The 144,179-nt window shown below is 39.7% G+C and overlaps 2 protein-coding genes across 2 annotated transcripts; one reads left to right on the forward strand and one right to left on the reverse strand.

Moving 5' to 3' along the window:
- Positions 1–12,320: 12,320 nt before the first annotated feature.
- ENPP1 (ectonucleotide pyrophosphatase/phosphodiesterase 1) lies at positions 12,321–83,895 on the forward strand. The gene is made up of 25 exons (XM_043457073.1): positions 12,321–12,572; positions 45,651–45,723; positions 48,344–48,460; positions 49,546–49,671; positions 50,546–50,606; positions 51,650–51,747; positions 53,657–53,736; positions 54,652–54,771; positions 55,828–55,937; positions 58,221–58,286; positions 58,591–58,663; positions 60,817–60,925; positions 62,116–62,247; positions 63,741–63,772; positions 64,538–64,665; positions 65,717–65,786; positions 66,715–66,802; positions 68,968–69,137; positions 69,971–70,022; positions 71,301–71,452; positions 73,281–73,410; positions 74,460–74,540; positions 75,366–75,498; positions 77,580–77,742; positions 79,920–83,895. Exons 1-25 carry the CDS (start codon positions 12,333–12,335, stop codon positions 80,088–80,090), a joined length of 2,775 nt encoding a protein of 924 aa, XP_043313008.1. The 5' UTR covers positions 12,321–12,332; the 3' UTR covers positions 80,091–83,895.
- Positions 83,896–136,796: 52,901 nt separating this feature from the next.
- On the reverse strand, positions 136,797–140,142 carry CCN2 (cellular communication network factor 2). Its single transcript, XM_043457164.1, has 5 exons — positions 139,758–140,142; positions 139,421–139,643; positions 138,867–139,118; positions 138,526–138,737; positions 136,797–138,150 (listed from the first exon to the last, which is right to left on the reverse strand). The coding sequence occupies exons 1-5, from the start codon at positions 139,821–139,823 to the stop codon at positions 137,854–137,856; spliced, it is 1,050 nt and encodes a 349-aa protein (XP_043313099.1). The 5' UTR covers positions 139,824–140,142; the 3' UTR covers positions 136,797–137,853.
- Positions 140,143–144,179: the final 4,037 nt, after the last annotated feature.

The raw sequence follows: 144,179 nt of genomic DNA on the forward strand, positions 1-144,179 counted from the left end.
CCAGGTAATAACTGATATGAGAAAGTACTTTCAGATGATTCCAGGCCCCATCTGTCTAGTCACCCCAGCCCTCACGTCTTTCCAGCTGAGGCCCCAAACATTATGGAGCAAAGATTAGCCTTTCTTGCTCTGACATTTCTGAATTCCTAACTTAAAGAACCTGTGAGCACCATATAGCAGCTTTTTAGTTACACTACTAATTTGGGGGTGGTTTATTAAGCAGCAATGGTACCTAGAATAGGCAGGGGGAAAATAGAGTATTCAATAAATGGTTCTGGAAAAAAAGTAGGTAGGCATTTGAAAAATAGAATCCATATCTCATACCAAAATAAATTTCAGGTGGGTCAAAAAGTGAAATGCAAAAACTTAAACGAAAGCATTTCTAGAATACCATTGGAGAATTTAAAAAAGAAAGCTTAGAAGATTTGTCGAAGTATGATATAAAATTCTGAAATTATGAAAGATCAATAAATATAACTACATAAAATAACACATTGCTTGGGAAAAAAAATCATAATCAAGAGTCATAAAGTCAAAAGATCTTGACTATATGATGGGTCAGTAAGGAAAAGACCAACAACCCAGTAAAGAAAGGGACTAACGAAAAGGACAGTCAATTCTCAGAAAAAAAGAACTGCAAACTCTTATATAAAGAATGTCAATCTTATTCATTATCTGAGAAATGCAAACAAACAGTACAATGAGGTACCCTTTTTCACTCAACAGACAGGCATAAGTAAACCTGAATCATGAAATGTGGGAATTAAAAGTGTGGGTCCTGGAAATCAAAGCTGACTGACTGACCTTGGGCATATGTGTTAATTTTTGCCTGCCTTAGTTTCCTTATCTGTAAAATGGTGATGATAACAATCATATTTATCACTTATGGTTTGTGAGGATTAAGTGACTTAATGTATGTAAGTCATTTATAACAGTGTCCAGAATTATAGTAGGCTATTATTACTGTTAAATTGAGAGGTTAGGGTTGGGAACTGGAACACTTATGCACTGCTTAAGTCAGAGCAAATTCATTTATTCCAGGTAAAGGGCCATTTGCCAGGATCTTTAGAAACTAAAGAGCTTCCCTGGTGTCTCAGGTGGTAAAGAATCTGCTGCAATGCAGGAGACCTGGGTTTGATCCCTGGGTTGGAAAGATCCCTGGAGAAGGGAATGGCTACCCACTCTGGTATTCTTGCCTGGAGAATTCCATGGACAGAGGAACCTAGTGGGCTAGAGTCCATGAGATCGCAAAGAGTCAGACACAACTGAGCGAATAACACTGAACTTGTATCAATGTCTATTAGAGATATCAGTGGCTTGAAGCTTTTGCTCAAAAAAAGCATCTCTCGACTCTTTGCCAGACAGGTCTGTCACCAGCAGCTGTTTCCCATCCAGTCCCAGTCATGGCTCACTGCCAGGGAGTGGGAGAGCATGCTTGAGTGAATCCTTAAAGTTCTTTTCATCTCTGCTTGCGAGTACTATCCCGTGTTTCCAGGACAGCACCTGCTAGAGGGCAGGGCCACCCATTCTGCTCACATGGCAGCCTCTGCTCCAAGCTCCCCTGCAGACAGACAGACCACGGCCAACCTTGTGACCCACAGAGTCCCCGTACCCCGTCTTGAAAGACATAACGTTTATGGGCATAAAATTATGATACATTTTATAATTTGTGACTTAAAAGGTTCAAATATCTCTACTCTGAAGAGAGTGTAAAAATAACCAGGATGAATTTTTTATGCAGTATTTTTTCATTTTGTCAACTTGCATTCTGATGAAATGTCTTTGCAAGTGTAACTGTATATGACTGAGGAGAAAAGACATGACATTCATAACCTATTATAGATCACTTGCTATTTACAGTGTCTCAGAAGTTAAAACAAAAAATATCTTTACTGATTTCCTTCCTCAGCATCATTCTGCGATTTGCTTTCTTCTTGGCTCTCCTTTCAGATGTATTCCTTCATATATACTGGGATGTCCCTTATTTTAAAAAAAATACATTTGAATCCATTTCCTAATTTACCATTTCCTATGTTCAAAATGTACATACCTGAATTACATTTCAAATGTATATTGTTGTTATTATCCCTTTTAAGCTTTTTTTTTTTTTTTTATTAAATCTTGTCAATTCCAGTGCTTCCCAAAAGGTTTCTGGCAATATTGGGGGATCTTGGCTTATTCTCATGTATAGAAGGGAATCCATAAAACTGGATGTCCAAATAGTTTCCAGTTTCTGACTCATAGTCAATCTATCTCATTTTTTCCTATGCACAGATCTTACACAACCAACAAAAGCCATGTTTCAAAGTCATCTGGATCTGTGGTCTCCTTTCTATTAATACCTCTTCCTTATCTTTCAAACCTTGGTGCAAGCATTTTTTCCTCAGGGAATCCTTTGCTGTCCACATGCTACTACAGATTGATCCACTCCTACTACAGACTGAGTCAGACATTCCAGTTATATATTCTGCCCTCTTATACTATTTTTCTTTACCATAGTGTTTATTATCACTTTTTTCTTCCAGTTCTCAGCACTAACTTGATTAACATCTATCTCCCTTCTCTAGACTCAAATTCTTTGAGAAGACTGATAGTCTCTTCCCCATATACCCTGAGCCTAGAATAACTCTTGGCTCATAGAGATTCAACAAATATTCTGTGAGCAAATAAATAAATAAAGAGGTAAAAAAGTGAATGAATGACTAAAGTCCCCAGAACCGTGACCAGTATATGACAGTATTTAATAAAATGATAGTTAACATTATTATTGCTGGTTTCCATTCCAGAGCAGATCTATTTGCTGATTATTTCCAGTTTGTTGCAAACTTGATTGTGACTTCAGAAACTAAAAGTTATGTGCTCCTTCAAATATGTTCCTTCTTATAGTTGAGTTCTTGCCTATCGTGGTGCAATATACAAATATGTAGAGATATAAAGATACATGTATGTATGTATACATGTGAATGTGTATAAAGAAAGAATAAATCAACAAATTTTCAGATGCAAAAATATGTGAATAATCTTTCTAGTTAGTAATCATGCATATTAAACATATATTCACTTTGATTTCATTTCATTTCATTAATAAAATTTTAGTATAAATTTTACAAATTCTTATCAGGATTTCCAAAATCAAGAATATATGACTAGAAGTAAGCAAAGTTAATTATTCATACATTTTTTGGGAAAAGTTTGATTTTGTTCTTTTTATTTTTATTTATTTATTTTTTATTTTGTTCTTTTTAATTTGAACACTTTAATAGAAATTACAAGTTCAAGGTTTTCATTTTTCTTTAGAATAAAGTATGATAATCTCAACAATATGGGGATCTCTGGATAATTAATTATTTTTCTGCTAGAGTAAAGTTGACTTCCATTTTGATTCTCAATTTGGTAACAGCAAGGACTCAGAATTACTTGATATTAGATTCACATGGAAAGTTTGAGATTTGTGATTGAATACCATTCCATTGTTACATTTAATTTCTTAAAATGAATTTAGACAATGAAGATTTTGAAAGCACCCTTTCCCCGTTGAAATAATTTTCTAAACAGAATACTTACACACAGCAACACTTTTATGAATTTTTCTTTTGGAACCATAATGTCACAGCTCATTCTGTCTTTTAATTGGTTTGTTAAACTTTTCAGTAAACTTATCTAGCTTTCTTTGAGTTGCAGAGATACGACTTGAAGATATGGCTGGACTCTTATTCACCCCATCACTTTGTCTATTCAGCTCCTGGAAGCCAGTTGTACATCCCTGGTTCTCTGTCGCTGCCTTGGGCTTCAGTGCAGACTCCAGAGCGTGCGTTGCAAGCACACTGCTTGTGCCTGTGGGTTTCATGTGGACGGCCCCTTAACCCTGAAATATCGTCCTTCTCATTCTTTGTCTGACTAACTCTTTCCTTGGATGTTACAGACTATTAAAAGAAGTTTCCATGATCCCTGTTCTAGTCTTTACGTATGAAAGTAGAGGAACCCACTAAAATCAGATTATGGCCCAAATGAGGGGCATTCTTGAGAACAGAGCCACAGGGAAGATCCAAAGACAGCTTGTAAAGTAAAGCTGGGTCACAGAGGTTGTGGGAGGGGGTGCTGAAAGTAAGGAAGTCACGTCACAGTTTTCCCTGACTCTGCTTCTTTCCAAGTGCGCACTCCATGCCTTTCTGTCCCTACCACAGGCCTCTGCTGACTCACCTTACACAGTGTTCAGTGTGGTCGCTGTCAGCATCATGACTTTTCAGCTCTGATTGCAAAATTCTGAAGTGATAACAAACCTCAGCGCCCAAGACAGAGAAAACCCCAGTCGCAGCCGAGTGAATGGACAGGCTGGATTTCTGTGAGGCATCTGATCAAATCAGTTGTGACCACAAGAGCAGGCCCATGTTCCAGGATGTGTGGGGCTGTACTTTCTAGTGGCCTTCAAGTGAACAGGTTTTCTAAAGTGGACTCCAGGAGGTGTAAGTGATAAGAATCATTAGGACTATAACCCTCCAGTTTGGGATTGGCACCTTTCTATGGGCTCCCAACACATTGTGCCAGCCTTTGGTAGCTCTCAACATACTATATTACAGTTACAGTTAGTGAATATTTCTGGCTTCCACACTTGGCTAGGAGCTTCTCATGAGGATGGACCATTCTTGTTTTTCTTCTTTATCCAATGCTTCTAGTACAGCCCTTAGTATACAGTAAGTAATCAATAAATGTGTGTTCCAAGGGGTTGATGGATTAGCATTCAGTATGCATACCTACTCCAGTACTTTGGCCACCTGATGGGAACAGCTGACTTATTGGAAAAGACCCTGATGCTGGGAAAGATTGAGAACAGGAGAAGGACACAACAGAGGATGAGATGGTTGGATGGCACCAACTGACTCAACGAAAATGAGTTTGAGCAAACTCTGGGAGATGGTGAAGGATAGGGAGGCCTGGGATGCTGCATTCCATGGGGTCGCAAAGAGCTGGACACGACTAAGCAAGTGAACAACAATAGCGATGCATGGTGGCGGTCTATCTTTCATACTAAATATATTTTTTGTGATTAGTAATTAACCAAATATGCTAATATGGTAGTTTCATGCCTTTTTGCTCTGGAGTCCTAGAGTCCAAAGGCCGTGTTTTATTTTCTCCACAGAATAAACCTCTGGGTTTCTGCTGACAAAGTAAAGAGATAGTCACCATTGCCTGAACTGGGGACAGGATCTGGCCCTCTAACTACTCCTCAAACAGACTTTGAACCAATTCGTCCGTTTTTTAGTCCTACCTTCACATTCTCTTAACAGAAGTACCTGGTGTAGCCCATTTTACGTATAAATCTGGTTACGTCTTGCTTTTCTTTACTTCTGGTTTAAATTTTCTTTGGTCTGTTAAAGCATTTATCAAGTGTCCATCTGTTTTTCCATCCAATTATTGTGTAATTGTAGTCATGTCTTGCCAATTTTCTTTGCCCCTGAGGATTTATGCCTTAAAAACAAACAAACAAACAAAAATGCTCTTTTGGCTTAGTGTGGTTTTAGGAGAAAAGTGGAAGTAAATGTATATGTTTGACCCGTCATCTTTTTCCAGATGTCCCTGTTTGCATTATTTCTTTTTAAAAAAAAATTTTAAATATCAGCGTTATTGAGGTACACTTCATACAGTAGAACTCTTTGATTTTAGGTCTGTTACTCCAAGAGTTCTGATAGATATTTGCAGTCATGTCGCCACAAAAATCACGATGCAGAGCACTTTCATCACTCCAGAGGGTCCCTGTGTGCCTGCTTACAGTCAGTTTCCTCCTCCCATCCTGGCAGACACAGGCCTGCTTTCTGTCACTACAGTTTAGCCCTTCTAGAATTTCCATAAAACTGTTTATAATATTCTGTCATCATTTTGATGCTTGTAGAATCTGCAGTATTCGTGTCATCTGCTTCACAATATTGGGAATTTGTGACTTTTCTCTTTTTCTTTCTGATAAGTCTAACTAGAGGCTTGTCAATTTTATCAAGCTTTTCAAAGAGACATCTTCTGGTATCATTGAGATTCTTCATTTATTTCTGTTTTTGATTTCATTAATTTCTATTCTTCACTTTGTTTCTCTTACATATAACAGTTCTTAGCTGCCTGTTATTAATATGATGAAGAAACACTTTTAATATGTTTTGTCTAATATTATTATCCTGGTAATATAAGATTCCTTTGATTGCCAATTCTCCTATTATTAGTTAGGGCATTGCTTTGAATGTTTTCTTGGTCATACGCTTTTCCATTTCTGGTAAGTAGTTGGTAATTTTTTTTTTTTAATAGAATTGAGTTGTCATTTTTTTAACTGCTGTTTCAAAATATCATTAACTTTAAATGATTATAAAGTTTCTTACAAATTAAGAAAGATCATACTTATCTCTCATTTATTTAATCTTCTAAAAAATGTTTGTTTGAAAGACCAGGAGCTATGAGGTAATTTTTTACAATCACCTATATTTTTTCATATGCATTTATGAGGGTTTTTATACATGTGTGTATATTTACATTTTTATCTTTTAGAAGTTTATATTGGAATAAAATTAATGCCCCCTTTTTATACAGTGTTTCCAATATTTTGGTTTCAGGTATCTTAAGGTGTAAAGAGGAAAAGCTTTTCCCTCTCACTATTTTCCACACTATGAGAGTTAAAAGATCTTTCCTACATCGGGCCAGACCTAAGCATCTGACAAACTGGTTGATGTCACCGGCACAGTGAGAAAGAGGACATTCTTATTCTTTGGGGCCCACAGTACAACATTCCTCCTGTCTCCCAGATTTTAGCCTATCCTGCAATTGTTGTATCTTTGTAGCAAATGTTCTCTCAGATGAAAGAGAAGGAAGGCCGTGTATTTGTCTCAGACTTAGTCCTCTGTTTTCCACGATCACACTTAAATAAGTAGCTTTGCTGACCACATCAACAGAAAAAATGAGACGCCCTATATTAATGAATGAAAAAAAAAAGTCAGGATCTTTCCTATATACATATTATATGTGATTACATGACTTCTAGGGGTTAAAATGGATAATAACTTTGAAAAGAATGATGAATTAAATGATTATTTTTTTTCCTCTGTGAAGGATCGAATACCAGGCCACTAAAATTCTCCACCTGCCTCAGAGATGGGAGAGGAAGATACAGCAGGCAGCCTTGGCTTTATTATGCCTAATATACAAATATATACATATTTTATACAAGTAATATACAAATATAAAGGATTTTTTTAATCAGTTTTCGACTGCAAAAATATAGTTATAATACCTACTTCAAAGATATATATTGTAAAACCTATTTTAAAGACAGATACTCTTAAAAAAGAAAACAATTTCTAAATTTCTTAAGCTCCCACAAACAAATTAAGAATGAGGCCTGAAAGAATTGAAAGTTCAGTGTACTGTAAACAAGGGGAATATAGAACTCAGGAGATGATGCATAAGAAGTCCCTGCTACACTGTAATGAGAGAAAGTTGACTCAGATTCTGTGAAGTGTGGAAACAGAAGGGGGAGACTGAAGTGCGCAGGTAGACACCTTCATGACATTTTGACCTTTTGTGAGCTGAAATCCTGGATGGGAAGGTAAGGATTAGGTAGGCTGAGTAGAATGCCTGAAGCAGAAATGCTTCCACCCAACTTTCTGATTGGGCCTCTGCTGGCAGAATGTTCCCCTCATCCACACGGAAAGGGCTTCTTCCAAATGAAAACCAGTTACATATCGTGGCCAGTCAGAATCTGAGGTAGCCCTGAGCTGTCACTGGCTCTCCTGTGGGAAAGGAGCAATACTGAACTTCCCACATGCCTTTTGGGGACGCCGAAGTTACCTCAGCCAGTAGAGTTACCCAGCGGGCGTTATAGTCAGAGATACTTGCTAGTCAGTTGTGCTCAGTCGTTCAGTTGTATCTGACTCTTTGCAACCCCATGGACTTTAGTCCACCAGGCTCCTCTGTTCATGAGATTTTTCAGGCAAGAATACTCCAGTGGGTTGCCATTTTCTTTTCTAGGGGATCTTCCTGACCCAGGGATTGAACCCGTGTCCTCTGTGTTGGCAGATGGATTCATTACCACTGAGCCACCTGGGAAGCCCTAGTCAGAGATAAGAGGACCTTAACTCAGAGGGCCAACTGTTTAGACCATGTTTGGATGGAAGACGTGGCTGTACTCAGAAGTGGTTGCAGCCCTACCATGAGCTGGGGTAGAATTTAATCAACTCTGAAGGATTCCTGAGCCTTGTTGGAGCAAGAAGACGGGTCAGGCATTTACCAACCGCACTCTGAAGCAGCGCTCTAGTATAACCTTTAGAGCCACTGCGCATGCCTGCCTGCTCAGCCGCTTCAGTCAGTCATGTCCGACTCTGTGCGACCCCACGGACTGTAGCCCCCCAGCCCCTCTGTCCGCGGGATTCCCCAGGCAAGAAGACTGGAGTGGGTTGCCATGCCCTCCTCCAGGGGAGCTTCCTGACCCAGAGATCGAACCTGCGTCTCCTGCATTGCAGGCAGATTCTTTACCCACTGAGCCACCTGGGAAGCCCCCCTAGAGCAACTACCAAGAAAATAACTTTAGAAAAGCTAAAATTCAACAGATGAATTACCATGATATAAGAAAGCACATTTAAAACAGAAGTTTAAAGAAGTGAAGAAGAAACAGAAAGACAAGAAAAAGATACGGGGCATAGAGAAAACAAGTAGCAGAGTGGCAGGCGTGAATTCAGATGATTTGGCAACCCCAGGTTTTGTTCAAAATGAGGTACAAAAGAGACAGTGGGGTGGGGGACAGGGGTAGCAGAGACAGCAGACAACCAGAAAGTGAAGACTGTACTGCCGTTCCCTTTAGGTGGGGTCTGCACTGGCCATTTTCCCACAGCTTCTATGACTTAATTGCATTCACTTTCAGATTTTGTTACCTGACTGATGAGGTGTTTTTCCTCCATCCCAGAGGAGTCAGTATCTCTTCCTGATACCCTGGGTTCTCCCTTCGTAGATGCAAATCCAAATATCCAGTGGGGGCTCTCAAATCTTCCCAGAAATTATGCTTAGATTATATTTAAATCATTTGTACTTAAGTTGTATTTAAATATTTTAACCATGCATAATTTATGTAAAAATTAAAGTATTTAATTGTCTTACAGGGGTAGGGACTGGGTGATTTAAATATGGAAAGGATCCATTTAAACTTTTGTGTAAAGTTAGAGAAATGTAAAAAATTTTATTGACATTTAGAGATAGTGTAATTTTAATGTATTACTTGTAGCTCCAGTTTATAAATGAGGAAACCAAGGCACAGAGAGTTCTTATACTCTACAAGGTCATGTTGTTATCCAAGCTTCTTCCAGGGGGAATATTTTCACGTTTACAAAAAAGGAAGAGAAACCAGGATGTCACACAAAGCTTTAAAAATGAATTAATGTCATGGAAAAAATTTTTTTCTACATCTCATAAAGATGAAAGAGACTTGTGGTTTTTTTTTCATTTTCGACTGGCCTAGATGTCTTCTGTGTTTCACTGGGGAACTGGAGGGATTTCAGCTGGAGAAGCTTTGGAGCAGCTGCTAAAATAATTACTCTATTGTATATTTCATTTTTAAAAAACTGAGAAAAGTTGTTTCTCAACTTCGAGAAGCCTTAGTTCCAAACACAGCAAGTTGGTTGCACTTGGTGTTCTGGTCTTACTAACATCCCAGAGTTCCAGGCACCCAGGGGAGTGTTCACATATTTTTGTACAATACAACCTAAGGAATCATCAGATCTTACCCTCTCATCTTTACTGCCATCCTAGACTAGAATCCTCAGTCATTCAAGGCAGAATGGTTTAGGACTACGGACAACACATTGCCGACCTTTGCCCACCATTGATTTCTCCACTAACTGGAGAAGTTGTTACATCTTTATGTCTTTTGACCTTATTGTACTTTGGGCGTGTGGAGTGTTCACATATTTTTGTACAGTACAACCTGAGGAATCACCATATCTTACCCTCTCATCCTTACTGCCATCCTAGATTACAGTCTTCATTCAAGGCAGAACGGCTTAGGACTAAGGATGACATATTGCTTGTTCACTTTTACACTAACTGGAGATGTTTTGTTGCAGTTTTACGTGTCTTGACCTTATTGCACTTTGGTGTGTGAGGCTATCCCTCAGATCATGTTGAATATAAAAAAGATGGAGGCTAAACTTGTCTATCACTCAGTTTGTAGCTAAACAACATGAGTGGCCTTCTCAATCCAGTTTTATTCTGATTTTAGAGCTTCAATTGGATTTTTTATAGTTACCCATAAAAGTCCCAGTTAGCATGAGGCGAGGCCTGAGCATAAGGCAAAGGCCACATCCTGGTGGCCTGTGTGCCAGGCCCACCCTGCAGATGTGTTACGTTTTGTTTGGCCTTGAAAGTGGTTTAAAGAAATTGTTTTCCTGAATTTCATAGACAAAATTTTGCAATCTGGAGAATTCACATAAACATCTAAATTTCCTGTTTCTCCTGAAAAAATCTGACTATCTGGCCACAGTGGGCACACCAGCCTGCTGAGTAAATGCCACTACCTTTGACAGGGCACAAACTCACATTCACTCTCTGCCTCACTCTTTTATGTTCCTGCTGATCCTGGATGTTTGAGTCCATGACCATGCAGCCCCCTCCACCAATGGGCCAACTCTTTAAAATGACTTGTTGCCTCGGGATGCAGACAATACACCTACTTGATTTGCTTTCCCAAGTTCAAAGCCATTGGGAATGTTTCTGTTGCGGTGCTTTTAGAAGATCTGACACTCATTTGACCAGTCTTCATGGTGTAAATCTTTGTCCTTGAATCTGACTTTTGGGAACACTCAAAGGAAAATTTAGAGCCAAGTTTGGGGTGAAAAATATGTGTGACCATGTAATAGTGAAACCTGTTTCTCTTGGGTGGTTTGGTTTGTAAGCTGACTCAAAGGTAATTAAGGGGAAAAAAGGCTCAATCATGTTCTGAGGCCTTTACTTCTTCCAGATGTCCATTACCCTTTCCACTGAGCTGTCATAATATCCTATGTGTGTTTCTATTATGCATCTATGATTTGGGCTTTAGTTTTTTGTTTACTGCCCTCTCTCCTCTTTGATCAGACTGGGAGCCGCTTGGGAAAGATCTACTTTTGTTCATCTTTGATCTTGTTGGAGGCCATTAGCACTGTTGAAAGCCAAGAGACTGAACTGAAGGATTCATTATTGAATGAGTGAATGAATCAACGGACCTAAATGGAAAGCGTCCCAAGGTAATTATTTTAAAGGGGACAACAAACACTTTATATCGTAGGCATACATTCTTATTAAAAAATATATTTGTATATATTCCTGAAATCAAAATGAATTGAAAAATTAATCGATATTGGATTGTATAACTTTCCCTGTTCACTAACGTCAGCTCCGGTATTGAAAGTCACTCGTGACTGCACATGTGTGGTCTTCCTAACTGATGAGCAAGGAAGTATAAAAGCTGTACAATCAAAGGTGAATAAAAATCCACCAAGAATTACAGCCTACAGCTCCTGTCCTAGTTTGAAACAAAGTATCAAAGTATTTCAGATGTTAAATGTTTCGGTAGCAGCAGCAACCTCATGATAGCGCAGCTCCGACACTTCGAAGCTTTCGATGTAGAAAGTCACTAATAAATATTTCACAACAGCAGCAGCCCCACCCCCAACACCGAAAATCCCAGAAAATTAAACCTCATATATGTTGTTGCATTTGTAAAATCAGGTGTTTTAAGGTTGGATAGTCCTGAGCAGCGTGAAGTATTCAGGGACTTCTTGTCTGTTTCTACGTAGGAGAAAAAGAAGGGTCGCTTCCCACCCCCGCGCTGTACCCTATAGCCTCTCTGCTTGTCCATCCAGAAACAGAGAGGTCCATCCCGACTCCACTCTCCCGCCTTTGAGAAGCCGCACAGGCGGCCGCATCCTCCCGGTCCACCCGCTCTATTTTGGGGCCCCATGATCTCATGCCCTCTGCAGACCACACGCTGCAGTTCCAGACCAGCCCGCGCCGCGAGGCCACGCAGGGCGATTCCTGCAAGTGTTCGGACGGTGCCCGAGGCGCGAGGTAGGCAAGGCTTGGAGGGGGAGGTTAAAGACACGCCCACGTGAAGGACCCAAAATAACCGACACGCTGAGTGCCCGAAATCAGACAGGAAGCCAAATAATCCGGGGCGTTGAGTTGCTTTCCCCTCACTCGCAGCGCCGGGCGGCGGGCGCCCAGCCAAGGGTCTGGCGGCGAGGGGCGGGCGCCGCGGCGGGCGGGCCGGGGCGGGGCCGGCGCGGAGCCTATTAAAGGCGCGGCGGGGCGGCGGGGCCCGAGCGCCCGGGGCCACGATGGAGCGGGACGGCTGCGCGGGGGGCGGGAGCCGCGGCGGCGAGGGCGGGCGCGGCCCCCGGGAGGGCCTGGCGGGGAACGGCCGCGACCCGGGCTCGGGCCGCGCCGCCGAAGCGTCCGGGGAGCCGCAGGCGGCCGCGTCGCTGCTGGCCCCCATGGACCTGGGGGAGGAGCCGCTGGAGAAGGCGGCGCGCGCCCGGCCGGCCAAGGACCCCAACACCTATAAAGTGCTCTCGCTGGTAGGTCCCCGTGGCCCAGCGCGCGGGAGGGCGGGGAGGGCGGCGCCCGCTCCTGCGCTGCGAGCGTGCGGTCAGCACCCGCGGCCCGGAGAGAGACAGCTGTGTGCCGCTCTTCGTCGCCTTTTGGCTCTCCTCTGCGGGTTTTTATGCGTGCTCATCACCCCCGAGCCTTCTCTTCCTCTCGGGGAAATAGCCCACTCTCGCTGGTATTACTGATGCTCCGAAGGAACCTGTTTATGAAACCAGGCTGTTAAAAATTGTGATCTTTAGAAATCCCACCGCTTTCCCCCAGAGAGTACAAGGTCGTTCCTGGGGAAAAATGACCAACCTGAAAGTTGTCGGTTTTAGGATGATCGACAAGGTTTTTCTTATTTTTTTTTTAATTTAAAATTTTAATGTTATTTTTTACCTCTTTGGGGATATCCTTTCTTTGTATTAACCGATTCCACTTGAAAGATGTAATAGAGTTCTTTAAGTTGTATCAGGAACTTTAGAAAGTACTTTTTCTCTTGGCTCTGCTTAGGCATTTCCTTGCAGCTGTTCAGAAACTCCATCAATATTCATGTTACGTGAATGTGAAGAAGTGTTTATGATTCGTCGTCCATTCTTCCAAAAGTACCCATTCGTCCTCTGCCATTTCGTTGGTACAGTTGCAGGATCCACAATCGATTTCAGGAAATGTGGGGGTGGTTTTCCCTTCCACATCTATGGCAGGAAGTACTGGACCCAGAATCCTGGGTTCTTGCTTTCGTGGCCTTTATTAATTGCTGGGGCCTCCTATAACTTTCCCCAAACCTCAGTTTCTTCAATGTTAAAATGAGGACATCATCTCCGTGTGCATCACATAGAGTTATTGTGAGGGTCTGGTGGAATAATGTATGTGGGGAAGTAAATTTGAAAACCACAAGGAGATGTAATCATTTTATTGTATTATGTGGAAGTGCCATTTCCATGTAAAGTGCACCTTAAACTATATTGTCACTTAAGGTTTTATGATTGGACAATGCAGTGTGGAGGACATCTTTTCTGATATTTGAAATCTTTCCTTTCATAAACTTTCCTTTTTCACTGTGTTTTGGGTGTCATGGAAATGATACAGTGCTTTGAGGAACGAACTTTCCTAAAGAGATGGTGTCATATAATTAGTACTTAAAAATAAGCCTAAGATTCAAAGAGTAAGTGTCTCAAACCACATAAATGTTTGTATCTCAAGATATATTTTGCATCATATCTCACTGTTTAAGAACACCTGATACTTAGGAGAACTTAGTCTTTTGAGTCACCATTTTTGTTTCTGTCAGAGGGAAACCTTAGCTTTTGCAACACTGTTACTTAATATTTTGCAGTTTGGCTCAGGCATTCAATAATTGTACCTTGAATCTGTATGTAACTCCCATGTGAAATCACTTCTACCTGCAGTCTTAAAAGTTTGCTAAATTTGCCAGTTGCTAAATTCAGTTTTAAAATCTTTCCTATTCATTTACCTATAAATCCACAGTAGGTATCAGCAGAGATCTACCTTTGGAGCATGAATTTCAGTCTTTGACACCTGCCGTCAGCTGGTTAAATAGCATTTCGTTTTACTCTGTTGATACAACTCTGGGCTTTGACATGGAAATTTCTTTAATATTGCTACAAGTAGGACAATCATGAGAATGTTTAACACCATTAGGTGGGGTCTTTTGCTGTAACACATGTTGAAATGAAAAGAATTCTTACTTCATGTCTTTTGAGGAAATACAATGGGCCATTAATATATACCCAAACTCTCTGCTGTGTTTTTGAAACTCTTAATTAATGGTTTCAGGTGAAAATGAAACCCCGGTGACTGAGTGGTAAAGAATCCCCCTGCCAGTGCAGGAGATGGGTGTCTGATTGCTGGGTCGGGAAGATCCCCTGGAGGAGGGCATATGGCAACCCACTCTAGTATTCTTGCCTGGGAAATCCCACAGACAGAAGAGCCTGGAGGGCTACAGTTCTTAGAGTCGCAGAGAGACAGACACGACTGAAGTGACTTGGCAGACGTGGATGCACGCATCCATTCTTTCCCTTCTGTGCTTCCGTATTCTTCTTCCTCTAGACTTTCCCAAGTGATGCACTTCTAACGGGAAAAGTCTCCAAAAGGAGCTTGACAGTTGTCACCCAAGAGCTCTGGGGCATGTCTTCTAGAGAGAAGCTGCAATTACAGCAAGTGGAACATCTGCACTGTTTTCATAAAGCTGAAGAAATAGGTTGACTAATTGCATCTGAAGTTGGGATTACGAGAGCCCAACCACTGAGGGTGTCTTCGGTTTTCATCTAGCAGGATTAACACAAGAGTTACCTTCCGGAGAGATAAGCAGGGGCCACGGGACTGTCTCATTTTTTCTGAAAGTGCTTCAGATACACTTGAATGGTGGAGGGAAGGGGGAGTGGACGCAGAAGGCACAGTCCTGCCCTGGCTTCTCCACATATGACCCCTAAGCAGACCACAGGCTCTGCTCTGGAGACGTTGGCCCTGGTCTGTGGATGTACTCATGCCTAGGCACTGAGCCAGGCTGGTGGAAACTCCAGGAGGTCAAACAAATATATGCTTCAGTAGATACGTTAGATCGGAATGCTTTTTCAGGTCCCACATTAAGTTCTGAACTGAAATGTCTGCTTCCACTAAGGTTGTTCCTGGACATTAATTTGAAATAGCTTTCCTGTTCCCTGGCAGGGTTTTCAACCACATTGCAATACACTTTTCCATTCTTCAGTTCACTCTTCCACAACATCATGTTGTGTTTGTGACCTCTTGCTGTCCTTATGAATACATATACCTGTGTGTGCGCGTAGGTGGCCTTGTGTGTGGGTGGTGGTGCGTGAAGGCAACTTTCACCTTTTGATGAAAGAGTTCTTTGTAAGTGGCAGAAGTTGCCCTTGTTGATCAGAAATTTTAGTGTGAAAGTTATTAATTCCGTTAGCTTCTCTCTCCCTTCTTGTAACACAGCATCTTCTTTCCAGACTACCACCTGGAGAATACTCAAGATAGAGCTCTGCTGTTAATCCAACTTGAAATTGACATTGCTTTTTGGTTTGTAAAATTTTATATCTGCCCAGCCATCGTTGAGCATTTTATTTCAAAAATGACAAGCACATCTTAGGGTCTAGAAATGTGTCCTGTTTTCCCTTTATGGTGTTTTGTTTCACATGTTCTAATAAAATGTACTCAGGGTTTCTAGGAACTCAGCAAGACTGTTGTGTTTACTGCTGGGCCTACGGTACCTCACTGTCAGTGTCTGCTTTTGGTTGAATGAATGCAGTACGTTTTTACTTAGACTGAGTAACACGTTGACTTGGAAGAGGGTAAGCTAGGAAGACTGAATACACAACTATATACTCATATAGTCGATTGAAAGTCAGGAATCCAAATACAAATGCACTGATTGGGCTTCCTTGGTGGCTCAGATGGTGAACAGTCTGCCTGCAATACAGGAGACCTGGGTTTGATCTCTGGGTTGGAAACATCCCCTGGAGAAGGAAATAACTACCCACTCCAGTATTCTTGCCCAGAGAATCTCATGGACAGAGGAGCCTGGCGGGCTGCAGTCTGTGGGGTTACAAAGAGTCAGACACGACTGAGTGACTGCTGCTGCTAAGTCACTTCAGTTGTGTCCGACTCTGTGCGACCCCATAGACGGCAGCCCACCAGGCTCCCCCGTCCCTGGGATTCTCCAGGCAAGAACACTGGAATGGGTTGCCATTTCCTTCTCCAATGCATGAAAGTGAAAAGTGAAAGTGAAGTCGCTCAGTCCTGTCCGACTCTTAGCGACCCCATGGACTGCAGCCCAGCAGGCTCCTCCATCCATGGGATTTTCCAGGCAAGAGTACTGGAGTGGGGTGCCATTGCCTTCTCCAGACTGAGTGACTAAGCGTGCAATAGAGATGACACTTGTATCAATTCAGGGATAGGATCAAAATGGGAATGTCATTTACTTAGCGCTTAGTGAGATAAAAGAGGCAGTGAATGAACGACAAACAAAAGTTCCCAACTAGGGTTAGCATACCTAAGAGGCCAGAGGGCCTTCATGATAACTTGGATTCAGAATCAAGATCTAGCCACTGGCCATGCCATTAGAAAGAAACAGCCCAGGTATGGTGCTCCCGTGGGCACGGGTAAGGTCATCCCTCAGGTACAAATGAATCTCCTTTGCTTATGCCAAGGCCTCTTCTGTGACTTTGCTGTCACATCCCAAATTCCATTTTTTATGTGATTCTTTTAGGGATCTGTTATCTTCAGCATTGCTTTCTATGACTTCCTTTCCTTCTGGTTTGAGTCAGATTCTAGTCTTCCCTCCCTCTCACCATTGATATTTCAGCTGTTGCTACTTCATGTGGCCTCTTAGGGACACACGGGTGCCCTTTCAGCCTTTCTGTGTTTTTCCAGTCTATTCCCTCCACTTTTTCGCTACCTCTAGGCTCTCAGTTTTGCCATCTCCTGCCACATCATATCCTAATCATGACTCTGAAAGACTCTCTGGAACCATATTGAGAGACCTCATGCATTTTCTATAGTAAAGAACTGGGGACCAATAACCTTTTTATAATATTTATGGATTTTTTAAAATCAGCTTCTTATCTTCCTCTAGGTAATTCTTTTTTTTTTTCTTCTTCTTCTCAGATTTAAGTATTAAAGGCAAATGAAAGTAGTTTTAAATTCAGTTTTGTTTTTGAGTCTGATAAATTTCATTGGCAACTATCTGTGTCACTGTTAAGACATAGAAAATGTATTTCATCTATATAATGGACATTTTAGAGAAGCCAAAGAACTTAATCATGATTCATGGCTTTTTGGAGTGGAGGGAAGGGGGAAAGCCACTTCAACGTTCAAACAACTTAGGGACAAAAACCTTTTGAAATACAACTTGTAATTAGAGATCTGCTGTGGTTAACATAAACATGCCTCCATCAACCATGAAATATACCCCAAACAACAAAAAATAAACAGAAACCTTTTAGCAAATGACACCAAGCAGAACATAGATTACCCTTGTTAGTCTAAGCTCTGTGCAACAAGAACTGATATTCAGAAGGCTGACCCAGTATGAAAACCCTTTGACATCAAACAAGAGGTAAGTTATGTATTTACCAAGGAAAGAAAGTATCAGTTCAGTTCATTTGCTCAGACGGGTCTGACTCTGCAACCCGATGGACTGCAGCACCCCATGCCTCCCTGTCCATCACCAACTCCCGGGGTTTACTCGAACTCATATCCATTGAGTCGGTGATGCCATCCAACTATCTCATCCTCTGTCGTCCCCTTCTCCTCCTGCCCTCAATCTTTCCCAGCATCAGGGTCTTTTCCAGTGAGTCAGTTCTTTGCATCAGGTAGCCAAAGTATTGGAGTTTCAGCTTCAACATCAGTCCTTCCAGTAAATATTCAGGACTGATCTCCTTTAGGATGGACTGGTTGGATCTCCTTGGAGTGCAAGGCACTCTCAAGAGTCTTCTCCAACACCACAGTTCAAAAGCATCAATTCTTCGGCGCTCAGCTTTCTTTATGGTCCAACTCTCACTTCCATACATGACTACTGGAAAAACCATAGCTTTGACTAGATGGATCTTTGTTGGCAAAGTAATATCTTTCCTTTTTAATATGCTGTCTAGGTTGGTCATAACTTTTCTTCCAAAGAGTAAGCATCTTTTAATTTCATAACTGCAGTCACCATCTGCAGTGATTTTGGAGTCCAAAAAAATAAAGTCAGCCACTGTTTCCACTGTTTCCCCTTCTATTTGCCATGAACTGATGGGACCAGATGCCATGATCTTAGTTTTCTGAATGTTGAGCTTTAAGCCAACTTTTTCACTCTCCTCTTTCACTTTCATCAAGAATCTATTTAGTTCTTCTTCTCTTTCTGCCATAAGGGTGGTGTCATCTGCTTATCTGAGGTTATTGATATTTTTCCCAGCAATCTTGATTCCAGCTTGTGCTTCATCCAGCCCAGCGTTTCTCATGATGTACTCTGCATTTAAGTTAAATAAGCAGGGTGACAATATATAGCCTTGACATACTCCTTTTTCTATTTGGAACCAGTCTGTTGTTCCATGTCCATTTACAACCTGCTTCCTGACCCGCATCCAGATTTCTCAAGAGGCAGGTCAGGATGGTCTGGTATTCCCATCTCTTGAAGAATTTTCCACACTTTATTGTGATCCCCACAGTCAAAGACTTTGGCATAGTCAATAAAGCAGAAATAGATGTTTTTCTGGAACTCTCTTGGTTTTTAGATGATCCAACGGATGTTGGCAATTTGATCTCTGGTTCCTCTGCCTTTTCTAAATCCAGCTTTAACATCAGGACGTTCACGGTTCATGTACTGTTGAAGCGTGGCTTGGAGAATTTTGAGCATTACTTTACTAGCGTGTGAGATGAGTCCAATTGTGTGGTATTTAGAGCATTCTTTGGCATTGCCTTCCTTTGGGACTGGAATGAAAACTGACCTTTTCCAGTCCTGTGGCCACTGCTGAGTTTTCCAATTTGCTGGCATATTGAGTGCAGCACTTTCACAGCATCATCTTTCAGGATTTGAAATAGCTCAACTGGAATTCCATCACCTCTACTAGCTTTGTTTGTAATGATGCTTCCTAAGGCTCACTTGACTTTGCATTCCAGAATATCTGGCTCTAGGTGAGTGATCATACCATCGTGATTATCTGGGTCATGAAGATCTTTTTTGTACAGTTCTTCTATGTATTCTTGCCACCTCTTCTTAATATCTTCTGCTTCTGTTAGGTCCATACCATTTCTGTCCTTTATTGAGCCCATCTTTGCAGGAAATGTTCCCTTGGTATCTCTAATTTTCTTGAAGAGATCTCTAGTCTTTCCCATTCTATTGTTTTCCACTATTTCTTTGCACTGATCACTGTGGAAGGCTTTCTTATCTCTCCTGGCTATTCTTTGGAACTCTGCATTCAAATGGGTGTATCTTTCCTTTTCTCCTTTGTCTTTCGCTTCTCTTCTTCTCACAGCTATTTGTAAGGCCTCCTCAGACAACCATTTTGCTTTTTTTCCTTTCTTTTCCTTGGGGATGGTCTTGATCCCTGCCTCCTGTACAGTGTCATGAACCTCCATCCATGGTTCTTCTATCAGATCTACCCCTTGATTCTATTTGTCACTTCCACTGTATAATCATAAGGAATTTGACTTAGGTCATACCTGAATGGTCTAATGGTTTTCCCTAGTTTCTTCAATTTAAGTCTGAATTTGGCAATAAGGAGTTCATGATCTGAGTCACCGTCAGCTCCCGGTCTTGTTTTTGCTGACTGTATAAATCTTCTCCATATTTTATAATAATATATTTAAAAGAGCTTTTCAAAAGAATGACCAGAATGTTCTGATAAATTTTAACTAGAACATTCTGTTTCCTGGGTATTTTAGTTATTTCAGATTTGATGACAAGAATTAAGATAGCATCAATAGTACTTTTCATTTTATCTTCCCGCTTTGGGAATAATGTTTGGTGGAAGAGTAGGTGGTAAAAGTTCAGATGATTATGTTCATATAGCACCTTGCACTTTCAGAAGCATTTTCTCATTTCTTTTTAATTGACCCTTGTCATATCAGCCCCTCTGAAATAGGAAAGTATGGTTACAGATAAGGGAAACTGAGGCTTGCAGAAGTGAATGAGTTCTTCATTAGGGTGCATAGGTTCCAGCCGGGAGGTGTTAGGACCATAGACTCCTGGGCTCCAATCCCAGACATTGTGATTTAGAAGATACGAAATTGTTGTGGAGTGAAGGCTTTTGTCTCATCCAAATTCATATGTTGAAGTGCCCACCCAGCCACGTGTGTTTATGGAACTGGGGCCTTTCAGAGGGAATTAGATTTACATGAGGTCGTGAGGATGAATCTCTGATGATGGGATTCGTGTCCTTGTTAAAAGAGGGAGAGAGAGGAGATCTGAGCAAACATGCCCATCTGTAGAGGAAAGACGGTGTGAAGACAGTGAGAAGGCAGCCATCTACAAGCCAGGAAAGTAGCCCCACCAGGAAACACATCTGTCAGTTCCTTAATCGTGGACTTCTGAGCCTCTACAGCTGCGAGAAGTACATTTCTGTTACTTAAGGCACCCAATCGGTGGTACTTTGTTTTAGCAATTTGAGCAGATTAAGATAGGAAGGGACCCAAGAAATCTTTTATACAAGTACCTCAATTTATTCAGATATAGTTGGTTCATTTACTCCACTTATAGAAACAGTGGGTTAAATTTACAGGCAAAAGTCACATCATTTGTGAGTAGAGGACTATAACTCAAAGGATGTTTAACTACAGATTTTTATTCTGGACTAATGACACACCCTCTCTCCCCCATTCATTTTCCTCTTATCAGTGGGAAGTCAATAATCATGTGAGCTTCCAATGTATACCAATTTTGGGGAAAGTGACTTTCCTCTTCTTAATTTGAATTTCCTTCTTGGTACATCTTTAGATGCACTAGAACAGGAAAATAGAGTCATGGTGGTCATTTTGGGGTGAGTGAATTTTCGCTAGCATATCTCATTTGTGGGTCAGTCATTTCTCACCATTTCTTAGAACTTGACATAGATTTAGGTGCAAATATCCTACCGCTGTGGTTTGAGTCCTTTAAAGATCTTTCTATCTTGGTTTTCAGGAAGTAGTCCTCAGAAAGTAACTTGTTCTCAGAGCCGGTATCTTCCTTTGATACACTTTTTGGCATTAACAAGCATCTGGAGCCTTTTGTCTCTCTGAAGAGAGAGGGAGAACTGAAAAAACTCAACAGTTTTTTAAATGATGCTGTGGTACAATAAAATAAATTTAACCATCATTATGAGACTTTTTTTCCCCAAATAGTTTCATATTATTCCAGGTTACCTGTAAGTGATTTTGGATAAATATATTTCAAGGCAAAAGGCAACACAGGTAGCAGAGTTTCAGCCAAAATTTTTCAAGCAGCAGTTCTCAAAGTGTGGTCTGTAGATCTCTGAGGGGCCCCTGAGAGCCTTTCAGAGGGACTATGTGTCTAAACCATTGGAACAATGATAGACATTATTTGGGCTTCCCTGGTGGCTCAAATGGTAAAAAATCTGCTTGCGATGTGGGAGACCTGGGTTTGATCCCTGGGTCGGGAAGATCCTCTGGAGGAGGGCTTGGCAACCCAAGTACTATTGTCCGGAGAATTCCCATGGACAGAGGAGCCTGGCAGGCTACAGTCCATGGGGTTGCAGAGAGTCGGAGGCGACTGAGCGACCAAGCATGAAAACTGCTTGCACCTCAGTGGAATTGGGGGCGGTGGTACCAACTATAAATGTCCTCCTGCATTTGCAATTGAAACCAGAAAAGCCAGTTTCATGTACTGAAGCAGTAAAAATGTCCTCGATAGAGCAGATTTCATTATATCAACCTAAATTACCTGCCTTGTTAGTATTCCATGTGACACAATTGGAAGTCTGCCATTAGCACATCTGCTGCAGACTGAAGTATTGTTGTTTCTGGAGGAAAAGCAGTCGTGTTGTTATTTGAGTTGTGAGCTGAACCAGCTGCCTTTTTTTGGCGGGAGGGAGATATCATTTTTATTTGAAAGAGCAGCTGACAAACTGGTTATTCAGACTTGGGTATTTGGCCCACATTTTCTCAAAAACGAATAGTGTCAGCTTGTCACTTCCAGGGAAACAAAGTAAGGTACCTGCTACCTGTAATAAAATCCAACCTTTTAGGTAAAAATTGAAATTTTGGAGAATTTGATTCTGCCATTGTAAGTTTGACAGCATCCCAGTCCTTAAAGATTTTTCTGATGAACTCGATGGAGATAATAAGGGATATGACTTTTTTCATAGGCTGTAATGATATGTGTCAATGTTTGGAAGAATACATAGCTCAGTGGACCAATATTTTCCAAAGGACCAATGAATAGATTTACAAAAATATGTATGGGTATAAGTTCTAATCAACGTACAAGAAAGAATAATGGGTTTTAATGTAACAGTTAATTAATATTGTTTCAAGTTTGAGGTTGCATTTTTCCTTTAAGAAATTACAGCCCATCAATAGATGAACGGATACAGAAATTGTGGTACGTATATAAAATGGAATATTACTCAGCTATAAAAAAGAACACATTTGAGTCAGTCCTAATGAGGTGGATGAACCGAGAGCCTATTATACCGAGCGTAGTAAGTCAGAAAGAGAAAGACAAATATTGTATATCAATACATGCATATGGAATCTAGAAGCTAGAAAGATGGTACTGATGAACCTGTTTGTAGGGCAGTAGTGGAGATGCAAACATGGAGGATAGACTGTGGACATGGTGGGGGTAGGGGGGTGAGGCGAGCTGAGAGAATAGCATGGGAATGTGCATTACCACGTGTAAAGTAGACAGGAGGTGGGGGTTTGATGTGTGACCCGGGGAGCTCAGCTCAGCGCTCTGTGACAGCCTCGATGGGAAAGGGGCTCAGGAGGGACGGGGCGTATGTGTGCCTGTGGCTGATTCATGCTGATGTGTGACAGCAACAAACACAATATTGTAAAGCAGTTATCCTCCAATAAAAACAAATACATTCAAAAATGAGAAATTACAGCCTATAAAATTTTGGTGTCATTTTAAAGAAGGATGTGCACCTTCTGAGAAGGCTGTTTAGGGTCCTCAGTAATTTGTAAGAGTATAAAGTGATTCTGAGATCAAAAGTTTTGAGAATATGTACTTTAAGGAAAGGTGTATGTTCAGTACTATTTTAAGAACTAGGGAAAGAGGGAAAGGAAATTAAGACATATAAAAAGGATCAGCTATTTACAACAATTTTATCTTTATTTAGGTAAGGTCCTTTATTGATTTCAAAATATTGATACTTTTCATCTACTACCTGGTTTGGTCCAAACCACAGCTCTGTCATTATCTTCATGTTAGAGATGAAAAAGAGTGTACTTAGAGAAAGTTGGGGAGCTTTCCAAGATCACAAAACTAATAATTCTGTTAATCTCATTGCTGTAGCTTATTGACAAATGAAGTTAGACAAAATTGGATTTAAAGTATTGTTATCAGCTGTTTGAAGGTAGGGAAATAACTTAAATTTCCTGAATATCAGCTTCAATAATCATTAGGTAGACTTCATCAAACTCTGTTAGGTGTTAGGAGAATTAAGTTAGATACAGTTTACAAAGTGGCACATAGTGTGACTTGAATAAATAGTCATTTTTCTTGTTATTATGGAAAGCTGCAGTATTACTGATTTTTATTTTTTCTTACTCAGAAGATAATTACATCTTTGCAACCCAAAGTGTGGTCTGCAGACCAGCATATCAGAGTCATCTCCTTGGAACTTGTACAAAATGCAGAATCTTGGGCCCCACCCTAGACCTACCATACCAGCATCCGCATTTTCACAACCCCCAGGGGTCTCTCTGCACCCTGAAGTCTGAGGGGCTGCACTCCATAGGTATACCAACCTGAATTTCTTTGGCTGGGGGTTCCAATCAACCCTTGTCCTGCCACTGACTTCACACATAATGTTCTGATTAAAAAAACAATGAAATGTTCCTTAGTGACCTCAACTGTGTTGGCATTGGAAGGGGTGCTGCTGCTGGTCACATTTGTCGCTCTCCTTTTTGAAGTTAAGAGGCACGCTGGTTAGCGCTGCCCCGGCGCCTGTCGTGCGTACAAATGTTGCATGAACAGCCTGTCACTCCTTCCTGTGCATTTTCCCTCTCCTAGGAGTCTGCCTTTGCTCCGACGGCTTTCTTCAATTGCCTTGCCTTACTGTACCCCGGGCTTGTCCTTTAATTGTTCCTTTTTTTTTTTCCATTTATTTTTATTAGTTGGAGGCTAATGACTTTACAGTATTGTAGTGCTTTTTGCCATATAGCTACCAGTCTTCTGTCTTTGCTATGATCTGATAACATGCCCATGTTCTTTCCAGTTCAGCCATTCCATCTATCAGAATATCAAGTGGATTTCACTTTACATTGCTCCATCAATAGAACTTTTCAACTCAAAGTTTCCACTGCAGCGCCTTCTCAACAATCCACCATGTACTTGACACAATACCCAAACAAAGGAATCTTAGATCAGGGCTTTCTCAGGTGGTGTTGAGTCAGGTTCAACATCCTTGGCACAGAGTTTATTCCATAATACTTCATCTTTCAAACACATATGCTTTTGATAAACTGCCACCCAACACCATTTAGATTAGAATCTTTTGGAGACCAGGAGAAACAGGTGAATGAAGTGTATTCAGGTGGGAAGGTGGAGAGGGTGTGGTTTAGGAGCATTGTAAATAGACTATGTTCGTCTTATCTGTTTTTGGATTAACTAGAGAAATAAATACAGAACAACTCTGCTTGTACGGTATGTATCTAAATACCTTCCTGATTGGCTCACAGGAAATAAATGTGAAGAATGTTGAGAGAGGGAAGTGTAATTATGCCTGTGTTTCTTTGAAAGTTTCTTGAAACTTTCAAAGAAAAAGAGAACATTGATTTTTGTGGGAAGACAGTCAAAGATCTTGAGAGACAGGGGTCATGTAAAGAGTTCTAGACTTGGAGTCACAAGAATAATTTGCTGGGTGATCTTTGAGCAGTTTTTTTTTTTTTTTTTTTTTGCTTTCTCTGACCATAGCCTGAGTGTTTTGGATTAGGTGGGTTTCTTCTAGGTCTAAAAATCTTTGTATGGACAGCTTATAATATTTTCCCTTTGTTATAAGGATACTACATATTGCAGAAAGTTCAGAAAGTACAAAAAAGTATAAAGGAGAAAATAAGAATTGTGTATGTGCTATTATCTGGTGTTAATATTTTGTTTTTTCCCTTGGAACTTTTCCATGTATGTATTATTATTTTTTTTTAAAGAAAAATGGAATCATGCTGCTGCATATACTGTTCTGTATGCTTTTTAAGCTTGTATTTCCCTTATGAGATTTTCCCATTGCTAGACAGCTTTTTACTGCACCTTTCATGAATGGAATTTTGAGAATTTTATCAACTTTAGTTCATGGGGTAATCTTTGAAAGCATCTCTGCTCATACCTCAGACATAATCATTCCACAAGAATTTAAATATTTTTTAGGACACAGTTTTTTCTTTTTAGTTGGAGGCTATTTACTTTACAATATTGTGGTGGATTTTGCCATACATTGACATGAATCAGCCTTGAGTGTACTTATGTCCCCCATCCCGAACCCCCTCCCACCTCCTTCTCCATCCCATCCCTCTGGGTTGTCCCAATGCACTGGCTTTGAGTGCCCTGTTTCAGGCATGGAACTTGGACTGGTCATCTGTTTCACATATGGTAATATACATGTTTCAATGCTATTCTCTCAAATCATCCCACCCTTGCTTTCTCCCGCAGAGTCCAAAAGTCTGTTCTTTATATCTGTGTCTCTTTTGCTGTCTCGCATATAGGGTTATTATTACCATCCTTCTAAATTTCATATATATGCATTAATATACTGTATTGGTGGGTTTTTTTTCTGACTTACTTCACTCTGTATAATAGGCTCCAGTTTCATCCACCTTATTAGACTGATTCAAATGCATTCTTTTTAATAGCTGAGTAATATTCCATTGTGTATATGTACCACAGCTTTCTTACCCATTTGTCTGCTGATGGACATCTAGGTTGCTTCCATGTCCTGGCTATTATAAACAGTGCTACGGTGAACATTGGGGCACACGAGGACACAGTTTTTGTTTAATTCATCTCTCAACTCCATCTCCACTGTCTTTGTTTCTTCTTACGGTTTGATTATTACTTTTCTGAAAATAATGACTTCCTTGAACTGTATTTCCACTCTGAATTTCCCAGGTACTGCCACAGCACATGTGGGAAAATGTGTGCTCCTAGATGCAGTGGTCTTTTTAGCCTTATTTTTCATTATTCCAGTAACAGTGTTACCACTCGAGGGTTTAGCACTTATACCTTCATGCATTCAGAGCAGACCTGGGACAAATGTATGTAGCCATTTATCAGTCAGTATTTGTCAAGCATGCAGATCAGACTCATCACATGGTAAGTGGTATGTGCTTGTTGAATTCCTGCATGACTTTCTTGAGTTTACTCTTTGTCCGACCCTAGGTTCAGCCCTTTATTTCCTTACTTGGCATAGTTATCTAAGGCAGGAGGGAGCAAATGTGTTGGCTGGTGAGTGAGCCTAGTCTGGGACCCACATCTCAAGGGACTCTGTGTCCCATATGTTTTAGGGGACTTGCACATCTTATATGCATAACTTGGATTTAGAGGTTCAAAGGGTTCAGGTTATTTTTCAGTTTCTGCTCTGGTGGTATTTTACCAATTTTAAAGAATCATAAAGGGCCTCAAGATGCCTATCTCATAAATGTCCAGCTCTGTTGAAAAAAAAAAAAAACCAACAAAACCCAGAAACCTACATTACAGCTCAGACTTGTACTGTTCTCCAGATACACTTTGTAGAGATCATTTCTGTTTTTCACCCCAGGAGTGGCCTTTCACCTGCTTTTTTCTCATCCAACACCAGGCACCCCCTGGAATCCAACTCAATTCACCTTACCAAAGGAAACACTCCTTTATTGCTCTTCAGCCTGTGTCCCTTGTCCCTGAATGACTCAGTTTCCACTTAATCGTTCAGAGGGCAGAGAGCTTGGTGGTTAAGGCCCCGAATGCTGGAGTTGCATTGTTTCTCTGTCCGTAACTGCTGTTTCCTTGGGCCGAGGGCTTCCCAGGTGGCGCTAGTGGTAAAGAACCTGCCTGACAGTTCAGTCTCTGGGTTGAGAAGATCCCCTGGAGGAGGAAATGGCAACCCACTCCACTGTTCTTGCCTGGAGAATCCCATGGTTAGAGGAGCCTGGCGGGCTACAGTCCATAGGGTCACAAAGAGTCAGACGTGATTGAAATGACTTAGCACAGACACACGCATCCTTGGGCACAGTCCCTTAACTTCTCTGTGCTTAAGTCACCTCACCTGTAAATTGGAGATACTAGAAGGAAATGGCAACCCACTCCAGTGTTCTTGCCTGGAGAATCCCAGGGACAGAGGAGCCTGGTGGGCTGCCGTCTATGGGGTCGCACAGGGTCGGACACCACTGAAGCGACTTAGCAGCAGCAGCAATGGTAGTTACCTTGCAGATTTGTCTTGAGGATTAAATGAATTAACCTATGTAAACTAGTTAGAAAATTGCCTGAAAGATAGTAGATGCTAGATTAGGGATTATGATTATTATGGTGATAGCTAGTAACTTATTCAACAAATATTTAGAGTTCCTGTTGTGTGAGCAGTAATGGTTAAGAGGCGAGGAGCTAATTGGTAGTGAGGGGAGAGGAGAGACTTGTTCTCATGGTCCATCCCCATAGGGCTGGATGTTTACCGAAGAATCCTCCAGGACTGTTTCTCACCACCTATGACTTTTGCTGCCTAGAATATGCAGGCCTGTGAGAAGAGATAGTGAGAGGAAGTCAGTTTAGTCGGAGAGATGTAAGAAGGTGTCCAGGAGGAAGTGATGGGCAAACAGCAAAGGATTCTGAGGGGCAGCGGCAGCATGTACAGAGGGCCTGGGGTAGCAAGGATGTGGTGTGACCCAGAATCGGGAGCTGACCAGGTTGCTGGTGGGCAGAAAGATATGTGGTGGGTAGAGACAGGAAGGGTAGTCCGGGGCCAGGTCCAGGCAGGGCCTTGCAAACCGTCTCAGGGTTTTGGAGTTTTGCTTTTAAGAGCAATTGGGAATCACCAAAATGTTTTTTTCTGTTTAGTTTTGTTTCTATTTTTGCTCATAGTAACAAAGTTTCACTTACCTTTTGGAAAGGTCATTTTAGCTTTAGTGGCAGTAACAAATGAGAGTGTGTTGTATGTAGAAAGAGCACTATCTTCTTTTTTTTACTTGGCTATTTCGTAACTATTTACTTTCTCTTTCCTACTGGATTTTTAAGTTTTACATGTCGCTATGCAAGTTAAAATTTGCACTAATTAAAGTTAAGTAGCATAAAAAAATAATTCAATTCCTCATCACACTGGCCACTTTTCACGTGCTGGCAGTGATGTGCGGGCACCACCCTGAAGGTCAGCACAGACAAAGGGAACACTTTATCATCTTAAAAAACTGTGCATAATGCTGACGATTGTAATATCATAAGGGTTTTTTTTTTTTTTCACTTTTATGGTCTTTTCCCAGGAAGTAATAATGAAAATGTACATAGAACAATTGTTCTTTGCTGAAGAAATGGTTGTTAGAACAAAATTAATTGTTTAAGAGGGGTAAGTTGTGAATGTTCTTACAAGTATAATTTTAAGATTCCTTATCCAATGTAATTGAGTTGACTTAAGCCAGGATATACATATTAAAAGGTGACCTTTCTGAAATTATGGTTACCTCCTAAATTTTAAATCTGTGTATCCATTATCATATTTTAAGTTCTGTCTTTAATTTGTCACTGTCATTGTGATTGAGAATAATTGTGATAGAGTGTTATTGTGATTTTATTGGGTCTTTACAGAAAGTAAGGGGTCATTTTTAAGCTCCCTGTTAATCCCATTCTCAGTCTTCAGGAGGAATGACCAAAAATCTTCTGGAAGTTATCTTTTTGTTGTCTGTTTCCACTGCTCATTTTTCAAGAATAAATGCAGGGAATGCTAGTCGTTATGTTCCAAAAAATAGTTATGAAAAAAAAAAAAACTAGAAATAAATCACATAAACTGAACATGATGTTCTGTCTGCTTTTTTTTGGTTTCTTTGTCTCTGACCCACCACCTGAATAGGCAGGTACCTGCCGAGGCAAGAAAAGCAGTGTTATTTGTGTAAAGCCCACAGCACTTCACCTTAGCCCATCTGTTCCATCCTCTGCCTGAGGGCGGGAAGGGTTGTCCTGTACCATTAATAAGCGAGTTTGCTCTGGTTCCTGTCTCATGAGCTTAACAACACTAAAATCACTTAATACTACTTTTATTTATTGACTCATGTCTTTCTTGATTGTAGGTTCTAAAGAAACAAATCATTTTCAGGATTATTTTGACAATTTTCCCCCCACCCCCACTCCCACCTCCTTGAATCCAGCTGAAGCAAGATCTAATTAAAATATGTTCTGCATCTAGGACACTGAGAATTAAAAACAAATGAACTCTCAAAATGGAAAGTTCTTTGCCTGTATTATAAACTTCATTTATGCCTTGGGGTGTATGTATGTGTGTAACTGATGTCTAATTATTTGCTATGCAGCCAGGGTCCAATTAGAAAAATAAAATCCATACCTGGTAATTGAATCTAGAGAATTTAGTATAAGAAACCAGTTAAAGAGGTGTTGGAAGAGCTGAAAGTCAAATGTTGGAAGAACTGAAAACCGAGTGGGATGGTGTGGCAATGAAGAGTAACAAAAGGAAGCTTATACTACCTTGAAGGCAGGAAAGACGAAGGGAAAATCTGAAGAATGTGGAGCTGGCAGCCGGGAGAGAAGCTGGAACCCTGGAGAGGTGAAGCCTCTGCTGAGGGGTCCTGTCCGAGGCAAGGAGGACAGGGAAGATGTATGCTGACTGTATTTCCAGCCATCCCCTCTCCCCCCACCCCACATCTTCTGCGGTGTTTCCCTGGGGTGATGCTGGTGTCAGGGAGCCCCGGTAATGTAGTTAGTTAAGAGGTCCTTTCTCTGGGCTAGAAGCACAGGAAAAAGACAGCATCGGAGTTTGGGTTTCTCAGGAAACAGACTCAGAGATGGAGCTGGCACGCCAGGGGTTTCATTGGGTTCGCTCTTGAGATCGGCTCCTGGGGAAGGGAAGGGACTGTGGGGAAGGTGAGGTGAGCTGTGATGCGGTCTGTCCATGGAGACAGTTCTTTCTGGCCTGAACCCTTAGAGCCTTTGAAGAGGGTGCAGTCTTTCCTGGGCGAGGGGTGTGGCCTTGGGCAAATGCTCTCTTTAGCGGGGACAGTTCTTGTCCGGTGGCACCCGGAGGAGTAATTCCTTCTTTTTTCAAGGGGAATCCAGGCAGCTTATTGCAGTGTCCGCTACTGATGGGGCAGATACGAAACCATGTCTGCACGTGGTTTATTTTTGTTAATCACATGGTACTGAAATCATATGAAGTGTAAGTCCAGCTTTCTCACTTAACAATATCATTTATTGTTAAAATATTTCCATGTCCCAACCTATCACTCTGTTAAAAATATATATACTTTAAAGATTTATTGATAAAATAAGAAGTGCTTATCAAATAGTATTACATGTGAAAAGAAACAAAATTGTATATAATTTTTTAATTGAAAAGATTATATATAGAATAATTTCTCAAGTATGTAAATATATACATTTGTGTGTGTGTGTATATATAATATATGCATATATATACATGCATGTGTAAAAATGAATGTATATATATGTGCATTTTTTAAGAAGTAAAGGAAAATAGACCAACGTTTTTAAGTAGTGGAATTGTAGTGGAATAATATGGATTCTTGCCTATTTCTTTTTTCAATAAACTTTTTATTTTTAGAATACTTTTGGATTTACCGAAAAGTTGCAAAGCTAGTACAGAGTTTTCATATGTCACACACCACTTTCCCTGTCTTTTTAACATCTTATATTAGTATAGTACACTTGTCACAATTACTGAACTAATGTGGATACGGCCCTGTTAACTAAAGTACAAACTTTGTTCATATGTCCTTAGTTTTTTTGTGATGTCCTTGTTTGTCGTTCTGGTGTCCTATCCAGGAATACCAGGTTATGTTTCGATGTTATGTCTAGTTGGGTTCCTTTTGGCTAGGTTTCTCAGACATCCTCAGACTTTCTTTGTTTTTGATGACCTGGACAGTTTCAAGAACTGGTCGTGTATTTTGTGGAATGTCTGATGTTTTTCTCATGATGAGACTGGGATTATGTGCTTTTGGGAGGCAGACCACAGGGGTGAAGTGTCATTATCAACACATCATATCAAGATTCTGTGCTATTAATATGACCTCATCGTTGATGATGTTAACTTTGATTACCTGGCTGAGGTAGTGTCTATGAGGGTTCCCACCTCAAAAATACTCTCTTCTGGCTTTCCGTTTTGTACTCTTTGGAAGGAAGTCACTGTGTCCAGCCCACACTTAAAGAGTAGAGTTAGATTTCACTCTCAGCGTGGAGTATCTGCACAAATTGTTTGGAATTCTTCTGTACTGGAGATTTGTTTTTTCTTCACCACATATTTATCTATTCAATCATTTATTTGTATCAGTATGAACTCATTAGTATTTAGTTTATACTTTGTGTCGTAACCTAATAATACAGTGTTTATAGTTTTGCTCAAATTGTTCCAGCTTTGGCCTTTGAGAGCTGGCTTCCGTGTCCCTTTGACACACCCACATGGTTGTATGTGTGTGTCTTTAGTACGCCCTTACTTTCTGGTGCTAAAAGATGAGTCTAAAAGTCTGTAATCTCATCACACATAGTTACAGTTCTTTTTCTTGTGATGAGAATTTTCAGGACTGACTCTCTTAGCAACTTTCAAATATACATTTTAGTATTATCAGTTATGGTCATGATACTGTACTTTTCCAGCACTTCTTACTTATTTTAGAAATGGAAGTTTATACCTGTTGTCATAGCCAGTGACTGTGTGTTTGTGTGTATGTATGTAGCCTTCCCTTACTTTCTGGTACAAGATTCTCAGAGTTTTAGGCTCCTCTCATCCTATTTTTTCCCCCTAAATGTTTACTAGTCTCTTGATACTCTTAAACTAGTGAATATAACCAATGAGTCCACTTCTTCACCTGAAACTTAGAAGTGGACTTGTGTAAATGTGCATACCTGAGCTCTCTGTGCATTTACCAAAGGAAGAAAAGTATACGTCACACCACTCACATCTCCTTATCACTCTGTGGAGTAGTTTTTAGACATTTCTCTTCCTCTGTGAACCCAGGTCATTACTTCTGAATGAAGCTGGCCAGTTGTGTACTTTTGGCAGAGTCAGCTCTTAGATTCCTTCACTGACCATTTTATTGTGGGAATTTAGGCATAAAATCTGGGAGGAAGAAAAGCAAGCATGCTCCTTCATATGGTCAGGAAACCATATTGGTTAGTACTACCAACTTTGATAAATTTGTCTCTGTTCAGCGTCTGGTCATCAGCTCTAATAGACTCAAAAGCACCTCATGGTTTTTGATGGGTCAAGGATTCAGGAAAGGCTTGGCTCGGCTGGTGTGGCTCATGGGCATGCATTTGCTGTCAGTTGCAACAGTAAGGAATGGAGCTCCTTGATATTGGCCAGGTATCTGTCTCCCACTTCAGGTAGTTTCAGAACCTCCCAACTGGTCTTTGCTGAGATAGTCTGGGCTTACCGCATGATAATCTCAGAGTAGAATGCTTGCATTGGGGCTGATGGCTTTAAGAGTAAGTATTTCAGAAATAAATTTACATAATTTTAAAGTAATTGGATAGTGTTTTATATTGTTTGGATTTCAGTTCAGTTCAGTTGTTCAGTCATGTCCGACTCTTGTGGCCCCATGGACTGCAGCACGTCAGGCTTCCCTGTCCATCACCAACTCCTGGAGCTTGCTCAAACTCCTGTCCATCAAGTCGGTGATGCCATCCAACCATCTCATCCTCTGTTGTCCCCTTCTCCTCCTGCCTTCGATCTTACCCAGCATCAGGGTCTTTTCAAATGAGTCAGTTCTTCGCATCAGGTGGCCAAAGTATTGAAGTTTCAGCTAATGTACTTATATTAACTCAATTGTTTATTAACAGAAATTTATGTTATTTGCATATCTTTGCTATTACAAATAATGCTACAGTAAGTAAATATCTATGCATATCCTTATCTGCTAATGTGAACCTTTCTATCAGATAAATTAAGAGATTTGGAATTGCAGGAGTCAGTCAGTCAGTCAGTTCAGTCGTTTAGTGGTGTCTGACTCTTTGCGACCCCATGGAAAGTGTAGTCCATGGAATTCTGGCCTGGAGAGTGGGTAGCCTTTCCCTTCTCCAGGGATCTTCCCAACCCAGGGATCAAGCCCAGGACTCCTGCATAGCAGGTGGATTCTTTACTAGTTGAACCACAAGGGAAGCCCAAGAGGACTGGAGTGGGTAGCCTGTCCCTTTCCAGCAGATCTTCCCGACCCAAGAATCAAACTGGGGTCTCCTGCATTGCAAGCGGATTCTTTACCAGCTGAGCTATCAGGGAAGCCACTTTTCTTAAGAAGCTACAGTAATTCTGAAGATTAAAGAGAGGCCACAAAAGTGTATTTTTCAATATTGAAAGCAGAAGACAGGTAAATAAGCCATAGACCAAAATCAGTGTTGATATTTAATAATTTTGTAATTCCGTGTGGGGATTACCCACTCTTGGATGTAAATAGAAACTCTGGTTACCTGCCAGGTTTTTCAGAGGATCCTGCTTTGTGTTGAGGTGTTTCCTGTTATTAATCTTCTTGATTAGGTGTGTCTCAGGATTCAGTGAAGGTATAGCAGTCATGGAGCGAAGGTGGCCACCAAAGCTGAATCTCTGCTGAGACTGTTACTTTATACACCAAATGGACATTTTACGCTTTGACCTTTAACTTCAGAGGGAAATAGTCTGTGAAAACTATCCCTGAAATCTGGGAGAAGTGATTTGCTCACTCAGGCAGAAGTTTAAAAAGTAGGGGATGTTATTTTCCTTTGAAAATGCTTGGTACTTTTGGAAACAAAAATAAATGATCATGTTTTTCTTTTTATTGTATCTATATGAAAGAATGGATGTTAGCTGAGCCTATTGTGGTAATCATTTCACTGTGTATGTCAATCAAACCATCATACTGTATGCCTGAAACATATATAGTGATATATGTCAATTATTTGTTAATAAAACTGGGGAAAGAAATCAGTGAACATGATAGGAAAGGAGAATTACCAGCCTAGATAAATCAGTTCTCTGGAGACCTTTCAGGGTCCCAGGAAAAATTTCCAATATGAAGAATATGGCTCAGGTGAGTGTCTGACTCGTCTTCTGCTTCACCTGGGGAAGTAAGGCTTCAGGGCTACTGTTTCAGGTACTTCTCATGACAGGCCTAGGAGTTTATCCCAATGGTCTGCATTCAGGAAGAAATCTTAATATATGTATGGATTTGGAGTAGCAGTCCATAAGAGAGTAGGGTACAGGATGGGGTTGGGATGATCCAAATAAAGATAAGATCAAATGTCAAGGGAAAGTAGACTCATAGATACTATATATTTATTAGGGAGCATAGAAAATATCCAATCTAAACCAATAAAGGGACTGTAGATGACGTGATTTCCTCAATGTCACAAAACTCCCAAAGTAATACACAACTTAATTTGGATATAAAGGCATGAGAGTTATTGATCTCTTTGAGATTAGGGCTGCAGCTTTCTTATAGTTATATGTTTAATTGAAAAAGGATAGAGTTTTAAAAATAATTTCCCTACAGTTTATGGTATGGTAACATTCTAACCTTGTTTCTCTTTTCTTAAGCTAGGATTCTCATTTGATAGTTCATCTTAACATGTTCTCCTAAAAAAATTTTTTTTCAATTATCATGACTAGCTCTTGTGGGCTACTGATTTGAACTTTCCTTGAAACATTTCTTCAAATGCTTATTTTACAGGCATAATTTGTTGAAAATTAGGAAAATGATTAAATTTGCTTAAATACCAAAGGTGTAAAACCCTTTTTTGGACTATTATAGTTTAGACAAGACTCTCACATTTTTATCTGCCCAAGAGACTAGTGAAATCAAGTGTGTGCTGTGCTTATTTTGATACTCTCTGACAGAAATCACAGCAGGATCCTCTATGACCCACCTCCCAGAATACTGGAAATAAAAGCAAAAATAAACAAATGGGACCTAATTAAACTTAAAAGCTTTTGCACAACAAAGGAAACTATAAGCAAGGTGAAAAGACAGCCCTCAGATTGGGAGAAAATAATAGCAAACGAAGCAACAGACAAAGGATTAATCTCAAAAATATACAAACAACTCCTGCAGCTCAATTCCAGAAAAATAAATGACCCAATCAAAAAATGGGCCAAAGAACTAAACAGACATTTCTCCAAAGAAGACATACAGATGGCTAACAAACACATGCAAAGATGCTCAACATCACTCATTATCAGAGAAATGCAAATCAAAACCACAATGAGGTACCATTACACGCCAGTCAGGATGGCTGCTATCCAAAAGTCTACAAGCAATAAATGCTGGAGAGGGTGTGGAGAAAAGGGAACCCTCTTACACTGTTGGTGGGAATGCAAACTAGTACAGCCGCTATGGAAAACAGTGTGGAGATTCCTTAAAAAACTGGAAATAGAACTGCCATATGACCCAGCAATCCCACTTCTGGGCATACACACCGAGGAAACCAGATCTGAAAGAGACACATGCACCCCAATGTTCATCGCAGCACTGTTTATAATAGCCAGGACATGGAAGCAACCTAGATGCCCATCAGCAGATGAATGGATAAGGAAGCTGTGGTACATATACACCATGGAATATTACTCAGCCATTAAAAAGAATTCATTTGAATCAGTTCTAATGAGATGGATGAAACTGGAGCCCATTATACAGAGTGAAGTAAGCCAGAAAGATAAAGAACATTACAGCATACTAACACATATATATGGAATTTAGAAAGATGGTAACGATAACCCTATATGCAAAACAGAAAGAGACACAGATGTACAGAACAGACTTTTGGACTCTGTGGGAGAAGGCGAGGGTGGGATGTTTCGAGAGAACAGCATCGAAACATGTATATTATCAAGTGTGAAACAGATCACCAGCCCAGGCTGGATGCATGAGACAAGTGCTCGGGCCTGGTTCACTGGGAAGACCCAGAGGGATCGGGTGGAGAGGGAGGTGGGAGGGGGGATCGGGATGGGGAACACATGTAAATCCATGGCTGATTCATGTCAATGTATGACAAAACTCACTACAATATTGTAAAGTAATTAGCTTCCAACTAATAAAAATAAATGAAAAAAAAATTTTTTAAATTGTTTTGAAGTGTGCGTTCTGTTATCAGTAACTCCTAACAGATTGTGGGTATCATCTTCTCTTTCATGTATATAGTGTCATATCTGAATGTTAAAACATATCTGTCTGCTATTATCTTTCTTTGTCACTTAGGAAAACAGTTAAAAGCTCAGAGTAAACATGGAGGGGGGAGCCATTAAGAGTTGGTATTTCATAATAATATAAATATTGCATAAATATTTAAATATTAATTTAATATTTAATTAAATAATTATCTAATATTTAATTAATTATATATCACCTTCTGACTTTATTTTTCCTTTATTCTTTTTTAAAGGGGTATGAGAAAAAAGAATCCCAAAGAAAGTGTGTAGTTTTTTAATGTGAATATTATTTCTTTTTACTCGTGACTGGAATTCACTTTGGTAAAATCTGTTATACTCAGCATGCTACTGATTTCCCTTATTCACTAAATATGAAAAGTAGTTGGTATTTTAAGAAATGTACCAGATTTCATGGTAATATTTCTGAATAAATTAGAAGTGAGTGCTGTTGGAAATCATGGTATACATCCAGCTATTCTATTAATCATTATTATAAAAAAAATTCATTGATGGTAGATTCTTGGAAAGTCAACCAAAAAATCTCTGTGATATGTCATTGAAGCTTGTTTTTGTGAACTCCTATCTTAGCATCTCTCATTTTAAAGGCAATATTTTCCCTTCTATGTTTGTGGAAACTGCTGGTATCCACAGAGCAGAGATTCTTTCTGTCCATAAAAGTAAGAGTCTCTCTGAGGGAGGTGCTATGGCTGGTGATCTTAGATTGCCTGTAACTCATACAGAGGTCTTATTGTGCTTTAGCAGCTGGGTTTGGGAAGGTAATGACATATCCTATCCACGTTCTGGGCTTGAGCAGGTGGTTACCCCACGTGCAAGGATCTGTGCAGAGTCAAAGGAGCCTACCGTGGTGTTCCTTTCTGTTATAGTGATTAGCCCTCTGATTTGTCCTTCTGGTTATTCTTATAAGCAGTGGTTTGGTCGCCTTGATCACCAAGATATGTTTGGGGTTTTGCGGTCATTTTTGTGTGTGTGTGTATTATAGTTTACGAAATTACAAGTTATTGCTTGAAACTTCATAAAATGAGTCTCCATTATACTTTATTTTACCACCTCTTCTCTGTCATTGTAATCTCCAGCCTATGCTAGTCATAAGCTGATAGATTTGTAATAATGACTTCCGTGACTTCTGATTGAGACTTGTCAATGAGAGAATAAATACTGTCATTGTTTCCATAATTGCCAATGCTGGCATAATGGTGAGGGTAAAGGACATTCAGTTTAATACAGTTATCATATGAGATGTTCCCTTGTATAGTACTGGCAGACACTAATATTTCTTAAATTGATTTTGATTAGGTTGAACATGGGTCAGAGAGACAGAGATAAAAAAGATATGTTTTTGGAAGCTATCAGAAATTGAAATACAATTTTGAAGTCATGAACTTAGTTTTATAAAGAAATTCTGCCTGCTTATATATCTTATATGCTGTTTTTTATATTATAAATATATTATGATGTATTAAAGTTAGAACATCCTCTGAAGGACCATAGCTATTGTGTAATTTGTGGTGTATTTCCCATATGTAAAGATACATACAAGTTAATCTCACTTGGGCTTCCCTTGTGGCTCAGCTGGTGAAGAATCCGCCTGCAATGAGGGTGACCTGGGTTCAATCCCTGGGTTGGGAAGATCCCCTTGAGAAGGGAATAGCTACTCACTCCAGTATTCTGGCCTGGAGAATTCCATGGACTGTATAGTCCTTGGGGTCACAAAGAGTCGGACATGACTGAGTAACTTTCACTTCACTTAATCTCACTTTATCCACCTTAAGTTGTGAAGATGATCTCAAGCTTGGTGATTCTCCGATGTTTTTGGCAGAAGCAAACATAAATGCTTTCTTGAGGGAAACACCTTCATCCTAGGCTTCAAAGAATCCTGGAAATTTTTAGCACAAGTGAACAGAATACATTTAGAAACGATCAAGCACACACTGGGAGCAAAAACCAGCAGAAACATCCCACAGCAGAAGAAGACGAGCAACAACTTCAGATGATGGTATTATCAGACTCGGATTATAAAATTCTTGACCATTTTTTAAAGAAAATATGGGAGAAATAATAGGGAATTGAATTAGGAGAAGAATTTCTTGTGATCTTTCTTTGTGATACATACTAGTTAATGTCTTCTGAACTGCCTTTCAGCTCACAAATTCTGTCTTCCACCACTCTTCCTCTCTTCTAATGTGAAGCCTAATCCCTTAATTTTGTTCATTTTATTTTTCATTTTGTTCCTAGAAATTTTATTTGGTTCTTTAAAAAACTTTGTAGGTTTATTGATTTCTGATAATATTATCTATTTTCCTTTCATTTTGGACACTATTTGAAGAAATGATAACTTTCTCAAACTAATGAAAGACCCAATCCATAAAAGAGCTATATACCAAAAAAAAAAAAAAAGAATAACATGGCAGAATATAATGGTAAAAATTAAGATCACTGAAGGTATAGAAGAAAAATATCACATTTTTTTCAGTGTGACAGGCAACTGAACTCTCAATAGCAATGATTAAAAGCATGAAATAGTACAAAGAGATGAGATCTTCACTGTGCCAAAAGAAAACAGTTGGCAGGCTAGAAATGTATACCTGTCCAGAAATATCTTTTAAGAATCAGAACAAAATAAAGACATGTTTATGCAAAAATTACTGAGAGGCTCTGCCATCAGGAAAATTTTAAAAGGTTTTTTTAAGCAGAAGGTAACTGATTTCCCTGATGGAAGGTATAAAGGAAAAAAAATGTATTAAAATGCATAAAGTTGTAAATATTTAGGTATGCCTGAATGAACTTATAAAATAACAAGGTCTTAGGGGTTTAAAAGTTAGAATAAAAGTTATATTAAAAGAGAAGGAATTCTAAAAAGCTATAACCTAAACATCCATATCAACAACTTAGTAAAAGAAAATCCACTAATATATAAAAAAAAGAAAAATCCAGAAAATTAGACCTGGGATATGGAAGAAAAAAAATAAGGATAAGACCAGAAGTCAGTAAAATAAAAAAATAAACATAGTAAAGAGACCGACAAAGTAAAAGACAATTTCTTTGAAAAAGTAATATTACCCCTAGTGAACCTGCTTAAGCAAAAAGAAGGCAGCACAAATTATATCAGGAATGAAAAAAACACAAATCCAATGCTACAGATACTGAAAAGATAACAGTTACTGTAAATCATTTATATCAATATATTTGAAAATGTAGATGAAATGAAAAATTCCAAGAAAAAAAGGCACCTTATCAAAACTGAGTCAAGAAAAATTAGAAAATCTACATAATTCTGTAACCCATGAAGAGATTGAACTAGAAATCAATAAACTTACACAGATCTTTCTAGGTCCAGACCTCTCCATTAGTTCTATCCTCCAAGGAAGAACTAACTCTGATCTTACACATCTTTACTGCTTATTTTATGAAGCTGGCATGGCCTTTTACTTTAGGATCTTCTTATTGTTAGTGTCCTGGTATTTTACAGTGATGTGATTAAGTACGAGCCTTTGATTTGTTATTCTGGATGCTTGGTATTAGGACCTTTTGATTTCAGGATTTGTTCATATCTTCTTAAATGCCATTAACAATACTATTTAGCTGGGTTTGTTTTAAATATTTTTTTCCTCTTCCTTTTTTTCCTTTGTTGTTTATCTTAGATCTTTTCTTTTTGTTCATTTTGTATTCTAAGTTTACCTCAAATGATGGGTGAATCATGGTGGTTCATTGATGTTTAGCACTGAGGGATTAGGTAGGTTGAATGGAGGCAGAATTTGTTGATTCGAGTTTACTTAGAGTAAGTCGGCAGGGAGGAGCTTCCTATTATGCTGAAGATCCCTAAAATGCCAGAATGAGGTAAACTTTACTCTGGATCACTAATATCCATGCTAGCTTCTGGGTTCTCCAGTATACTGATCCTAAACGTATATGGGTTTGTTGTGGAAGCTTTGAGCCCTTGCCATTTTGAAACCGAACCCCTTTCTGCCAGGCAGATGTCAGCTTCTTCAGAGTTTTAGGTTTCATGAGAGGGGTGTGAGGCTTGCCCCTAAGTGATGTGCTTGCCCAGGGTTACTGTCTTCTTTCCCCATTTTCATCTGACCCGTTATATAAGATCTCACACCATTTGGGGGAACCTTCATTGAGGTCAAATGTAACTAAAATGATGCTGTGTGTAAGAGGCTGTACAAGGGTTAGAACTTTGTCTTTAGAAAGCTCCTCCATCCACTCAAGCAGTTGTTCTAACTTTTGTACTGAACTTTGTAACAGTTCTTCAAGAACAAGACATTATCTTTGGGCCTCTCATATCTTTGAGTCTCCAGTGGATATTTCTTGGCACCAGACTTTTTGCATTAAGATCTAATCCTCGTCCTCTAGGAAAGGAAATCCCCTGAAGACTTCAGCAGTGTCTTGGTCTGAGTTCTTTCAGAGTGGTTTCCAGAAGTATGCAGCTTTGGTCAAAGGTCAGAAGACTGATAGGCAATGTGGTCAGATAATTAATTCATCTTCAAGTTGGCGGGGGGGTCTGTCACATTTGAATACCAAATCCAGCCATCTTCCATCTCCTTAAAAAAATTGCTTTTTGCCTTTATTCATTATAGGTGCCCTTTATATAAAGCAGACACAAAGGCACTTAACAAACTGATTGATTTTGTCAACTCACATGAAGAAAAGGGGGGAGGTTTATAGTTTTCCTCCAAGTTGTGTTTAATTAGTGTACTGATTTTTCAGGTCAGCAGTTACTGAACGCCTGTGTGTTAGGCCCTGGGCTAGGCCTGGAAAATACCAAGATGAGTAAATAAATCCATGCCTCCCTGGAGCTCACAGTCCAGTCAGAGGCAGACAGATAAACAGATCTCTCAGAGCACGGTCAGGCTGCAGTAACTGGGAATGAGGAAGGGACCGGAGGAGGACAGAGCGTCTCCTGAGAGAAAGCAGGCAGAAGAGTGACTTCGCAGACTTCCACAGTGTTGCCAGAAGACCTTTCTAGAATTTATAAATCCAGTCATGTTCCTTCCATGTTCAGACACCTCAACAGCTTCTCAGTGACTGCCCCGAAGGCCACCTTTCAGCCACCTTTCAGCCACTGCACTGGTCCTCCCCCACCACCGACTGCCCACTCCCTTCACCACCTGACCGCTTAAGTTCGAATCTCACCCCCGTCACTTACGAACTGTGATCCTTGGCAAGTTGCTAACCTCTCTGCAACTATTTCTTTAAACTTGGTAAGCACAACCATCTGTGTCTCAGTGTTACTGTCAGGATTAAATGATTTGATATAAAACTCATAGAATAGTGCCTAGCACGTAGTAAGTACCACCGAAGGGATGGTTACTACTGTCCTGTACAAGTGATGGCTCTTACTGCCATCATTGTTGTTTCCTCTTTCCCAGACCGGTATGATTTCCTTCCCTGGCATCACACAAAGCACCGTTGCATAGATCTGTTCCCAAGTCAGACACCAGGCCCCTCTGTTGGGGCCCTAGCTGAACCAAAGCTCCCCCCAACCCCTGATTGCTCAAGGAGTTCTTTCCCACTCAGGTGTGTGCTGCTAATAACGAATCTGAGTTTGGTGCAGGCAAGTCAGGCTTTTACTCAATGACCAGAGAATGGAGAAGGGGTGTTCATGCTCCCAAGGTACGTTCTCCCCAAAGGGAGGGGAGTAAGTGAATTTTAAGGGTCAGGAGGCAGACAGGACATCAGGGCTCTAGGAAAGGGGTGGAGACTTCTGGGGCAGCAGGGGCATATACAGTCCTCCCTGCCCCTTTGCACATGGCACCAGTTGTGCCTAGCAGAGTACAAATCCCCCTCTTCCCCCAGGTAGAGATGAAGCATGGTGATGAAGCAAAGGTAACTCTTGGACATCTCCAGGTTTCATCTGCACAGGCGAGATCCTGTGGTCAAGTCAGGGCCAGTTCAGAGCGGTTGACCACTGTGTGTCTCTCAAAGCACATATCTCTCTCAGTAAAACTTCAAAGCATCTGCCCAACACCAGGTGCTTTTGAAACATGGAGATGAGTCAGGGCCAGTGTCCAGCTCTTAAGGGTTGGCATGGAAACACAGAGATATGTCAAGGCATGGAAAGTGGTGACATTTATCCTACTTTATCTGCCCTCTTGGAGCTGGCTGGTTCAGTCTAGTTTTGCTGCAGACTTTGTGGCATCTTGTCATCATGTTGATGAGCCACAACTAGCCTGTAAAGTTAAAAAACAGTTTCTGCACCTTTGCATGGGTGAGACATTGGCACTATCTACGTTAATTCTTAGGTTGCTTCTCACCATCTCATATCTTTATCATCAACAAATTCTAGAGTTGTTGTCCTGAGTAGATTATCAACTCAGATTAGAGATTTCACCACAAATTCTTTTTTGCTTTAATTTTGTACTTCTGCACAGAATTGAAATCCCATGCATATTGCAGGCACTCAGACCTTGTTTACTGATTGAAGGGGAAATCCTTTTTTGTCCAGCTCTCTCTTCGTGGTGTCTTTTTGTAACCGTTCTCTCCTTTTCTTTTCTCCACTGTACTGTTAGCATGTTAACACTTTTTTTACATATTTCTACTGTAGCTCTCGTCCAGTTCTGTTGTAATCATTCATTTTAATGTCCACATGCTTTGTTTCTCTGGCAGGATAGGAATTGCTTTCATTTGCATCTCTGGCCTTTAGCAAAAGGGTTTCACACAATAGCCACATATTTAGATGAGTAGTTGATAAAGAGAATAATATGCATTATGTTAGTGAAGTGAAGTCGCTCAGTCATGTCCTACTCTTTGTGACCCCACGGACTGTAGCCTACCAGGCTCCTCCGTCCATGGGATTTTTCAGGCAAGAGCACTGGGGTGGGGGTTGCTATTTCCTTTTGAGGGAATCGGTGAGAACAAAAAAAGATTGAGTGATTTCTTTGTACCTATTTTGTTTCAATAAATATCCAAGAAATAATTCAGATCCTCTAAACAAGCAGGAAACTCCAAGTAAATGTTCTTCTAACATAGAGGCAAAACATGCCAACAACTTTTCTTATATGCCTCCAAGCTTCATGATTTTTAAGGTAAAATGTAGATACAGCATTGTTCAAACTATTCTTGACAGGTTTATTACAAAGAAATAAACTTTAATCTTCATGGTTTAAGTTGTTGTTATTGTTTAGTCGCCAAGCTATGTCTGACTCTTTTGCAACCCCATGAACTATAGCCCTCCAGGCTCTTCTGTCCATGGGATTTTATTACAGAATGCTAAATACAGATTAGTTTGACTGTTTTTTCATTTCCCTGTATATTTACAGTTGACAATAAGAGAGTTTTTGTTATTTTTGATAGATCCTTTAGAATCACCCTTCTATAAGTTTGTGTCGCTTTATACCATCAAGGCTTAAGAAAACTTATTAGTATTCTCTTTTGATACCTTGTTCTGTTTGCTATTCTTTACTTGTTTGTTCAGGCTCTTCTTCTGATGGCTATTTATTTTAATGGACATATATACGTTTAGGTTTTTGATTTCCCAAAAAGGAAACTGACCTAGACCCTGTTGCATTTTAGGCCTGCTATTCTTTTACTCTTCTTTCCTTTCCCCTCATTTTCCTTTGAGATGAGTCAGACCTGCTTCCTTAGTTTTCCTGCCCCTCCGTTTCTCTTTAGTTCTGCAGGCCCTTGACAGTAGGCATCCCGAGGACAGAGGTCATGTCTCCTTTTTACCAAGTACCCAGTACTTAGTCCGCAGACCAGCATATGGTCAATACGCAGTATATTTTATTTGAGGGAATGAGTTCAGAAAAGTTAAAAGTCTTTACCTACCATCCACCCTGCACCATTCACCCAATCCTCCTGGCTCTGTTATCGCTTCATTTTGGTTTTCGGGAAATGCCACACGACCTTCCCAGCCTGCAAAAGGAGGCTACTCATTACTCATCTGCTGCCTCCCATATCCCTTCCATCCTGAAGGCCTTGCTTTATGCTGGGTTTCCTCTACTTGTCCTCTCTTCCCTTCCATCAGCTGTGCCTGGCAGTAACACACCATCATGTCTCCCTTTCAGAGCCCAGCTGAGAGGCTTCTTTGGTGAAACCTTTTCTGATCTCCTTCTCACTAAACACCTTAGCCTTTCTTCTTTAAACACTAGAATTCTGCAACCAAATATGTGCCATTTGTGACTTTGCTTTTTCCCAAAAAGCAAAACTCCCTGGGGTATCTCTTACTGTCTGTTTCAGTGCATGATGTAATCTTTACATGTAGTTGGTGCTCAGTGCAGATTTTGCTGGATTGTCCAGAAATGTGACATTCCAGAGAACTGCCGCGGGAGCTCCATTCCACTGAGAAATATTGAAGACAATTTTGTAGATTTTTCTGCTCCTTTTTTTTCTAACTCACAAACTTCTGTCATTGTTCTTGGGAGTTATATGGTGTAACCACTTATATTAAAATGTCAAAGTCCAGAGTATTGGAGAATGAGAAGGTGGCAAAATATTAGAACTGGAAAGATTTTTAGGGATCCAGGGAGTCCAGCCCTTTAATTTTGTAAGTGAATAAATTGGTGTCTGGAATGTTAAAGTGACCTGCACCAAATCTATACATAGTTAGTTTATGGTAACATTTGGGTCTTGGATGTAATCTTTCAACCCTGTCTGTTGCTCATTCCCACAAGCTGTCACAGTATATATGAGGACACTGTTTAGGTTTGTGTAACAAAACTGTTAGAAGAGGCTTCTGATATTATCATATTACCTTTTATGGACTAAAAAGTAGAAAGTTGAGTCACTTATTAGGTTTTCCTTTCCTCTTCTTCAATTATAAGTTTTTGGACTGGATTCACTTGCATCAACTGGGAAATTTCTGACTACATTAACCTAGGAGGGCATTGATTTGTTTGCTAATCTTTAAGTAAGATCTTCGGTCTTTTGGTTGAAGTCGAACACACATACAGAAAAGTACATGAAGCGTAAATGTGCGGTTTCAGTTTTTACAGTGTACATGTCGTGTGACCAGCACCCAGATCAGGAAACAGAGCAGCACTGACATGTTTGAAAGCACTTAAAGAAATAAAACATTTGAAGAAATAAAAGGGCTTTGAAACGACATCATTTTCTTTTTTCTCCTAACAGGTATTGTCAGTCTGTGTGTTAACAACAATCCTTGGTTGTATATTTGGGTTGAAACCAAGCTGCGCCAAAGAGAGTAAGTAGTATACTAATTCATGTGTGCCTGGGCGTGTGTATGTGCCCCGCGTGGGTGCGGGTGGTAGCCTTCTTGAGAATGTGATTGAGACAGTAGTTATGTCCTCATCCCTTGAGTGCTCCATGCATATGTGTGCATACTCAGTTGTGTCCAACTCTTTGGTGATCCCATGGACTGTAGCCCACCAGGCTCCTCTGTCCGTGGGATTTTCCTGGCAAGAATACTAGAGTGGGTTGCCATTTCCACCTCTAGAGGTGAGTACTCTATAGATACTGCAAATTTGATGCTAGTTTGAGCATTCTTCTTGAAGATCTTTTATTATTTTAGCTGTATACTGTCTACTTGCAAAACTTCATCCCAAAACAACAAAGAGGGGTTATGACCCCCCCCAACAAAACAGTGAAAGACCTCAAAACAACAAAAAAGAACAAAGATACAAACAAGGAGACATGGATGACAGGTTCTTATGCAGGGCTCTGTGAGTCTCTCTCCCTGACTTCCTCCAGGGGCTCCCACTTTTACTCTATAAGGCGTTAGGTGCTGGAGCAGCCCTGAGGTTACTAGGTAAACAGCATGCCTGGGCAGCTGGAAGCATCCTTACATGCTTGTAAGTCTTTTAGAAATGCAGTCATTTCAAAACAATAGTGATATTTCTAAGCTGTTACTTACATTTTTCTCTTTATGAAGTTTGGTAATCATGCCAACATGGAAAGATCACTATAAATAATAAAACTTTGAATCACAGTACATTGTAGCAGTCATTATTTTGGATTTGAAGTAGTTTTTTATTTTTACTCCTTTTAAATCATTGATGAATTCCTAGGGAATTCAGTTTTGAAAACTGAACAAATCCTTCTATTCAACTATTCCATAATTGTACTATTAGTCATTTTTTTAAAAAAAATAGTGATTGTTAAGTTGTCATTTATTTTTAAAATGAATTAAATGTAGTAATTTTACATATTTAGTCAGCAACAATTCAGAGCAAACATATCAACATTTAGTAAAATTAAGAAGCTACACATTTTAGTGTTCACCTATGTAGTCGTTAAGCACTTAGTAATTCACCTTGAGTTTAATTTAGCACGTAAAAATAGAACTGAGTGATTGAAAACACAAATTTTAATCTAAACTCAAGGTGAAATACATATTATTTTTTAAGTTAATGGAAGCATACTGATGATCTGCAAGTAATAGCTATTATTATGATAGTTTTCCCCCTTGGATCAGGAAAGTTAGTATTTTTGACCCTAGAAATTATTATTGTCATTTCATGTCCTTAAAATTGCCTCATTTCCTGGTGTCAAATGAGAGTTAAATTCCGTGACAGTGTCTTCTTGGGTCAGAGGACCATGACAACCACGAGCAAGGATTATTCCTTTTTTTTTCTTTTGGACTTCCATTATTCTACAAGTGGGTTGTTTTTCTTACCACCCTGGTTTATTTCTCATTAAATCTAGATCGTTGCTGATACCTAGTAAAGAGTCACAGTGTGAATGTTTTAGATTAGTTGTTATTGGAGTGCAGTTGTTTTGCAGCGCTGCGTTAGTTTCACCCGTAGAGCAAAGTGAGTCAGCTCGACACACACCCCCTCTTGTTTGGATTTCCTTTCCACTGAGTCGCCCCAGAGCACTCAGTAGCGTTCCCTGGGCTGTGCACTGGGTTCTCATTAGTTATGTCTTTTATTCAGAGTGTCAATCGTGTATATATGTCCATCCCAATCTTCCAATTCACCTCCCCCCTCCTCCCGTCTCGGTGTCCATCCATTTGCTCTCCTTGTCTTGTGAAGTTGTTTTTAATGCAAAGTGTTTTCCTTCCACGTCTGGCATTTGCCCATTTAACGAAAACTCACTAGTACCAACTGTAGTCACGGCTCTTGCTGGATTCCCGGGGTACAGTGTGCTGGCCAGCGTCCAGATGTGGTCCTTGTCCCTAAGAAGTTTGTGGTCCAGGTTGAGACTGGGGTAGTAACCAAATGATCTAGTTACAAATGAAATTCAGTGACTGAAAGGGAAGATGAGGTTTCATATAAACTTTAAAAAATGGAAAAAGCATCTAGACAGGGGAGTTTGGGAAAACTTCTCAGAGGGAGCCAGGCTAGATCTGAAGGTGCAATGGACACATCAGGTGTGGTGGGAGATGAGTCCAGCAGAACATTTTCTGCACAAACACATTACTTCTTTACACCAGACTTAGGGTGTCGTAAGTCAGGTACTCTTTGTCTTCATGAAGTTTTCAGAGATTATCAGTTTTTAGAGAACCCTACATAAAATATTCAGAACAAGCTCTTCTTATTTTTCCTTTATTTAATATTCTATATGTATTTAAGTTTCATTAGCCCCTTAGGGTTTATTATACTATATAAAAGAAAAAAATTATCTTTTGTTTCTATGGCAAGAGATAAAATTGCAAACTTGATACATAAGGTTACTGCCTTCTGTCTGTGTCACTTTCTATAAGTATTTGTGAAAAGATTCTTGGTTAGCTTTTTGCCCATCCCATCTGTGTTTTCTAAAAGAGTATTTAAACCAACTCAATACTGAACTTAGGGTACATTAGTTGATATTTGCTTTGTATTTATGTAATGATTAGAAATATCTAACTCATTCGATATTTTCAGTTAAGAGTTGCAAGGGTCGCTGTTTTGAGAGAACATTTGGAAACTGCCGCTGTGACGTTGCTTGTGTTGACCTTGGAAACTGCTGTCTAGATTACCAGGAGACGTGTATAGAACCAGGTAAGAATGTGCAGGGGAAAAGATGGGGTAAAAGAGCAAAGGAAAGTTCTGCATCTTTTAGGTATGTGATTTACCTAACCCATTTGAGATTTTAAAAAATTTGTCCTTTGTATTTCCTGACACAAACAAAATTTGCATATCTTGCCTTTGTTAAAAATTTTATGGATGGCAGCACTGTGCTGGTTTTCAGTATTTGCTGACAGCCTATATAGTCTAATTTGCATTTTACCTAAGTTCAAAAAGGCTGATTAAAAATATATGACTCTTTCTGTTATGGGCTTATTAAAGCAAGAGTTCTTAAGACATCCACCTAAACCTTAAAATAAAGCTATCAGACTGTGAAAAGTTTGATTTGATCTTTTTTACCTATGAAAGTGAAAGTATTCATCACTCAGTCTTGTCCAATTCTTTGTGACCCCATGGACTTTAACCTGCCAGGCTTCTCGGTCCATGGAATTTTCCAGGCAAGAATACTGGAGTGGGTTGCCATTCCCTTCTCCAGGGGATCTTCCTGACCCAGGGATTGAACCCAGGTTTCCTGCATTGCAGGCAGATTCTTTACCATCTGAACCACCAGGGAAGCCCATAGAATAATAACATTTAAATGATAGCTAGATTTAGAGAAATTTGGAGAACTCTGGCAATGACTGGTGGAATAAGCCAAGATTGACATGGGAGTTGTATAATAAAAGTTACGTCTGTTTACATTTTATTTTTTATTTTCTTAATTAATTTTTATTGGAGTATAGTTGCTTTACAATGTTTTGTTAGTTCCTACCTTACAGCAGAATGATCAGCCATACGTACATTAATGCGTATATTCCCTCTCTTTTGGACTTGCTTCTCATTCAGCGTTTACATTTTAAAATGATGAGATTCTGGATTTTTAGTGAAATGATAATTGTTGCCTGCGTATTTTCTGTTGGTTCAGATTGACCACTGTGGTGAAAAGTTCTGTGAGTCACTGAGGGTGAAGAAATGGTCCATCATCTCTCATAGATCACGTTCTGGAAGACAGTTCTGTGTTCATTTTGGACATGTTGAATTTGGACCATAAAATGCGTTATGTTGACATTTGTTTCTAGAGCGGATATGGACTTGCAGCAAATTCAGGTGTGGTGAGAAAAGGTTGTCCCGAAGCCTCTGCTCCTGTTCAGATGACTGCAAGGACAAGGGAGACTGTTGTGTCAACCACGGATCCGTGTGCCGAGGTCAGGAGGTTGTACCTCACCAGGCTCAGACACAGGCGGACATCTTCCTAGGTCTCAGAGGGGGTTGGCATGGGTGTGTTTTTTACAGTCGAAGTCATAGTTATTGACGAACCATATTGGCTGAAAAAATATCTTAAAGGCATTTTTTTAAAGAAAGTTTCAAACATATATACGTGAATAGAGAGAATATGTAATAAAGCTTGCATCACCCAGCCTAATAACCGTGATTGTCTACACACAGCTAGTCTTTTTTATCTATAGTCATACACTCTGCTGCTGCTCCACCCTCAGGTTATTTTGATATTAGCTGCATATTTAATGCTGTATTTGTGGAACAATCACTTCACAATCTTGGCTGACTATGTAACAGGTTCTTTCATCGTAAACGAGGACAGTGTCTGCCTGATGTTGAGAGAAGTTAGTGTCTAAGACTCTGTGTAAGCTGGTGTTACTCTGATGTCTTGCCTAGGTGTTGCAGGGTTCCTTGAAATTCTTTGACAAAATTTGACTCTGTATGAGAGGAACTAAGGCAGAAGATTCTGTTGGGTGGAACGAAGTTGGGTTATAAATTTTGGCTGAAAATATTATTAGCGACAATTTGAAAATGGAAAAGGTGCCTTCAAGTTCTCACAAATACAGCAATATGTTTTAGTCTTGCAATTATAAATTCATTCTTTAATTCCTGATATCAACTAACTCTTACTTTGAAATAGAATAACTCTCTATTTGTTCTATTCCCTGAGAATCACACCCCACATGATCTATGTGTCTCTTAATTTTTTTTTGGAATGTGTCCTAATGTGTCTCACAAACATCACGACCATTGTTTCTGTTGAATGTGTTCAACTCACTGTACTTCTTGAAAATATTTTAGGGGAGAAAAGCTGGGCAGAAGAAGAATGTGACAGCATTGATGAGCCACAGTGTCCAGCAGGGTAAGATTATACTCTGAGATACTAATGTTTTCTTTTATAGAAGTACCATTCTTTCTCTTTCCAAATTGAAAAGATAAAAATAATAATAATAATTCACTGGTTCAATAAATATTATTTTTAGTTAGACCTTCTTTTGGCATTGGTGGTATAGAAGTGATTATGGCATGACCCTCTCCCCCAGCCCCCCAACCCTCATCCCCCACTTCCCACTCCTGGTCTGGAAACTGGATAAAAAAAGAGAGGTTATGAATATTTAATGTTCATGAGTGCTAGGTGGAAGAATTTGTGTCTTCCTTCTTAGGAAAAAAGGATCTTTACTTTCATTTGAAGTTTTTCAAGTTGAACTTATAACAAATTACTTTATAACTTTTTTAAAAAAATTTTTGATTCACTTATATGTTTTCAGGATAGCATGTCTATGAGAGATGTTACATAATTTTTATAATTAGTATTTTCCATTTTTTGTCTAAAGTATTTTATACAATACCTTATGTTTATAAGGTCATCAGGAAAGGTTTGTGTAGAATTTGAAACGCAGAAATTTGATGAAAGTGTTAGACATGTTTATCTTTGTTTCACTTGAGATCTATATAATTTTAATTATTAATCTTCAGAAATATATTATGTTTAAAATAATGATTTTTCCAAACTGTTAAACATTATAAAGCTGCCCTAGTAGAAACAAGAACACAATTTAGAATATGCTGTTTGTTAATATTTATTCTCCTGCAAATTGGAGAAATATTATTGCATTTTGGTTGCATTTCGTCTGTCTTTTAGAATAGCAGGGACCATAAATGATGGTCTTTGTATGGTGCCTCAAAATGGGATGAGTGCTCAGTCAGTACTATTTGATAATGTACATGATGAAATACAAAATCATATGTATGAATATAGACACTTCTAAAATATTCTTTATAAAGATGCTTGTTGAGCTTGTTAGTTTACCTTAGATTACATCCCGACCTCAGTGGAAAATGTTTACTGGATCTGTGTCTTCTTTCTTCTTTACACATTTTTTTTCTTTCTTTCTCATTACCCAGGTTTGAAACACCTCCTACCCTCTTATTTTCTTTGGATGGTTTCAGGGCAGAATATTTACACACTTGGGGCGGACTTCTTCCTGTTATTAGCAAGCTGAGTGAGTAACAGAGTATACTATTGGAGTGCCACAATGTCAGTAGACTGAGGAGGCAGTCTCTTTTTGGAAAAATACGGCAGAATCTGTGTTACTAAACTTCTGCATTGTAAAAGAGTTAAACCCTAGTGATAAGGACCTAGTCTTTAATATTATAATTGTTCTAAAACTGCCTTTTAAACAACTCTAAGATAATAATGATTATCTCGGGGTTTTTTATTCCTTGGTTACAGATGTTAAGGATAAGACATACTTTTTTTTGCCCTTAGACTTTGGATTCATTGTGTGGACAAACTATTTATATGTTTATTTATCTAATATGACTACATCTTAAAGTAGAATTTCAAAAACTGAAGGTATTTCTTATATGAATCTAGTAGTGCAGACATAGAATATTTACTTGTTATTTATCCTTTAGTATCATGAGGCATCCTTCCAATTTCTTAATTAAATGATTATTATATAAGTTAGTAATGCAGTAGTAGAATAGTCTTTTCTTAGTATGAATGCAAAAGTTTTAAATCACATTAACCACCAGTAATATGGGTATCGCTCGTATCACCGTTATTGAAAAAATAAAAAATTAAATATGGGTATAAAAGCTGAAGAACATTACTTGTTATCAGTGATCAGTATTTAAATAGCCACAGTGTAATACTGGACTGAAATGGAAATAAGTAAATTCACTATTTTGGTATTCTTCTGAAGTTCTGAGACATTATTTGTTGGACTTGAATATTTAAATGTCAAAATCACTCTCCATAATCACATAGGTACATTTATTGTACTTCTTTTGTAAGAAACTATTTGGAGAACTAAAAATTTCAGTTTTTAATTTCTATTGGGAAGAAAGTAGTTTTTATAAATAATCATTTGACACAAAAGTCTTTAGGAAAGAGCTTACATGGACAAGAAAGACTCTGTTTTATCAGCCAGGCTCACGGGCTTTGAGGCTTGCATCTGGCCCTTTGTTATCATCGGGGGGAAAGTTTGTTTCCATAGCATCGAATACAATATCCTGAGTGCAGAAGTAAGGAGCCATAGGTACCTACATGTGAAGTTGGAAGGAACTCAATACATAGTTAACTAAAGTCCTTGCTTTGGGTAATTAGGAAGTGTAGCCTATAATTCTGAGCTGTTTGGAATGCAAGGAGATAGAGAGACATGTACCAGCCTGAGGAACATTTTGAGCAATGAGGTATTGAAATGCTAGAGTCATTAGTGATGTGTTCCCTGCTCAGTGGTAGAGGCAGAAGAGGAAAGTGACTTTAGGGCTAAATCAGGAACAGTTTGACTTCTGTCCTTCTCGTATTAACACTTGAAGCCAGAAGATGCCTTTTATCATTAAAGCAGTGTTGAATTTGTCTAGAGTTAACTGGTTTGGACTTTAGGGTGGGACAATGTCCTCCTAGCTACTGCTTCATTCTTGTTTTCATTTTGCTGAGTTAGCAGCTAGGGAAGTTTGTAGTTTTGTTTTGGCTGTTTGTTTTTTTTTAAAACTACAGCTTGTATTTAGATATGTTACCACCAAGTAATAGCAAAGATCTAGCAAGCATCATTATGGTCCATCTGGAACTTAATGTTATTAGTAAGTATGGGATAAATATTTCATTGGCTTATTTATTTTAATTTTTTTTTAACTAAAAGGAAAAACTAGCTCTCAACATTGAGTTTGAATCCACAATGTTGCTTTGTAATTCACTCTGAATTTTTATTTATTTATTTATTTATTTTATTAGTTGGAGGCTAATTACTTCACAACATTTCAGTGGGTCTCCCTGAATTTTTAAATGGTTGTAAATCCCTTCTGGATTCATGTTTTAGTACTATTCAGAAGTCTGTGGTATCAACGCTAAATGAAGGAAACAGATTGTCAGTTGTATTTAATAACAATCTTTTTTTCCCCTTGTAGAAACCTGTGGGACATATACTAAAAACATGAGACCAGTATATCCAACAAAAACTTTCCCCAATCACTACAGCATTGTCACAGTAAGCTCTGGATTTCAATTTTTGTATGTTCACAAAAGTGAGATGTAAATATAACATTTTTCAAGAGAATAATTCAAGAGAGATTTCAGATCAGAAAAAAATAACTTCTTTTTCATTGTGTAGTTAAACAGAGAAACTGAGGTTCTGGTCCTTGCTCTTCTACTAACCTGTTGTGCCCTTGGGAAAGTCACTTTACCTTCTGGGTCTCCATTTCCCATCTGTGAAAAGAGGTGATTGAAGACCCCAAGAAATGATTTCTTTTTTTTTTTTTTTTAAGAAATGATTTCTTAATTCCCTTTCAGTTTAAGATTCTTAGGTTCTGTTCTTTCTGATGAGTTTTTAGCTTACTTTATTTGAGCCCCAGATTGTCTGCACTCACAGGTCCTTGGCCGTCTTTCCAATCATTTCAATGTGTGAGTCTAAGCAAACCACTTTGCCTGACTCTAGATGTGATTACAGCTCTCTTTTTGTTTCACTTTCAGATTTAATTTGGATCCAGAAAAAAAAAAAATGTAGAATTCATTAGGCCTCAGGGTTGAAGCCAGAGAATTAATACTTTGACTTATATTGGTACAAGCTATTCTTGGACCCCAATCAAAAAGGATTTTGTTATGCAGAAATTTTTCACTGAGCAATCCAAAAGGACATCTCAGTAATTTTTTCAAAATTAAGAGGCTGCCACCATTCCTAATTTATTTTCTCCTATTACATAAATTAAAGCCACAAGTACTACATAAAACCTTAAGCGGTTGGTTGTATTTTGATAATACGCAGTGTTTTGTCCTTCTCTCCTTAATTAAGCTAGGTTAAATTCCTTGTAGCTTCAGTTGTGTATTTCTCTCTGATGATTTTGTTCTGTAACCTTAACATTAAAAACTCATAACATGCATAAAACTTGTATTTTATGTTTTTTAGGGACTTTATCCAGAATCCCATGGCATCATTGACAATAAAATGTATGATCCCCAAATGAATGCTCACTTTGCACTTAAAAGCAAAGAGAAATTTAACCCTGAGTGGTACAAAGGAGAACCAGTGAGTTGTTTATTTAATTTAGCTGTTAAAATTATTTTTTATTATTCTCATCTGTTTCTAGCAGAGTAAAATAACAGATCCCCTGGAGTTTTTAAGAACCTACTTAATCTGCTGTGTTTGTGTAATCCTTATGCAAATAAAGATAAATGCAGATAACTCTAAATATAGCTTATATCTTTGTATATTTTATTCCCGAGTAGGGTTCAGGTTATTCTGAGCCAGTTTTCTTTTCTGCTTAATGCTACCTTTTTGTCCTAGTAGCAAGAGCAGTAATCTGGGGGTAATATTTTGATTTACACAAAGCTAATTGTTTCTGCAGGAGTAAACTATGACTTTGCATTTGCTGACTTAGAAGATTCTCTCTGATTGTGATCTAGATGTGTTCTCCTTTTTAATTTTTAAAAACTGCCACAACAATTCTATAAGGTCTATTTGAATAGTCTTGATATCCCTCTTAGAAGGAAAAGAGCATGATGTTAATTTGCAAGTTATAATTTCAAATTTTTAGCCCTGACATTTAAAACTGTGATTTTGGGGCAAATTATTCTTTCTGTGTCCATTTTCTGTACTGTAAATAATTCTGTTAACTACCTCATAGAGTTATTGTGATGATAATTTAAATTAATAATCTAAGTTGCTTATAGGAGTACCATTTAGAACTGTAACTGGAAATAATAAGTGCTCAATAAATGTTAAGTTACATAAGCAAAATATGTCAATAAGTTAAAGATATATATATTTGTGAATTTTTCTTTTTTTCATGATTTTTTTTTTTCTTTTAACAGAAGCCTATTAAGTAGAAGCAAGTCTATAAAAGTTGCAGGAGTTACCAATTGTTTATGTTCTTTAAGTTAATTTAATTTCTGATTATTTAATTTCTTTTTGCTGCTGTGAAAAATCTCATTACATGGTTGTTTTGTAGTCTAACTGCTGGAGCTTACTGACATCAAAACTTTCTAGCATTTGAGAGGAAAGCATTGGCAGTTGCATGAACACAGTTTCCCAAGAAATCAGTGCTTCCATAATTTCCTAATTTTCCTTCCCTGTCTTCTCCAGATTTGGCTCACAGCTAAACATCAAGGCCTGAAGACAGGCACATTTTTTTGGCCAGGATCAGATGTGAAAATTAATGGAATTTTCCCAGACATCTATAAAATCTATAATGGGTATGTATAACTGTACTTTTTCTAGGACCTATAACATAGAACAGTTTATTTTCTTATCACAGCCTGAGTTCTAGCGTTTGAATGATATGTTATCTGAAAAATGAGACCTATCAAAATAAGAACTCTATTTCAAAGAGTTTTAAATGGATGGATGGTAGATAGATAGTAAAACTAGATGAGGTGGTTTGTTTTTTTTTTGGAGGTTTTCTAGAAAGCACTGGTGGTAACATGTTGGAGTTTGTGTTCAGATCTTTGGATAGGAATAAGAATTGAAGTCCTGGTGAAAGTAGCGGTCCCGAACATTTTCACTCCAGGAAGAAAGAACTAGAAGAAGGAGCTGAAAGTATTAAAGGGACATGGGTAGGAGTGACCCTCTGGTGTCCAAAAATACTATTTGAAAGAAGATAGTAATGGCACCTCTAGATTTGCATTTTCAAATTACTTTTTTAAACATTCCATCTATAGTGGAACTGATTAGAGTAACCTCCCTTTGATATTCAAAATCCATGAGGTATTGTGGAAAAAAAACAAAAACAAAAACATGCAACTCATGCAACTTTTTTTCTGGAAGACTCCCTTTGGATCATTTTAGTGAGACTAGCAAAATAATTTGGCTTATACTTGGGGAATTTATGTCATAAAACCAATACAATAGTGTATTTGAGGGACGAAAGGGAAAGTTCATAAATTCCAAATAAGAAATGCATATTTTCTTTGGTAACCTTATGCTATTGTTTATTCTTTGTGGTTCATGTCAGCACCTTGTTATTTGCCATTAATTTCATTCCGTGGATGGTAATTGAGATTCTATGCACCAAGCACTGTCTTAGACTTGGAGAATTTTGCAGAGTAGTGATACACGTTGTCTGGCCTCTCGAGTTCTGATAGAGACCTTCTCAAGGAACAACCTAGTGTACTTGGGGTTGGGCAAGCACTCTGATGGAGACCTGGAAACAAAATTCTGTGCCCAGAGGAAGATGTCATTAATTCTGCCCAGAAACTGTTGCCTGGAGAACTGTCTGCCCATCAAGTGCCCGTTTCCCAATTTTACTGAGAGTCATCAATGAGTGGGTTCATCTTCATGAAGTCTTCATGAGGAAAGAGTGTGTTGACACATGGGTTATTCATGACATGGCATTTCCTACTCTCAGGTACAGGAATAAAATGGGAAGCAAATTTTTACCCCCGACTACAACTTTCATTTTTTTACAAACTTTCTGTTTGTTTAACTTATACTCCGAGCATATCATGAGAAATGCCGGGCTAGGTGAGTTACAAGCCGGAATCAAGATACGTGGAAAAAACAACATCAGATATGCAGTGGCAGAAAGTGAACAGAAATTAAAGAGCCTCATGATGGGGGTGAAGGAGAAGAGTGAAAGAGCCAGCTTAAAACTAAATATTAAAAAAATAAAAAACTAAGATCATGGCATCAAGCCCCATTACTTCATGACAAATAGAAGGAGTGATGGGGGGAAATAGTGACAAATTTCCTCTTCTTGGGCTCTAAAAATCACTGCAGATGGTGACTGCAGTCATGAAATCAGAAGATGATTGCTTCTTGGCAGGAAAGCTGTGACAAACCTAGACAGTGTGTGGAAAAGCAGTGTGTTCTTCTGCCGAAAGAAGGTCCAATATAGTCAAGGCTATGGTCTTCCCAGTGGTCATGTACGGTTGTGAGACCGTAAAGAAGGCAGAATGCCAAAGAATTGATGCCTTCAAACTGTGGTACTGGAAAAGACTCCTGAGAGTCCCTTGAACAGCAAGGAGATCAAACCAGTCAATCTTAAGAGAAATCAACCCTGAATACTCATTGGAAGGATTGATGCTGAAGCTGAAGCTCCAGTATTTTGGTCATCTGATGCAAACAGCTGACTCACTGAAGTCCTTGATGCTGGGAAAAATTGAGGGCAGAAGGAGAAGAGGACATCAGAGGATGAGGTGACTGGATGGCATCACTGATGAACTTGGGCAAACTTTGGGAGATGGTGAGGGGCAGGGAGGCTTGGCGTGCTGTAGTCCATGGTGTTGCAAAGAGTCAGACACGACTGGGTAACTGAATAATAATGAACAACAACTTTCAAATGTGTAAAAACTTAATGTTTGTTCCTAGGTTGGGAAAACAATTTTAAGTTTTCAGATGAAACTCTTACATTGCTTCAAACACATTTGATGTCTTGAATTGTTTTAATCTCTCTGAATGCAGTTTTTAGTAAGACATGCATTGATATTTTAAACCCTAACACTTGTCACATGTTTGTTTCATTTTATCTTTCATTTTAGTTCAGTACCATTTGAAGAAAGAATTTTAGCCGTTCTTAAGTGGCTACAGCTTCCTAAAGATGAAAGGTATGTAGATGATTAATTTCCACTCTGAAATACTGCTTTGTTTTATAAAAATGTCTGAATATTTTAAATAGATGACAGAAAACTTTGCTATTGCCTATGATGTTTTATATCCAAATGAACTTTTTAGTGACTATTACAGCCATGTTTCGAAGAATTCTAAACATGTAAATTATTTCTCAGCACTTTTAGAAATGTTACTCCAGTGCTGTATAGCTTTTATTCACTATCATTTGTTGAATTATTCTTTCTATTCTGTTTTACAATGTGTTCGTAAAATATTACATTTTGATACTGTTTGATTTAGACCACACTTTTACACTCTGTATTTAGAAGAACCAGATTCTTCGGGTCACTCTTATGGACCAGTCAGCAGTGAAGTAAGTACGTTTTTATCACTGGTTATTTCATTAAACCTGGTAGCATCTCACTGAACCTTGCTTTGAAGCAGATTTCTTGATCGAATCCATGATTTCTAGAAAGAGTGTTAAGGACATTTCTATTAAACTGAAAAGATGCACTTTAATCAAAAGAACTGGGAACATTGTTTGATTTTATGCTATCTACGGTGCTGAACTGAACAAATGATGAGTTAAATTCTGTATTTTTAATTTCGAATGAGACCTGTCACTCTCCACCCTCTATCCTCTTTCTAGCAAAACCTATCTCCACTGATTTCAGTGTGGTTACGACCCTATGTGCTCTTGCCCTGATTCTGTCCGTCAGCTCAGCAGAGATGCTCTTTCTGAGAGGTGGGAGACGCGTGGCCGACAGCACGGTCGTGTCATCACTAGACTGAGGAAGGTTTCCCATACCTCTTATGTTAGTCTAAGCAATTGGCCAGATGCTAATATAATTTTTATTCTTTCACTATCAAGATCCATCTCTAGGTCAGTTTGGCTACAAGTAAGTCTAAGGGTCATTTTGTAATGGATTATCAGATCATATAAATTTTCAGACCAAAAAAAAATTTTTTTAAGACCAGTATTACTTTTGTGTTCACTAAAGATTTCCCTCTTGAGAAACCTGTATGCAGGTCAGGAAGCAACAGTTAGAACTGGACATGGATAACAGACTGGTTCCAAATAGGAAAAGGAGTACGTCAAGGCTGTATATTGTCACCCTGCTTATTTAACTTATATGCAGAGTACATCATGAGAAACGATGGGCTGGAAGAATCACAAGCTGGAATCAAGATTGCCAGGAGAATATCAATAACCTCAGATATGCAGATGACACCACCCTTGTGGCAGAAAGTGAAGAAGAACTAAAGAGCCTCTTGATGAAAGTGAAAGAGGAGAGTGAAAAAGTTGGCTTAAAGCTCCATATTCAGAAAACTAAGATCATGGCATCTGGTCCCATCACTTCATGGGAAATAGATGGCGAAATAGTGGCAACAGTGGCTGACTTTATTTTTCTGGGCTCCAAAATCACTGCAGATGGTGATTGCAGCCATGAAATTAAAAGATGCTTACTCCTTGGAAGAAAAATTATGACCAACCTAGACAGCATATTAAAAAGTAGAGATATTACTTTGCCAACAAAGGTCCATCTAGTCAAGGCTATGGTTTTTCCAGTAGTCATGTATGGACGTGAGATTTGGACTATAAAGAAAGCTGAGTGCAGAAGAATTGATGCTTTTGAACTGTGGTGTTAGAGAAGACTCTTGAGAGTCTCTTGGACTGCAAGGAGATCCAAACCAGTCCATCCTAAAGGAAATTAGTTCTGGGTGTTCATTGGAAGGACTAATGTTGAAGCTGAAACTCCAATACTTTGGCCACCTGATGCGAAGAGCTGACTCATTGGAAAAGACCCTGATGCTGGGAAAGATTGAGGGCAGGAGGAGAAGGGGACGACAGAGGATGAGATGTTTGGATGGCATCACCGACTCAATGGACATGAGTTTGAGTAAACTCTGGGAGTTGGTGATGGACAGGGAGGCCTGGCATGCTGCGGTTCATGGGGTCACAGGGAGTCGGATATGACTGAGCAACTGAACTGAACTGAATTGAAAGATTTCCCAACATAACTGCTTTTCTGATTCATCTTCATTCAGCGTCCAGTCCATTGCTTTTTAAATCATATTCATCAATTTATAAACTTGGTTAAATGCTAGTATTATTGGCTCATCAAAACCTACTTTATCTTAAAACTTAAAAATCCCAGTCCATGTTACTTGGATATCTTTCAGTCGATGAGAGATCATGTTGAAAGAGCGTGTTTCATAATACAGTAAAATACACAGACTATAAGTAAAGATTAGACTGGTTTGCTATAGGCAAAAAGATGCACAAGAATTTCCCTTGGGTGATTTTGCTGCAAGAGAGGAGCAGAGAAATACCAAAGGCAGTTTGCCAAAACCATATGCCATTCTGTGTCCTTGTGAGAGTCATGCAAAATAATGCAGTTTGTTTGGAAATAATGGGTTTTGTTCCTAGAAGTTCTAGTTTTAAAAAATTAAGTACACAGAACCCTAAGAAGCATTCCGTGAACACTTTTAACTGCATGACATGAGACTGTCTCCCTTTCTTAGGTCATCAGAGCTTTGCAGAGGGTTGACAACATGGTTGGCATGCTGATGGACGGTCTGAAGGAGCTGAACTTGCATAGATGCTTGAACCTCATCCTCATTTCAGATCATGGTAACCTGAGTTTATATCATTTATCCTTCAGGTTAAATGGAGCTTCTAGAAGTTTACTTGATTGATTACTGTTTTATTATTTCCTCTGACTTTTATAGCTAATTATTTCTTGAGGAGAACCTTTAGAAAATACTACATTAAATATAACGTGGCAAGTGAAACAGAGAACTCACAGACACCTAAGAGCTTATTAACCACGATGCATTCATCTCCTGATTTGGGGAGGGCTTACGTCAGGAACTTGGGTTTTTTTTCAATATTAGATTTTGGTAAATCTACTCTAAACATTTTAGGCATGCTTTGAACAGATTACTATGTGCTGCTTCTATTTTCTCTAGAATGATAAATCTGACTTTAAAAAGGAGTATGTGTTAATTTTGGCAGTATTTTGATCTAACTCTTACTTACTGTGACCTTTGGAACATGTTTGTATGCAGACTTGGGACTGTAAAAGCAATGTGTATACAGGAAAATCAGAAAAAGCTTCTTTTTGTTTGTTCTTGTTGTTGTTATTGTTTGCTTCAGAAATAATTATTGAAAACTATTTCTAGAAACAGTCCTAAGAAGATGTATTCTAAAGAAGCTTTCCAGTCTGAAAATGAGATGAGTGTTTTATACTCCTAGTTAATATACTAGTTGATTCTGAGAAAATAACTGTGCTTTCATATTCAGGCTAAAACTGTGGTACTCTTCCCCATTCACATAAAAATATTGTAATACGTAAATAAGAAACACTGAACTAATTTTGGATGAAGAGAAGGGAAAATATTTTTTTAAGTGAAGTGGTAAATATATGTGAAGCTCTGTGTCTTACCTGTTAGATGTTCAACTATCACAAGTGCTTGCATGCGTGTGTGCTAAGTCACTTCAGTCGTGTCTGCTCTGTGACCCCATGGACTGTAGCCCACCAGGCTCCTCTGTCCATGGGATTCTCCAAGCAGGAATACTAGAGCGACTTGCCATGCCCTCCTCCAGGGAATCTTCCTGACCCAGGGATCGAACCCACATCTTTTAAGTCTTCTGCACTGGCAGGCAGGTTCTTTACCACTAGCGCCACCTAGGAAGCCCATCATGAATGCTGACCTCATGTTTATTGATTTTAATTCTGGAAGTGAAAGAAATTCTGTCCTACATGTTAAAGGTTTTTTATTAAAGTTGCAACATGTTTGGGGATTTTTTTTTTCTCCTAGGCATGGAACAAGGCAGTTGTAAGAAATATGTGTATCTGAATAAATACTTGGGAGATATTAAAGATGTTAAAGTTGTATATGGACCTGCAGCTCGCCTGAGACCCTCTGATGTTCCAGATAAATACTATTCATGTAAGTATATCTCTGTGCTAATTTTGAATATGATTATATTTACAGTTAGTGTGTGCGTGCTCAGTCGTGTCTGACTCTTTGTAACCTCATGGACTGTAGCCTGCCAGGCTCCTTTGTCCATAGGATTCTTCAGGCAGGAATACTGGAGTGGGTTGCCATTTCCTACTTAGGGGATCTTCCTGCAGGCGATCCCCAGTAGGGGATCCCTGGCCCAGGTATCGAACCTGGATCTCTTGCGTCTCCTGCATTAGCAGATGAATTCTTTACCACCTGGGAAGGCTCTATATTTACAATACCCTCCTCTGAATCATATCTTTAAATTAAAAGTGATCAATTAATTTCTTTTTCATGATTAAATATCCAGGACTGGCCTTCTGCACCCAAAGGGATTTTATGGGACTGGATGTGAGGGCAGAAGTCTAACCGCTAATCTGTTATTCATGACTAAGAATGTTATTTGATGAGCTTGGTACAGTTTTATGTTATCATGTGTATTTTTCTGGGGCTTCCCTGGTGGCTCAGATGGTAAAGCATCTGCCTGCAATGCAGCAGACCTGGGTTCGATTCCTGGGTTAGGAAGATCTCCTGCAGAAGGGAATGGCAACCCACTCCAGTATTCTTGCCTGGAGAATTCCATGGACAGAGGAGCCTGGCGGGTACAGTCCATGGATGGCATCGCAAAGAGTCTCAGAGACATGACTGAGCAAGTAACACTTTCACTTTCATATGTTGCTTGTGTTGGATTCCAGATTACTTATAGGGAAAAAAGCTCAAAATTTCAGCTACATTTATTCAACTTTAATTAATATTATTTCATTAAAATTACTTACAGATGTTATAGCATAATATTCCGTTATGAGGAAGAATGCTGGCTGAAATGATTAATTCTATAAGCAACTAATTTCTCTTCCCAGAAATGACTTTCTTAAACTATTCCGAAAAGCAATGAGAAAGTGTTTTGTGAGCAGAGAAGAAGAAATTTCACATTCTCTCTTGACCACATGTCATACCCAAACTGCCAGGAAATTTTAAACATTCATTCTTTTGAAAATTAAGCCTGTTTAAGAACTGATTGTTATCCCCTTCTTTTCGATTACCATCCTTGGTAATTGTAAAATACTAAGAGTAGTTTTGTTTATCATTCTGTTACAATTACCTTTGAAATGGAAAGAGAAAAGAGGTTTTTCTGACAGTCATCAGCGTTGGATTAGGTTTGGGTATATGCAGTGCTATATGTTTCAGTAGATATGGTTGAATATTCATGAGGAGATGTGGATTTCCCTCCAGGAAAATTGTTATGCAAGTATATTGACATAGTCACCCAAAGCACAGACTCTAACTTGTACAATAACAAGTGTTAATTAGTACTTAAGAAAAATTATTAAAGTAGTATGTGATTGTTTTAAATGGATTTGTGTCTGACATGCTGTATTTTTGTATTATTTTTAATGGTAGCATACCATTCAACTCTTCTTGTCTTTATCTCTCTTCAGTTGATTATGAAGGCATTGCCAAAAATCTTTCTGTGAGTATCTTTATTCCCCCATTACCATTTTGTTGCTAGTTTTGTGTAAAATATATCTAGAAGAAAGTTTTGGTATTTGATTGGGAGATTGTAGGACTTTAACCTTAATCTATTTTTTTTTTCTTTGAGTATCTGGGCCAACATTTAAATGCCCTGTAGTTTTTAAAGGCCTTTAAGGACATATCTCAATAATGTAGGTTTTTAAAATTTTAAGAATTTATTTACTGACATTATTAAATTTATATGACAGTACAAGAAGTAATTGAAAACAATAGGAGGGGAAACCCTGTGGCCATACTACCATAAACACTTAGCATTATGATATATTTCCTACAAGTTTTTCTTGTGTTGATTTCTTAAACTTTTGTCCTGATGCTAATTTACCTATATTCCATTTTTTTTTTACTTGATGAAAATTCTTACAATTTTAAAGAAAGTTCTTAAAATTATTATAAGAGTATTTGAAAATAGATTATCAGTAGTAGCACAAATACAAACTGGTGTCTCAATCTAAACATCCTAGGGCTCTTATGCAATAATTAGAATTTCCTATAAAATAAGAATATATAATAGTTGGGAATATGCAACTTGTACATTATATAAGTAGTGAAAACTCAGTTATTTTTGCATCTATGACTTATTGGGCATACTGATTAAACGTTTGGGAGAAAAAAATTCATATGGACTTAGGAAGCAATTTCAAGAGCAGTTTACACTGAAGAAAATATGGAAATAATGGTTTTTCTTTGCCTCTTACAATTTCAGTGCCAGGAACCAAACCAGCACTTCAAACCTTACCTGAAACAATTCTTACCCAAGCGTTTGCATTTTGCCAAAAGTGACAGAATTGAGCCCTTGACATTCTATTTGGATCCTCAGTGGCAACTTGCATTGTAAGTTCTGACAGTCTCCCAGGTAAACCTAGTCATCCAAGGTAACCATTGGGTCCTTTCCAATGATGGGGTAATATGAAGACTTCAAATATGATTCCTTTTGTCCCAGTTTCTCTCAGCCTTGGACTATTGACATTTGGGATCAGATAATTCTTTGTCCTGTGTGTTGTGGGATATTTGAAAACATCCCTGGCTTCTACTCACTAGATAAAAAAGTACTTTTGATAGTTGTGACAACAAAAAATATCTGCAGAAATTGCTGCAAGTACTTTTGATAGTTGTGACAACAAAAAATATCTGCAGAAATTGCTGCAAATTCCCTGGTGAGAGGGGTCACTTCCAGCTAAGAACCACTGCTCTGTCCCCTCACATCCATCTTGATTATTTCTTATGTTCCACTTGCCATTGTGTCTCTTCTATATGTTATAGTTATGCCTAATAATACCTTCAAAGTCTAACAAATGATTGGCAAAAGCTCTTTACTTTATAATAATGAGCAATTACCATCTTCATTAGACAGAGATTTTTTTTTCATTCTTGTTATACTAAATCTATCAATAAACCTCAGTTTATTGGTATGTTCAGCAAATTATTTGGATCATGCATATTGTTAATATCTCAAACTTGATCATTAACTTTTGGAAACCAGGAAGCCAGAGATGATAAATACATACCCTGTCCAGCAAAACTTAAGCAGTAAACCAGAATTCAGTCAACAGAATTACACTGTCTCTCCCTTATTAGAGAACTGTACTTTCAGTGTTTAGAAAAAGAATATGAAAGAAGAGAAGGTCCTTATTCTCATGAGAGAACTAATATTTAGTTCTCTAATATGTTTAGAGAACTAAATTTAGAACTAATATTTAGTTCTCTAATAATAACATATCTACTATGTTCCAAGCATTTCTTTAGGCTAAATGGTATAATTTTTACAAATAAATTGTTAAATACAAAGAATAGTTACTCTTTATTAATGGAGATAATGTCATGAGTGTCGATTTTGCTTTATGAGTGGACTTTGCGTTATTAATTTGTATTATGTGACAATTAGGAATCCTTCAGAAAGGAAATATTGTGGAAGTGGATTCCATGGCTCTGATAATGCATTTTCAAATATGCAAGTGAGTAAACCTATTCTACTTTAAAAATTATAGTTTATATCTAAAGAAAAAACTGATATATAAAGTTTTAGACTTAAAGACATAGACTGTCATTATGTGTCTTTAAAGAGAATTAAAGAGGCACATTCTTTCATATAGCTGTTTTACTTTGAACATTAATAGAATTTTAAAAAATTTATGTTTCATGAATATGTGACTTACACTTTGTGTGTGTGTATGTGTGTGCATGCGCACACTCAGTCGTGTCCAACTCTTTGTGACCCTGTGGACTGTAGCCCACTAGGCTCCTCTCTCCATGGGATTTTCCAGGCAAGAACTCTAGAGTGGGCTGCCATTTCCTCCTCCAGGAGATCTTCCCAACCCAGAGATTAAACCTGTGTCTGCTGCATTGGCAGGCAGATTCTTTCTCACTGAGCCACCTGGAAATATGGAAGCCCATATTTCATACTATATTTCTAATAATTATTTTTTCATCTATTTGTACTTCATTGAGAATGTTGCTTCACAGTAAATGAAAGGCAGTAATTAATAGGTGGAAAGATAACATACTTATGTTCTAAATAAAGATAATCCCCTCCATTTGCCTAGAACTTTAAAAATTTCAAAATACACTCATATCATTATCTGATTTGATCCCTACAGCATGGTGAATGATGGGCAGAGTAAGATTTAGATCCCATTTCACAGTTGAAAAAAGATTTCATCATCATTTTGTTCTGGTTGTCAGGTTAGGAATTGTGATAAAGTTAAGAAAGATATCCTAGATGTCTTTAGATTAAATGTGCAACAGGGATTAAAATAATATCCTAGAAGGTCCACTGGGCACAGTATTTTTCCACTTATCTTAATATAACCAGTTTGTATATGTACAATGGGCAAAGATATAAAATACCTTTTTAGTGACCAGTTTCTTTTCTGGCCAACGTAGGCTCTCTTTATTGGCTACGGACCTGGATTCAAACACAGCACTGAAGTTGACTCCTTTGAAAATATTGAAGTCTATAACTTAATGTGTGGTAAGTGTGAATGGGTAGCTCTTCTCCCTTCTGAACACAGAGCTGGAATAGATTATCGAAAGTAGGTCACATGCCGGGCACCTTTCAGGAAATGATGATAAGGCAAGATCCTCATATTTCCACCTTTCTTCTTCCTGACCCAGAGTCATTGAAAAAATATGCAAAACATAGCTATCTGTTTCCACTAGGCTGCACAGTGGTGAGATATAACAGTCAGAGCAGACAGTCTATAAATGCCAAGTGCCTGGGACTTTGCTAGGCCCTAGACTTAATGAGATGACAGTTGAACCAGATCAGGGTGGAAGCCAGGGAAAAGAGTTTGGAGGTTGTGAAAGGTAGAAAAAACAGGTGGATCCTCTAGTAGCAATAATAGTTGAATGGATGGCAGTGTCAAGGTTGCAGAAATGGAGGAGAACACTCTGGCTATATTCTTAGTTTACTCCATACCTTCTCAACTAGAGCTTTTATGGTTGAGTATTGCATTTAAAATATTGCTTCCTTTTTCTGATAACAGTACTGGAATTTATAAAACCTTAAATGTGTCCTAAGTATTGGCATAATTCTTTTAGTGGGAGCCTGAATACTTAAGTGAGTTAATTTATCCTATAGCATCTAAACAGTGCCTGGCACATAATAAGTGCTTTACTGTGTAAGTGTTTGCTGTTGTTATTATTAACAGCATGAGTCTTAGACTTGGACTGAGCTGATTTTGAATCCTAGGTCTACTATATTAGTAGCTTGAGACCTTTAGCTAAGGAAGCATGCTGATTCCTGGCGTGCATGTGTACCAAGTCGCTTCAGTCAAGTCTAACTCTTTGCAACACTGCAGACTGAAGCCCAACAGGCCCCTCTGTCCATGGGGCTTTCCAGGCAAGAATACTGGAGTGGGTTGCCATTTCCTCCTCCAGGAGATCTTCCTGACCCAGGGATCGAACCCACATCTCCTAATTCTCCTGCATTGGCAGGTAGGTTCTTTACCATTAGCGCCACCTGGGAAGCCCACCTTGGAGAAATTGAAATTCAGTTCTAGACTATTGCAATAAAGTGAATACTCTAATAAAGCAAGTACATGAGTTTTTTTTATTTTCAGTGCATATAAAAGCTTTTTTTACACAATAGCATAGTCTATTAAGTCTGCAATAGCTTATGTTTAGAAAAATGTACAGACTTTAATTAAAAAGTACTTTATCGCTAAAACATGCTAAGCATCATCTGACAATGTGGGACTGTCACAGACCTTCAACTATAAAAAAATCTCTGGAGTGTGATAAAATGAAGTACAATGAAATGCTTGTTCCTCAGATGAAAAGCTATGGCAAACCTAGACAGCATATTGAAAAGCAGAGATATCACTTTGCCAACAAAGTTCTGTCAAGTCAAAGCTATGGTTTTTCCAGTAGTCATGTACAGATGTGAGAGTTAGACCATAAAGAAGGTTGAGTGCTGAAGAATTGATTCTTTCGAACTGTGGTGTTATAGAAGACTCTTGAGAATCCCTTGGATAGCAAGCAGATCAAACTAGTCAATCCTAAAGGAAATCAACCCTGAATATTCACTGGAAGGACTGATGCTAAAGCTCCAATACTTTGGCCACCTGATGCAAAGAGCCAACTCATTGGAAAAGACCCTGATGCTGGGAAAGGTTGAGGGCAAAAGGAGAAGGGATGACAGGATGAAATGGTTGGATGGCATCATCGACTCAATGGACATGAGTTTGAGCAAACTGGGAGACAGTGAAGGATAGGGAAGCCTGGCGTTTTGCAGTCCATGGGGTTGTGAAGAGTCAGACATGACTTAATGACTAAATAACAATGAAATGATGTCTGCCTGTATTCATCTACCAAATATTGACAACTTAAATATATTTAGCATGATTGGCATATAATAAGCATTCAATAGGGGATAACTATAGTTATTGTTTACACTAAAATTTAGAAATTTTTATAGAGAAGCACAGCATGCATATCAATATTTCCATCAAGAATAACCTGATCATAAATATTCTACAACATGAGAGAGAGAGATTTTTAGTTTTATTTTAGGTAAAGAGTTAAGGACTCTTATATAGATTTGGATTTAAAAAATAAAATTCATAGTGCAAAACTACTATTTAGTTTTGAAATTTCTTAAGTAAATCTTTATTTACCATTCTTGGAATTGTGCAGATTTACTGAATTTGACCCCAGCTCCTAATAATGGGACTCATGGAAGCCTTAATCACCTTCTAAGTAATCCTGTCTACACTCCAAAGCATCCCAAAGAAGTCCGCTCCCTGGGCCAGTGCCCCTTCCCAAGAGCGCCCAGGGAGAGCCTCGACTGCTCGTGTGATCCCTCGGTAAGTATTCCGAAGATATTTAGCCCAGTGGCTATGGCTTCATAGCACCTTCTGCATAGCGTACGCTGCAGAAATATATGATGATTGAATTAAAATCTGTGAGTGGGAGCGAATGTACATATTTTCAACTCTAGTGACATATGCCGACCTTTTTATTTTTTATTTTTCCCCCTCTTAGTTTTTACACCCTTGCTGTATTTTTAATCCCCTTGTATTGAGACTTGATCTGGCTGCAGGCTGCGAGGAGGCTAGCTGAATTCTGAAATATACTCAATCGCAGAATCCGGGCTGCCCTCCTAAGCAGTGAGGTCTTTTATGAACCAATCTCAGTATTCCCTCTCTAAAATACATCCCAACCTATTTTAAATTTAGAAGGAAAATATTTTGGGGGATGAAATGAATTTATGACACTTCATTTTTACTCTTATCTTAATATGTAATTGTTGTAAGGAGATGACAATATATGACAAATTATAAACAAAATTGATCGTGTCCATAAAAGCAGACATTTGAGTAGCTCATCTTACGCTCTGTCTTTTGTTTTAGGCTTAATTTATGCTTGTAAAAGACCATAAGAGTAGAGATAAGAATTATAAACAGTAGTTATATTCTTATTTTTAATGACTTGTGTTCTGCTGTGCTAATAATTTTGTCTTTTTGCAACTATTATCCCTATGTTTTTATCCTCTTCTTCAAAAAAATAATTTCATTTGTACAGCATGGTTATAATTTTATCTTTGTTGTGTGGTGGCATACTTAAGCTGTAGAAGTCATTTGTTACAAAATTAAAGCACACTTTTCAATCCTCAAAAATTGTATCATTAATTTTTTAGATTTTGCCAATTGTGGATTTTCAGACACAGTTGAATCTGACCATGGCAGAAGGTAAGCAGGCTTTTCCTCAACAATGTGAAGCTCAGAATTAGTTTGGGGTCATTGTTTGCGAATAACCAATAAAATAAGGTAGCAGTGGAGGACCAGCTGATGAACTGGGTGAACTTCTTAGCTTGACAATCTAAACTGTTAGTCATAAGGAAGGAAGGGGTGTTTACAGTGGAAGCGGTATGTAATGTAATTAGTGGAAGCTGAATCACTCGTTATGGACTCAGTGGAGTATTTTGAGATTTTTGAAGATATTTATAGGTTTATATTATAATAATAGGTCCTCAGATTCCATTTAAAATACCTAAATTTCTGTTTCACTTAGTTCTTAATTATAAAGGAGTATAAATTGATTTATCTAAAGTTACTTTTTCATAACTCTCGAACTAAAATTAAGCATATGCAGACATCTGACGAAGTGTGGATATTTAGTATCCCTTTGATATCCCTTGACACAGTCTCAGATCCTTAAGTTACTTGGCTAACAGTTTTTTCTTGCTGAAATACAGAAGTGAATTCTGCATGCTCTTGACTTGGATTTCTCTCTATGAAATCTCTATAAATGTGCAGATTAGAGAAATTTTAGATGACCCCAAGGTGGCAAAGTGTCATGGTGAAAAATGACACCTTTGGAACTGAGTAGATATGGGTTTGAATATGAGCTTAGAAACCATATGTCCGTGGAAAAAGTATTTGTTTCCTATAAGTTGCTCTTTTCTCATCTATAAAGTAAGTATATAACCTCAATTTATAGGAGTCCATATGAATTAAATTCAGTGATATATACAGAGAATTCTATAAAGCATCTGATGCTTGAGAAAAGGGCAATAAATGGTTTATGTACTATTATTCCATTTGGTGTAGTCTCATAATTTCAGTTTAAAATTTTTGCTTTCTGAGTATACACATCATCCAGAAAACTTTCTTTTGATATTATGTCTTGGAAAATAAGTAATAGAGATAATATTAAAGAATTTTAGTAATATAAGTCCTAGTTACTGAAATTCCCAGCAATCTCGTGTAGTATCTTCTTGTAATATCTTAATATCACATTGATTTTCAGGATCTACATAGGCATACACTGTTGTGAACCCCTTTTGTTTTTTTAAAATTGTTTATGGTTCTGTTATTTGTAAGTAGTTTTGTTTTACAGTTACAAATAATTTTTCAATAGGATTAAGTAGAGAAAAGAATCAGATGAGTGTATATCATTATATCTTACCATGGAAAGCATACTAAGTGTGTTTGAACAGTGGTTTCACGTTCCCCCTATGACCCAAGAGAAGACCATTAAGCGTGGCGCTCTACCCTATGGGAGACCCAGAGTTCTCCGGAACAGCACTGTCTGTCTGCTTTACCAGCACCAGTTTGTGAGTGGCTACAGCCAAGACATCGTGATGCCCCTTTGGACATCCTACACCATCGACAGAAATGCAAGTATTTGTCACCTCTTTGCCTCTGTGTGGTTATGTTATATTATCACTAAGCAAAACTTTGACAGCATCATTTCTCACTGTCAATCTCGGCTCTGTAACCAGCTCCCAAATTAGAAGATCACTGAACCGAGAGTCAGAAAAATTAGGTCCCGGTTCTAGCTTGGCCACTGACTAGCTACGTGGCTTTGACGTTCAGAGCAAACCTTTGTGAAATGAGGGTATGCAGTGAAGGTTTCTCCCAGGCTTTGGGTTTTTTTTTTTTTCCCTTGGTTTTAATATTTGATGATGCTAATTTCTAATTTCATGACGTCACTTTTACAATCAATTAGAGTTATTATTTCTAAACACACAGCCGTGTAAGTACAAGGATTTCCCTCAGCTGCCCAAATCTTGGGCCCTCAGGGATGGAGGAGGACATGGAAGCTCAGTAACCTCCCTGCGTCTCCCACCTACAGGGAGACCTCCCAGAGCAAATCAGGGAGAGGCCTGGGGTCCTGTCCCCCACCCAGACTAGGGGAGCTCAGCCTCGAAAGGAGCCAAGATGTTCCAGAATAAGACCGCCATTCTCCCTCACCCTCACCCCCTGCATGCTGTGGTAGCAAGATAAATGAGGAAAGAAACAGAGCTTGAGACAGAGAATGGGGGAAGGAGATGAGGTTTACATCTTATCTGGAAGTCAAGTTTTAAATTAGTTGTTGTTCACTCCCTAAGTCTGTCCGACTCTCTGCGACCCCATGGACTGCAGCATGCCAGGCTTCCCTGTCCTTCACTGTCTTTGGAGTTTGTTCACACTCAACTCCATTGAGTCAGTGATGCCATCCAACCATCTCATCCTCTGTTGCCCTCTTCCCCTCCTGCCCTCATTCTTTCCCAGCATCAGGGTCTAAACCAGACTGACCAGATTTTCAGAAAGTGAAAATGTCTGGTAAGATATAGGATGCCCTTAAAGGATAGAAAGGGGATTTGAGAGAGTTTAGTTGACTATAGCAGTTAGATTTTAAAAACACAGTTATTGTTACTACTCACTAAGATTGTTCATGTATATGTAATTTTTGTATCTGTGTGTAGAGAGAATACACACACACATTCACATATGTATGGAAAGTTTCTACCTTAATTTGATGTTTAATTTTTGAAGAACATCTTCAAACATTTCGAACACTTTTTAATTGACTTTGTAATATTGAGTTCGCCAAAAACTTGATTTCTGTTTTTCCATAACATCTTCAAAAAACCCAAACGAACTTTTTGGACAATTCAGTATATAGCAGCTTACCCAGTATTTTGTAGGTCCCCATCCTATTTATTATAGTTTAATGCCTTAATTATAATGTCCTTGGACTCTGAATTTTCAGTTTTCTTATATAATGAAAGCTGCAAAAATTGAGTCATCACTACTCATGAGGTTTTCACATCAAATTACTGTTCAGTGGCTTTCCCCCACTGCCCGCCCCCCCCCCCCAACTTTTGGCTGTGTTGTACTATGAAAGAGTCTGATCTCTAAAAATCAGCAATTCACTACACAAAAGTTAGAAACTGAATAGACAAAAATATTATAAACAAAAGTAGCACAACATGGTAGGAAAAACTTGCACATATATGACAACTGATTAATATCTTTAATATTATAAAGAGTTTTTACACTTTGGTTAGAAACAAGATGAATACACTAACAGAAAACTGAATAGTGGAGCAGGGCGTGAACAGACAACCACAACTCCATGATTTTATGATATGGGTTACCTTTGATTTATTATAAAGCTCTAGCATTTTGTTCTGTTCTGTATGCCTCATCCCTGATTGTCCTTTTCATTTTGTTCTTCAGGACAGTTTCTTTACAGAAGACTTTTCCAACTGTTTTTACCAGGATCTCCGAATTCCTGTTAGTCCTGTCCATAAATGTTCATTTTATAAAAATAACGCTAAACTGAGCTATGGATTCCTCTCCCCACCACGTAAGTCTCTTCCTCTCTGCTGTTCCCTTTCCCTTATGTTTTTTCTTTCTTCCATTTCCTTTTCTTTCTTATGGGGAAGTGTACATCTTGTTTATTTACTGGTGAAAACTGTGAATGGGGAATAGAACTATGAGGGACATTGTTCAAGTATCTGAAACTTGAGTTTTGGAAACCTGTTTACTTTTGTCTGGAGGGTGATGGATTTAGGGTAACCACTGTAGATAGAACATTCTTCACTTTTCTACATTTCTTTTTAACAGAATTTGAGAAACTCAGGTCAAAAGGATGCATCAGGGTTCTTAGGAAAGAGATAACCATTTTGTTGTTTAAAAAGAAAACTCTGATTTGTCAAAGAATGAGGTTGGGAGAACCTGAGTTTCCTTGCTCTTTCACTGATACAGGCCCCTGGGGAATGGCTTTTTTTTTTTTGTAAATCATGTTCTATTTTTTCAACTGGCAGATCTGTATGTTAAATAGAAGACATTTTGAGGCCAGCCTAAAAAGGAAAAAGTCAGAGGACTCCAGTCAATACACTCAATATCCAGTCCAGTCCCCAGAGCAAGCTTCTGAAGTCAGAACTTGGCTTTTGCATTATAAAAATAAGTCCAAGCCAGAAGTCCATACAAAGAAGCCTTGTACAGCATTTCAAGGCAGACATCCCTTGTGATGTTTTTTTCTGGTTAGTAGGTGTTCTGAAGCCAGATGTTCTCCTTTTTTCTTTTTTCTGTGAAAGAGTTCAAGGAAAGATTGTTGACACAATATACTTTAGTTGAAAATAAGGCAAATGAGGTAAAATTTGAATATGTTTCATTTGGGCCCTTCATATTAAAGATTTCGTTTCTTTGATAAATTCATTTTGAAGAAGAAAAGATCCAATTTTTTTTTTAAGGGACCTGATCACATTGCATTTCCCGCCTTGATCTAGTACCTGGGAAAGTTTTACGAGTTTAAGATGATAGCCCATTTTTTTAAATACCCCCATGAGAAAGTATAGTTCTTACTGTGATTTGTAAAGAATGAAATAGTTGTTCTTGTTATTTTCTTTGTAGAATTACATAAAGGTTCAAGTCAAGTATATTCTGAAGCATTACTTACTACTAATATAGTGCCTATGTACCAGAGTTTTCAAGGTAAAATTTTTAATCTTATATCTCTTAGTTTCAAATGAATTTCCCAAAATTATAGGTGTGATTTATATGTAAATGACTGATCCTCCAAATTAAATGACTAAACATCAAGTATGTTCTTATAGGTTTGTTTAACTTAGAAAATACCAGTACACAAAAAATCCTACAAGTATTGAATTATGATATAGTCCCATATTTATTATTATGCTTTATATTTAAGTGTCTACAAACACTTTTGTGGGAAAAGAATGTAGTGTTCTTCTTAACTTATCTAGCTAATGTAATCTACTAATATATATTAAATTTCAGTCTGTTGCCTTATTTAACTATTTAGAAGTTCTTGATAATTGTTTTTAATTTAAAATGAATGGATTTTACATCATTATTAATTATTGCAGCTATTGGCTTTTTTAAGAATAAATACACATTTATACTTTAAGTAACTTACAGAGCATACAAGGAAAATTTTATTGTAGTTTACCTCTGGAATGCTTTTGCATAGTTCAAAATTCTCTAGAATATTTCCCCCAAAATACAGATGTTAACAATAAATTTGAATAGCTTGCCTTGTTTGTGTTCTTATATTTTTTATGCTTAGTGATAGTATTTGATCTCAGCTTCATGGTAATACATATGTTCAGGGATGCCTGAAGTAGAATTGAATTCAGCGTTTGCTGGTTAGTCTTTCCAAGAGCAAAAGCTGATTGTTGGCCAGACTTCACTTTATCCCTACTTATGACAAATGCTAATTTTGATTCATAATTTGACTCATGGTTGATTTAAGTCATCTCGTTCTTTTGGCACTTAGCGTCTTCCTTCTTGTTTCAGTTATATGGAACTACTTGCATGGCACCTTGCTGCAGAGGTATGCTGAAGAAAGAAATGGTCTCAATGTTGTCAGTGGTCCTGTGTTCGATTCTGATTATGACGGACGTTATGATTCCTTGGAGACTCTGAAGCAGTAAGAACATGTTTCATTTACTCTTAAATACAGCTCTCAAATGGGACTACCATCCAGTTGAGTCAGCAGAACCTCTTCTATCTATCTATTCATATTTGTGTAGCTGACATTTCTCATTATGCAGGAAGCCCCTTGAAATAGCTGATTAATTTTGATGTTTTGATTTTCAGTAAAATATTTTTTAGATGAAAGTAGTGTTTATCCCCCACTCAGCTTAGGTGAATAATTCTATAGCTCATATTAAATACTGAACTCTGCCTTTTGTTAAGAAGATAACAACAGTGTTTAAAATCTCTCTCTGTGGCTATTGTGGAGAAGCCGTTTTAACTAGCAAACTGCCAGCTACAAGATAAAGAATGAAGACATAAAGCCATAGTGCTGCGGTGTTGCCGTAGGTTGAATGTCGCAGCTTTCGGTTTTATCCAAGTCTGCTGCAAGGGGAATTTGTTGCAGGAACGAAAGTGGGGTGGAAGAGGATGGCCATGTCCCAGATCACTTCTGAGTCCCTGGGATGGCCACCAAGTGTGGGTTGCTGGCTCCACACAGGAAAGACTTCAAGAGCGAGCCATAGTAAAGAGAAATGAGGTTTATTCAGGGAGATACACACTCCATAGATAGAATGTGGGCCATCTCAGAAGGCAAGAGGCCCCAGGGTATGGAGTGTCAGTTTTTACAGGGGTGGGTAATTTCACAGGCTAATGAGTGGGAGGGGTCTCCCAGCTCTTTTGAGGAAGGGGTGGGTATTTCCAGAAACTGGGCATTGCCCACTTTCTCGTCTTTAGAGTCGGCCTTGGGACTGTCATGGTGCCCGTGGGCATGTTGTTTGGGATGCCGATGTGTTGCAGTAAGTGTATACTGACCCCCAAGGTCTAGTGGAATTTGAATCATCTGCCACCTTGGACCTAGTTTGTTCTAACCAATTTATGTCACGTCCTTGGACTATGTTATGTTTTTAAAGATTGTGCCCTGCCCCCTTCCGGTCTCAGAATGATACAGTGACCTTCTTGAGAAACCATCAGTGGTGCTCTCATAAAGGAAAGGGGAAGAACATTTTAGAGATCAGTTGATCTTCATTAAAACAATTGCAAAATTTTTGGAAGCAATTTTGGTTCTTCAGTCTATGAGAAAAGTGGAGTGAAACATCCACTGGGATTCAGCCCCCTTCTGAGAACCACTCCCTCAGGCTGACTTAGAGGTTACTGTTTATACATGTACACCTGTGACCACTTCATTTGTAAAATTATATTTTTAATATATTCTTTAAGGCATAAGGATCCTATGTAAATGCCTCAGAGGTAGCAGCAGGAGAATGGGTAGAGAAGAGAACTTATTCCTTTCCCATTCACAGCTTCAACTGGAACACGTTTTAATCTGCTTCGTGTATAGTGGCTCCACATAAGATTGTGTTTGTTTGTTTTTTTAATGATACCACCACTACCTTAAATTTTGAAAGATAACTAAAAAACCAAATGAATCTACTTTTTTTTCCCCCCAAACAAATCTAGTCTTCAGATCTAAGGAAATAGAATTAAGATGAGGTAAATGTGTCACTTGGGACATCTTTGAGAATATGCTTTAATTAAAAACAAAAAGTAAAAACAAAGTTATAGGATAGGAAAGAAGATCCAGTTAAAACAACAGCTTCTCTGAAGGAGCTGGAATGAAAAAAATCTCAAACCAGTTCTCTGTCTTTCACTCTCTGTTCGTAACTGCCTGGAGTTTAAAAGATTCTCAGTAATGCTTTAGAGTCTTGATTGTACATTTTCAAAATTGATGATTTTTTCCCTTAGTGTCTCAGTTCCAATATGTTAAGGTGGAATTACCAAAAAAATACAAAGTTTTAATAAATTTCTATAAAAAGTAACATTATTTGGATTGTGTTTCTATGTCTTCTAATTCTTCTTTCTCCATCTGGCAGAAAATGTTGAGGTATTATGATGACTAACTTCTTACAGTATGTTTAATTATTTGACTGAATTTTATTGGGGGATATATTGTGTTAAAAATATACTTGAGTGAGATAGTCATTAAAGGGAAGATAGTTATTTTTTTCTTAAAGTGCATATTATCGTATTTTACAGAAACAGCAAAATCATCCGTAATCAGGAAGTTCTGATTCCAACGCACTTCTTCATTGTGCTAACAAGTTGTAAAAACACATCCCAGACTCCCTTACAGTGTGAAAATTTAGATCCCTTGGCTTTCATTTTGCCTCACAGGACTGATAATAGAGAAAGCTGTGCGGTAAGTGGCCTTTGTAATTTATCTTTAAGCATCGATATATAAATATATTTGTGCATGTCTTACATCTGACATTACTGTGGGAAAAGAAGACATAACTAGAACATACATGTTTGAGATTATAGAATGCTTTTAAACTTGATCCTCTTAGTTTATTCAAAGAAGATCATTCTTGTCTGTTAAAAGCACCAACAGTAAGATCAAAATGTAAAAACTTGGTTGACGTCATATGGCTTAGCCACTAAATCCATGTATAAATTCTGGGCCCTTCCCTGGAAAAAAAGGGCTGCAATAGATTTATGCTTACATTTCACTAACCAAACTGATGTTAAGTGCCTTGAATTAGGTGTTAAGTTCCTTTTCCATCTGTACCATTCCAAAAGCTATTATACCAATAAGCATTTAACAAATTCTATAATGGCAGTATAACTAGAAGACACCAAATATTGGACTTGAACCAGAAAGTGAATCCTTTGAAGGTGTATCACATATACTTGGTCTTCCCTGGTGGCTCAGACGATAACAAATCCACCTTCAATGCGAGAGACCTGGGTTCGGTCCCTGGGTTGGGAAGATCCCCTGGAGGGCATGGCAGCCCACTCCAGTATTCTTGCCTAGAGAATCCCCAGGGACAGAGGAGCCTGGTGGGCTATGGTCCATGGGGTCACAAAGAGTTGGACACGACTGACCGACTAAGCACAGCACATATACTTACTGACCCCTTCTGTTTCATGTCTGATACAGTGTCCAAGGATTAGCTGGATGTTGGCCTGAGAGAACAGATGTCTTTTATTTATTCATGTAAATGCTGGAACAGATGGTCAATATCTACTGGCCAAGTAGTCTACTGAGTCAGGCTCTGCCCTTGAAAGCCAGGGTGAGGGTCGCTGGAGTGGAGGAGACCGAGTGAAGCAGCTTCCGGGTGGTGGATGATTAGAAGCTGATGGGAAAATGGAAATTATTGATCTGTTCCCTTTTATGTGAAAAGTCTGTATTTATTATTTGCAACTAATAATATCATCAGGGCACATGAACCTTTATTGAAGTGTGTCTTTGAAGTATAATCATAGCACACCAGCAAGTGGATATGTTCTTCATCTGACTTTCTCCAGTAGCCATTTTCAGAAAAATTTACACCAACATATGGGTGTATGATTTCCATCTCTGCTTCCATGTGCCAGAGCATAAGCCTTTAATTCTTTTTTGGTCTCATATTAGCTAGAACTTCACTAATTCACCAGAAGTGAAAGTGTGTTTTTCCACTTCCCCTAACCCTTTCTTCATTGGAGCTGTGTAGATAACTGATTCTGATAAGAACTAGCATTTATATAGCTCATTTGCACACATCATTGTGTTTGATCTTCAGAACAACCCTGTGAGGAGGGCGCAGGTAAGAGAATTAGTATTCAGATGTTAAATAACTTGCCTCAGTTTACCTGGTAGGATAATGGTAGAAGTAGAACTTGATCCAAGTTGTTGTTGACTGTTTGCAGCTCCATGGACTGCAGCATGCCAGGCCTCTCTGTCCCTCACCATCTCCCAAAGTTTGCCCAAGTTCATATCCATTGCATCAGTGATGCCATCCAGCCATCTCATCCTCTGAGGCCCTCTTCTTTTTCTGCCCTCAATCTTTCCCAGCATCAGGGACTTTTCCAATGAGTTTGCTGTTTGCATCAGATGACCAAAATACTGGAGTTTCAACTTTAGCATCAGAGCTTCTAACCAATATTCAGGGTTGATTTCCCTTAAGATTGACTGATTTGATCTTGCTGTCCAAGGGGCTCTCAGGAGTCTTTTCCAGCACCATCATTTGAAGGCATCAGTTCTTCGGCATCAATCCAAGTTCCTTTATGCTAATTCCCATATTCTTTGCACCGTGGCATGTCGCTTCTGTTTTCCAACATTTTTAACCCCATACTGTTTCTTGCACCAAGGCAATGTAGGTATATCTGTTCCACATACACTTTCCTCAGATTTAATACATCTATTAAACAAACATGCATGGTATGTATTGGATGGTGAACTGCTCAAGAGCAGGGATTATGCCTAACAATTCTCATGGCATCTGCCATTTAAGAGACAGGGTGTCATGGCTGATTACAATGAGGGAGATGCAGAGTGTGTAGGGAAGGTGGATTGAATATTGTCCAGTGACTTTTCTTCCTTTCCCACCCTCATAGCACGGGAAGCATGAATCTTTATGGGTTGAAGAGTTGTTGAAGCTACACAGAGCTCGGATCACAGATGTTGAACACATCACCGGACTCAGCTTCTATCAAGAAAGAAAAGAGCCAATTTCAGACATTTTAAAGTTGAAAACACATTTGCCAACCTTTAACCAAGAAGACTGATACTTTTTTTATTCCAAAAACAGGACAGTAAATCTTTGTGAAAGAGCCTTCTGTTTTATACATCCTCTATTTACGCTGTTGCATTGTTTGGAAACTGTTGACCAGAGTTAGAACTGGGAATCCTCTGTGATACACGACCTTCTCAGGGAAACTTGTGGCCTCCGCGTAACAGTAGGAAAGTGTTCCTACTGAGTCTCACACATGTTTGAATGTGTAAGAATTGTTCAGATTTGGGAATAAAGACAGATCATACCTAAAACTGCTCTTCTACTTCTCTTAAGGGCAGAAGGAGCTGTGAACATTCTCTGGACACCAGATATTTGAATCATATTATCATTAATCAATTTCTATGATGCTGACAAACACTAGACTAATGAATAGGATTGGAGTAGACCATGTTTCATTAGTTTATTCACAGGAATTTAAAAGTGATTCTGGATTCTTTTTAACTAGGATATTCATTTATTTTCATTTTAATCAGAAAAGTATATGGGAGCAGAAATATTTGAAGCCCTATTTTTATCTCTTCTATACACCCCCTCAAAAGCTTACTATTTTTTAATTGTGACTGGGTTTCTTCAGATTTAATGATTCTTTCAGGTTAAACTTTAAGGGACCATCTGTACTGAGTGTATCTACCCTTTATAAAATTTTATTCTACATTTGTACCAAAAAAGAAAAATATTCCAATCTGATCACTGATGATATAGGTTGAAAATAACTCCAATAATTGTTACTTTATACTGTTAAAAGTGTGTCTTGTCTTAGTTAAACTTCATGGGGCTTGTCAATTCATGCAAGATAGCATTTTTCATCCAAATAATAGGAATGTTTTCCTCTATAGACAAAAATCACCCTACTAGCAACAGAGCTGTCCTGTTCTGAGATGTTCATTCTGAAGTTCCATTGATTTGAAGAGAATGTATTACCATCATTTATTATCTTCTTAATACTCATGATAAATGAACTTGATTTTCTTCACTTTGTAGACTGTATATACCGTTCAGTACCAACCTGTGAATGTTCAAAAGCTACATTCATGTTTTAGGCTACTTGAATCTGATTTAAGTGTTATATTAATACACCAAAAGTCTGTATTTGTCCTTCACATTCCACTTGTTCTTCAATAGCATAGGGGCCCCAAACCTTCCAATAATACAGCTTGCATCTGAAAATTATTTACTAATTTAGAAAGTTTCGTTGATTTTATTTTAGTCCCACAGATCCCTGAGGTTATATACATTTTTCCCCCCAGACTCTTTTTTCGGTTTTTCAGATTGGGCAATTTCTATTGTTCTGTCTTCAATTTCACAGATTCTTTCCTCTAATTCATTTTGCTGTTGAGCCCATTCATTTATTTTTATATTTCAGTTATTGCAGATTTTTTGTTTCTAAAATTTCCATTTGATTCTTCTTTGTAGCTTTTATTTCCTTGCTGAGAATTTTTATCTCTTCGCTGAGACTTTCCAGTTTTGCATTTGTTTCAAACATGTTCATAATTGCTTATTGAAGCATTATGTTGGATGTTGTAAAATCCTTGTCAGGTAATTCCTACATGTGTTGTCTTTATGTTGGCATCTGTTATCTTTTTTCATTCAAAAATATTTTTCTGGTTCTTGTTGTAATGAATGATTTTCAACTGAAACCTGGATATTTTAGGGATTATGTTTGAGACTGTGGATCTCATTTACACTTTCTGCTTTAGCTGACTTTAGCAGGGGAGTTGGGGGCACTATCCTATTAATACCAGTTGTGTTAGAGTCCAGGTTTTTTCACCCTCTATTGACGCTTGGAGTGAGGAGAAACCCTTGTTGCTGGACAGAGTAGGAATTCAGTATCCTCCTCTGTCTCCATTGATGTCTCCCTGCCTGGGATGTGCTAGGCTCCTAATTAGCGCTTCCACGTGGTGTGCACTGATGCTGTGGACAGGGGTGGCAAGGAAAATTTTTTTTTTTTTTATCACTAGTGGGAATAAAATTACCAGTTTCCTACTCAGCCGTCTCTGATGCTCTTCTGGCAGAGAACTTGGGGCAACTCTTCACAGCCTGGCAAGCCCCTGTCTTTCCTGGCATGGTGATGTTTTTAGTTGGAGTGGAGTGGTTATTGTTTTGTTTCTTGCTAGGCCACTCCTCTTCTGGTCCTTTGGCTGCAGAGATAGCAGGCCTTTCTTGGGGTTTCTTTTTGTCCTTACTTGTTGGAATATCCAGGTTGCTGACTTTTCCGGCAGCAAGTCTGGGATATATGAACTAAAAGGAAGCCCAGGGGGACTCATTGCGGTGTTGCTGCTTGGGTCTTGAGGTCCCTAGCCTGTCTGCCTTCTCCTCTCCACCTTTTAGAATCTTCCTATCTTTCTTTTATATATAATAACAAAGCTTTTTATCTGCATTTCGCAGAAGGATATCTACTTCTTTGTAGAAGTATCTTACTGATTTTTATATATTCTTCAAAACACATGCAGACACAGTTGCCTCTACATAGAACATCTTAGCAGATCTTAATTAAGTGGATAGACGCCTTTCCCCTTTGCCAGACACCAGGAATAACAGAAAAAAATGATTTACAGTCTTTTCAGTCTTGAAGAAAGGGAGGAGACATAAGAAATGTAAATGATCCCAAGAGTGTGGTAAATGTTCTAAAGGAACCATGGGGCACGAAGGAGGCCCTGGTGCCCCTTGGCAGTGAGGGTGGTGGCTTACTAGAGGAGGTGATAGCTGGGCCCAGACTTGAGGGTGAGTTAGAGCTCTTCAGGGGAAAGGGTGCGGGAAGGGCATTTTAGCCTCCCTTGGATGCATACATTTTGGGCATTTTTCCATTTACTGCTACTGCAGATATTTTCTACAAGTGTCACTGTGACCAGTTTACAATAAGCAACTATTTCATTTTTTTGTTGTTGACCTCCTGTTCTTAAAGGAAATGTCAGAATATAAATTCTGTGCTGACTCTTTAAAGGGAAAGGCATGCACATCTGTTCCTACTTCGTTTTCACTTGCTCTTATACAGCATTCTTTTTTTTTTTTTTTCCCTCTTGTCTGGAAAGAGACCCTTTCTTCTACTCTTTAATCAACTTAAAACATACGATTCGTCTCCAGTTTGAATGCTAAATTCACATGATCATGTATGGGAATGTTTTTATCTTACTTTTCTCAATAAAGGCCATCCTTTCCTTTCAAATGAACAGCAAAACTTTTATTTATGCCTAATTTTACTGCCCTATCTCTCGTCAGTACTTCTTAAATGAGGTAAGTAACTCTCATGCAAAATTTTCTACTTGGTTAGTCTAGTGTGGCAGAGCAGAAAATCAGGTGAAACCTGAAAATATTTCCAGGAATCAGAGCAAAGAGGGCAAGCCTTAGGGAGAATAGGTGAATGTTTAGGTTCCAGCGGGATAAGGAGATCCACAGGACAGCTGGGCTGATTGGTCCCGTTTAAGGAGATAAGACAGACCAGGCGGAGAGAGCCAGACCACCGGGTCCTGCGGGAGGCTCTGACCCCCTCGTGACTGTTTTCTGCCGTTAGCTGCAATAACTGTCCCGCCCGGATCTGTGGGTACGTGTTTATCTATGATTGAAACTGTTGAACTTTGAAACTTAAGTGTGATCACACTTCCTACTGAAGCCTAGCACAGGAATTAGGTATGTGGGTGCTTTCACAAGCACCAAGTAAATTTTTTTATGACTATACTTCAAGGACATTTTCCCTGATTTTTTGGCCAGTCTAAATATTGTAAGATAGAAAAAACTTCTACAGAATAAGTGTCTCTAAGCTAAGAAATGTGGATTTACAAATAAAAGTTGTGTATCCAGAAGACCGGCTGCTTTCCTGCGAGGACGTGTGTGTGTGTGTGTGTGTGTCCTGCGAGGACGTGTGTGTGTGTGTGTGTGTGTGTGTGTGTGTGTGTGTGTGTGTGTGTGTGTGTGTGTGTGTGTGTGTGTGTGTGTGTGTGTGTGTGTGTGTGTGTGTGTGTGTGTGTAATGGGTGGGGCTGCATCTCTGGGGACTGCTGTGGGGTCAAGGGTTGTAGACAATTATCCGCAGCTGTGTTGTCCGAAGGAGAGACAAGATCCAAAGTTCATTTCAGGTTCACAAAGTGAACAGCCATTTCTGATGTGTGACTGACTATTCTTGTTTTTTGGTATTTTAATTACATTTAGCTATATTTCAAAGTAAAAACAAGTAACATATATAAAGGCAAGGCATATAGAAATATCTTTCCAGTGTTTAAAATGATCTGAAACCAGAAGGAAAGACTCCAACTTATAACTTATATAAATTTTTTCAACATGAAATTTTCCTATTTATCTTCTCCATAATATATAGTGACTGGAAAAAAAAAGATGTTTACTAGAAATCATATGTATACCAGGAACCATAGATGTATAAAATACAGTTAGTTTACTAGGAATGAGTATTACACCTATGGGATGGTAAAAGGAAGCAATATAATCCTACCCCAATGCAATTGTTTTTTTTGTTTTTTTTTTTTGCAATTGTTTTAAATTTAACTTCATACTTGCCCCCAAGCACTCAATTCAAGGGACAATTTGAGGGTTTTAATACAAATATCTAACATATTATTTTTAAAACTCATATCCAATTTCACTATAAATCAGAAATTCAGAACTCAGAATAGACTTCAGCTTTCACAGAACAGAGATACAAAACAATTTAATAAATATACAGGAAATGAGTTTTTTACATCTTTTGATAATTTTGTCCAATGATGTCCAGGTATTTTTCACTATCAAATATCATTTCTGCCTACACTTAAATGCAGTAGTTTGGGGTTTAAACAAAGGAAGAAAAACAGGGGTCTCAGTGGAAAGTTTATAAGCTAATGAAAGCTTGAAATGATTTTAAATGAGAACAAAATATTCTCAGTCCAATGAATAGATCTCATTGCTCCAATTTTCACAATTTAAAAAAATCTCAGATAAAACCTACAATTCTGAGTTCTTGCTCATAAACTATTATATACCTTGACACAACTTCACTGTCTTGAGTTACTCAGTTTTGTTAAGGTCCAAACAGAAACAAGCTGGTAAATCTATGAGGCTTTTATTTGTGTACTATCTTGTTTTTAAGGTAACACCACTGATTAACTCAGTAGCACACTTTAAGACCACAACTAGATTAGATTCAATTAGAACAAAACTGACAGTAAGTTTCAGAGCTGGGCTTCCTCTGTTAAGGAGTTAGGCATTAGGGATGAATTGGGGAACAGGGCAGATGGGATGCCTGTCCCCTTCCCTGGTACTTACTAAGTTCTAGCCCAAGGCACACTGGGGCTTCCGCTCTGCAATGCAGGAGACCTGGGTTCGATCCCTAGGTCAGGAAGATCCTCTGGAGAAAAGAATGGCTACCCACACTCCTGGTATTCTTGCCTGGATAATTCCATGGACAGAGGCTACAATCCATGGGGTCACAAAGAGTCAGACACGACTGAGCTACTAACCCTTCACTTCCAAGGCAGATGTCCTTAGGAGTCCTCTTCTCTATTCCCCTAAGGGACTGGTCATGTGCTCATACCCTCCTAGACCTTGGAGACTGTAGACAGCACCTCCCCTCAAGACTAGACATTCTTGTGCAGTTGTCCCGACTGTGTGTTCCCTGACCTGGGCACAGTGTTGCTAGATGGCGTTGAGACCTAAGAGATTGTCCCCAAACTCCTTAACCCACTCCCATGCTAGGTCTAAGTACCTGGCTTGCTAAAAGCAGTCTGCAACCATAAAAGATAATAAAATAGTTTCAGGATAATGTGGTTATAGGTATAAGAGGATTTTTAGCTTCCAGCTGGGGTTTCCAGGAAAAGACCTGGCAAGATCGTCTCCTTACCATAAACTGTGTAAGGAAAATGAGAAATCCCAAGAAGCTGCATCATCTATACTTCTGTCAGCCTGTTATCTTCTGTTAACTTTGCTGACTGTATCCTTTGAGCTTATTTCAGAATACTGTAACTTTGATAAGATGTGTGTTGAGTGAAATTGAGTTCACTGTTTCACCAGGGGTACAACTCAATACTGTGGGATATTACCCCCTCTCCCCCCTCCCCCGCCCCTGTGGTTTGAATTGTCAACAAAAAATTAATCATTAATCAATCAATCAAAGAAAGAATTGGGAAATTTTAACTGAGTCAAATTTGAGGATTATAACCTGGGAAGAGCATCTCAGAAAGCTCTAAGAACCGTTCTGCCCATTAGAAGTCAAGGCACAGTTTACATAAGTTTTTTGAGGCAGAGTGCAAGTTGCTCAGTCATGTCTGACTCTTTGCAACCCCATGGACTATGGAATTCTCCAGGCCAGAATACTGGAGTGGGTAGCTTTTCCCTTCTCCAGGGGATCTTCCCAATGCAGGGATCGAACCCAGGTCCCCCACATTGCAGGTGGATTCTTTACCAGCTGAGCCACAAGGGAAGCCCTTGAGGCAGAAGGCTATATATTAAATGAAGCATTAATGATTATATAAACCAGATTTCAGCACCATGATGGTGGGTCATGTGGTCCTTTACAAAATCAAAATACTACCTTCTAAGGAGTTATCTTGTTGGTACTAGGGGAATGTTGCTGTTTATGGTTGAATAGGTATTCCTGGTGATGGGGGAAGTTTGGTCCATTCGTAATGCAGCTACACAATGCGCGGTGAAGGGAGAGAGGAGGCCAAAGAAGACTTTTTATGTTTACATTTTTCTTATCTTGCCATAAATATGAATTCCATTTCACATAACTCTCATTTGGTATTTAGCATGTATTTCGTAAATTGATCGATGGTTTTCATGTATTTATTGTCTTGTCTCCAAAGTTATTTCTCACTGAGGACAGAAATAATCTTTATATTCTCTGTCTCTAGCACAGCACCTTGCATGCAGTAGCTGTTCAATTTGAAAAATGACCAAGTGAATAAAAACCAGTGAGATGATCCTAGCAAAGCATCCATTTAAGATTGCCAAGGCATCACAGGTTACAGAAATGCAGCTGAAGGACAATCACACTGAAATGAATAATTCTTTGCATCCCTATTTTTAAGTTCCAGATGGAATTTTCAATAGAATATCTTTTTAAAAGAGTTCATTTATAGATGTATTTCTAGTGCACAAAGCAGAGTTTTTTAAAATAATAGATCAAGAATGCCTTTCGAGGGCCATTCACAGTTGTTTCATTGACTGTATCCTGTGGAAAGTATGATGCCTGATGAACTGAAAGCACAAAAGGGAATTTTTAGAGCTTTGACGTGTCAAGTGAGAACCCCTCCACAAAGCACGTAGTGTTTCCCCAGTAACAAGCTGTCATCATAAATATTCACCGGCAAAGGTGGATCTGCATCGCAGGGCCACCCAAGTGATGTAACCCACGCCCCAGGAGCGAAAACTTCTTTTTTTTTTTTTTTAACCATACAAGCTACTTGTGTTTTATCACCAGAATACCACAAAGGCCTGGAGCAAAATCAAACTGAACCGGTTTAATCCAAGACAGTGGACAAAGAAAGCTAAAGGTCACTATTTTCCATGCCTTGATTTCTCTGTTTCCATGCCAACCCCTCAAGGACGGACACTGGCCCTGGCCCATTCCTGTGTTTGTTTCAAAAGTACCTGGTGTTGAGCAGAGATGCTTTGCAGCTGTGCTGGGAGAGACGCCTACTTTGAGAGAGACACAGCAATCAGCTGCCCCCAGCTGGGCTCTGACTTGACCCCAGAACCATGCCCGCACAGGTGAAACCTGGGGGAGAGTGGCGTTCCCTCTGCTTTATCACCATGCTGAGATCTCCCCGCAGGGAGGGATTTGCACTATGCTTGGCACAATGCTGCTGTGTGCAAAGGAGCTTGGAAGACTGCACGAGTCTGGGCTGCCCCTTGAAATCCCCACCCCTTTCCTGGAGCCCTGCCGACCTGTCTGCCTCTTGATCCTTAAAATTCCCTTCCTCCCTTCCCCTGGGGAAAGGTTGTTTTGGTGCTCAAGCACCTCTTCTCTATTCTCTGGCCATTGACTTTTCATTCAATGGCTTGGTGTAAGTCTATCTTGCTTGCTCCAACTGTTTCATTATTGGCAGTGCAAACCTGAGCAAGAAAGAACCTCCTGAGCTCGGGATGGGGATGGGGGTGAGGGGAGTTCAGTTCAGGTAGGGCCCCAAGAGGGGCCCTCACATCTGATCTGGTTCTCACGTTCATCCACTCCAGTAACACCTTCTGCAGTAGGGGAAAACAGATCAGCCTGGAAGGAAATAAGTAGGTGGTAACAACCACCCCGGAGCACCTGGAACAAATGGATTTCAGGTGACTTCCCTTTACCAAAGAGATTTTCCTCTTTCCTAACTCTTCCTCCTATTTTTGAAATTTAGGGCAATGGAATCTAGCATTGCCTATGATGGTAGTGAAGTAAGAAGTGTTAGAGGTGGGTTAAGTCACCCCATCCCTCTCTGATGGAAGGTTAACAAATGACTAAACTTAAATTTTCAAGTAACCAGTGCATCAATAATATTATTATGACAACAAAAGTCTTTGAAATGAGATCAAATATGATGATAATTATAATAACTACCCATTACTGAATGCTTATCTTGTTCCAGACATTGCACTAAATGGTTTACATATATTTTCTGAACAATCCTGTAATGTGAAAATACTATCTAACTGTGGCTAGTGGGTTATCCCTGGCAGGGACTTGAACTCAGATCCTGGCAAAGTTCATATGTTTAAGGAGTATATCATGTTGCCTTTTTAATAAACACATGGAAAATGTTCAAGTCATCAAGTTCTACTCCATTAGTAATTGAACTCTAAAACAGTTCTTGAAATACATTTATTAATAGTGTAAATATTAATAGTAGGACATATAACCAATTTTTCAAAAAGCTTTTTAAAAACATAACCAACATACGTTAACCCTGTATTGAAAAATGGGCAAAAGTTTGGATTAAGGCATTTGTAGGAAAAAAATGCAAAGAGCAAACCTAAGTGCATAAAAATGTTTTACTTCATTAGTTAACATTTTTGTGCTTACCCCATGGTGAAAAAATTAAAAAGATACACATCTCCACTGTTTCAAAGTTAATAGGCTGTGAGACCTTGAGAACGGCATCACAAGACAAGATACTCTGACATCTCTGACAGCAATTTGATGACTGTGTTCTGAAATCTAAAAATTGTCCATAAACACTTCAGTCTGAAGTGTTCAAATCTGAAGTCTTCAAATTTGTTCTAAAGAAACCATTATCCAACTGTCAGAAGATACAAAGTAATATTCAATCTAAATGGTTGGCTATTATTAGAGAAACAGTAATAGTATAGTATATTCATATAATAGAATATGCTCTTAAAACGTGATGCTTATTTAAATTTATTAAAGTAGAAACTTCACTTTCAATTTCAATAGGAATTGAAAATGACAGCTTCTAAAATAGTATATGATAATGTATCCATTTTCATGAAAGGAAAAAGAAAATCCCTTTTCTTCCTCTTTCCCCTTCTTTCTTTTCTTCCTTCTCTTTCTCTCTGTTGTTCCTTCTGGAGGTAGACACCTTAAAATATTTACAGTAATTGTATCCGAGTGGCGGGATTTGGAATAATCTTCATTTTCTTGTTCCTCTAGAATGCATTAATTTCATAATCTGAAAGGAAACAGTAAAATTCATTTAGGAAAAAAATATTTTAAAAATTCATAAAGTATCTGATGGAATTTCAGTTGAGCTATTTCAAATCCTGAAAGATGATGCTGTGAAAGTGCTGCACTCAATATGCCAGCAAATTTGGAAAACTCAGCAGTGGCCACAGGACTGGAAAAGGTCAGTTTTCATTCCAATCCCAAAGAAAGGCAGTGCCAAAGAATGCTCAAACTACCACACAATTGCACTCATCTCACACGCTAGTAAAGTAAAGCTCAAAATTCTCCAAGCCAGGCTTCAACAGTACATGAACCGTGAATGTCCCGATGTTCAAGCTGGATTTAGAAAAGGCAGAGGAACCAGAGATCAAATTGCCAACATCCATTGGATCATTGAAAAAGCAAGAGTTCCAGAAAAACATCTATTTCTGCTTTATTGACTATGCCAAAGCCTTTGATTGTGTGGATCACAGTAGACTGTGGAAAATTCTTCAAGAGATGGGAATACCAGACCTCCTGACCTGCCTCTTGAGAAACCTGTATGCAGGTCAGGAAGCAAGAGCTAGAACTGGACGTGGAACAACTGACTGGTTCCAAATAGGAAAAGGAGTACGTCAAGGCTGTATATTGTCACCCTGCTAATTTAACTTATATGCAGAGTACATCATGAGAAATGATGGGCTGGAAGAAGCACAAGCTGGAATCAAGATTGCTGGGAGAAATATCAATAACCTCAGATATGCAGATGACACCACCCATATGGCAGAAAGTGAAGAACTAAAGAGCCTCTTGATGAAAGTGAAGAAGGAGAGTGAAAAAGTTGTCTTAAAGCTCAACATTCAGAAAACTAAGATCATGGCATTCGGTCACATCACTTCATGGCAAATAGATGGGGAAACAGTGGAAACTGTCAGACTTTATTTTCCTGGGCTCCAAAATCACTGCAGATGGTGACTGCAGCCATGAAATTAAAAGACGCTTACTCCTTGGAAGAAAAGTTATGACCAACCTAGACAGCATATTAAAAAGCAGAGACATTACTTTGTCAACAAAAGTCCGTCTGCTCAAAGCTATGGTTTTTCCAGTGTCATGTATGGATGTGAGAGTTGGACTGTGAAGAATGCTGAGTGCTGAAGAATTGATGCTTTTGAACCATGGTGTTGGAGAAGACCCTTGAGAGTCCCTTGGACTGCAAGGAGATCCAACCACTCCATCCTGAAGGAGATCAGTCCTAGGTGTTCATTGGAAGGACTGATGTTGAAGCTGAAACTCCAATACTTTGGCCACCCGATGCGAAGAGCTGAGTCATTTGAAAAGACCCTGATGCTGGGAAAGATTGAGGGCAGGAGAAGAAGGGGATGAGGATGAGATGGCTGGATGGCATCGTCGACTTGATGGACATGGGTTTGGGTGGACTCCGGGAGTTGGTGATGGACAGGGAGGCCTGGTGTGCTGCGGTTCATGGGGTCGCAGAGAGTCGGACACGACTGAGCGACTGAACTGAACTGAAAACTGAAACTGACAACATCTGAAGTGTCTGTCCCCACGTCTATATAGGTGGTAAACAGTCCAAAGAGCAGAAAGTACCCAGGACCGAGGGATATTGACTAGATACAAATTAAGAGTTTGTATGTGCCATGCACTCACACTGCTGGTTGCCATGGCAATGCTAACACAATTCCAAAAGGCACGTTCTGACTTGAATTCTGCCATGCTGCACAAGACATGTCTTTTATCACCTTCCTTTCCATTTTCTGCGTGCACACACACCTGATCCTACTTCCTTCTGATCCTCCTTCCTTCTGATATACCAGAGAGGAAGTGTGGTTCTTTTCTTCCCCAGACCTGATTCCTCACTGCCTGGAGGACTTTTTTTCTTAATGATTGACCCTTCTTTCTCACACACACGTCTCTGATTCCTACTTCTGAATGATCCCATGCCTCTGCTTTGACTACACGTGTGTCCTTCTATTTACGTAAAGTATTTACCCTGTTGCGTTTGCCCCCTCTGACCCCCTCACAATCTTCTCTCACTATGGGAGAGAACAAAAAAGTGACTGGTCTTTATTTCCTGACTTTATTTCTTCCCCAACCTCCCCCTTTGTTTGGAGCTCCGGTTTCAGATCACCTCCCCAAACATCCTTACTTCCTGTAACCTCTCTTAAAAATGTCATAATTCCTGGCACTCCCTGGTGGGCCAGTAGTTAACACGTCACCTTCCAATGCAGGGGGTGTGGGTTCAGTCCCTGATGGGGGAGTTAAGACACCTCACATGCCATGGCCAAAAAACCAAAACATAAAGCAGAACCAATATTGTAACAAATTCAATAAAGAATTTTAAAATGGTCTGTATCATAAAAAATTTTTTTAATAAATTTTCCTAATTGATAGATTTTATTTTTATTTTGGAAATTTAAAAATATATTGTAAAATATAAGGAAGAAAATAGCACTCATCAACACAGGCTCCCAGTGATAACATTCTTTCTAGCTTATTAACTTCATGATTGCTGCATTAATCTTTTTGTTTCGTATTTTCAAACATTATGAGTATTTCAAGCATCTTTACATGATCCTGATTCCATTTTTCAGCAATATTTTTCTTCTTTATTTGTAATTTATTTTTTCTATATTATTACTTCTTTGAGCCTGTTATCCCCTCTTTTAAAAATCCTTCTGTTGTTCAATGTCTTCCTTAAGTTTATTTTATTTTTTGGATTCATATTTCTATTAACCTGTTCTGTAATGTGAAACATTTCTTCCCACTTTTTTGGCCTATGTGTTTTTCTTCCAGATGAAATAGATGAAATTAACCCTCCCTTCCTCCCTTTCTACAATCCTTCCTTCCTAACCCTCATCTACCCTCCCTTCCTTCATCCTTCCTCCTTTTTTATCCTGCAATAATTTGCTGAGTTTAATGCCGTTTCTTTTTATATTACTCATTGCATATTATTCTGAGATGAAGCAATCATCTAGTTGCATCTGAGAAATGTTTGTGTTTTCCTTTAAACTACTGTGCCAGGGAGGAATAATTTTGTCTGCTATTCAATTGTCTGAAGCTCAAGGGCAGGGTAGGGATGGATTGAGGTTGTCTTAGACTTTCTATAATATTTGGGATCTTTCCTTCTGCAGAGATTGTGTCTCAGAGAACTGTACACTTCATCTTTGGTTAAAAAATCCTATGTTGGATAATTTTGGTCTTTGACTTATTTCCCCAATTTAGTGCAGACCAAGGAGATTTCACATATCTGTCAACTGTATTTTCTCTTTCTGTTTCACTGGTTTTCCTCCTATTATGTCCTTATTTAACCATTGGAGTAGATTGTTGGTTTTTTCCACTCTGAATACAGCTTTTCAATATGACTTTGCTGCTCAATCCTTCGAATGTGGGCTAGACTTGTGACTTATTTTGACCAACCAAAAGTGGCAGAAGTGACTTTTTTCCACCAAGGAGGTTGTCCACTGATGTGGTCACCATGTGGCTTATGGTTTCAGCTCTGAAAATGCTCCTACCACCATGTAAGGAGGTCAATGCTTGACAGTTGGGTGAAGAGAGACTGTGTAGGAGAGAGGCTCAACTCACAGCCTGTTCTAAGGGCCCAAACGAGAGTGTGAGGCCACCTGATGGTCTAACTCCAGTGGAGCTGCCAGATAACTGAAGCTGTATAGACAGCCCCAAAGGAGACCAGCAAAAGGAACATCCAGCTGAGCACACCCAAGGAATCATGAGAAAATTAAATCATTAAATAATTATTATCATTATTTAATGATTTAATGTCTTAGGTTTTTATGCAAAAATATATCACTGGAAAACTCAGCAGTGGCCACGGGACTGGAAAACGTCAGTTTTCATTCCAGTACCAAAGAAGGACAAAGCCAAAGAATGTTAAAACTACTGCACAACTGCACTCATTTCACAGGCTAGCAAGGTTATGCTCAAAATAAGCCAGGATTCAGCAGTATGTGAACCAAGAACTTCCAGATGTTCAAGCTGGATTTCAAAGCAGAGGAACCAGATATTAAGTTGCCAACATTCGTTGGATCATGGAGAAAGAAAGGGAACACCAGAAAAACATCTACTTGGGCTTCATTGACTATGCTAAAGCCTTGGACCGTGTGGATCACAACAAACTGTGGAAACTCTTAAAGAGATGGGAATACCAGATCTCCTCACCTGTCTCCAGAGAAAGCTGTATATGGTTCAAGAAGCAACAATTAGAATCGGACATAGAACAACTGACTGGTTCAAAAATTGGGAAAGGAGACTGACAAGGCTTTATATTGTCTCCCTACTTATTTAACTTATATCCAGAGTGTGCGTGAAAGTTGCTCAGTCGTGTCCAACTCTTTGTGACCCCATGGACTATACAGTCCATGGAATTCTCTAGGCCAGAATACTGGAGTGCGAAGCCTTTCCTTTCTCCAGGGAATGTTCCCAACTCAGGGATCGAATCCTGATCTCCCGCATTGCAGGTGGATTCTTTACCACCTAAGCCACAAGGGAAGCCAAAAATACTGAAGTGGGTAGCCTATCCCTTCTCCAGGGGATCTTCCCAACCCAGGAATCAAACTGGGGTCTTCTGCATTGCAGGCGGATTCTTTACCGACTGAGTTATCAGGGAAGCACGTATGCAGAGTACTTCCCGCAAAATGCCAGGCTGAATGACTCACAAGCTGGAATAAAGACTGCTGGGAGAAATATCAATAACCTCAGATATGCAGATGATATACCACTCTAATGACAAAAAGTGAAGAAGAATCAAAGAGTCTCTTGATGACGGTGAAAGACGAAAGGGAGAAAGCTGACTTAAAACTCAACATTCAAAAGACTAACATTCTGGCATCCAGTTCCATCACTTAACGGCAAATAGAAGGAGGGAAAGTGGAAGCAGTGACAGATTTTATATTCTTGGGCTTCGAAATCACTGCAGACAGTACCTGCAACCGAGAAATTAAAAGACGCTTGCTCCTTGGAAGGAAAGCTATGACAAACCTAGATAGTGTAAAATTGAACCTAGAAAACTGCAGCCGCGGCGCTTTAGATTCCAACACTAAACTAAACAGCAGTTCGCCCCCTGCTGGCCATATTAGAATTGTTCGGTTCAGTTCCGTCACAGCCGTGTCCGACTCTCCGCCACCCCACGGTCTGCAGCACGCCAGGTTTCCCGGTCTTTCACCATCTTCCGGAGTTTGCTCAAACTCATGTCCATTGAGCCGGTGATGTCATCCAACATCTCATCCTCTGTCGTCCCCTTCTCCTCTCTTCTCTCTTCAGTCTTTCCCGGCATCAGGGTCTTTTCAAATGAGTCAGTTCTTTGCATCAGGAGGCCAAAATATTGGAGTTTCAGCTTCAGCATCAATCCTTCCAATGAATATTCAGGACAGATTCCTTTAGGATGAACTGGTTGGATCTCCTTGCAGTCCAAGGGACTCTCTGCAGCCTTCTCCGACACCACAGTTCACAAGCATCCATTCTTTGGCTCTCAGCTTGCTTTATAGTCCAATTCTCACATCCATACATGATTACTGGAAAAACCATAGCTTTGACTAGATGGACCTTTGTTGGCAAAGTGATGTCGTGGAATAAGCTGGTCATGGAATAAATGCGTTCCATGTAAGATTTGCTGTTGTTCAGTTGCTCAGGCCTGTCTGACTCTTTTGTGACCCCATGGACTGTAACCCACCAGGCTACTCTGTTCATGAGATTTCCCAGCAAGAATACTGGAGTAGATTGCCATTCCCTCTTCCAGGGAATCTTCCCACCCAGGGAATGAACTTATGTCTCCTGAATTGCAGGCAGATTCTTTACTGCTGAGCCAGCAGGAAAGCTCCATGTAAGATTGAGTGCTTTTATTTACCAGAATATTTTCTATAGAGACACTAAACTCCCAGAGCCACTATCTATAATTATTCACTTATCATTTTTCCATTTCTTAACGTGAATATACAGTTCATTTGGGGATAGCTCACTCATCCTCCAACTTTTATTTAACCCTAACAGGTGCCAGGAACTGTGCTAAACAATTTTCAAAGATGACATTGGTGTGGATCTAAGTTTGGCATCTAATAGAATAACATAGACATGTAATTATTAAATGAAATTTAATATCCAGTAAGCCTAGAAAACTGCACTTGTTAGATTCCAACACTAAACTAAAGAGCAGTTAAAGTTTACATCAGTAAAGTGTTATCAATGTGATGGAAGTTGTCTGTGTACTAGAGAATAAGAATGAGGACATAAAGGAGGCAGTGAAGAGGTTCAGCAGAAGTGTAATTAGTAAATTGGATTCCTATCCTTAGAATTCTCTAAGATGAAGTGATATGATCGCACAGATACATTAGTTATATATTTTAATATAGTCTCCATTTTGTCTCTAGTTGTATTTTTTAAGAACAGTTTCTATTTAGAAATAATCGCAGAGTCGCAGGAGGTTGCATAAATAGTATAGCTAGTCCCCTGCCTCTGTCCCGGTTTCCCCAGTGATCGGGGCTCCAAGAGAGAAAGCTGATAATGATATAAAGTGTGTGCATAATTCTGTGTCAGTTATCATATGTTTAGATTTGGTAAGCACCGCTGCAATAAAAATAGGGGAGTGTTCCATCACCACAGACCTCCCAGTGCAGTATAGTCTCAGAGAGTCACACCCACCTCCTCCAGCATCCCTAACACCTGACAATTGTTACTCTGTATAAGATGGCATTGTCCCCTACATCATGTCTAATAGCAAGACACAGACATGTAAATCATGGAAATCAAATGAAGGAAATATACTAAGGTATTTTGTCATTTCAAGAATGTTATAAATGAATTCATATAGGATGTAATTTTTTGATGTTATCTTTTTTCCCCCACGCAGTACACTGTCCTTGAGATCCATCCAAGTTGTTCAAGTTGTTGCATAAATCACTAGTTTGTCCTTTTTAATTGCTGACTGGTGTTCTTATTATGAATGTTCAGATCTACTTACTCATCTATTATAGGACATTTGGTTATTTCCAATTTTTAGCTGGTACATGTAAAACTGCTATGAAGAATCATTCGTGGGTTTTTGTTTAGACATAAGTTTTGATTTCTCTGGGATAAATGTCTAGGAAGACAATTGTTGGGTTATATTGTAAGTGTATGTTTAGTGGTTTTTTGTTTTTTTTTGAGAAATTGCCAAAATATTTTCCAGGGTGGCCATATCATTTTACATCACCACCTGTGATGTATGAAAGATCCAGTTTTCCTTCATCCTTGCCAACAATCTGGGTGTTACTATTTCATTTGTCCTGTTTTGACAGATGTGCAATATCTCATAGTGATCTTAATTTGCATTCCCTTATTTGCTAATATGTTTTAATGTCCTTATTTGCCACCTGTAAATCCTCTAGTGCAATATAGTTCACGTCTTTTGCTCATCTTTTGATTGAATGGTTTATTTATTTATTTTTTACTATTGTATTTTGAGAATTCTTTTAAAATTCTGGATATGAATTCTTCATCAGATATGTAGGTTTGGAAATATTTTCTCTCAGTCTGTAGATTGTCTTTTCCACCTTAACAGGGATTTGTTAAGAACTTTTGATGCATTTACTTAGCAAAATTTAAATGCTTTTAATTTCAATGAAGTCTGATTTATCCTATTTTTTTTTAATGAATCATGCTTTTGGTGTCAAGTCTAAGATCCCTCCACTAAACATTTAGGTCCTGAAGATTTTCTCCTGTGATTTCTTTGAAAAACCATTACCATTTCATGTTTTACATATAAACCTATGATCTAAAACTTTGAATTAATTTTTGTACAAAATGTGAGTTTAGGTTAAGGTTAATATTTTTCCCTACAAGTATTCAGTTGCTCCAGCATTATATGTTGAAAAGTGTATCCTTCTTCCATCGCATTCCCTTCATACCTTTGTCAGAAACCAATCCGGTGGATCTTTGTGGCTCTATTTCTGGGTTCTCTGTTCTCTCCCATTGATCTAGGTGCCTATCTCTCCATCAACACAGCGCAGTCTGTTTACTGTATCTATACAATAAGACTTACAATCAGGTAGGGTGAGTCCTCCCATGTGATTATATTTTTTCTTCAAAATTGTTTTAACTACCCTAATTACTTTACTTTTCCAAATAATTTTAAAATAATCTTGACCTTACTAATAAAATATCTTCTGGAACTTTTACAGAAATTGCAATGAATGTATGGTAGCACTAGTGGTAAAGAACCTGTCTGCCAATGCAGGAGACGTAAGAGATGCGGGTTCGATTCTGGGTCAGGATGATCCTCTGGAGTAGGAAATGGCCATCTGCTCCAATATTCTTGCCTGGAAAATTCTATAGACAGAGGAGCCTGGTGGATTACAGTGTGTGGGGTTACAAAGAGTAGGAGGCTGGTGAACACACACACACACACACACACACACACATCAATCTGGAGAGAATTGACATATTTTCCAATCCATGACCACGATATGCCTCTTCATTTATTTATATCTTCTGGGTTTTTTTTAACTTATATTTTAGTTTTCATCATGTCCTTTGTAGCTCATTCGGTAAAGAATCTGCCTGCAGTGCAGGAGACCTCAGTTCGATCCCTGGGTTGAGAAGATCCCCTTTAGAAGGAAATGGGATCCCCTTTAAAAGGAAGTGGGGAAACCCACTTCATTATCCTTGCCTGGAAAATCTCATGAACAGAGGAGCCTGGTAGGCTGCAGTCCATGGGGTCACAGAGTCGGGCATGACTGAGCGACTAACACTTACTTACTTATTAGATTTACACTCAGATTTTTTTCTACCATCTGTAAATAGCATTGTGTTTAAGATTTTGATCTACAAATGTTCATTGCTAATGTATAGAAATACAATTCGTTTTTGTATATTGATCTTGTATCATGCAATTTTTCTGAACTTTTTAACTAGTTCTAGGATTTTTTCAGATAGATTTCTTGGAATTTTTTATGTAGATAATCATACCATCTATAAATGAGAACAGTTATATTTCTTCCTTCCCAACCTGTACTCCTTTTAATTTCCTTTTTTGCTTTATGTCTCTGACTAGAACTTAACAGTATTATGTTGAATAGCAGTGGTGAATGGGTATCCTTAACGTGTTCCCAATTCTAACAAGGGAACATTACTTTTTCACCCTTAAAAATAATGCTAACTGCAGGTTTTTTGACAAATATTGGTTGATAGAAATGCCATTTTGTTTTATTTTTCTCAGTCAAATTAAATCTGAACCTTAGTTGCTATGTTTATGATGAGGATCCATTTTGTGTGTGTGTAAAAACAGTAGGTTTATATAAAACAATTAGAAAAATAATAAATAATACTGTTATGAAGAATTTTCCTTTACTCTTCAAAGCTTCTTTCAGCTCATCTAATAGTCAAATTAACATGAAAAACAGGATAAACAGGAGAAAAAGTGGAACGTGAAGTAGCTCAGTCGTGTCTGACTCTTTGTTGACCCCATGGACTGTAGCCTACCAGGTTCTTCCATCCATGGGATTTTCCAGGCAAGAGTACTGGAGTGGGTTGCCATTTTCTTCTCCAGGGGATCTTTCCGATCCAGGATCGAACCCAGGTCTCCCGCATTGTAGGCAGATAGTTCAGCATCTGAGCCACCAGCGAAGTCCTAAAACAGGAGAAAAGCAAAATTTAATTTTAAACTTATGGGGACTCCATGAACATGAGCAATTCAAAGACAGAAAGGTAAAATGAAATCTGTATGCCATTCCGAGTTAGGGGTCTGGGGCTTCCAAGGACAGGATGGTCATTACAGGACAATAAGAAGAAAAGCAGATGTGGGGTAATTGGATGTTTGCCCTGCCACATATATGGGCCACTTAAATAAAATTGATCCCTTGCCGGGGTCCAGCCTCGGCAGGATCCAGGGGATACGCTCAGGATGAACGGCGTCGGCAAGAGAGAGAGAGAAGACACGTGAGACCAGCCTTGATAGGGCCAAATCTGCGAGGGAGAGAGAGAGAGAGAGAGAATGACCAGACGGGGATGTTTGCAGGGTCTGGCAGAGCCTGGCAAAGCTTTATTTTTTACCGTAGCTTTTATACCCTGAATTAGTACATTTCTAAGGGGAAGATAGTTTAACATTACATCGGCTTGTTCTTCACGAAACCAGGGTGTTTTCTGCATACTTCTTTGTTTATGACGGTCTTGTACATTATCTTCTGGCCTTGGGCCTATTGACATTTTATGACCTAGGTGAATGCAAAGCTGTTTTCCGTAATCTATTCTTTAATGAACACAAAGGTCAGTCCTTTTGCAGAAGTTATCAGTTAAATTTATCTAAAAGGTTTACCACACAAAGACTCTGCAGCTTTGGTGAGGCAGCCCCTGTTTAGCATTCCTGGTTAAAATGAACAATTCTAAACTCTTATTTTTCTAAATCTTTAACTATAACCACTTTTAGAATAATATTTTTATGTTCTCTAATAGGCTTCCTCACCCCCGAAGGGCTCTATGCCTATTAGGGCCTTTATGTGATCAGGTTCTTTATGCTGTTTTATGATTAGGGTATTATGAGCAGTCAAACGCATTTTCCAAACAAACTAAAATACCAGCAAAGGAGTTTAACTTGAAACACTCCTTTCACCCTGGATAATCTCATAAAATACCACCACCTGGGAAACTTATTGATTAAAGTTCTAAATTGATTCTTATTTGGAAAGAGATCGGGGAAGGCCTTCTGCCTGTGTCACAGAAATTAGGGAGTAGTCTATTGAAGCAAGCATCGGAAAGACAGATATCATCTTTAAGGTGAGTGCTGGGGGCAGCTTTTCAGAATCCCTGAAAACCTGATCCGCCTTGCCTGTCAGGTTTTCTCCTCCTGACCTTGTCCTGGGTTGGATCTCATGTGCCGGCTCCCGGCAACCCCTGGCAATAATTCTAATTCTGGGAAAGACTCCTAATTTAAACGTTTCTAACCTACAGAAGAGGCAAAATTTCTCCTGAATCCACAGAGTCTCCATTGCTTTTAGAACAAAATAATCTACCCACTAGAGTGGGGGGATTCACTGTGGGGAGAGTCATTCTGAACCCCTTCAATACAAAGAAAACATACTCCTGTGTTTTCTCATATAGTGACTACATGAAAAGTAGTGATCACATTAACAATGACTTGACCAATTGCTTTAAGAATATCTTTTGTATTTTCTCTTGGTTATTGTCTTTCTTCTTATCACAAAGTCTTCATCCTTATGAATTAAAGTAAGAAAAAAAAAAAAACAAATCACCAACTACAGTTGGCTCTTGCCATTGTGTTTATGTAGAATTGATAAGCTGTAATCACTTTGCCAAAAAGGTGAAGTGACTGTCACTTTATTGATAGGATGAAGTGGAAAATCAAAACCTTTAAAATATTATTAGATATCTTAGTGAAATAGAGTGAAATATCATCATAGGACCTCTTCACTTTAGGAAATATTAGGGGCATGGGATGCACATGAACTAGCTATACAGAGGCCATGGGAATTCCTTGGGGAGCATTGCCTGGCATTTCGAGAATCCGTAAGAGCTCTGAACACTGAGAGGAGCTGTTTGCCAGAGTATCCTGAAGACGTGGCTTCTCCAGCATCGCAAGAGTCACTGAGGCCTCGGCCAATCAGTGGAGACCTTCCCCAGGCAAGTGGAAGCTCTCGGCACGGCCAGCGATGGCTGCCGATTCCACTGGCACGTTTCTCTGAACGGTTTGTACTATCTTTTTTCTACTGGCGTTTGCTTTAACAACAACAGTGATAAACCGAGGACAAACAGCCCAGAAAAGATAGCTACAGAGTTTATTTGGTTCTTGATATAGTTTGTCCAGCAGCAGTGCTTCTCTTCATCCAGCAGGTGGCGGTAAGTGATTATGAGAAGTACTATAATCGCCCTGAAGAACCTAGTACCTTGGGCTGTTTGGAAAAGTAATTCTAAGGGTGTATTGGACATCGTGCTTTTCTGAAGTTATCTTTTAATTTGAATATCTCCTGAAATATTTTTATTTGGTGCCTCTAAACTAGTGAAGTGATACCTTCAAAGCATAAAGCGGATTTTCAGCCGAGCTACTTTAGTTGAAAGGGCGGCATGAAGCCACTCTCCCCTAGATACAGCAGAAAGACCCTGCTTTGGCTCAGCTTCTCATTGGAACAACTGACCAGTAATTCTAACGACTAGGTGACTAACCTCCATCTGAGATGTCTGACAGTCATCTCAAATTTAATATGTTCAAACCAAGCAGTTATGCCCTGGGTCCAGCCTCAATAGGCTCATAAAAGCTGATTGATTATTTGTCAGAGATTTGGCATTGACTTTACATTGGTAACTTGAAATTGACTATCATGGAAACAATTACAATAGAAACTTTCTATTGCTATAAACCAGTGCCCTCCAGCTGGTTGTTAAATATTCACCAATATCACACTTATCCAAACACGCTGGCTTTGTTCCTTAACCACACCTCCTCTCTTGCTTACACATCCTATCAATTCCCAAACCTCTGATTATTTCAGTCTCCAAAGTCCAGTTTAAATTCACTTCCTCTTATGCTCAACTAATATTTGACAAGGAAGCTAAAACTACCCAATGGAGAAAAGATATTCTCTTCAATTAATGGTGTGGGGAAAATTGGATATTCATATTTAAAAAAATGAAACTGGACCCCTATCCTACACTACTCACAAAAATTAACTCAATATGGATTAAAGACTTAAATATAAGACATGACACCATAAAACTCCTAGAAGAAAACATGGAGAAAGAGCTTCTTAACATTGGTCTTCACAATGATTTTTATTAGATGTGATTTCTAAAGTGCAAAATAACAAAAGCAAAAATAAGTCAGCAGGAGGACTCTGTGAAATTAAAAGCTTCAGCACAGCAAGAGAAATAGTCAGCAGAATGAAAAGATAACCTACAGAAATGGGAGAAAATATTTGCAAACCACATATATGATAAGGGGTAAATATTCAACATATACAAGGAACACGTATAATTCAATAGTGATAATAATGAATAATAAAATAGTAAAATCCAATTTTTAAAATAGGCCAAGGACCTGAATAGACATTTTCCAATGATCAACAGGTACATGAGAAGGTGCTCAGTATCACTAATTATCAGGGAAACGCAAGTCAAAAACACAATGAGCATGGCTATCATCAAAGAGGCAAGAGATAACAAGTGTTGATGATGTACAGCTTATAGCAGCTGTATAGAAAACAGTATGGAATTTCCTCTAAATAAAACTATCGCATGATCCAGATATCCCACTTTTGGGTATGTATGCAAATGAAACAACTGTCTGGAAGAGTTATCTGCATCCTCATGATTGTTACAGCATTATCTACCGTGGTCAAAACACTGAAACAATCTTTCCAGTGGATTGATGGATAACGTGGTGTAAATGTACAACAGAATGTTATTTGACCACAAAAAAGGAGGAAATCTTACCACCTGCAATAACATAGAAGGACTTTGAGGGCATTATGTTAAGTGAAGCACTTCAGACAGAAAAAGACAAAAACTGTATGAATTAAAAAAAAAAAAAAAAAAAACTGACCTTACAGAAAGAGAAAAGATTGGTGGTCGCCAGAGTTAGGAACTAGGGGAAATAGGTGAACAGGGTCAAAAGCTAAAAACAGAAAAAAAGGATTCACCTCCTCCGGCAATGACACTGAGCTTGCTTCTCCACCCCTATCACTCCCCTTCACCCTTAACCCCATGTCTCTGGCTTCCATCGTATCAATTCCCCTTCACCCCTAACCCCATGCCTCTGGAAGATTCTGACTTGGTTTATGCCACAGGGTAAAATACCCTTATTTTATAATAGGTATTTCTCAGGAGTCTAGCAAGTAGATATTACACTGTGGGTTTCCAGTGGGGACTTTGAGCCCGCGTCTGAGACATCATGGTATCCTCACTGGCTATGGTCGAACTTGGCACATAGTATATACTCATGTGGCTGTGGTTTTGGTTATTGCCACAGAGTAAGTTTGCTTAAAAGAAAAGTTGGCTTAAAGCTTAACATTCAGAAAACTAAGATCATGGCATCTGGTCCCATGACTTAATGGGAAATAGATGGGGAAACAGTGGAAACAGTGTCAGACTTTATTTTCCTGGGCTCCAAAATCACTGCAGATGGTGATTCCAGGCATGAAATTAAAAGACGCTTACTCCTTGGAAGGAAAGTTATGACCAACCTAGATAGCATATTAAAAAGCAGAGACATTACTTTGCCAACAAAGGTCCATCTACTCAAGGCTATGGTTTTTCCAGTGGTCATGTATGGATGTGAGAGTTGGACTGTGAAGAAAGCTGAGCACCGAAGAATTGATGCTTTTGAACTGTGGTGTTGGAGAAGACTCCTGAGAGTCCCTGGGACTGCAAGGAGATCCAACCAGTCCATCCTCAAGGAGATCAGTCCTGGATGTTCATCGGAAGGACTGGTGCTGAAACTGAAACTCCAATACTTTGGCCACCTGATGCAAAGAGCTGACTCATTGGGAAAGACCCTGATGCTGGGAGGGATTGGGGGCAGGAGGAGAAGGGGACGACAGAGGATGAGATGGCTGGATGACATCACCTACTCGATGGGCATGGGTTTGAGTAAACTCCGGGAGTTGGTGATGGACAAGGAGGCCTGGAGTGCTGCGATTCATGGGGTCGCAAAGAGTCGGACATGACTGAGTGACTGAACTGAACTGAAGTTTGCAATTCTTTTACACTGATCATTTCACCCCAACCAAGTTATTAACATCACTTTTTATTTCTCTTCTTCATTCACCCTGTATATTTGTTACATTTTCCTCAAACCAGGACCCACGATGCACCCCCACGGCCGCCTCCCACCATCCCATCTTTGTGTGTGCTCTGCCCCGTCCCCCTCGAATGTCTTCAGCCTCAAGGTTTTACTCAGATGCTGTGTTTCTTCTGTGGTGCTTTTTTCTCTCCTTAGTCTTTCAGTTCCGCCACTCTAAGTAATCTGATCTCTCCACAGCATGTCTCCAAACTTGTCCACTAATTCCTAAAATTCCGTGAAAAGGGGAAACTGAACTAATCCACTGTGGTTGACTGGACCGCATAGGGGGATGCCAGAGTTCATGAAGAATATTCTGAGAGCCTTGCCAAAGTCACTCCCTTGTCCAGACCAAACTGGAGTGTGAGTGATGGATAGAGATTTCGGATGTGGGGTATGATGAAGGGGAGGAGGGCAAGGCTGGCAGGACGTGAGTTCTGTCTATTTAAAGCCGCTGCCTGTTTGGCAGCCCTCCCTGAGGTGAGAAGGCCATTTGTGCTCTCATCCATATCAAAGGTACAGTTAACACCCTCCGGCCAGGTCTGTTAGCCTTCCTCATAAAAGCGTGTTTGGAGAGCTATCTCTGGGGAGGGAATTTGGGGTGGAAACTGGAAGAAAGCAAGCCTGAAACTGAATTGGGAAAGTAAGAGATATATCAAGGGGGAAAAGGCAACAATTTTGAAGTGGAAAATATCTCCTGAGGAGTAAAAATAGTAGCTTTTAGGTGGCATATGAGGCAGCCAGGCTGCTAACGTTCTCATTAGTCGACTTCTTGTGCCCCCGGGACTGTGCTCTGAAGGCCGATTGCTGTCTTCAGCACTTCTAACCAGAGGGTATCACTACTCTGGCCTTGGATTCTGACATTCCAGCAAGACAGGTAGCTTAGCAGAGTTAAAGAAGCTTTGTTTTGAAAAAGCTGATTTAGCAATCATTTTTCAAGAATTTGTTGGGTATCTGCTAAGAACAGATACTAAGTATCTGTCAAGAGCATCTGCTGAGTGTCTGCCAAGAACAGTAACAGGTGCTAGGAGAGGGAGAGATACAAAAATAAACACGTGATTCAAATTTTGTTTTGCTTTTTTTCCCCTTTGGTGCTTTGGATAAAGTGAATGGTTTTCATCTGGGAAGACAACATAAAGAATGAAGTGGTTGCTTATGCTAAAAATGATTCTACCTAGTGATTTTTTTCCTGGCCTCACTGTGAGGCATGTGGGATCTCAGTTCCCCAACCAGGGATTGAACACATGCCCCCTGCACTGGGAGGATGGAGTCTTACCCACTGGACCACCAGGGAGGTCCCTACCTTGCGGCTAATGACTCTCCGAGCTCACTCCTCTTCTTCATTTCAACTTAGCACACTTTTAGTAAACTTGTACCCTGTGCTAAATACTTTGATGGGCCCTAGGAATATACATTTGAGTCAAACATCATCTATTTTTTTTTTTAAGAAGCTCACTTCTTGGTGCTGGAGCCAGATTCGTAAACTTCTAACATTATCCCTAGATCAGTTATAATTGATGGAGGTACAAACTTCAGGGGAGACACGTCAGACAGAGTAAGCTGAAGGAGGCATTACGGAGGACTTACAACAGTTTGCTGCTATTTTTCTTTCTTTCACTCGTATGCTTTTTCATCACACACTTGCTAGGCCCTGGCATCCCTGATTCAGAGAGTAAAGTTAGACAGAATTTTCCAGTAGGAAGAGAACACTACCTGTGACAATTAGGCTTTTCCACTGAGCCTCCAGAGTCCTCTCAACACGAAGCCCAGGGAGCCATTCAGAGACATTGCCGTTTGCACAGGACAGAGACCGATTTTTCCCCTTAGTCTCCCTCCTGAAATGATGCTCTGCTCCTCCGTTCCTTTAATTCTTACCGGTCTAAAATTCCTGTTTTTGTGCCCTAACATTCCCTGATGAAAGATTATTTCAGGCTTTGTAATTTTAAATTGTGAACTTATCTTCATCCATGGAAATTCTCCATAGCCTGGCTTGGGAATGCGCCATTCCAAAAAGGTTTCCAATTTGCTTTAGTCAGGCACACTGAAGATATTAGCATTTGGGGACTAACTTTTGTGTTAATCTCCTAGCTTAAGGGTTCCCAGATTAAATAATTTCAAACCTGTTTCAAACCTCGAACTACTTATGAAAAGACCCACAACTTTCAACGTCAGAAGAGAGGTTTTTTCCTGTCCGGGCAGACAAAGCCATTTATCCTGTGCTAGTAGCTTGATTTTTTTTTTTGTAGACCATCCTTTCAAGTGTTCTTGCTTTACTGGGTGGGGAGCTTAGGGTGGTGATCTTATTTTCATTTCTACCTCTTGGCTTTGCACTCTGTGTTCACTTGGATGCTAAGACCCTAGACTTATGTTTTCTGGGACTAGAAGCCCTCCTGGACAGCCCCAGTGTTATTTTGTATTTATAGCTTTAGTTTTTAATATCTTAATATTTGAAGACAGTATAGAATTCCTTTTTTTCCCCTTGAGAGCGCAACCATGCATTTTAAAGATTTTTGGTTACGTTTTACCCAGAATTTCTTGGTTTAGACATGGTAGGAGAATGTTCAAGTTGTGTACTGACCAGAAAGAGAAACTATCCAGCAAACACTTAATACCTAATACATCATTCAAGCCATCCTTAGCATCCATAGACACACATGAAAACAGAGTGGGGCCTGTGACAATGTCTGATTATTTCAGCCTCTACAGATTCTAGATATAGAAAGCTGTGTCCTGCCTTCTACTCCTTATGGCAGAAACAAATAATATATTAATAGTTCAGGCATGAATCAAATCAACAATTTTTAGTGTACAAATATGGTCACATTTCTTTATTTTTTATAGAATCACTTTAAATCCAACTGCCTTTACTGAAAGAGTCTAATGTCTCTCTGTTAAGGCTTCACCCTCTCCAGAAAATTTTTCAAGAACTCCTAGGGATTATCCACTACGAAGGGAGTCAGCCTATTTAATTAAGACCCAGACAGAGAGCTGCCCAGCCCCTCCGCGCAGCTATGCAGGTCTCTGACACACGGGGTCGCTGTTGAGCCGGCGTCCCGCTGTGTCCAGGTTTGGTCGGGTTACTGCTCCACGTTCATCCCTGCCTGCCGGTACCCTCGTTTGGACAGCAAGGTTACACCACAGCTCTTTTAGTTCATTCCCAGATCTTCAGCAACTGTTTCCTAAAGTTGTGACTGAGTGGCTGGGCCTGAGGGCCTTTTTGCCTCAGCCAACTGCTCTCCCCCGCGGCTCACCTCACTCATTCTTGCCTCCTGTTTTTTAACAGTGCTTATACTGTGTATATTTTTCTCAAGGACATTAATTAAGCTCCCATTCTTTTAGCTTCTCCCTTATACTAAAAAAAAAAAAAAATCAAATTTTATTAGTATGGTGATTTACAATTTCATAATTTACCAATACTCAAAACTCACCTTATGCAGGTAATACTGAGACCCAGAAAAAAAAAAAAAAAGTGACTTTCCCAAGAGAATTCTACCAATTAATGGAAAAACTGGAGCGCCGCTGTTCTCTGTACAAATAGTATATCTTTCAGACACTAACTCTTGCCACACAGTGAGCGGTTTGAGGTAGAAATCAAGCAACCCCTGTATATCTTCAGAAATCTTTTCTTATTTAAGTATGCGTGCTAAGTCGCTTCAGTCATGTCAGACTCTGTGACCCCATGGACTGTAGCCCACCAGGCTCCTCAGTCCATGGGATTCTCCAGGCAAGAATACTGGGGTGGGTCGCCACGCCCTCCTCCAGGGGATCTTCTCAACCCGGGGATCAAAACTGTGTCTTCTGCCACTCCTGCGTTGCAGGTGGATTCTTTACTGCTGAGCGACCAGGGAAGCCCTGTCTGGTCGTTCCTCTCGCTAACTGTCTATTCTTCATTGCCGTTAGTGCAGGAGTTGCAAAGTGAAAGTGAAAGGCACTCAGTCGTGTCCGACTCTCTGCGACCCCATGACCTATACAGTCCATGAAGCTGTCTGGGCCAGAATGCTGGAGTGGGCTGCCTTTCCCTTCTCCAGGGGATCTTCCCAACCCAGGGATCAAACCCAGGTCTCCGGCATTGCAGGCAGATTCTTTACCAGCTGAGCCACAACGGAAGCCACAACACTAATGTTTCTCAAAGTGTGGTCCTTAGACTAACAGGATCAGCATCACCAGGGAACTTGTCAGAAAAACAAATTCCGAGATCTCACCCAGACATGCTGAGTCAAAAACTCTGGGTGTGGGGACCAACAGTCTGTTTTCACTGCCTTATCAGAAACCCTGTCAGACAACACGTATAGTCTTTTATCTGTTAGATACTCTGATACAGTGCTTGACCAGGTACCTAAGATTTTGAAGGTCTTGAAAAATGTTTGCAATTTGAAAAACAAAGTAATCTCCAAGTCACAGAAAGAAAATACCCAACTGTAAATCAAAATTAACACATTGGTCACAACACAAAACAGTATGTCAGTCAACTAAGCCTAAATTCTTAAAACTACTTATATGTTTAATTAGAAATGTAGGTGTCTTTTAATATGATATGTGTATCTTCAAAATAGGTGCATACTTTGGTCTTGTTTTGTTGTTTAATTCTTGAACGTAGAGATTCAATTTCTCATATCGCATCTTTGTAGATGAACATTAAATATGCAGGAGGGACATCATCAATTTCCAGACATGTGTTCAGATGACCACAAATATTGGCGTAATTAAAGGAAAGAGAAAATTACTATGCTGCAGTGAACTCCCACTGAAATGGCTTCTTAAACTAAATTATTATAGATAAATGAAATGAGAAAGAAAAGACAAACCCAAACTATATAGCCCTAAAGGTTTGTTACGGGAGGGTATCATGCGTGATTTCTATTTTCTTCTTCTCTCTGCTCATTTACCTGTATATTCTCTAATGTAATGACATGAGATATTTAAGCAACATGAGGTGGAAAAGAAGGAATATTTATTGATTGCTTACCATATATCAGCTTTTGTTGCCTGCGTGCTCAGTCATGTCCAACTCTGCAACGCCGTGGACTCTAGCCCACTGGGCTCTTCTGTCCATGGGATTTCCTAGGCAAGAGAACTGGGGTGGGGTGCTATTTCTTCCTCTGAGGGATCTTTCCAACCCTGGGATGGAAACTGTGCCTCTTGTATCTCTTACATGGTAGGTGGATTCTTTACCTCTGAGCCATGGGGGAAGCCCATATATCAACTACTATGCGCCTCCTACATAACAAATGATTGGGAGAATTCACTGAATGCAATACTAAATTCAGTATTCACATTAAAGAAGAAGGCGTTGACTACTGTTTCTTTTTACAGATGGGAAATCTGAAGTTTAGGAAGTTTAAATTACATTCTAAGGCTGCAAAACCATAAATAGGGATCCAGGATTAAAATATCTTTGAGACACTAGACACTCATGATTTTTCCACCTAGCATGCTACCTCTCTGAAGAGTAGTGTTAATAGTGAATATCAACTCTGGACAATTTTTATTATACAAGACATATGGGTGCCATTTATTATTGTTTCAGGATCTGGAAATTTGTGAAGTAACTAAGCCTTTCTATGCCAGCATATGTAGGCATATGTACAAAATAATTATTCTTTATGTACGAGAAGTCCATATTTGCTATATTTGAATTGAACTTCAAAAGTTGACATTTAGGGGAAGAGTTTGTTATAATAAAGTCTATTTTGAGACTTTATTACTCCCCATTCTCTTATAAGACTTTAAACACACCAAGTTCCATCAATCTGTTTTGTATTGGTTGCTTAGAGGCAGTCTGTGGCTACATCATGATTTGTCAGCTCTACAGAGTCATCTCCTAAAAATAGTGCTATTGCTTGGTTATAAGGTTGTAAGAGAATAGCCCATAGCTACTATTGACAGACAATATGGTGTTATTGTTACTGGGACCAGGGCAAGTGTAATATGAAAGGCTTAGCTCACAAACACTCCTTTCATCCAAGTCTCTATTCTGGTTCCTAAATAACATATCTCATTGAATGCGCAGAGCTCCCCCGCCTGCTAGCTCTCTGTCATCAATAGTTTAAGAAAGAAGTCTAATTAAGGAATGGAGATTTAACTCATATAATTTGCTCAGCAATAAGCTCACCCAGCAAACAAAGATCTCATTTATTTTAGTCCCGATGAGATTGTAGATGAACATCTATTCATATGACAAAATGTTCTTGACATTGAGAAGTGGAAAAAACATTATTAAAAAGTTTACATAATATTTGATCATTAAAAATTATGTTTATTCAGCAATCCAGAGTAGGGGTCCCCAGCCTCTGGAATCTAATTTATGATCTGAGGTGGGGCTTATGTAATAATAATAGAAATAAAGTGCACATAAATGTAAAGTGCTTGAATCATTTGGAAGGCACCAGCCCGCACCTGCAACCCTGGTCCATGGAAAAATTGTCTTCTGTGAAACCGGACCTGGATGCCAAATAACAAGTCATACACAAAAGTTTTCCAAAAGTGAATTGTGAATGTCAATTTTAAACTTAATTAAAATTATAAAGTTCAGGAAGTAGTTCCTCTAGTTACACTAGACTCATTTCAACTGCTCAGTGGCCGCGTGTGGCTAGTGGCTGGTATGGTTGTGATGTTTTCTCATGAAGTCTCAAATTGCATGATCACATCCAGACTCAGAGGATGATCTTCCTGTTCTGAAACTCAGGACAGTTGAGGCTGCCTTTATGTTTCGTAATGAAGACGAGATGAGATTAGACCTGGGAGTCAAACTCATAATCTCGGTCCTCATCAACCAATGTACTGAAGGTGAAAAAACATTTTTATAAATATATGAAGCAGTGGCTAGATTCCAGAAGTTTTCTTGCTGGAATTAGGGGAAGAATCACCTGATTTATCATTAAGGAGAAACCATGGAAACAATTTTACTAATTGTATACTAATTATTTTTGCTTAAGAAATCAAGTGGAAACCTAGTGATATCTACTTCAGGCTGGAAACATGAATTCAGTGGGAAATAAAATATATCAGAGGGCCGAGATGCTCCATCATAGTCCCAGAGAAATCCATTCATCATTGAGGTCACATGGATCTAAGAGTAATAGAGTTTATGTTGCAGAGTAATACAATGAGAGCAGGATATGAAAATCACTGAATCTTGAGAGCAGACGTGCAGCTTTACCCCTGAAGGAAATTGCCTCAACAACTGAACAGTTTCCATCAGACAAGTTAAATCGAGAGGAATCAAGACAAGTTAAGTCAAGAAGAGGAAATAGGCTTTTCAGGGATCAGAATCAGTGACCCTTCACTGAAAGTTCAAGACAGCCAAATGCCCAAGGGAGGAACCCTGGGGACCATTCAGGCAGGGTCTTGCAAGGAGCCCAGAAAGGCAGCTACGGACCTTTTGGAAAAACAGACAGGCTGAGGATGGTGTCAGTTCAGGAGTTCTGGGCCTGGGAGGGGGCAGTCATTTGGGGCCAGAAAGTTGAAGGCACATTTTTGCCCTGGGTCAACCACAGAAATGTGCTAAACTTAAAAGCCAGTTTTTCAGCAGCTCCCATCTCCCCAGAGGCCAGTGTCTGCAGCCATCAAACTGGGAAGGCCTCTCTTTCCAGGCTTCTCCCACTCAATCCTACTCCTCAGGCTTAATCTCAAGTCTCTGGCTTTTGTCCTGCTGTCTTACACATAGATTCTCTGCTTTGATCTTTGGACATTATCTGACTTTTAATTTCTTCTCAAAACTGTCTCTGGACTCCATGTTTTGAGGTTGTGTTTTTCCTCACTCAGAATAGCTTTAGGATAAAGCATCTAATCCATTGGGTAGTATATGCACAAATCCTGGAATCTATGAACATTTTAGAGATTACCTGCCCCCCTACCCCGGCAGAATATTTTAGTCCTGGAAAAAATATTTATGGCTCAGAATAATATAAGACTGGAAAATTGAAAGTATTAAGTGCCCAGGGAGCTCAGCTCAGTGCTCTGTGATGACCTAGAAGGGTGGATAGGGAAGGTGGATGGGGATGGAGGATGTGAGGGAGACCCAACAGGGAGATATATGTATACGTAGATAGATAGATAGATAAAACTGATTTATGTTCTTGTACAACAGAAGCTAACACAATATTGTAAAGCAATTATATTTCAATGAAATAAATTTTAAAAATAAGATTTACAAATATAACACTACGTCAATTGTATTGTCAAATTTAGTGTTTATACCAATTTCACTACCTTTGAGTATAATTTTAGAAGTTGGAATTTCTTACTCTAAAACATTCCCTACATATACACAGTGATAACTGACAGACCATAGTCAACCACAAATCAAATGCTATCTGTAGCAAAATGGTTTCAAAGGTAAAATTATAAGCATCGTTTCAAAAACTGTTTGCCTGCAAATTGTCTTTGGTGTGGGATGGGGGTTTGTTTTGATATGTTTTTATATGATGCAGAGTGAAAGAACTCAGCATCTATCAAGGCCTTAAAATGATCTTGAGAACCCATCTCCATCCAACCCATTCCTGGCCTTTCCTGTTCCTGGATAAGGCAAGTCCATATAGCAGGTAGCATGATGTGTCCACAGGTTCGCAAAGAGTCAGACGCGACTGAGCGACTGAACTGACTGATGATGTATCAGAAAGTCTGTAAAATTCACATCCTGGACACATCAATTTCTAGCGGTGAGAAGGTTGACAACTCCTTTAGCCTCTCAGACCTTCCATTTATGTGAATATTCAGAGATTTCTGGGAGAATTATAGAAAATGACAATTGGACTCATTATCTAGTAGGTCAGTAGGACAGTGTAGAAAGAGAGAAGATGGATTAAATCCCTGTGTCCTATAGGGAAACAGAAACAGAGGGATAAAATTGAACTCAGGAACAAGGACTTAACTTAGGAGTTAAAAACTACAGGTTTCAGAACTGCAAACCTTACAAAATTCGGCATTATTTATTGGGAGAAAGAGAGACTTAAGGTAAGAGTGCTAAGTGGCTCTTGTGGTCATTGCATCATTGTTCCCAGGACTCATTCCCTTCCCTGTAGGATAATTATGCATTCTCACCCATTTTCATGGAACTTGTTGAGCTACCCTAGAGACTGAATACTCTTGGCCACCTGGTCAACTTGGTCACCTGGCTTGTTTCAGCCAATGCAGTGCAAATGCCACATGCAGATAATAGCTTTAGGGGCAGTGGAATGATTTGGCTCTGCCTCTTGGCCGTTTCCATTGTCCACCATAATGATGTAGTGTCCCAGAGAAGGGCTGCTCTTCTTGATTGGTTCTGGTATGAGAAAGCACATGGAACAAAGCCACAGCCCACAGCCCACAGCCGTGGTGGAGCTGCTAGCCTGGGACTCTGGGAGAAATAAACATCTGTTGTTATAAGTCACTGAGATTTGGGACTGCTTTCTCACCACGGGAAAGCTGACTGATATAGGAATTTAGGAGGTAGACACCCCCAAGTGAGAGCATTACTCTCCTTCATCTTTTCTGGATCTAACTTGAAAAAGACGATTTTTGCATTAACCAGCAGTAAAGAAAACCAGCAGGCTCCACTCTTCCCAGAACAATGCTGTGCATACTTATGATAATTAGCACTTTAACAGAATTAGTACATTAACATTAAAGGTATAATCTCTGCACCACCCATGTCACAGACCACACCGTCACATGAGGAGTTTGGGAGTGGAGTCGCAGAGAGATTTGAACACCAGAAAAGTTACTTATTTGTCCCTAATGACATTTTCTGGGATTTACTGATGTGGCATTTTACATTTTTCAGTTATAAGTGTGAACTATTCTTTCTTGCCAATTTTGCTAGTTTCTTTCTGTACTTAGAAAATCAGCATTAATTAAATCAACTCATTTCCTAAGAGCTTAATATAGCACACTAATTTTTCCTTTGTAGTGTGAATCTGTTGTTTTTTCTCTGAGTTCTAGATAAATAAACGTACCTTGACTCAGGAGAACATAACCTTTCATTAATTAAAGCAGTCTTGGGGGAGTGTGTAATTTCCTCGGTTCTGCCTTGCCGCAGCAAAAATTTGAAGTGATGGATGCATCACTGTCTCAATGGACATGAGTTTGAGTCAACTCCAAGAGTTGATGTTGGACAGGGAGGCTTGGTGTGCTGCTGTCCACGGGGTCACAAAGAGTCAGACTCGACTGAATGACTGAACTGAACTTGAGGAAGGAATCCATAGGGCCTGGACTCCAAATTAGGCCTGTTCATGCTGATCATGCTCGGCCACCTCTCCAATGGACTCTGAACTCTGGGTTTAGTGTCTATGGAGATGACAACAGAAGGATAAGACTGCCTCTGGACAGGGGAATTTTGAAGATCTTATCCAGGTTACTCATCACCTAAGAGAAGACGTACACTAATCTTTACCCTTCCTCCAGACAGGCCATAGATTTTTCTGTACCTGTTGGAGTGTAACCTCATGCTTATTGATTATTGGCTAATTGTTTAACTGTCTGAGCACATGGCACATGACTTATTGGGATTGTATTTACCCTTCCTTTGTTTACGTAAGTCTCAAGTAATTTGTGGTGGTGGGTTCTGACACGTACACATGGGGTATAAAAGATTTTCACAAATGCTGGTCAGGGTCCTTGGCTAAGAGGAGACTCTGCCTTGGGCCCGCCGGCGTAATAAACTGCACTCCACTCTCTGCATTGTCCTTCTGAGTGAGTCTGTTTCCCGGAAAGCGTGGCTACAACATTTGGTGCACAGGCCGGGAAACTGCTCACTTTGAGGAGACAGGTCTCATTTGAGGCCACCCCGAGGCTTTGTGGTTTGAATCTCCTAGAGGGGGGAAGGCGCCTCGCCCTTCTGGAAGAATCCGGCCTTTCAACACCCGGTTTCTTCGCTTTGGCAAATAGTGAATGGCAGCAAGGGAACTGAGCGCTCACGTGGGTAGGAGCCCACCCAGTAGGGTGAAAGAGGGGCCTGATCACCCCCCTGGGAGGGACCAGAGGGAGCCGCATAGGAAACTGGTTTAGGTTGGCGACAATAGCTGGTCGGCACTCAGGTCGACGGCTGTGCCAGGGATAAATAAACGGAACTTAGGGTTTAAGAAAGCCAGTCAGGAGGTGTGTCCACGCCGTCCTAGGGAACTTGCGGAGCTGTCGCCACAGGGTTTTTACAAAGAGGATATCGAATTCTGCGCACTCGTATTCTGCCCTCCCCCAGGAGGTACCCATCTGCTGCGTGACCCATCATCTCCCCTGCCAGTGGAGACAGGTATATTGGCTTCTCGGGAAGGCCCTGGAACGTGGGAGTCCAGAGGTGAGAAAATGGGAGGAAGCGAATCTAAAACTAAGGCCACTGTATTGGAGAATATGATTAAGAATTTTAAGAAAGGATTCGATGGAGACTCCAGGAGGAAAATGACACCCAGCCGGCTCCGGACCCTTTGTGAAGTTGAATGGCCTTCGGTGTGGGTTGGCTGGCCACGAGAGGGAACTATGGACTTAAATCTCATAAAGGCAGTCTGTGCTATAGTTACAGGAAAGCCCGGACACCCCAACCAGTTCCCGTACATAGACTCTTGGCTGGGAATAGCCCAGGAGCCCCCTAGATGGGCCTGTTTTTTCGCCCATGGTGGGGGAGGAAAAATCTTGATGGCCCAAAAGGTAAGCAAGGATGAGAAGGAAATTTTACAGGACCCTGAAGGAGATGAACTTCCCCCACCACCGTATTGAATGATGATCCCGCCAGCTAGTATCCCTGCGGCCACTGGAGGCCCAACCGGAGGAACCAGCCCGAGACCCGTAAGCCTCCGGACTTCTCAGCGGTCCCGACAGCTCCAGAGGTTGTAGAGCCGCCCCCCGGCAGGCTGCAGCCTCAGCTGGAGGGACAGTGAGCTCACGGACTCTATCACCCTGGCTGCTGCCGCTACATTCCCTAAACTCTACCCTCCACTCCCGGTAAGTACTCCCGGACAAGCGGGAGGAACCACTGGAATTAAACAAAGGCTCCGCTCTGCCAAAGAGCCAGAAGAAAGAATACCCTTGCAGATGCCTCCTAGAGAAGTCCAGCAACCTCCAATGATAGGGGAAGACGGTAATTATCACCAAGCTCCTGTAACCTATTACTATCAGCCCTTTTCATCAACCGATACACTGAACTGGCAAAAACACACCCCCTCTTACATGGTGGAACCCCAGGGCATGACTAGACTAATGGAGACTATTTTCCGCACCCATCGACCAACCTGGGATGATATAATGCAATTACTAGCATCCCTCTTCAGTACAGAAGAGAGATATAGGATCAACACTGAGGCGAGGAAGTGGTTACAGGAGATGGTTCCTGAGGACACTGCTAACCCAGAGAGGTGGATAGAGCCTTTCCTACTGACAGACCTAGTTGGGACTATAATACAGAGGAAGGAAAAATCCAATTAGACAGATACCAGACGGCGATTATACAAGGACTTAAAAGGGGAGCCCGGAGGCCGATGGACATGTCAAAACCAGCCGGAATAGTTCAGAAGGAGAACGAGTCACCTTGTGAATTTTACGAGAGACTTTGTGAGGCCTACAGACTCTATACACCCATAGATCCAGAAGCTACGGGCTCCCAGATTGTTATCAATTCGGCATTTATCTCGCAAGCATTTCCTGACATAAAACGAAAGCTTCAAAAGACTGAGGGAGTTCTATCCATGTCTAGTTCTCAGCTGATTGGAATAGCAGATAAGGTGTTCTGGAATAGGGACACAGAAATAGAAAAGAAATACAAGAAAAGGTATAAAGACGAGCAGAGGAGAACAGACGAGAGGTTTGCAATGTTGGCTGCTGCACTTGGAAAGTCTTCTGAAGACTTTTCCACCGCCAAAGGAAAGAACCCCCACCCTCCAGCTCGAGGTCAGGACAGCCCTCCAGCCAGTCCCAGTGGAGGTCCCGGGCCCCGTTACAACCAAACCAGTGTGCCCTGTGCTGAGTTTTGTGGCCCCTGAAAGAATGAATGTCCTAAGGCAAGGAAGGAAGAGGAAGCTCCCACAGTTGTGGGGCTTGCTGAGTTAGAAATTAAATAGGGCTGCCGGGGCTCAGAGATATCAGGTCCCTGAGAGCCCATGGTAACCTTAAAGGTGGGGGACCAAAACATTGACTTCATGGTGGATACAGGAGCAGAACTGTCAGTAGTAACAAAACCTGTGGCCCCACTGTCCAAAAAGACTACCGCTGTAACTGGGGTATCGGGAGAAGAGATGATTAAATCGTTTTGCCAGCCCAGAAAATGTCAGATGGGGGGGGGGGCACCAAGTGATTCATGAATTCCTCTGCATTCCTGAGTGCCCAGTACCCCTGTTGGGAAGAGACTTGCTCTCCAAACTAGGAGCACAAGTGACTTTCTCCCCGGAGGAGAGGCCCACCTTCCGGATGGGCACTATGACTTTTTTGCTCTTTCTCAGTACCCACCAAGATGAGTGGAAGTTGCATGAGCCTCCGAAGGAAGAACCGGGTGGGCCGGAAGAGCATGAGGGAGCTAACTCAATTATTCCCTGAGGTCTGGGTGGAAGACAACACCCCCTCCCCCCAGGCTGGCTAAACATCACGCCCCAGTGATAACAGAACTCAAACCAGGCACCATCCCAGTTAGAAAGCGCCGGTACCCACTACCAATAGAGGCCTGGGCCAGCATGCTGCCCCACATCAATAGATTGAAACAAGAGGGCATTCTAGTAGAGTCCAGTCAGCTTGGAATACGCCGATCCTGCCAGTCAAAAAGGAAGGAGGACAGGACTATAGGCCTGTATAAGATCTCAGGCTAGTCAACCAGGCTACTGTGACTTTACACCCCACTGTTCCAAACCCCTATACCTTACTCAGCCTCCTCCTTCTGAGGACTAAAGTTTATACTCTCCTAGATCTCAAGGATGCCTTCTTCTGCATACGCCTCGCCCCAGCGTCACAGCCCATCTTTGCCTTTGAATGGGAAGATGCAGTCAGGGGCACCAAACAACAGCTCACCTGGCCTCCCCACAAGGGTTTAAGAACTCCCCAGCCATCTTTGTGAAAGCCTTGGCTTCTGAGCTGAACTCATTCCATCCGGAAGAGTATGGATGTTGGCTCCTACAATACAGGGATGAACTGCTGCTGCCTGCTGAGACCAAGGGAAAATGCTGGAAAGGGACAAAAGGTCTGCTCCAGCTGCTGATAGAAGCAGGTTACCGGGTGTCGAAGAAGGCACAGATCTGCAAGGAGGAGGTAAGGTATCTGGGGTTTGTTTTAAAGAAGGACACAATGTTCCAGACCCTAATTGGGTCCTATATACTGATGGCACTAGCCTGATAAAATAAGGACAACGGCTGTCAGGTTAGCCAAAGCGGAAGGGGCCATCAAGACTGAAAAGAGATGGTGGGAATTGCCAAGTGGCAAACTTGGTACCGGAGGAGCTGGCACACACTCTGGTGAGCCAAACACACCAAGCGACCCACCTAGGCCATGCTGCCTGCTCACAGGTTAATGCTGCCTCTCAGGTATTCAGACAAAAACCTCCAGGTATTCAGCTGAAAGGCATGTTGCCCTTTAAACACCTGGGAGTGGACTTCACTGGAATGAAACCTCACCGACACTACAGTTACCTGCTGGTCATGGTATGTACGTTCTCGGGATGGGTAGAAGCTTTTCCTACTGAACTGAAAGAGCATAAGAAGTAGCCCAGTGCCTGCTTAGGGAAATAGTTCCCAGATTTGGACTTCCTACCAGCATTGGTTCAGACAATGGCCCGGCTTTTGTAGCTGGTTTAGTACAACAAGTAAGCAAAACTTTAAACATCAAATGGAAACTGCACACTGCATATAGGCCCAGAGTTCTGAGATGGTGGAATGAACCAACCGGACACTTAAATAGACTCTCCAAGTGGATCATAGAGACTGAGTGCTCCTTGGTGGACTTGCTTCTGATGGTTCTGCTCAGACTCAGGATGAACCCCACAGTCCCAAGGCTATTCTCCATACGAAATTGTGTGTGGGAGGCCTCCTCCCATAATAAAACAGGTGTAAATAAATTTGCCTCAGGTAAGGGGGGATAGGATTTCACAGCAGATGGAACTGGGTAAGGTAAAAAATCAGGTAACTAAGTTTGTACAAGGGTGCCGCTCCCCTTTGGGGAACAGGTTCATGAGTTTACACTTGGTGACCAAGTATGGGTCAAAGATTGGAAACATGATTTGCTAGCCCCTTGGTGAAAGGGCCCTTATGTTATTCTAACTACCCCTGCTGCAGTGAAAGTTGCAGGTATTGTCCCTTGGATCCATCATACGAGGGTGAAGAGAACATACCACACAGACCCAGAAAACGCTGAGTGGACTGCACAGAGGGACCCCACTGACCCTTGAGAGACTAAGACCATCCTTAAGAAGAAGGAAAAGAAGATCCCAGACGAGCCCCTCCAGGATGAAGCCGCACAATCAACTCCTGCTGCTTGGACTCATCAACGTGATTTTGAATTTAACTTCTGTCTCAACTCATGACAACGTTTACACCTCATGGGCACATTCCTACACGGACTTCCACAACACCTCCAACTGCTGGGCATGTGGGGCTATGCCTCTGTCAGTGATGGATGGACTTCCTTGGTGGGTGTCACCGCTTTGCCAAGGAGATTTTAAACCTCTCTGCTCTTTTCTGGGATGACAAAAAGAGCCTTTCCTCTCTCCTGTCAATCATAACCTCTCCTTGCTCTCTTGGTGTAAGACCTACAGTCAATAGACTCAGGTCATTGGGTTACATTTGATATAAAAGCCAGTGTAACAAAAGCCTAACCTACAACAAGCCCCGGTAAATCTACCTTATTTACATGCTAGGTGGACAAGATCTGTGTTTCAATGGTATGAGTATAGTGCTGCCTTATTAGTACCCTCTAGAGGCACAACAGATATTATGATGAAAGTAGAGGCCTTGACTAATTTCACAAAACAGGCCCTCCTAGATAGAACAAAAGCCATCCAAGCCTTAAATGAAGAGCAAATCCAAATGAGAAAAGCAGTAATTCATAATAGAATGGCTTTGGACATACTCACAGCTGCTCAAGGAGGGACCTGTGCTATAATTAAGGTTGAATATTGTGTATATATTCCTGATTTATCTGGCAATGTATCAGTTGCTTTAGATGACATGAAAACCAGGTAAAAGCAATGTTAAATGAAAACATTCCTTTCTGGACTTTGGTCCTATCTTGGGTGAAGGGTGATTGGTGGAGAACTGTATTTACCACTGCTATAGTTGCCTTGATAGTTCTGCTTTCTGGGCCCTGAGTTTTACAATGTATTATGAACTTTGTAACCCAGAGGTTGATAGCGTTCTCTCATGTGGGTGGCCGGAGGGCTAGGGTACAAATATATCACAATAAATGATGCTCGTTACAGAAACTAGGAGCATCAAGAGTGGGGAATGAAGAAGGAATTCATAGGGCCTGGACTCCAAATTAGGCCTGTTCATGCTGACCACGCTCGGCCACCTCTCCAATGGACTCTGAACTCTGGGTTTAGTGCCTATGGAAACAACAGAAGGATAAGACTGCCTCTGGACAGGGGAATCTTGAAGATCTTATCCAGGTTACTCATCACCTAAGAGAAGATGTACACTAATCACCTGTTCCTCCAGACAGGCCATACATTTTTCTGTACCTGTCGGAGTGTAACCTCATGCTTATTGATTATTGGCTAATTGTTTAACTGTCTGAGCACATGCACATGAGTGATGGGGTTATTGGGATTGTATTTATCCTTCCTTAGTTTATGTAAGTATCAAGGAATTTGGGGTGGTGGGTTTGGACATGTACACATGGGGTATAAAAGATTTTCACAAATGCTGGTCGGGGTCCTTGGCTAAAAGGAGACTCTGCCTTGGGCCGACCGGTGTAATAAACTGTAATAAACTGTATTACACCGGTGTAATATACTGTAATAAACTGTAATAAACAACTATCTGCATTGTCCTTCTGAGTGAGTTTGTTCCCAGAACGCGTGGCTGCAACAAACTGAACTGACGGACCATTGTTACAGCTCTGTGTTACAGCTCAGTTTTATTTAGAAAGCAAAGGAAAATATATCCTCTAGGCGTGAGGCTGGGTGGACCCAAAAGATGTGAAGAGAAGAGAAGCCTCCTCCCCCCTTCTCCACCCCCCTCCCCCCCACTCAATTTTGACTCCTCTTTTTATATGTTTTTTCTCCTCCCCCTGAACCTGCCCTATGTAAATTGGGCTAGCCAGGAGGGCTGTTTGTTTTACTTGAGGTCCTCACTCCGGTCCTTGGAGCTTCCTTTGTTCTATCTTCCCGGGCTTTTCCCTTCTTTGTCTTTTAACCACCATTTTGGACTCCTTTCTCCTATTCTAACTACCTAACAGTAGCAACTACTAAGATTTTTTTGGAGTAAACTTTTAAAATACTAAATATAAAAATAGTGTTACAGACGAAAATGCTTCCCTGGTGGCTCAGTGGTAAAGAAACTGCCTGCAATGAAGGAGATCCAGCTTCAGTCCCTGGGTTGGGATGATCCCCTGGAGAAAGGAACGGCTCCCCACTCCTGTAATCTTGCCTGGAGAATATTCCACGGACAGAGGAGCTTGGCGGCCTACAGTCCATGGGATCACAAAGAATCAGAAATGATTGAAAGACTATCACTCATAGACAAAAATAATCCCAAAGCTCTGGGATCTACCCAAAATGTAAAGAAATAGAGTACAAAATACCTTCCAAAAATGTCTAATGGCTAGGGGTTGAAGGATGGGTGAGAAATTAAACTAAATCCTACGTGTATTCTTCTGAATTCAATCCATTCCATAAGCTATTTGCACATTTCATGGTTGATTTGTTTTGCATTGTAGCTTTGGGATTTAAATGCAAAATATCAACTCTTTAAAAAGATATTTAATTTTTAAATATTATCTACAAATAAACATTAGATCTGATTAATTTATTTTAAAGATACAACCCAGAAAAACATCTATTTCTGCTTTATTGACTATGCCAAAGCCTTTGACTGTGTGGATCACAATAAACTGTGGAAAATTCTGAAAGAGATGGGAATACTATATCACCTGACCTGCTTCTTGAGAAACCTATATGCAGATCAGGAAGCAACAGTTAGAACTGGACATGGAACAACACACTGTTTCCAAATAGGAAAAGGAGTACGTCAGGATTGTATATTGTCACCCTGCTTATATGACTTATATGCAGAGTACATCATGAGAAACGCTGGGCTGGAAGAAGCACAAGCTGGAATCAAGATTGCTGGGAGAAATATCAATAACCTCAGATATGCAGACGACACCACCCTTATGGCAGAAAGTGAAGAGGAACTAAAAAGCCTCTTGATGAAAGTGAACAAGGAGAGTGAAAAAGTTGGCTTAAAGCTCAACATTCAGAAAACTAAGATCATGGCATCTAGCCCCATCATTTCATGGCAAATAGATGGGAAAACAGTGGAAACAGTGGCTGATTTTATTTTTGGGGGGGCTCCAAAATCACTGCAGATGGTGATTGTAGCCATGCAATTAAAAGATGTTTACTCCTTGGAAGGAAAGTTATGACCAACCTGTCAGGGAATGTTTAAGGAATTGCATATGTTGCTTTCTGTTTCTCAAGGGCCCTCTGTTCCTTATCAGTTCCTGGAAAACAGGAACGAGCAGAGCTGCACACAGTTCTCAGGACTGAGGTCATGAGGCAGAACGCATACTTGGATTCCTTTCAGTAACCTTTTTACTTTTCTGTAAATTTACTTAGTCATGTTCCTATTTCCAATACATGGATTGTCTTTTGGTCCTGTGACGGTTGTTATTCCCTAGTTACAGTTGTTAGGGACCTATGACTGTTGTTATCCCCTTAGCTACTGTTGCTATGCGTCTGGTTTTGGTGTTTTTTACTCAACTCTATTTTTCTGCCTAGAGCTTCCTTGTATAACAATTTATAAATATATAAACACAGGCCGCCATGAGTAAAGCATCCTTGTTCCACTAGAGACTTGGGTCCCTCGCATCCTTCTTTTCATCGACTCCTGTCCCCAGGTTCTGGTCTGTCAAGAAGACCATAACACCAACCTAGACAGCGTATTAAAAAGGAAAGATATTACTTTGCCAAAAAAGGTCCATCTAGTCAAGTCTATGGTTTTTCCAGTAGTCATGTATGGATGTGAGAGTTGGACTATAAAGAAAGCTGAGTGCTGAAGAATTGATGTTTTTGAACTGTGGTGTTGGAGAAGACTCTTGAGAGTCCCTTGGACTGCAAGGAGATCCAACCAGTCCATCCTAAAGGAGATCAGTCCTGGGTGTTCATTGGAAGGACTGATGTTGAAGCTGAAACTCCAATACTTTGGCCACCTGATTCGAAGAGCTCACTCATTGGAAAAGACCCTGATGCTGGGAACGATTGAGGGCAGGAGGAGAAGGGGACGACAGAGGATGAGATGGTTGGATGGTATCACTGACTCAATGGACATGAGTTTGGGTAAACTCTTGGAGTTGGTGATGGACAGGGAGGCCTGGCGTGCTGTGATTCATGGGGTTACAAAGAGTCAGACATGACTGAGCAACTGAACTGAACTGATAATTAAATAACTCACTTAATTCAACCCATGTTTACTAAAACTCTTCCATGTCAAAGTTGAACCTCTGAGCTCAAGAACTATGAAGCAGATAGGATCTACTAATATCCTGTAAAGCAAATCTAAAGTACACAATTAGAATGGTGCTTTTAAGTATAACTCTCTGTGATGATGAAAAAGTGTCCTACATCTATGCTGTCCAATATAGAATCCACGAGCTTCTGATCATTTGAAATAATGCTCGAGTGAAAGAAAAGTTGAATTTTGCACATTATTTAATTTTTCATGAAAATTTAATAGTTACACTTGTCTATTGGTTTCCATCTGGACAGCAAAGAACTAGAAAATGGGTAAAACTGACATAAGCGACATAAGAGGTTATAAACAGTATGTTTGCTAGAATGTTTTAGGAAAAAACAACACTACTGACTGGTCAGGGGAATTAGGAAAGCATTTGTGCAAGTGACTTCTGGGAAGAGTTTTAAAGATGTGTAGTATTGGTTTATATATAAATGTGTGTATGCACACACACACACATACACATTATGAAAGAATCAGGGGAAGAATTTTTCAGGGAGAGGGACTAGAGTGAATAAAACAATGTGTGGAAACTATTTGGAAACTGGTAAGGCCAGCTTGGTTTTGGCATAAAAGTATGTACAATAGTAGTATGAAATTATTCTGGGTAGATTCTTTGATGTTATTTTGTGGATCTTGATTACCATTCTGAAAAGATGGTATTTACCTTGGTAATAACTTTTGCATCTTTTCTGGAGCACCAAATTTATGTGACCAGAGATGACAATCTGATGGCAGTAATTAAGAAGAATTGTGGAGGGACAGGAAAACAAAAGCTTGTATTAGCAGATTCATACAAGTATTGCTGGCAAAATAGTGAAATATGTAACAAGAACAACGGAAATGGAAATTTTGAGATGGTTTAGAAGTTTCTGTGTTTGGAGGCATGTGAATAGAAATTGATAACTACCATTTTTCTTTGGAGATTTGTGATGATAGGATAGCATGCAGTGGTACCTTTCACCGTCAAAGTGAGAAGGGATTTTGGCACCTGGGAATAAGATGGAGGGAACTGCGACCTGATAACAGCTTTACGAAGCTTTCAAAGAGAAAGGAGAGGGGACTTCAGTTTCCACTGGTCACCAAAGCATCTGAGAGTTTAGAGAAGGTGCAAAAGTAATAAAACTGCCCAGAGATTGCTTTGGCCCCCTTAGGAAGCCCTACTTACAGAACCATCCTGTTGAAAATATTTAAAAATTTCTCTTGAGTGTCCTTCTTTGACTCATGTGTTACTGAGAAATGTGTTATTTAATCTCCAGGTATTTGGGGATTTTCCAGCTATCTTTCTGTTTTTGATTTCTAGTTTAATTCTATTGTAGAGCAGACATGATATGATTTCAACTCTTTTAAACTTGTTAAATTACATTTTGTGGCCCAGCATGTGAATATATACTGGTGGATGTCCCACGTGAGCTTGAGAATAAGGTTTAATATACTGTTGTTCGATCAAGTAGCTTATAGATGTCAATTATGTCCTATTGATCAATGGTGCTTCGAGTTCATTTGTGCTCTTACTGATTTTCTGCCTGTTGGATCTGTCCAGTTCTGATAGAGAGGTATCAAAATCTCCCTCCAAGAATAACAGTGGGTTCATTTATTTATTTTCATAGTTCTGTAAGCTTTTGCCTCATATACTTCAATGTTCTGTTGTTTAGGTGCCTGCACATTAAAGATGGTTATGTCTTCTTGGATTACTGACCCCTTTATTACATACATACATAATGCCCCTCTATATCCTTAACTTACCTTATTCTACAGTCTGCTCTTTCCAAAATTAATATGGTTACTCCCGCTTTCATTGGATTAGCATTACCACGGCATACCTTTCTCCACCTCTTTCCTTTTAATGTACATATGTCTTTATAGATAAAGTGGGAGAATTTTAGACAACCTATAGTTGAGTCTTATTTTTTGATTCATTCTAATAATCTGTGTCCTTTAATTGATTAGAACACAGACTTTTAAAGTGATTATCTATACTATGTGATTCCATTTTTTGTCCTTTCTTAGCATATCAGTTATATTTCTTTTTAAACATTTTTTAGTAGTTGCCTTAGAGTACACTACAGATTTTAAAAAAAATTCAAGTCTGTTTTCATATAACACTCTATTACTTCATGGGTGAAAGTGTGTTAGTCACTCAGTTTGTCTGACTCTGTGACTGCCTGGACTGTAGCCCACCAGGTTCTTCTGTCCATGAAATTCTCCAGGCAAGAATACTAGAGTGAGTGGCCATTCTCTTCTCCAGGGGACCTACTCAACCCAGAGATCGAACCTGGGTCTCCTGCATTGTAGGAAGATTCTTTACCATCTGAACCACCAGAGAAGCCCTTCGTGGGGAGAACTTTAATGAAGAAATCCTAATTCCTTCCTCAACCTTTTGGTGAGCTTGTATCCCTGCGAACATCACCAATCCTTCTCAGTGTCCCCAACTTTGGTGTGACCACATAGCTAGAGGGAGCTGAAATTAAGCCTTTTCCTTCCTCCAGACAGGCTGTTCTCAGTCACTCAGTCACATCTGACTCTCTGTGGCCCCAAGGACTATAGCCTATCAGGCTCCTCTATCCTTGGGATTTTGCAGGCAAGAATACTGGAGCAGGTTGCCATTTCCTGCTGCAAGGGATCTTCCTGACCCAGGGATTGAACCAGCATCTCTTTCTTCTCCTGCATTGGCAGGCGGATTCTTTACCACTAGCACCACCTAGGAAACCCTCCAGAGAGGTTAGGCTCTAAAAAAACCCCAATAGGTTAGGCTCTAGTGAAATAACTTCTCCTTGGGCTTGGCCTTGTTAAGAACAGAGTGCTCTGGTATATTTTTAGATGGTCGCTTTTGCCTTTCCCCTGCTTGAAGCAAGAGAGAATTTTCCTCCAATATACATAGAGGTCCTGGAGATGAATCACAAAAGCATGGGACTCCCCTTAGGACTGGGTCTGGGGCTACTTTCTCTGTAAATGAATCTCTAAGTTGAAGTTAAAATATTTGAGAGTGGGTAAAAAGAAAGTGGAGGATTCCATGACAATGGAGAGTTCCCACCTGGGTAACAAGTAGATTAACAGTGCTATTAATAGAAATGCAGAGTCACATGGAAAAGCTGATTTTGAGGGAAATTGTGATGTTCTCTTAGTGAGGAGCATAATAAGACCAATAGTATTTCTCTTTTTTTCCTAACATCAAGGATGATTCACCAAACCGTGTTTATACAAAATAAACCACCACCTCCCTCAAAAAACTCTTCAAGTAGATGATCCCCAGACCTAGCTCTCTATTAAAATACACCCAACGGTGCCTCCAGTCAACATCTCCCAGGGGAGCCTCTTGGCTGTTGTTCTTGGCAATGACCCCGTCTTGGCCACTACTTCCAACAGTGGTCAGCATGAATTTCCATAGCTGCACCTTCCAGTGGCCACCCATATTGTCACCGATCCTAGCCGGTGGCAACATCTCCGGGCAGGTCTTCCATCTGGTGAATAAGACTGCCAGAGTTTGGCAGCAGCTCTTGACCCCTGTATCCCTGGAATCCCTTTAAATTCCAAAAGGTTTAATTTGAAAGGATCTCAATCCCAAACATCTTAAAGGGCTTATGGTTTCCCTCAGTGACTAATGGGCACGTTAGACTTCCAGCATCACTCCCCAAGGCCAGCTCTCAATAGGCTCCGTATTAAGCCCTTAAGGGGCCGTTAAGATGCCACATTATTCTTTTAAAGTTCTTTATATCTCCATTGGCTACTCTACATACCTCTAGCAGAAAAGTCCCATGGGCAGAGATGTTGGGATTCTGGCTTGAAAGACTGATGGGTGTTTTCTCACTGTGGGATCCTCTGGGTACTCCAGAGAGCTGAGCAACCTGCGTGTGGGAAGGAGGTCACCGGACAATCATGTTTTGAGCAGAGCAGCAGAAAGACTACCACAAAAAGATTGTTAGAAAATTGACAATGACTCAAACCCAAAAGAATGAAAGCCGTCAGAAACTGTATGAGTGAACTGAGAATGTGTATAATATTCTCAGGAAAACATTTTAGTTGCTTTTCCCACTCTCTCTCACTGTTCATTAAGGCAGATCCATGAATTGACTTCTCCGCAGCTTGAGCAAAGCTCCTGTCCTCTTTAAAAGGTATCTCTCTGGGTCGGGAAGATCCCCTGGGGAAGAGAATGGCTACCCACTCCAGTATTCTTGCCTGGAGAATCCCATGGACAGAGGGGCCTGGGGGACCACAGTCCGTGGGGTCACACAGAGTTGAACGGGACTGAGTGACTAGCACTTTCCTTTTCACTTTTACCAGAGGCCTCCTTATAAAACCTGCAACTCCCTCCCCACATCCAGGGAATTCTAGTGTTTGGCTCATGGTCCACACGGCTCCCTTCTCTCTCCACAACCCTCTATCAAGATGTCTATGCAAATGGACTTCTGAGAATTGCCTCAAACTTTTCAGAGCTCCTTAATGTAAACATAGAAATGCCTTGAGTTACAAATGATCATGACATGAAATAAATTTCACACTGAGAGTCATCAGCTCAAACTATGGGTAAAGGTTAAAAATCAGCAAATAAGTAAAATACAAAACAAACACAACAACAAACTCAGTCATGTAGAAAATATTCCCAAGTCCCTGCTTTTAATGTCATTTTCAGCACTCTATAATAGCTCACTAGAGAGGATACAACAAATACTGACCACAGATCAGAATGAATTTAGGTAGAGAGAATTAAGATTGAGGAGAAAAATAAGAAGTTGAATCTATTCTTATTAAAAACAAAATAAAAATCCCTCTGGAATGGTATAAAAGAATATTTGAAAAAAGAGTAAGACTACCATAGTTTGTCTTTTTTTTTTTTTTTTTTAATGCTAAGGGTTTTAGTATTAGAGGATTTCAATCACAAACCTAGAATAAATCAATATACATTGGATTGAAAAATAGTCAATATTGTTAGCAGTGAATGTAGAAGTATAAATTTAAATTTTCATCTCAATTTCCCAATTTAAATAGCTCTACAGATGATAAAAAATGTGCCTGCAGTGTGGGAGACCCCGGGTTGATTCCTGGGTCAGGAAGAACCCCTGTAGAAAGAACTGGCAACTCATTCTTTTACTCTTGCCTGGAGAATCCCCTGGACAGAGGAGCCTGATGGGCTACAGTCCTTAGGGACGCAAAGAGCTGGATGTGACTAACAGACACTGATCCTTGGATTTCATATGGTTTGTTTTAAATCGACCTGTTTCCTAAACTGTGTAATGACCTCTTTGTGCAGTGGCCATTGTATCAGCATCAGCTTTGGGCACTTTCTGTGCTCTCCCTATTGTTTTCATAAACATGATGATTGACAGGACATCAGTTGAAAATATAAGATAATAAATATAAGATATTCTTAAACCAATTGGATTCATGGGTCTATTATTATTCTCTTGGTCTTTATTATATTTAGGACTAAAATGTAATCACTATAGTATTTATTTATAGCCCAGCCTTTTCAGGGAAAAGACCCAAGCTACCATAAGTGATGTTCATGAAGCCTGGTTGAAAATGAAAATGAGCATGAAAATGAGTCTGTAAGTAGGAACTACTTTTTAAAGATCAGACAGCTGGGTTTAGTTTGAAATTTGCATTTATTCACACTGAGTAAACATGATTGAAAGTATTACTTCCTCCTCTCTTCTCTCAGCCCCTTCTGCTGTGTCCCTGGATGCTTTATTAGCTTTATTAGGTCATCTCTAGCTTTTGTTTTGTTGTTGGTTTTAATTAGATAGAGGAAATTATTGTTTTTCATAAAATAGCATTTGCTATTCATTTGTTTGTCTGTATCCTGTTGAAATGTACCACACATAATAAAGTGTTGATAAACCTTACTGCTGAAGTAGAACTTACAGAATGAGAAGTTATTTTCCACAAGGGACTTTAGACACCTTAAAAGCTTGTTGTGCACTCTAATAAAATGGTATTTATCAAGTCCCATTAAGTATACGTCAAATATATAGTTTCATGATTTCTAATAGTTAGCTTCATTTTGGAATTATGTTTTAATGAAAGAGCCTACTGATAACTTAATAAAAAATTTTGGAAAAGATCAATCTGTCCTCTGAGATTTAAATAAAAGTTGGTATGAGTACATCTGATATTGAAAGGGAAATCTAATGCCTCCCTAAGATCTTTGTGCAGTTTGAGAAATACTTACAAATAATTCTAGCTTTGAGTTTCTATCTCTACTAATTTCTCAATTTCATTTCCCATACATATCAAAGGGGCTGTAGTGGTTTTGTTACACTGGACTTGTTATATGCACTATGCATTATCTTTCAGGAGCTCATTATCTGAAATATTAAAAGGAAGGCTTTTCCCCCTACTATATAGTGATGACTGTTTTTTGTAGACAATTTGGAAAGTCTAAAATATTATGAAGATGGAAAAAATAACCCCCAAATAATCCTTTTAATGTCTTGGTAGTATTCTTTTAAAAAAATTCCCTAAATCCATTTACTTATTTTAAAAATTTCAATTGAGATATCATGTACATATTAAAAATGTATGTGAAGTTTTCTCATGCTCCCACCTCCAAAATGACCACTATTCTGAATCCCATCACTGTTGATTAGTTTTGCCTATTATTCAATGTCATTCTAAGTAGAAATATGTAGTGTATGTGATTTGTATGTATTGGCCTCTTTCATTTAGTATAATATCAGCAGTTCTTTTTTATTGATATATACAATTCTATTGCTTGAATATTCTATATTTTACTCATTCTCCTGTTAATATATATATATGGATCATATTCAGCTTTGGGGATGGATAAAACTGCTTTCAGAATTTTGCATGCGTGTATTGATCATTTCTTTGGATCTATACTAGGAGTAAAAGTTTTCTATGTAAAATGTTTAGGTTTAGCAGATTCTGCCAGACTGCTTTTTAATGTTATTATGCTTATCTAAGTTACACTATTAACAGTGCTGACAAAGATTGTGTTAGAATTTGTTAACCTATTGCAAGTGTTAATTTATTTTACCTTCTTGAGACATAAATTCTAATTAATAGATGATATTCCACATTTCTTACTAATTTTTCTTTGTCTTTTAAATATCAAAGGAGATCAAACCAGTCAATCCAAAGGAAATCAACCCCAAATATTCATTGGAAGGACTGATGCTGAAGCTGAAGTTCCAATACTTTGGCCACCTGATACAAAGAACTGATTCATTGGAAAAGACCCTGATGCTGGGAAAAATTGAGGGCAGGAGGAGAAGGGGGCGACAGAGAATGAGATGGTTGAATGGCATCACCAACTCAATGGACATGAGTTTGAGCAAACTCTGGGAGACAGTGAAGGACAGGGAAGTCTGGCATGCTGCAGTCCTTGGGGTCACAAAGAGTCAGACACAAAAAGTCTAGCAACTGAACAACGACAGTGTAGAAGAGAGTTTCTATGTCTATTGCTTTGTATCCTGTATTTAGATTTGGAATCTGATAGTATTTTAAGAATACATTTTATGTTTGCCTTATTCTTGGTCTTAGCAACAGTCTATATATAATCAGTGTGATTCATGAGATAAAAAATAGCTATTGTAAACTTACCAAAGAAAAATCTTCCATGAATTTATTTATGGAATTGGAAAATGAGGTAAGAATATACATTGAATTTACATGAATACATGAATTCCAGAGTCTCTATGTGTGTTGCACATGCTCCTAGGCACTTGGAAAATTAAGGAATAGTGACTTGAATGGCTTAGTCATCTGTTTTTTTTAATATAAATATACTTGATTTATTACAATATTATATTAATTCCTGTTGTACAGCAAAGTGATTGAGTTATACATATACATACATTCTTTTTTATATTCTTTTCCATTATGGTTTATCATAGGCTATTTAGTCATCTGTTTATATACTGTGACCTGTTTATCTAAATCTGAAATTATGAAAAACTTGAAGACTTTGGCATATCCTTTGCTACTTTTTTAAAATGAGGAGTTAAAAGATTTGTTTTTAAACTCTTTTTCTGATTATAAAATATTGCATATTCATTTCTGGAAATTTGGAAAAATACAGAAAATTATTTTAAAAGAATATAAAATTGTTTTAAATTGAGTATCATGTGATGAATACTATTAAGAGATTAATTTCTTTTAAAAGTCATCTATGGATTATGTCTGGGGTTGGTACAGATTGGACCAATCTCTTCTGAGGCACTGTTAGTTATGGAGAACAAGGATATGACACAGAAGTCATCATGGAAATATTACATTTAGTGTATAATGAATAGATTCCCTATGATTATCAGGTGACCGGGTTTTTTTTAAATTTAATTGTCATAATGAGGTAATGAATTTAAGTATAGATGATAGGCTTAATACACTGTGATTTTTATTGTCCTAAGAAGCTCAAATTGCCTCATCTTTAGAAGTCTCTTCAGTTTGGCTCTTGAATCCTTTCAAAATGATCTTAATCGTCCTTGTGAACTTCTTTATTACCTAATATATAAAGGTATTCCCTGCATAATTGTTTTTAACTTACACATTTTTTTGCTCCAGGCCTGGAATCAGCTATTCTCTAAGAAGCTCTGGCTGTTTTGGTGGAAAGTAACATTACAAAGGTACAGTTTGGGCCTAGGGATGCTCATTGTTTTTGAGTTGTCATTGTAGTTTTTTCAGTGAGAAGATATAGCAAAATATTTAGGTGTATAAACATATATATATGTATATATATATATATAAAATTTGTGTTTTACAAAGATGATTTTACTTATTCATTTATTTTTGACACTGCCAGGTCTTCATTGTTGCACGGGCTTTTCTCTAGCTGTGGAGAGGGGGATACTCTCTAGTTGCAGTGCACAGACTTCTTTTTGCAGCGGTTTCTCTGGTGAAATATGGGCTCTAGGGTGCATGTGCCTCACTAGTTGTGGCATGTAGGCTCATATCTGTGGCCCTGGACTTCAGAGCACAGGCTCAATTATTGTGGTACACAGTGGGCTTAGTTGCTCTGCAGCATGTGGGATCTTCCTGGATCAGGGATCGAACCCATGTCTCCTGCATTGGCAGGCAGATTCTTTATCACTGAGCCACCAGGGAAGCCTTGTGTGTGTGTTTTAAAAGATAAAATGCATCATAAGTTTATGCTGATATTTCTAATCCAAATTCAGGACTACAGAATCTAACTTAACCACTTTTTTAAAAAAAATTTAATTGAAGGATAATTGCTTTACATTATTGCATTGGTTTCTACCAAGCATCAACATGAAAGAGCCACAGGAACTTAACCACTTTTATATTAAATCTGTATTTTCTGACTTTCTTACTAAGAATCCCAGTATTTCACCAGCGCTAAGGATAGTATTAGAATGTCTATAGCAGTTAATTTTCTTTAACCTGCGTTATACACTCGATAGTCTCAGAATAACAATACCATTGCCACTACAACCAATGAGAGCGTGCAAATGTGCGTGCATGCGCGCATGCTCAGCGGCTTCAGTTGATTCTGACTGCAACGCTGTGGACTGTAGCCTGCCACTCTTCTCTGTCCATGGGATTATCCAGGCAAGAACCCTAGAGTGGCTTGCTGTGCCCTCCTCTAGGGAATCTTCCTGACTCAGGGATGGAACCTGAGTCTCCTACGTCTTCTACATTGGCAGTTGGGTTCTTTCCCACTAGTGAGGAAGACCCTACCACCAAAAAAGTAGTTAAGTGTGTGTGTGTGTGTGTGTGTGTGTGTTCTTTACCACTAGTGGGGAAGACCCTACCACCAAAAAAGTAAAGTGTGTGTGTGTGTGTGTGTGTGTTCTTTACCACTAGTGGGGAAGACCCTACCACCAAAAAAGTAGTTAAGTGTGTGTGTGTGTGTGTGTATTGGGGGGTGAGTGTCATATGCTACTTTTATTCTCTCCCCAAACCTTTATGGTTGCACTCTACACTGTCAGAGTGTAGGGCTGCTGTATACTGTACTTTCTCCTCTTTCGTCTTTATTTAGTCTTACTTCTAAAGATAAGCGATGTTTAATGCCCACCACCAGTCCTTAATGTTAACATTTCTCAGACATTTTTGTTTTTTGAGCCTGTCCAGTAGGCTCTTTCGAAAGGGTTCATAAGAATAATATGTCCTGAGATCTTATATGGTTTTAATGATTTGTCTGTGTCCTTTATTCTTGAGTATCAGTTTTGAAGGATAAAAATTCTTTGGCTCACATTTTCTTTCTTTCAGTACCTTAAATATGTTATTGTAATTTTTCTGATATGAAGTGTTGTGGTCATTATCAGAATGATGAATTACTTTTCTTTTACTTACAAGGTTCATGTTCTTTTTGCCTAGATGTTCTAACAATTTTTTCTTTTTCTTTATATTCCATCAATTTTACTAGAATATGTCTCAGTGTTGGTTGATTTTATTAGTACCTTCCTGTATCACTTTCAAATCACTTTTTATTTCGGTTTTTTTTTTAATTGATAGTTTTTGGGTTTTTTCTTCATCAGGAATTCCTACTATCCATATGTTGGACCTTCTTTGCCTATCTATAATATTTATCACTCCTGAAACTTTTAAATTTTTTATTTAAAAATATTTTCCTCCTCCTCATCAACTACTCTTCTTAAGGAATTATCTGTTGTGTTTGTTCACCCTTGTGTCCCATGTAGTTTTCTAACATTTCCTTAATTTCTAATTTCTTCTTGAAATTATTTCCAAGTTTTACTAACTCATTTATGTTGCTATTTAATGTCATTAGTCGTTTCCTTTTAATTATTTATGTCTAGTGTTATTTTCTTAATGTTCTCTCGAAATAGTAGGTTATAGTTTAGGCATGTTTTCTGAACATGTATTTCTGGCAATCTCCTTTTATCTGTAGAAATGCTATTCTATCCCCTATTATTATTTTTTCATATAATATCTTCGTATGGATTTGGCTGTGATGACTTTGTTTTTCTATTTTTTATACAAAATTATTTTTCCTGAACTTTATTTAGGAAGACAGCTCGGTTTAAATAGCTTTTCTAACTACACAGAGTTCCCTCTTTTATTGTTTTCATGTGTTAAAAATATGGCCATCTGCTTCTTGAGCTTTTGAACCTGTTTTCTTCTCATTTTTATCTGGACCTTCTCTCAGAATGTCTTTGTTGTCTCTGACTTAATTTTGATTTTACTCCTAAGAATGTGGAGTCCTCCCTTGGGAGACAGGCTTGGTTTGTAACTTTTGTTGGAATGGGCAAAACAAAACTCTTACCAGTTTCACAAGTTATCTTCAGATTGATCTGTATTTTACTGTTAGCTATTTTGAAGCTCTCCTCTTCTCAGATGCATCAAATACCGTTGTATTCCTTTGCTTTTTCTCACATTTTATTCTGACATAGTAAAAGTCTTGTGGTTGATTTCCCCCAACTCATATCTTAGGGTGCAAAGGATGTTTTGCCAACTAATTTTGTTATATGTCTCATGGTGTTTTGATTTCGCAATCTAATTTCTGTTTTTATGTGGAAATTTGGAAAATCTTAAAATCTATGCTTGCATTCTTACTTCTGTCTTCCCAGAATTCTCAAATTCCTTTTAAAACAGTCAGGTTCATTTACCATGGCCCTTCATCTTTGCAGCTAGGAGTCAAGTGACAGAAAGGAAATGTAAACCAAGCAATGTGCTCTGTGTTGTGCGTGTGTGTGTGTTTGCACGTGGATTTATTTGGGGAAGTGGGGCACAGCTACTGGCGGTGTTGCTATATACGTATGTGGGTGTATTCTGAAAGTCCAATGTTTTGACCAGAAATACTTTTCACATTTTGAACACGGGAAGTTTTCCCTTTGGTTTGTGGCATGGGCTCTGTTTGTAGAACTAGCCTTTATTTTCGGATGTATTTTTGTCTCTTAGAATGACTCTGGCACTAGGACATTGCTAATTACCTTGTGATGGCTTAGTCTGTCTGCAGCTATTTTTTTCCCTAGAATCCATAGCTATTCTTATCTAGAAAAAAATGGGCTTCCAGTTGTCTCTGGAGTATTCCTTTTGTCTGCCACTTATGTTAGTTGATTTTTCAGTGGAGACCTGGAGAGATCCAATATCATTTCCATGCAGGGCTTCTTGAACAATTTCGTTTTGTCAAACTACTTAATGAACTATTGATCTTGAGATCTAATATAGTGAAAACTTGGGCAAATGGGAGTTGGTTTTAAGGCAAATTTCTGTAATACAAATGAATGGAAGGTTGACTTATCCTTCTTTTCGTATTTATGCCATCGTCTATTTGTGATTGGTTATCATGGTAACTGAAAGCAGAATTATGCAAAATAACTTATTTTTACAGATTTAATAGTAAGATACTGAAGCTCAGAAATAGATCTACAGTAAAGCATACAAATTCAAAAAATAGTTAAAAATCTTCTATGTGCAAGGCACATGTAGGCTAGTTTATGATGATGGGTTGGAAATTAAATGCCTACAACAGCAGAGAGATATTAAATATAAACAGAATCAAGCATAATAACAGGGATTGTTATTATGTTATAAACAAGCATAATAACAATCAATCTGAAGAGAACTGATTTTATAAAGTACTATGAAGACAATGAAAAATGCCTGTGTGCTCAACAGTGTGTGTGCCTGTAAATTTGTGACACCTGATTCACTGTGAAATGTTTATGTAAAAATCCTATTGAAAGGATCAACCAATTGATAAGAATAGATGAGAAAAGATATTCAGAAAATTATAAGTGCATAGTTCTAAGACAAAAACTTCCCATTTAATAAATGAAAAACCAAGCCCTTTATAGAAAAAATATATACTTTATTTTCAACTAGAAAGGTGCAAACATGTAACTTTTGGTCATACTCTCAACAAATAAACTGTCCAAAAAACAGTCATAGTCAAAGTAGAGACAAATGCTTCCAGGTGGAAAAACCAATCAGCTATACAGAGCCACTCGTTTTTAATAAAGCTCATTTGTTCGTTAAAAGTGAGGCTACCGTGTTTCCAACCTACAGATCAGACTTTGAAGGACATCACTGCCTCACCTTCAGCAAACAACCTGTTTGGATGGACTGTTGCTCCAACTGCCCAGAATTTCTATTTGAATATCCATTGCATGCTTTGAATTATCAGACAAGCTTTCCATCCTACCTATGGTGTTCAGAATTGAGGCTAACACTTGAAATATCAAAGCATTAAAAACAAACAAAAAGGCACAAACAACTTTAAATTAACTTAGATAACTGTACAAATATATATATATATACACACACAATATTTACAGTATCAATAAAAAAATCTGGCTTGTTACAGGCAAATTAGCTTGCCACAAGCTGTCCAGTCTAATAGAATTCTGATTCCTGAACAATGTCATCAAATCAGAATGTCATAGCTGAATCTGCTGTTCTGACTTAAAGACGAACTTGACTCAGCCTCATGATGGCTGGAGAACGCACATCCAAGCTGTCGCTGGAGCTATAGGCAGGTCAGTGAGCATGCTAAAGTTTTCCTTTTCAGTGACACTCCAAATAGCAGTCACATCACTACTCCTAAAGATGACAAGGCTTTCTACTGGCCTCCTCCCACTGCTCCTAGCATACATGCTGGCGCTGTGCACTAATACAGTCCTATGGTCAAGTCTCAATTTCTTCAAACCAGTGTCTGGGGTTGACGGACTATTCGTTTGAATATCACATGGCACAGTATTTTGAATTTGGTGGGAATTTTTCTTTTCCCCAGTTAGAAGCACAGATTTAAATACCTTGTGCCACTGAAATCATGTGTACACAAAAATGAGATGTGAATCGATTCAAGTGCCGGCCTAAAATGTCCAGGTGTCTCACTGTCTCTGGCTTTAGGCCATGTCTCCGTACATCTTCCTGTAATACAGTGACTCGAAGATGTCATTGTCTCCGGGGCAGTTGTAATGGCAGGCACAGGTCTTGATGAACATCATGCTCTTCTTCATGACCTCCCCATCAGGACACTTGAAGTCCACGGGAAGGGTGGTGGTTCTGTGCGGGGTGCAACACCGCCCGTCTGTGCACACTCCGCAGAACTTGGCTCGGTATGTCTTCACGCTGGTGCAGCCAGAGAGCTCAAACTTGATAGGCTTGGAGATTTTGGGGGTCCGGATGCACTTTTTGCCTTTCTGAGGAAGACAAGGGAGGAGAGAGAAATCAATGACTCTGCAAAGGGTGTGGCCTTCTGCAACCTCTGTGTGTTCCAGTCTCCCCGGCATCCAACTTCTGTTTATATTTTGAGGAGGGAAAGTTTGAGTCTCATTTGCCAGTTTTCCAAAAATAGACATGGCCTCTTTGGAGGTGTCTTGAATGAAACAGGGCTGTGGAGGATTTCCTGGTGGAAAACTGGTGGTTTCTATTAGGGAAGGTCTCATCCCAGTAAAACAGCTCAATGGTATTTTTGGAGATAACAGGCCTATGTAACAAGGGTGATAAGAGACCTAGCTCTGGGCCAGTCCACTCTTATTCCATGACCAGGAGTCAACAGAAACAGAACAGCATACCTTAATGTTCTCCTCCAGGTCAGCTTCGCAAGGCCTGACCATGCAGAGGCGGCTCTGCTTCTCCAGCCTGCACAAGGCGTTGTCATTGGTAACGCGGGTGGAGATGCCCATTCCGCAGGTCTTGGAACAGGCGCTCCACTCTGTGGTCTGGACCAGGCAGTTGGCTCGGAGCATGGTTGGGTCTGGGCCAAACGTGTCTTCCGGCCGGTAAGCTGTGAGAGCGGGGCACACGAACACAAGGTGAGACGCCAGGCTAAGACACATCCCCCTGCCCTCGGCCAAGTCAGGACTCGGCCCCTGGGGGAGAACCACGAGGCGGACTTAGAGGAGGCTCAGCTCACCTGCCAGGGCAGGGCCGACCACCGTGTGCTCCTTGGGCTCGTCACACACCCATTCCTCGCAGCACTTCCCGGGCAGCTTGACCCTCCGCGGGAAGGGGCAGCTGGGGCTGGGCAGGCGGACGTCCACGCCGCACAGGGGCACGCAGCCCACCGCCCCGTCCAGACACGTGCACCGGTATTTGCAGCTGCTCTGGAAGGACTCTCCGCTCCGGTACACAGTTCCTCCGAAGACGCAGGGGGCACCATCTTTAGCTGAAGGAGAGGAAGAGAAAAAGCGAGGGATGCAGGGGTCAAGCATCATTCTGGAGCCTCCAACAGGAAGCGCATCGGAGATGCGAGCTGGGAGCAGGGCTCCAGGGGGCAGGCTGGAAACAGCCGAAGGGGAGGAAGGGACCCAATTCGAGCGGCGTTATTTTCCGGTGGCGGGAAGGTGGGTGTGAGGGAAGAGGTCATCGACGGTCCCCCCCGCCCCGCGACCCGCCCGGGACCCCGGTGTTGGGGGCGGGGGCGAGGGTTCGGGGAGGTGGGGAGGGGGCGGGGGCTGCAGGTCTCACCGGTGCACACGCCGATCTTGCGGTTGGCCGGGGAGCCGAAGTCGCAGAAGAGGCCCTTGTGCGGGTCGCAGGGGTCGCGCTCGGTACACAACTCGCTCAGCTGCTTGGCGCACACGCGGCAGCAGCCGCAGCCGTCCAGCACCAAGCTGACGCCGGCGGGGCAGCGCGGCTCGGGGCCGGCAGGGCACTGGCACGGGGCGCTGCAGTCTCGGCCGGAGGCGGGCTGCGGAGGGAGACGGCGGTCGGCCGCTGCACGCCCCTCGGCGCCGCGGGGCCCCCTTCCCGCCCTCCGCGTCCCGCCCCCGGCGCCGGCCGCCGCGGGGTCCCCGGGGCTTACCCGGCTGCAGAGGGCGAGCAGGAGCGCGAAGGCGCAGCAGACGGGGCCCAGGCCGGTGGCTGACATGGTCGGGGCGCGGCGGGCGGCGGGCGGCGAGAGGCTGCTGGCCGGGCGGGCGGCGCGGATTTGGGCCGGAGGCGGGGGCCGGGGCGCGCCGGGCTGCGGTCTCGGGAGCTGTCGGCCGGGGCGGCTGCCGTCGGGCTGGAGGAGGTGGGTCGCCGGCGGTGGGAGTCGCACTGGCTGCCTCCTCTCAGCGGGGAAGAGTTGTTGTGTGAGGCCGGGGCGGGCGGCCCAAAGCTTTTATACGCTCCGGGCGGCCCCGGCTCGCCAATGAGCTGAATGGAGTCCTACACAAACAGGGACATTCCTCGCATTCCTCCCCACCTTCCTGCCTCATCAACTCACACCGGATTGATCCTGACCCCTTGACACTCAGCATTCCTCCCGTCTGAAAAAGCTGGCACACTCCAGCTCACCAAAAAAAAAAAAAAAGCTCAGTATTTCCAGCCACCAAATAGGATTTTCCCCCCTTGCCTCTTCGCACTATTCCTGATTTATATCATTTAAAAACATACCGGCATTGATTTTATCGTTATTTTTATACCACTTTTTTTTTTTAAAAAAAATACCACTCATTTCTGTTTCTAATAGTTGTGCCTGTTCTACCCACTGACATAAATCCTTTGTAGGAGATAGATAGCTGAGAAGAGGCTAACAGCAGGGATTCCTGAAAAATCCGAAAGGGTTTCCTTTTTATTTTTTGGTAATGACTTTTAGTTTTAGAGGCTGTCTGCCTTTGAAACTCTTGAGAGGGCACTAGAGGGATTCATTGTTTGTAACTGCTTGAAATTCCCAAGAAGCAGAGGCATACCTGCAAATCTCTGAATTCCATATGTTGGGGGTGTAGGAAATTGATCATTTGTCGTATGAAATAACGTGGGTGCCATGACCAGAGTAGAAAGAGAATAAAGCAGGGGTCTGAGGATGGATGCAGTTTTGTGGGAGAGATTTCCACACTCTTTCTTCGTGTTCTCTTAATATGTAGCAGTTTTAGTGTTGGGGGCATAGAGAGGGAAAAGGGATGATTGGGCATCAATACTTCAGGAAAAATCGGTCTGTTGTTACGACAGGACAACTGATTCTGTGCTGGGTAGGTGGAAGCCCCGGGTGTTGGGATGTAAAAAGGGGTGGGAAGACAGGAAAACCGTACAGGAGGGGACCAACATGAAGCTTGGGGTTTACTTGGGGAGTTTTAAACACAGTCATGGGTTTTTGAAAAATGAGTGATTTTTCTTATACTAAAACCTATAATCTTTGAATGTGAATTGGACTTGGTTTGTCTGGCAGTATAAAAAAAAATCCAATTATATAACAAGAACACTGTATACCGTTATATTTGATTGTAAACTGAGTGTCAGTAAATAATATATTTTAGTGGCTCTCCACACACCTATAAATAGTGATTGTTACTTCTTATTACCCTAGGAGTCTGAAGCCTAATAGAGTGAGATTAGATCAAGGCAGGAACAGGTTTTATTCCCTGTGATCCTGTGCAGATGTCAAATATGGCCAATAAAATCTAAACATATGTCCCTTTCCTAATATTGCTATCTAGCTTCACTAAGGAGTCAGGTAATTAACCATGCTTCCTTTTAGAATCTATAGTTTAGTTGCTTATTTGTTAATAACTCCAGTTTGCATTTAATGGAAAGAGAATGATTCCAGGGCTATGCCATTTTTTCCTGTTGTAACGTCACATTGTTTGATGCTGGTGCTACCCATGAGCAGATTCATTTTAGCCGTTGATTATTTCGTGTATAAGTTGAAGATTAACCTATCTGTTTAGGATGCAAAAGCAAGCTTTCAGAACATTATAGATTATAATTTGAAAATAGCCTGTTTAAACGGGCCACATTTTTTTCAAGTTTCATTTTTATTCTGTTGAAAAAGAGCCAAGAAAAAAATAACTAACTTCAGCACAAACCACATCATCTGTGCACAATTACCTTGTTAAGCAATCCACATGTTGTACAGTGTACTTGCATGTCAACAGTATGAATGGCCAGCCAGCAATGGGGGCCTATGAAGCTGAGGAAGAATTTTCATCATTGTTATTTAATGTTCTTTCCAAGCATTCCTCAAAGAGAAGAGGCCTTAAAAATTCCTATTTAAAGAAGGAACATTCCAAGTTATGTTAATAGCCACATGTGTATTAAAGGCAACTTGGTCCCCAATTTTTTCTTCCCCCGTGGATGATTTTAAAAGTCCAAAATATGTGGGAAGCCACAGTGAAATCTTTCAAGACCTAAACCTCCAATTATATCTACCACTAATGGCTGGAAAGGTGTGGTGGATGGGGAAGGGTAGGGATGAGAAGCTGGGACCTCGCCCAAGGTGGCCTGCGGCCTAGGCCATGAGCCCTCGTGGCTTGCAGGGTGAGAGAGCTGGGAAAACCAGTTGGGGATTTTTGAATCCTCTAGAGGTCCTAAGAGCCACCACCACCACCAGCTTCATGTCCAGCAGAGTGGAGACTCATTCATGGAGGGGCTAAATTGCAAGACTGGGCTCCAGTTGGGTGACCTGGGTTGTATTCTTGGAACTGCCATTCATAAATTTTAGGGAAGTCACAAGTAGGAGTCATATTCTTAAGTTTCTACTTATAAAGTGATGGTAATAGTAAGACTATTTTATTTCATAGGGTTTAAGTATAATTAGATTATAGTTTTCAGAGAATTAGTGCTTTATTTTATTTATCTTTCTTGATTTCCTGTTTTTCCAAAAGCACATAACAAGTATATTCCTATTCTGCGGTGCTGTTAAAAAAAATATCAAGACATATTATAAAAAGAACTTGGTTTTGCTGTAAAATTCACATGGTCTTTCAAAGTCTCAGAAGTCCATAGTTAGCTCCAATTGGATGGTTCTAATATTGGCTAAAAGAAGACAGCATATTGAAATATATAGAACATGGAATCTCAGAATAGAAAAACATGCTCTGCATGTAAGGTTAGATTGGGGCTTTATGATCAAAACTCTTTTGAAAGGTTTAAAACAAAAGATTATGAAGAGAGTGACAGAAAGAGAGGGAGAGAGAGAGTGAATACGCCCAAGACATTCACAGACTCAAAAGTATGTTTATATTGTGATACAGATCATCTGGTGTCAGGAAATTCAAAGGGAAAGGCTGACACTCTGTCTTTCACTCATGCCGTGGAATCTGAATTCTTGTACTATTATAAATGACTCAGCAAATGTTTGTGTGTGCCTGGGCGGTAAAGTGGAAATAGTGGCTTCTTACAACTTCTTCCAGCTCTGACTTATCCCAACGCTTTTGACTGACAGCAGGTCAGAAATGGAAGAAAAAAGTTCTTTGAATTTGTGTGCAGAATGGTTAAGATGCACTAATTTTGTCTTGTAAGCAAGTGTTTATCTGGCCAATGCTTTTTAGAGAGCATTTTTTTTTCCCCTGGTAAAATGAGGAATTCACTGAGATGGCCACTGAGTCCTATTTACAGAGCTATATAAGGTATGCGTGCGTCTACTCAGGCATCCTTTGTACAGGTCGTTTGGTTAAGGCTTGTAAGATGTTCAGCTGCGAATGTACTCCATTCCTTCTCGTATGTTCTTTGTTGTTTTTTTTCCCCCCTGAAAAAAAGATAAGTTACTTGATCAGGTATCAGACACAGAAAATCTGGCAGGACTACAGGAAAGTGGCCAGAGTTGGAGTGTTTGTGTGCTTAAAGAAGAAATCTTGCACACTTCAACTTTCAGTCGTAGACATTTTCTTATAAGAGCAAGCGGGAGTCTGTGCCAGCCCTCAAAGCGGAAATCAAAGCTCCCAGGGAATGTGACTCAGAGCCAAGAGCCGTACGCAATGCATATACACTGAGCTGTCAGATTTATAGGTAGTCTGGCCGTATAAGGACATCTGGACAGGGAGTGATTTGTCCTGGGTTGGGAGTGGGCTTATGATATTTCTGACATGCCTCAAATCCAATCAAGTAAATGAATTCCAGCAAAAAAAAGAAAAAGAAAGAAAAAAGAAAAGGAAAAAAGGTGTGCCAGAGGCTTTTGGAAAAATAGTAATAAATATTATCCTAAAATCTTCCGGGACCCTGGCTTGGCTTACATTTCCTTGTATTTGCTTAAGATGAAGGTTAAAGAGAGGGCTGAACTCCCTGGGAGTTCAGAGGTGGGAAAGAAGCAGGGATGTTTACTATTGAAATGACATTCATTTCCTTCATGCTTTCCTCTCCTTATAATTAGTTCTCTGCCTTTCTGAGGCTATTTTCTGATGCAAAGGTATTTGTCAGAAGGTAGTCAAGACTGTTCCATGTGGTCTGTGTTTTATGTTTGCTTGTTCATTTACTTGCTGGTAAATGAAGTTGAGGGTTAGAGGAGTGAGGGAAGTAAAGAATTTGA

The sequence above is a fragment of the Cervus canadensis genome, chromosome 33 (genome assembly GCF_019320065.1).
Source record: "Cervus canadensis isolate Bull #8, Minnesota chromosome 33, ASM1932006v1, whole genome shotgun sequence".
In the NCBI taxonomy this organism is placed as follows: domain Eukaryota; kingdom Metazoa; phylum Chordata; class Mammalia; order Artiodactyla; family Cervidae; genus Cervus; species Cervus canadensis.

Excerpts from the sequence above, each read along its gene's own strand:
- ENPP1 (XM_043457073.1), top strand. The coding sequence starts at position 12,333 with ATGGAGCGGGACGGCTGCGCGGGGGGCGGGAGCCGCGGCGGCGAGGGC. Across the intron at positions 64,666-65,716 it reads CCTCAGTGGCAACTTGCATT|GAATCCTTCAGAAAGGAAAT; the intron begins GTAAGTTCTGAC and ends TGTGACAATTAG. Across the intron at positions 69,138-69,970 it reads ACTGCTCGTGTGATCCCTCG|ATTTTGCCAATTGTGGATTT; the intron begins GTAAGTATTCCG and ends TTAATTTTTTAG.
- CCN2 (XM_043457164.1), bottom strand. The coding sequence starts at position 139,823 with ATGTCAGCCACCGGCCTGGGCCCCGTCTGCTGCGCCTTCGCGCTCCTG. Across the intron at positions 138,738-138,866 it reads GGTCGGCCCTGCCCTGGCAG|CTTACCGGCCGGAAGACACG; the intron begins GTGAGCTGAGCC and ends CCGCTCTCACAG. Across the intron at positions 138,151-138,525 it reads ACCTGGAGGAGAACATTAAG|AAAGGCAAAAAGTGCATCCG; the intron begins GTATGCTGTTCT and ends TGTCTTCCTCAG.